Source organism: Sminthopsis crassicaudata, chromosome 3 (genome assembly GCF_048593235.1).
Source record: "Sminthopsis crassicaudata isolate SCR6 chromosome 3, ASM4859323v1, whole genome shotgun sequence".
Lineage (NCBI taxonomy): Eukaryota > Metazoa > Chordata > Mammalia > Dasyuromorphia > Dasyuridae > Sminthopsis > Sminthopsis crassicaudata.
Window position 1 is genome coordinate 510,807,087 of NC_133619.1, and position 103,112 is coordinate 510,910,198.

Sequence of the window (103,112 nt, forward strand, 5' to 3'; positions counted from 1 at the left end):
TCCCGTCTTCATAGGGAAGAGAAGTACTCACACATTAGAAAGGTCATTTAGTCCAGAGGGCAGGAAGAGGCATACAGTTATGGAATGGAATGATTTAGAACCAGGAAAAAAACCCTGAAAGCCAAGTATCTCAAAATTTCAGTGTTGGGAGGGCATTGGGGGAGACTGAACAAGGACCTCCTCTGCCAGATATCTCACAGATGAGCAGCCAAATTCTGTAAGCCACAGGCAGGTCACAAACCAACAAACTCAGTGGAAGAGGGCACCCCACCCAACATGTGTCTCTCTGACCAAGGCTTCTCTCTAACACAATTCTGACAAGTGACCGTCTAGCCTCTACTTGAAACTAATGAGGAAGGTTCTCCCAATTTCCTGAGATAGCTCATTCCACTTAGGGATAGCGCCTATTTTAAGGACTTCTCCTTTTAACATACTAAAATACTTTCACATTCCAGTTCTAGCCTATAGCCCAGCCAAACAAGTCTGTTACTTGTTCTACAGAAAAGGCTTTCAAAGACTTAGAAACTCTGAGCCTTCTCCTTCTGTTGGCTAAATCTCCCCAATTCCTTCAAGTGATCCAGAAAAGACATGGTCTTAAGGTTTATCAGCAGCATGATCAATCTCCTCTGGACACTTATCATCAATGTCCTTCCTAAAATGTGGGGCTAGCAACCAAACACAGTAATATAGACATCATCTGACCAAAGCAGAGGTACTGACTGGCACATCCATCACTTTGGATACTGTCACTTCCATTATTCTGGATTACTGTGCTTCTAGATACTACTACATCCATTGTTCTAGACTACTATACTATTCTTAAAACAGTGCATAATTGCACTAGATATTGAACTACCCTATAACTTTCATACTTGCTTTTAGTCTACCAAAACATATAGATATTTTCATGCAAATGATCTCTAGTCATCTTGCAGAGAGACTGAAGGAGACTGGAAATAGTTTCTAATAATTGAATTTTCAAATATTCTAATATTTGAAGAGTTATCATATGAAAGAGAAAATAGACTTGCTCTGCTTGAGTCCAGAGTTCAGAAACAGGAGTGATGGGTAAAAGACAAATTTCAGCTTGATGAAAAGGACAAATTCTTTAGGAAAAAAAAGTTGCCCCAAAGTAGAAGAGAATGTCTGGGACTGTGTAGCAAGTTTCCCTCACTAGAGGCCTCCTGGAAGAGGATATGTGACAAGGATGATGTACGGAAGATTCTCGGGGAGGCACAGGTGGATTGCCTGCGTTCTGAGAGCCCCTCGTCTCCTGAGTGTCTTTGTTTCCCTGATGCTGTTCCCATTGCCCTGTCCCAGCAAACACTGACTCTGTCTTCTCCTTCCCTCTCCTCCAGTTCTCCTGTGCCTCCCCTAGCCACAGCACCTGCGCTGAGAGTGCCCATGAGGTGTGGGTGTGCAATAGTGATGGCTATGTGGGGCAGGTCTGCCTGCTGAGCTTGAGAGCCGAGCCCACCGTGGAGGCCTGCATCGCTGTCTGTTCCGCCCGTATCCTTTGCATGGGATCTGTGCCTGGCCTGCAGCCTGGTGGAGGAGGTGGAGGAGGCAACAACGGCTTCAGGTACTGAGGTCTTGGGCCTGGGGAGCATGATGAGGTCAGAGGAGGGGACCCACACAAGTTCTTTCCCTAGCTTTAGTCTGGGAAGCCTTCTTTGGGAATCTCTAGAAGGATTAATCTGGGAAGGTTCCCAGAGGAGATAGACTTGAAACAAGGTTTTGAAGTGCTCTGAACATAGGAGATCCAAGACAGGTAAGTTAAGAGATCACTTCTAGAAGGATTTGAGTTTGGAATAAGAGTTTGTGAGTAACTGGCCAACTTAATCTGAGTGATTTCCTAGAAGAGGATTTAAGCTTAGAGTTTATAGTCTAGAACAAATTTCTGGAGGAAGCAGACTTGGTGCAAGGCTTTGAATTGCCATGGGGACAGGGGAGCTTGAATTGGTTAGTCTGAGACTTCCCAGAGGCAAACATGGAGTTGGAAGAAATATATTGGCCCAATGAATCTGAAGCAACTTCCTGGAGGGAACGAGCTGAAAGCAAATTTTGAAGGTTATACCTGCAGCTTCCAGCTCCACAAACATCTTGGCCCAGACCCAAGAAAGTAGGTTAAGTCATAGGGGCAAAGGAGAAATGAGAGCCACAGACTCAAGTTAAAGTGAGTATTGCTGGTAGCACCTAGCCTGAACCCTACAGGGGCAGGACAGAGGATTACTTCTCAGAATCCAGGGGAACCAGCAATAGGGCATAAGGAAAAGCCTTGAATGAGGCAAAAAGGTTTCCTAAAGGAGGTTCTGTTGTAACATGGTAGGACCCTGCCTCAGCTTTGGGGAGAATGTGCCAGCCAGGTCCAGAACTTTGCACTGACTTTCCCTTTATTGCAGGGATCAGCCCCCCTCATTGGTAAGCCCAGCATGCCCCCCGGAAGTGGTGGCCACCACAGCTGCCCTGGAAGAAGGCAATTCCCAGCCCTGTCTGCACATCTCCATCTCGGGGTCTTCCCCAGAGTTGCCCCCAGGGCCTGCCAACAGTACTCCGGGCCCAGAACTCATGCCCTTCGACAGTGATGATTCAGATGACGAGTCATCTCCGAGCCCCTCCGGGACCCTGCAGAGCCAGGCCAGTCGCTCCACCATCTCCTCCAGCTTTGGCAGTGAGTGTCTACCTAGGGGGGTTCCTGGAGACAGAAGGAGCCACAGGCTTCCTCTCTCCTGGTGTTTTCAGGGGTGGAGGGAAGGGATCAGAAAGACAGATGACCTCAAGCTGTGAGCCAAAGGATAAATCAGTTCAGATATTTGCCTAGTACCCTACCCCCATCCTTACCTCTAGATTTATTGTAATTCTAGATTCTATCTAATTCTAGATTCCTATAATGTGCAAATGGGAAAGAAAGGAGGTAGGATGGTAACCATGAAAGTAACATAAAATTAGAGGGATCTGGTGCTGAGTAACTCTTCCATATATTCACTGTGGTACATCCTGGCTCCAAACTTCAGTATCCATCTGTAAAATAAATAATCTATTAGATAGATTCTGAGCCCTGGACCCTGATCTCAGGAAGCTCACAATCTGTCTCTCACCCAGGGAACATTTTAGATTCTAAATGTTATAGGGGCTCCAAGAAGAGTAAGAATTCCCTATGGCCTGAGTCAGTCATTGAGGACTTCCTGGAGGAGACAGGGCCTTTGTCAGGCTTTGACTTAAAGAGGAAGAAAGGAGAAAACACTTGAGCAAAGATCTCCTGAATGAAAGGGACTGGTTTACCAGGTCTAGCAAAGGGGAATAAGAAGGTGATGGTCCCATTGCCCTCTACCCTGCTCAGATTACATCTGGGATGTCTCCGGGGGCCACATTGCAGATAAGACACTGACAAAATGGAGTTCATCTAGGTGAGAGCAGCCAGCATGGAGGAGGGCCTGGAGACAGAATGTCTGAGGACTGTCCGAGAGAACTTGGCAAGGTTAGCTTGGAGAATAGTACACCAGGCAGGGTAAAAGCTGAAGGCAGTGAAGGCTGCTGAGTATTTGAAGGCCTGGAGGAGACCTTTAAGAGAGATCTTCATTCTGCTAGACCTAGAGGCCACAATTAGGAGAAATGAATGGAAGTTAGAGAAATCTATTTCAGCTCAGAATAATGAAAAAAATTCCTAATAAGGAGGTCGATACAAAAGTGAAGTGAGTTTTCCATCTCCAGGTATCTCTAAGCAGTGGCTGAATGGTCCCTTGGCAAATATGTTGTAGAGATGATCCTTGGGTTTTTCATATTTTATTTTTTTCCAATCATATATATAGTTTTCAACATTATTTTTTTCTCAATAGTATTTTGTTTTTCCAAATACATATAAAGAAAGTTTTCAACATTCATTTTTGTAAGATTTTGAGTTCCAGGGCAGCTAGATGGCACAGTGGGTAGAGCACTGTCTCTGGAGTCAGGATGACCTGGCTTCAAATCTGATCTCAGATACTAAACAGTCACTAGCTGTATGACAGTGGCAAGTCTGTTAACCCCCAAGTGCCCTCACAAAAAAGACTTTGGTTTCCAAACTTTCTCTCCCCATCCCTTACCTCCCCAAGACAACAAGTAATCTGATATAATTAAATATGTATAATCCTTTTAAACATATTTCCATATTTGCCATTTCAGCACTGATTTTTGTAAGATTTTGAGTTCCACATTTTTCCTTCCCTCTCTCCCCTCCATCCTTCCCAAGATGCCCAGCAATCTGATATAGGTTGATCATGTACAATCATGGTAAACATATTTGCATATTAATCATGCTGTGAAAGAAAACAGGTGATCCTTGTTAAGGTACAAATCGGCGAGATTGGATGGCTGCTGAAGTCTGACCTTGAAACCCAGCCACTCTCTAAATTGAGCCTAATGAGATTGGAGAGAGGAGAAGCAGCCAGGTTAGAGACTTGTTGTTCCAGGCTGATGAGGCTCGCTTTCCATAACCTTCCCTAGGATTAGGCTGTGGGGAGTCAGGACAGGTTCCTGAGATAAGGTGGGCCATGATGATGGAAGGGCCCTTAGAGATATAACACCCTCATTTCATAAAGAAGGAAACAGAGGGGGGTGTAGCTAGGTGGCGCAGTGGATAGAGCACCAGCCTTGAATTCAGGAGGACCCGAGTTCAAATCTGATCTCAGACACTTAACACTTCCTAGCTGCGTGACCCTGGGCAAGTCACTTAGCCCCAGCCTCAGGGGAAAAAAAAAAAAGAAGAAGAAGGAAACAGGGCCCAGAGAGAGAGGGGAAAGGACTTTCTTAAAGTCATACAGGGAGTCTGGGGCAAAGTATGGGCTCAGAGCCATCTTTTCTGGTTCCTGACCCAAGGCTTTCTCTCTTGCTCCCCTTTTAGAAGGTGACTCGATCTCCACATGCAGGGAAGGAGGCAAGGCAGGTAGAGACTGAGGGGCTGGGGGAGAGAGGAGTCAGGGTGGATGAAAACAAAATGCAAGGGAAAGAACAAGGAAGGGAAACCTGTGGGGACCTGGGTCTCCACATTCGCTTCCCCTCTCCCCAGATGAGGAGATGCCCAGCTCCAAGGAGGCTACGGCAGAGACGACCAGCTCTGAGGAGGAGCCAGAACCAGGCTTCTTGCCCCTATCCAGCTCCTTTGGCCCCAGCGGGCCCCACGGTGGCAGCCCCGTGGATGGAAGAGCCCTTCGCCGCTCCAGCCGTGGGTCCTTCACCCGGGGCAGCCTGGAAGACTTGCTCAGCATGGATCCTGAAGCCTACCAAAGCTCCATGTGGCTGGGCACTGAAGATGGCTGGTACGGTCCTAGGGGATGGAGAGAGGGGAGGGGCAGGCAACACAAATGGCCTCAGCATCCTGAGCCAACAGGGCGACCCACCAGCTGGGTTATAATGGCTTTCCCCAAGCTCCACTTATGGAGATGTGAAGTCTAGAGGAGATACAGGGCCTCTCCTCACGATGCTTCAGGTCTAATACAGTGGGAAGACAAAACTGTAATACCCAGTATCAAATTAATGTAAGCAAAGAACCATGGGAAGTCTGGGAGAGTGACGAGTCAAGTATAAAGGGTAAAAGAGGATGGGGAGAAAGCATCATAGGCAGTCCTTCAGAAGCTAGAGAGTGCAGGACATGTGGCTGGGGGCAGAGACCAGGCCGACTTGTCTGGGGGAGGAAGCGCATGAAAGGTAATGATCTAAGTCTGGCAAAGAAGGGGGCAGCAGATTATGGAGAGCTTTGGATACGAAGGTCCCCAAAAAGTTTGCACTTGGCTCAGTAAGCTGTGTGGAACCACGGAGGGGTTAGAACCTAATCAAAATTTAAGAAAGATTGTTCTGGAAACACGGGACGGCTGAACTGGATGAAGAAGAGAGTGGATGGCAAGAACACAGTTCCCATCTCTTGGCAGTGAACAAGATCTGTTGACTTGTTTTGGTGGAACACACATGGTTGTGACAAGGGACGGTTCTAGTAGGAGAGGAGAGGGAGAGGGTAGCAGGTATTAGTAGATACAGTTAGATTTGCTCTCAAAAAGAGCATCACTAAAACACTTTTCTAAATTAAAAAAAGCTATTGCAGTAGCCTAGACAGGTGACAGTCTGTACCAGAACAGTGGTAGTGAAAGGTGGGAGAAGAATGATGCATCATGGGGGTGGAAGGGACTGTCCAACCCCCAACAAGCCTGGTTCCTGTCAAATCTCAGGATAAGGACCTGGGGACAGACCAAAGGAATAATCAGCCAAGAAAGGAAGGCTGAGTCTGCCTTGGGGCTGAGTAATGGACTTGGAGCCATCAGGCAGTAGATAGAGTCAAGGGTAAGGGGCAGGAAAGAAAATGGCATCTGTCTCATGTCTGTGGTTCCTACAGCATCCATGTCTATCAGTCCTCGGACAGCATTCGCAACCGCAAGAACAGCATGAAGCTCCAGCATGCAGCGGCCGTCACAGCCATCATGTAAGCCCCCTCACCCTGTCAAACACTAACCCCTAATTCCACTGGCCCTGCCTTGGAGAGAAAGGAGGAGGAGAAGGGCAATGCTTGCTCATAGCCCCTCAACCCCATGCACTGATTGGGGGCAGGGAAAGCAAGTTAGAGAGAATGTGTCTGAGAGGCAAAAGCCCAGGAGCCCGACCACGGGGCAGCTGTGGACCAAGCCCCTTTCCTCCCTTGCCCTCAGTTTCTTCATGTGTAACATGAAGAGATTGCATTAGATAATAGCAAAGTTTCTGTCTAGCTCCAAGATTCAAGAGTCTAGATTCTACAGTGCTCCCCAAAGTTGTCTGGAGAGACCTAGAAAACCAATTATTGCCTTGTTCTCATTGGACCCCACACTATCACCACTGCTCCATGACGGGCATCCCTGAAGTTCTGTTTGGGGAAGACCATGGTCGGACCTGTGCCAGCCATGGGGAAAAGCTGACTCCTCCTTTTCCTGACCCCCACTTCTCCTCCCCTAGGTACCTGGATAACCAGGTGTTTGTGTCTCTGGCGAATGGAGAACTTGTTGTCTATAACCGGGAAGCAGGTAAGGACTGAGAAGCCAAAATTTCAGGCTAAGTAGGTGGACTCCTGGGACCCAGCACCGGGATCCAGGTTTCAGCCATTTGTGGTGACTTTGAGTTGGTTTTTGATTCCTCAACAGAAGCACTAGAGGGGTAGGGTAAGGGCATTGGGGCAGTGGAATGCCATCCAAGCCCTCTCTTCTCCTTTTTCTCCTTGGACAGGCCATTTCTGGGACCCCCAGAACTCCAAATCTCTAGTCCTGGGGAGTCCTGGAAACCCCGTTACCAAGATGGTGTCAGTGTCAGGAAAATTGTGGTGTGGATGCCAAAACCGGATCTTTGTCCTCAACACAGGCAGCCTGCAGCAGGAGGTACCTGGGACCAGGGGAGGGGAGCACCTCAGAGCAGGGAGGGCCCCAGGTTTGAGGAGGAAAGGAAACTAGCACCAAGCACTCATGCACTGAACATCCAGCCCTGTCATCTTGGTAGGGTTTAATCTGGAAGAGGTAGAAGCCCTGCCATGACTCATGGTGTGATCCTGACTGGGTCATTTCCCTTCCTGTAAGCCTCAGGTTCCTCCTTTGTAAAATGAGGCTCATAATCCTCAGTACCCTACAGAACAGCTGTGAAGAAGGCACTTTATAAAACTTCCAAGTGCTACAAAAGTGGAACTTATTATTCTCACTGGACCTCAGTTTCCCCATACATAATTGGGGATAGCACCCCTGGTCATCCGATGATTAGCAGCCTCCTAACTATTTTTCCCTCTAGATTTGCCTTGTTCAGGTTTCAGACATAGAAATGCAAGATTTTTTTCTAATGTTCCTTAGCTTTTGCTGGAAAAATCAAATGAGACACCAGAAATAAAGCTGTTTGAGTTCATTCATTCATTCAACTGAACACTACTGCGTGCCAGCTACTTTGCTAGAACCGAGGGCACAAATAAAACAGTCCCTGCCTTAAGGAGTTCGTATTCTGTTGGAGACAAAGAGAAGTGTACCCAGAGAAATAAATATAAAATATAGATAAAGTCTTGGAATAGGAGGTGCCAGTAACTGAATAAAGAGTAAGAGCCAGTAAGAGATCCAAATAGACTTTAGTGAAAGGTAACTAGGCCCTGAGCTGAGCCTTGAAGAAAACTGGGGGCTCTCAGAAAGTGAAGAGGGAATGCATTCCAAGCATGGGGCACAAGCCAGTGCAAAGGCACGTAGGTGGGAAATGGAATGTTATAGACAGAACAAGCCAACAGGCCAGCCTGGCTACAAGAGAGAATGTGGGATGTGTGAAGAGGAGGCTTATGATGTCCAAGTCCAGAAAAGTGAAGGTCATTCCTCTTCTCCATCCCACCCCTTGCCTCCCCAGCATTCGTTCCAGGTCGGCTTGGACCCCAACCGCAGCGTGGCCTGCATGGTGAACTCCAGCCTGGGCGTCTGGATCGCCCTACACAGCACAGCCCAAGTGAGACTGTACCACTCAGGAACCTTCGAGCAGCTGGCTGAGGTGGACATCACGCCCCCTGTGCACAAGATGCTCGCTGGTGAGCAGGCGGGAGACCCAGGACCAGACTGGGGGGGACCGGGGGAGCCAGGAGTTGGAGGGGAAAGGAAAAGGGGGAGGGTGTGGCTTGGGAGGGAGGGGAAGGGGGGAGGTCAGTAGCATGGGGATAGAAGAAGAGGGGGGAAACCAGTAGCATGGGGGGTGGAAAAGAGGAGGGAGGTCAGTAGTGTGGTGGGAGGGGAGGCCCAGGTTCCAATGAGCCTATGAGGAAGTGAGTGAAAAGAGAGAAGATGGAAAAAATGAGATGATTTAATGCTATGGAAGCCATTATTGTAGAATGGGGTTCAAATTGCTATTTATAAGCTAGGTGACCTTGGATAAGGCTTCTAAGACCTCCAAGTTTTAGTTTAAATCTTATGAGATTTCCAACTGATGGAGACACATTGAATCCAGGCCTGTCAATAAATTTGTTATGGATGTTATGGATGAAATTAACTCAAATTTATGATTTTGGATTAAAAAACACTAGAGTTCAAATCCAATCTCAGATGCTTTACTATGTGACCCTAGAGAAGTTACTTAATTGCTGTCTGCCTTAGTATCCTTATCTTAAAATGGGGTTGATATTATCATCTGCCTCCCAGGATGGTTGTGAAGATGAAATGAAAAGCATTATAAAGCATTTGCAAACCTAAAAGTGTTCCTTAAATGCTAACTTTCTTTTTTCTCCCATGACACATAAATGGTACATTAATCATCAATGAGACAGAGGGAGTTACTCCTCTGGTTAGGGTAGTAAAGGATCTGAGGGTCATAGTTACTAAGACATTTAAATAGGAAGACACAGGAAGTAAAATTAATTAGTGTTGATAAGTGAACTAAAGGAAAACTGTAAACACTTTCTCAGCCTTGAATATCAGGCTGAGAAATTCATCCAAGTACTTGACCGCCAATGGCCAAGAACTGGGGGGGCATCAGGAGAGAGGAGCTTGAATCCTAACTCTGCCAGTGAAGTCATTGGGAAAAAGGGCGGAGTAACCTTGTACAAGTGACTCCCCCCAGTCTAGCCCCAGGATTTTCTTCTGCGAGATGCAGGGTTGGACTGCAGCCTTCCAAAGGGCCCCTGCACATCTTCCATTCCCCCAACGAAGTTGTCTCTTGCACTCTTTCAAAGAGTGGTTGAAAGCTGTTTTGCGGGGGTGGCCAAACTGCCTTGGAGCTGTGAGCATTTAGAAGGAGAGGGAGACCTTGTTCTCCCCTGCATCCCACTCATTCCCACTTTCCCCAGGCTCAGATGCCATCATCCGCCAACACAAGGCTGCCTGTCTACGGATCACAGCCCTGCTGGCTTGTGAGGACCTGCTGTGGATCGGGACGAGTGCTGGGGTGGTGCTCACGATGCCCACCTCGCCCAACACCGTCAGCACTCCTCGGGCCCCGCTGAGTCCTGCGGGCCTCGTCCAGGGCCACACGGGTCACGTGCGCTTCCTGACCGCCATTGAGCTCCCAGACAACTTTGACCTCCTCTGCCCGCCGCCATCCCATGACGCAAGTAAGTCAGCCAAGGACTTCCAGAGGATACGGTAGCCACGGCTGCCACCTTCTCGCTCCCTTTAAGGAAGGACTGCAAAGGACACGGGAGGGACAGACACCCCAAAAGTCCAGGAAATAAGCATGTAGAAGAGGGGAACGGTACCCAAGAGAGGAAGTGGGTCACAGGAGGTTTGAGGCTATGTTCAGAGGCTCTGCACAGCCCCCCTTTTCCAGGGCAGTCCCTTGTTTTCATGAAAAGCCAGAATACTTCTAGCAAGGCTTTGTGGAAGTACTGATTTGTCAAGCCCATGTCCTAGTTTTCATTTCTGTGTTTGTTTATTTGTTTTCCTGAAAATATGATCATTGTGAGGAGTAGCTTGGTATAATGAAAAGAAGGCCAGCCCAGAGTCAGAAAGAGCTGGCTCCTACGTCTCGCCTCTGACACACACGGGCCAAATCGCTCATTGTCACGGGGCTCACACAACTCCCTAGACTAGAAGTGGCCGAGAAGGTGATGCCTTACATTGGCAGGGGGGATTCTCTCACCGGGGGTTCCCTACAATGAAATCGCAATGTCCAAAAAAGTTGTTGGGGTAGTCAATGGGCAATGGACTGAGGAAGGGCTAGAGATGGCTCTATTACCCAGGAGGTAGCTTGGGATAGATGCAGAGAAGACAAACAAAATGAGAAATGGGCTATAGTTAAATATCATGGATAGATAGAAGGGAGGGAGGAAGGAGGGAAATAAAGAAGGAAGGAAGGAAGGAAGAATAAGGAAGGAAGGAAGGAAGGAAGGAAGGAAGGAAGGAAGGAAGGAAGGAAGGAAGGAAGGAAGGAAGGAAGGAAGGAAGGAAGGAAGGAAGGAAGGAAGGAAGAAAGGAAGGAAGGAAGGAAAGAAGGAAAGAAGGAAGGAAGGAGGAAGGAGGAAGGAAGGGAAGGAGGAAGGAAGGGAAGGAGGGAGAGAGGGAAGGAGGAAGAAGAGTAGAAAAGAAAAAGGGAAGGAAAGTAGAACATAAGGAAGGAGTAAAAAGGGTCCTGGTCCAGAGAAGATTGGGAAAGAGATGGGAAGGGAATGAAGGAATTAAAATGGAAAGGAAATGGTTGGTAAGGATTGGAAGTAGTTTCTGATAAGAGGTCACTAGGTGGCTCCACAGAGCCTTCTGTATGCAGTGAGGAATCCCTGAGTCCAAGTCTAGCTTCGGATAGTAACAATGTAAGTCTGGACAAGTTACTTAAATTCTATTTGCCTCAGCTTCCTAATCTGTAAAATGGAAATAATAATAGCACCCATCTTCCATTGTTATGACAACTAAATAAGATAATCACTGTAAAGTGCTTTGCAAGCCTTCAAGAACTGTTGATTTGTGATTATCATCATCATTATCATTATTGTTATTATTTTGGCTGTAAGAAGTAGCCTTCGGCATAAAGGAAAGTGTTATACATAAGAATGACTTGTGGGAGATAGAACAGGTAAGACATATCAGGAAGTAATAGATGGTAAGTGGGAAGTCATTATATGTGTCAAGAATGTGACTTAGGAGACAGGAGGAGTTATACATTGGAAGACAGGAAAATGGTTCTAAAATGACAAGAAGTATGATACAAAAGGAAGTCCCTTGGTCGGCAGGAAGCATCTCTGAATAAGGTAGGACTTGTGACAGGCACACAAAGTGGTGCACAAAATGGTGTGTGAACTGGGAAGTATCATGAGAGACAAGAAGTATCTCTACCTAAGTAAGGTATGACTTGTGAGAAGCAAGAAATAATATTAAATGGAAAAAAATGATACAGTAGGAAATGGCATATGAAAAGGAGAGTCCGTTGGGAGACAGAAGGCGTTGTGGTTTGTAATACACAACAGGACACACAGAGCGGTCCACACCAGACACTGACTGGGAGGAGGGCACGGGAGTGTGCTCAGGCCTGGGACGGACCGCCTCTTTCCCACTGATCAGACTGGTTTGTTCCCCTCCAGGTCCCGAGAAGCCGGCTCTGCTGGAAAGAAGGGATTCTTCCCGACACCGAGGCTCGGTACCGGCTCTAGTCAAGCCCAAGATGCTGGTGATCAGCGGGGGGGATGGCTATGAGGACTTCCGACTGAGCGGCAGCAGCAGCGAGACCGTGGGACGGGACGATAGCACGAACCACCTCCTACTGTGGAGGGTGTGACCCGGAGCCACCTGCCCCTGCCACCGCCCCGCTCTGCACTTGCGTGTGCACCGTGGGCCTTGGGCTGACTGGTGCGTGGGCGTCCTGGGCACAGGCATGCGGCCCGTGAAGGACTCATGTCTGAATCCCACCCGGACGGGTTGTACCCCACGTCTCCCTCGTGGCATTTCTCTCCCCGCTCCATGTGCATCTGGGGGCCACACACGTGCATGAGAATGGATCACATACAGGGAGGCCTTGGCCCATGAGGCAGCAGGATGCCAGCCACTGCCGGCCCCAGCCTCCTCATCTTGCCCTCTCTGTGTTCCCAAGGCTGCCATGATTCCCTCCTTGTCCAGGTAATCCAGGCCCCGTCACACTTCCTTGGGGCACTCATCCCAGGGCAGCCACGGGCCAGAGGGCCATGTGCAATATTGCAAGTGCTTCCTGGAGGCTGTGGGCAGAGTAGAGGCAAACGATAGGGATGAGAGGGTAAGTGGAGCCCAGGCTGGCGGCTGGGGATCAGAGGAGGAGGCAGCCGGCCACATGAGACGTGGAGGGTACCTCCCCATGTGTACAGTATTTATGTATATTTTTAGACGCTCATGGTACCTCCCAGAGCACTTATTTATGCCCCAGTCCAGCCTCGCAAGCAATGGAGGAAGTGAGGACAGGAGGGAGGGCAAGATTTGGAGGCAAGAAACACAAAATCATCCCTTCCTCCAGAGGGGTGTTGAGTTCATGCCTGAAACGGACCTTCCTGAAGGGAGCAGAATGTCCTTGTCCCCCACCGGCCCCGGCCCCACCTCTGTCCCCAGAGAATAGTTTTGCACATTCACAGCACCTTCCTTCCCTCCTGGACCCTCCGAACCCGGTCCCACAGACACCGCTTCCCAGACGCGCGCAGCCCACCGTGCCACCTCCACGACCCTCATGGCGATTCAGGGCTGGAGAAATGAATTCCATTGTCCTCATCCCCAGCTAGAAACTGAAATAGCTTTAGACTTGGAGCCGGAGAATCTAGATCCAAATTTTTAATCTTCTGTGTGACCAAGAACTAGTCATGGTTCTGTCTCTGGCCCCATTTCCTCATCTGTAAACTTAGCAGAATTGGAGCGGGTAATCGCTGAGGTTTCTTCTAGCTGGAAAACCTGGACTCCAGTAATTCTCCCATCTCAGAGCCAAAAGCTGGTCCTATTCTCATTATCCAAGGTGGGGAAGCAACTTTACTGCCCATTCTATAGCCTTTGAGAAAACTCCATTCTCAGTTTTCTGGACCCCTCTCTCATCACTGAGGGATGGGAATGGGTAAGGGAGAATCATGGTGATTCCTGAGCCTCAATTCTCCAGGGGTTCTGTGCAAAAATTCTCCTTCCACTCCAGGCTGTGTTCCTGCTCATTGGCAGCTTTTCATTGTTTTACATTGTTTTGAATAAGGAAGACATTTGAGAGCCCTGGATGGAGATGATAAAGCCTCTGGGTTATATAGGATTTATCCAGGTCACACAGCAAGTTCTACATGGCTTATCTCTAGGTTTCCCAGTGTTGGGCTAATTGACCATTGGCCAAGTTAGGCAAGAAGGGCCTGGGAACCTTCTGGTGCCTTTCCTCTCCAGGCCCATCTGAGCCCTTTACCCTATTCCCATCAGGCTTGCACACTGTAGCATCTGGTACACTGGCACATATGATGACTAGGGGCAGGGGAGAGGGACTCATAAATCAAGAACCAAATCTGGAAGTCCCAAGCTCCCTCTCTCTCACCCCAGACTCTAACCACTGAACCTCTTTCCCTCCTGAGTTTTCTCTACCCTCACAGATTGAGCCCTTCCAAGAAGATTACCTTGTCCCTTCTATTTCCATGCCCAAAGCAGAGTGAATCTGATGGGGCCCCTTTAAGGGACAAGGGAAAGAGTAGTTTGGGGGACCCAGATATAGCCCCTGTCCAGCCCCAGCTCCCCCATCTACTCACCTTCGGGGAAAAAGCCTGACCTCCCTCTGCCTGCATTCTCCAAGTTGTAACTCCAAAGGTTTCGCCACTGGGGACTCTGGCTTGTCATGTCCAGGTTTGGGGAGGGCAAGGGCTGGAGACACGGGTTCAAGGTCCTATTTTTCTCACTACCGAATGACCATGTATTAACTCCATGGATGATGAAGTTTCAAACAAGTCAATAAACAGAAACACAGAGAAAAAAAACCACGTCTCGGGAGGGGAAGGGGTGAAGCATGGTTCACTCCTGCCACACTGGTATAGGACACAGGACTGCCAGGTAACAGGACAGACATACTATGGAGGATATGAGAGGACTCACTGCACTTCTCTGTGGGAAGTCATCCCCACCTGAAAGGAGTTAGGGAGTCTAAGAATCTCATTTTTGTGACTTACCACCTTTTCTCTTCTCTGGGCCTCAGTTTTCCCATCTGTGAAATAAACAGTTTGGACTAGATCAAGGGTTCCTCATCTGGGCTCTAGGATTTGTGGATAGATTTCAAGGAAACCATGAACTCATATGGGGAAAAGTTGTCTATTTTCACTAATCTTTAACTAAAATTTAGCATTTCCTTCAACTGGGAATTTTAAAAAAAATTTTTTTAAAGGTTTCATCAGAGGAGTCTGTGCCCAAAAAGAAAAAAGATTAGGAACTTGAATTGGATAATCCGGGGTCTTTCCTATCATTTCTCCCTATCATTTCTAAATCCTATGAGATAATTGCCAGAGTTTCTTCTCAGGTTGGAAAAATGCCAAACATTTGCCAAGTTGGTGGTTAGGAGTATAGAACATATTTTCCCATGGAGACAATGGAGTGCAAAGTTAAGTTATCAAATTGTTCCACAGAAGTAATATTGCATTAGGAATGGAAATTACCTACAAGGTTATCTGCAGATATTCTGAGGGCTGAATATCCCCAAGATGAAAATGGCCAAAATGAGAAGAGAATAGATAGAAAAGAAGGGTTCAGAGTGAAGGGACAGAGATTGGCTAGGCTAGCCCCTTCATTTTATATGTGAGATAACTGGTCTGGAGAATTAATATGACATCCAAGATCACAAAAGCAAGAACTAGCAACGGTAAGACTGAAGAAGAGAAGGCTTGGGAAGATACTCTAATTATCAGATGTTTGATAATAATGTAGTTCATATTATTTTCCCAACTTCCACTCTCACTATTCGGGTCCCCAAAATACATTGCTTCAAGGCTCTAGAGTTAACTGAGAAGGATAGCTTTCTAATGCTATATCTCAAGCCCCACTAGTGTGCTTCCTTTCATGATTATTAGTTGATATGTGCAAACAGACTCAATTAGTTGTTAGAAAAGTAGTATAGAAAAACAGTACAAAAAAAAAAAACCCCAAGAGCCTGTGGCCCACTCTCCCACTGGTGCATACAGAGTCTGAGGGAATGTGAGCTCCAGTTTTAGAAGCACATGTGGAGAAAAGGTAACCATTCCTCAAAGTCCTTATACATGTTCCCTTTAGGTATGGTATAGTTTTTCTGCTGGGCTCTTTGTGGAGCCCTGAATCTTCATCCAGGCTTCCTTGGATCCTGATGCAGACACTGCCATTGGCTGATCCTGAGACACTGCTAGGATAGTAATGGGAACATGGAAAATGTCAGGTCTCTTTTCCTCCTTTTCCCCACACCCTTCCCCATTGACTGCTTCACAATCTCTCACTTCCAAAATGATTTGATGTTTATAAGATACTTCTTAGGGCATAATCTGGTTTCCTCAGCCAAATTTGAACACTTCTATGCAATACCACTCCAAAATCTGAGTCCTGATCTAGGACTCAAGATTGATTAATTGATTAAGATAAATTTAAATTTTTTAAGTTATAATTTATAGATTTCAGGTAAGTGATTTAATTGAGCCTCTCCCTTACAGTAACCATTTCACCCCATTTCTATTGTGCTATAAGGTTTATAAAACAGGGGAAGCTAGATGGTGCAGTGAATAGAGCATCAGCCCTGAAGTCAGGAGGGTCTGAGTTCAAATCTGGCCTCAGACACTTAAGACTTACTAGATTTATGACCTTGGGCAAGCCACTTAACCCCTATTGGCTCAGGGAAATAAAAAATTTTACAAAACAGTGTCCTTTCAGCAGTCCTATAGAATGTAGGTGATATAAATATTATTCTCCCATTTTATAGGTCAAGAAACCAACAAGAGTCAAAGTTGAAGTGATTTGTTCAATCATACATCTAAGAAACGAACAAACCTTTAGATCTAGAAGGACCCCAGAGCTCCTCAAGTCCAACTTCATTATTTTATGAGAAAGTCACTGTGGCACAAGGAGATTACATGTTTAATCCAAGATCACAGAACTAGTAAATATCTAAGACAGTACATGAAACCAGGTCGTCCTGTCCACAAACCCAATGGCTCATCCATGATATCATGGTGCTATCCGAAATCCTCCCCATCTGTTCCCAAACTTCCTCATCCCCATACCCACATACAATTGTATTCTTCTCCAAATTCAGAGGTAAGGGCCAAAGGGTGGAGATGATAGGTTGAGTGGTGGTCTACTTTTCATACCACCAAATGATTGTGTATTAACTACATGGATGACCAATGTTTAAGGAGCTAATTAATAGAAAATGCTCTGGGACTTCTAACAACTCATGAGCCTCTTTTTACACAACTGTAAAATGAGGAGGTGAAGAGAGTTGGGCCAAATTACTTCTGAAATCCTTAAAATCTGATGAATTGGACATTGAGAGTTTGTGCCTAAACCAAGCTTCTACTCACCACCACCACAAAACCACTAGAAGGGCTAAACATTAACTAGATAAAACAATATAAACATGATTAAGAAGAAATGTGATAATTTACCACAGGCAAATCCTAAAGAAAAAACACTAATGATACCTTATCAGTTCCCTACACTTTGCCATGCCTACTATTCCTTTTGTCGCACCACCATTGGGATGCCATTTTTAGTTACTTCTTGAAATCACCATTAAAGAGTATTCCTTCTGACTCTACTTCCAAAACTAACAGATAGAAATCCTCAAATTCAACTAATTTCAGTGAACCAGAGGAAAAGCAGGTGACTGTGGATTGGAGAAAGAACCAATAACACACCATTCAGTACAACATTCAGAATAGCTCATTTTAGATAATGTGTTACGATTTATTAATAATAACCAATATAGTTATTTGATACAAAAAATAGCAGGCAACTGCTATTTTACAGCTTTTGAAAACTAATGATCAAAGAAGTGACTTGCCCAGGATCACATAGCTAGTCAGTGACTAAGACAGTATTCAATCATGGGTCTTATGACTCCAAGACAAGTGCTTTGTGTATTGTGTCACCTGGTACCAAGGTAAAAGACTTCTATCAGAAATGTCCATTGAAAGGCACAGTACAAATCCAACCATGGATGCTTTTTACAGTTGCCTTCAGGATGTCTCTAATCCTATAGCCCAGAATCATGTTACTAGGTGCTTCATTCAGATTTGAAGGGGTACCCCAAAGGGTTATGATGTCTCTTACTTAATGCCATAAACATTATTATTACTCCCACTTAACCTATTTTACATAAGATTTTTACTTCAAAGATATAACTGGAACAGAAGTACAAGCATTTTCTTCCAGTATTTCAGGAAGTATACTCTCCCTTTTATTATTTTGGTACCTGGGGATAGTGCGTTCAAAATTTACATCTATTCTATGTAGCAGTAGACCCATCAAGTTCAGATTCACTGTTGCTAGATGAGTCCTTGTCTCCGCTACCACAGAGGGTAGGTACTAAAGGAGCACTGTTGCTGGTTTCTTCAAGAAACTGTTGATGGAGTGGCTGCAAAAACCTATCAGGAGCTCTTTTTGTGGTAGCAAAAAATTGAAAATGAGTCAATGCCCATCAATTGGGGGACAGCTGAACAAGCTGTGGTATATGAAGGTAATGGAATATTATTGTTCTATAAAAAATGAACAAGTTGATTTTGGAAAGGCCTGGAAAGATATAATGAATTGATGCTGAGTGAAACAAGAAGAATCAGGAATTCATTGTACACAGTAACAGCAATCATGTGTGATGATCAACTATGAAAGACTTGGTTCTTCTCAGTGGTTCAGTGATCTAAAGCAATCCCAATAGACTTAGGACAGAAAATGCCATCTGTATCCAGAAAAATATCTAAGGAGATTGAATGTAAATCAACACATGCTATGTTCACTTCTTTTTTCTGTTTTTTTTTTAATCTCTCCCATGGTTTTTCCCTTTTGCTCTGATTTTTTCTTCCAATATGATTCATAAAGCAATGTATGTTAAAATAAATTTTTAAAAAATTTTAAACCTAGCATGTACGCTTCTCAGGACATCAAGTGGCTCATCCTCCTGACTTTTCAAAATGTACAAGTCCACAATCTCCAACATCTTCAAAAAGAATATTGAGGCAATCAAAGAACCAAGATTGTGCTCAGGCCACACTGGTCTTGGAGAAAGAAGAACCAAGACCTCATCACTTATTGCATTCTTTCTCACAGGTCATCACTGCGAAAGGAATGAAACCAAGGGCAGAGGTCCATCCAAGAGGCAAAGATAGAATATAACTAAGGCCATTTGAAGGATTTTCCAGGTTTAGTTTCATAACGTAGCCAATTTAAGCTGCCGCCATTCATCAAGTGATTAGCAGACACAATGGAATTATAGAATATCTATGCCTGTCCCAAAGTTTCATCAGGGCATTTCCATTGTATATTATCTCTTGGAACAAGCTCCTCAGCCTCTTGTACATGAGGACTTGTATCATACCAAAGCATGCTGTGCAGGCTCATAATGACTGATTTATTAGCTAGTTTTTTATTATCCAACCCTGGAGGTCTGGATGAGAGAAAGTGAAGGGAGTAAGATCAACAGTGCTGACCTGCATCAAACTGTCTAGTATGAAAGGGAAAGAACTTCCTCTGAAAAGGTCAATTATAGCTAGAAAAAAAAACTAGAAAGACTGAGAAAGAAAAATGAGTACAAAGTTGATTTTTAAAAAAAGAGGTCAGGGAATGCAATGAATAATTTTTATGAAGTAAAGGAAATTAACTTGAAAATCCCTGAAGAAAAAGAAAGCATTATATAGAATAAATTTTATGAATGCCCTCCCAAATCAACTAACAAGCATTTATTATTATACTTACTATGTGCCATGAAGTGACAATAAACAATGTAAAAGCCTCCAGAATGGTTCAAAAGATCATTAAATTAATTTTTAAATAAATGATTCTGATAGAAGATACACCATAGACGAGCATTTGCTCTTTTGTATGCCATGTAATACTTTTGATTCATTTGACCTTGAAGTTTATTAAATACAGGCATGTTTCACACTGTGGTACAGTCAAGTCTCATTACCCTGATTCTTTCTTCTACTCGTCTATGGTGTATTATAACACATAACACTAATGGAAATGAATTCCATTGTACTGTGCCTGATTGGTTCATATAGAGAGCACTGAACATCACTTTTAGGGAATGTCATTGGAGAAGCTGAAAAGTGTCTAGAAAACAGTAAGGAAGGTGGTGAGAGAACTGAAAACAATATTTTATGGTGATCTTTTGAAAAAATGGAGACATATAGCCTAGGCAAAAAGGAGATGTAGTGGTAGAATAGTCATGTTTGTAGCAATGTCACAGGAAAAGGGTTAGCATTGTTTCTGCTTAATATCCGAGAGGACTAAAAGTAATGGGTAGCAGTAGCAAAGAGGCAATTCAGGCTGGGGGAAAAAGCTTCATATCAGTTAGAGCCAAAAAAAGTCAAATGGGTTATCTTCAAAGGTACTTGATTTCCCTCACTAGAATTTTACAGCCAAAGCTTGTAACCACTTGATGAAGGCATAGTAGAGTGAATTCTTGATTCAGCATGTATGGATCAAATGGCTGCTGGGGTTCTTCCCAATTCTGATAGAAAAAGTAAAGAGAATAGAACATTTAGAACAAACAATAGAGAAATTTTCCAAACTCATAGATTCTCTGAAAAAGATAATAGTAGAAAACCACATTTTAAACCAAACTTTTAAAATACAAATATAGTTAGATGAAAAATTAAACTATTTTTAAATAATAGAAGAAAATAATATATATGAACTCTACAAGTCAAGAAAATGCACAAGAAAAAGATAAGATATTATTGGAACTATGCCCAAAGGGCTATTGAACTGTACATACCCCTTTGATCCAGCAGTGCCTCTACTAAGTTTGTATCCCAAAGAGATCACAAAAAAGAGAAAAAGACTCACATGTGCAAAGATGATGTGGCAGCCCTTTTTCTAGTAGCAAGGAACTGGAATCTGAGTGGATGCCCACCAGTTGGAAAGTGGCTGAATAAGTTATGGTATATAAATGTGATAGAATATTATTGTTCCATGAGAAATGAACAGCAAGATGATTTCAGAGAGGCCTGGAGAGAGACTTACATGAATTGATGCTAAGTGAAATGAGCAGGACCAGGAGATCATTGTACACGGCAACAAGATTATACAATGATCAATTCTGATGGACATGGCTCTTTTCAACAATGAAATGATTCAGGCCAGTTTCAATGCTCTTGTAATTAAGAGAACCATCTACACCCAGCGAGAGGACTGTGGGAACTAAGTGTAGATCACAACATAGTATTTTCACTTTTTTGTTATTTGCTTAAATCTTGTTTTCTTTTATATTTTTCTCCCTTTTGATTAATTTTTCTTGTGCAGAATGATAATTATGGAAATATATATAGAAAAATTGCCCCTTTAACATATATCTGATTACCTGCTGTCTAGGGGAGGGGGTTGAGACAAGGAAGGGAGAATAAAAATTTTGGAACACAAGGTTTTGAAAGAATGAATATTAGAAACTATCTATGCATATGTTTTGAAAATAAAAAGGTTACTTGCCACAAAAATAAAGTCAGATTTAAATAACTGGAAAGACATTAAGTGCTCCTGGATAGGATGAGAGAATATAATAAAGATGGCAATACTCTCCAAACTAATCTATTTATTTAGTGCTATACCAATCAGACTCCCAAGAAACTATTTTAATGACCTAGAAAAAATAACAACAAAATAAAAGGTCAAGAATTTCAAGGGAATTAATGGAAAAAAAAAAGTCAGATGAAGGTGGTCTAGCTGTACCTGATCTGAAGCTATATTATAAAGCAGCAGTCACCAAAACCATTTGGTATTGGCTAAGAAATAGACTAGTCTATCAGTGGAACAGATTAGGTACACAGGACAAAAAAGGGTACATCTATAGCAATCTAGTGTTTGACATACCCAAAGATACCAACTCTTGAGATAATAATTCATTATTTGAAAAAACTGTTTGAAAAACTGGAAATTAGTATGGCAGAAATTAGATATGTACCCACACTTAACACCATATACCAAGATAAGATCAAAATGGGTCCATGATTTAGGCATAAAGAATGAGATAATAAATAGATTAGAGGAACAGAGGATAGTCTACCTCTCAGACCTGTGGAGGAGAAAGGAATTTAGGACCAGAGGAGAACTAGAGATCATTATTGATCACAAAATAGAAGATTTTGATTACATCAAATTAAAAAGTTTCTGTACAAACAAAACTAATGCAAACAAGATTAGAAGGGAAGTAACAAACTGGGAAAATATTTTTACAGTTAAAGGTTCTGATAAAGGCCTCATCTCTAAAATAAACAGAGAATTGACTTTAATTTATAAGAAATCAAGCCATTCTCCAATTGATAAATGCTCAAAGGATATGAACAGACAATTTTCAGATGATGAAATTGAAACTATTTCCACTCATATGAAAAAGTGTTCCAAATCACTACTGATCAGAGAAATGCAAATTAAGACAACTCTGAGCTACCACTACACACCTGTCAGATTGGCTAAGATGACAGGAACAAATAATGATGAATGTTGGAGGGGATGTGGGAAAACTGGGACACTGATGCATTCTTGGTGGAGTTGTGAAAGAATCCAACCATTCTGGAGAGCAATCTGGAATTATGCCCACAAAGTTATCAAACTGTGCATACCCTTTGACCCAGCAGTGCTACTACTGGGCTTATATTCCAAGGAAATACTAAAGAGGGGAAAGGGACCTGTATGTGCCAAAATGTTTATGGCAGCCCTTTTTGTAGTGGCTAGAAACTGGAAAATGAATGGATGTCCATCAATTGAAGAATGGTTGGGTAAATTGTGGTATATGAAGGTTATGGAATATTATTGTTCTGTAAGAAATGACCAGCAGGAGGAATACAGAGAGCCTTGGAGAGACAAATCAACTGATGCTGAGTGAAACGAGCAGAACTAGGGGATCATTATACACTTCAACAATGATACTGTATGAGGATGTAGTCTGATGGCAGTGAATATCTTCACCATAGAGAAGAGGTAATCCAATTCCAATTGATCAATGATGGACAGAATCAGCTACAGCCAGAGAAGGAACACTGGGAAATGAGTGTAAACTGTGAGCATTTTTTTTTCTTCCCAGATTATTTTTACCTTCAGAATACAATTCTTCCTTTGCAACAACAACAACAACAAAATTCAGTTCTGCACATATATATTGTACCTAGGATATACTATAAGATATTTAATATGTATGGGAATGCCCGCCATCTAGGGGAAGGGGTGAAGGAAGGAGGGGAAATATTCAGAACAGAAGGGAGTACAAGGGATAATGTTGTAAAAAAAAATACCTATGCATATGTACTGTCAAAAAAAGTTATAATTATAAAATTAATTTAAAAAATAAAAAAAACTGTAAAAAAAATCATCCAGGAAAATTGCCCAATGTATTAGAAACAAAAAGCAAAGTAAAGATGAACAGTTCCTATAAACTACTGACAATGAGATACCTCGGATTTAACTCTCTAAGAAACATCATGATCAATGAACTCTTCTTTTAATAAAAGATATTGTAGGTAACCAAACATCATGTGATAAGGAAAAAGTCCAAACTACTCAAGACTACTCCCAATTTATGAGAAATCAAAGGAAATATTAAAATATGAAATTCTGAAAAGAATACCAAAGTAATGCATTCTGCAAAAAAAAAAAAAAAGAATTTTTTAAAGGGAGGATATCTTACAAAATAAAGCAGAAGCAAACAGGGTATTTGATATGTAAATTCATTTTTTTAAAAAAAGAAACATTAAATAAATAATTGTAGTTAGCAAGAACCAGATTACAGAATATGATGATGATAGAGAATAAAATAATAAAAAAATATTGGAAAGGTAGGAGATGGCCAAGTTATGAAAGCATTTTAAAATCATACAGAGAATTTTATATCTCATCATAAGAGTGAGAAGGCGACACTGGAGTTTGTGAAATAGGGGAATGATAGTCAGATGTGTACTTTAGGAAGAACAATTTGAGTAAAGAAAAGAATAGAGCAGCAGAGAGATCCACCAGAAGGCTTCAACAGTAATCGAGGAGAGTGCCCTGTACCAAGATGTCAAAGAAAACCAGGCATCTGTACAGGAGATATGACAAAGGAACACTTGATAGGGCTTGACAAATTGGATACAGAAGGTATCATTAAACATTAAGGAGGGGTTCCATGAATTTGGATTGGGAAGAAAAAAATTACATCTTTATTTTCCCTCATCTCTCAGTAAAATTTCCTCAATTAAAACTAAGATTCTCTGAAGGGGTTTATAGGTTTGACCAGACTGACTCTCATGGGGATCCCATGACACACAAAAGAATAATAAGCCCTGGACAAAACCATTTCTAAAGTGCCTTCCAGGTATGATGTTCTTTACTCTAAGGTTCTCTCCATCTGTGACATTCTGTGTTCTAAAGTTCTTTCCATTTGTGACATTCTGTGATCTAAGGTCTCTTTCAGTTAAGATAGTCTGGAGTCTCTAGGCGCTATACCTATGAGAGTCCATCTCAACACAAAACAAAGCTTCCTAACAGACCTATTCAACTGAAATGGGCCATCTTGATAGTGAATTCCCCTTTACTAGAGGTCTTCAGGTAGAGACTGGATGTCCACTTGGCAGAGATATAAAGGGATTCTTATCAAGGAAGAACTGAACAAGCTGCTGCTGAGGTACCATCACTGAGGATCTCAGATTTTATGATCATTGTGAAAGACCATCTCCTCTCCCACCAGTGGAAAGTGAGTACAATGGAAAGACTGCTGCATTTGGGGTCCCAGGATCTCTTTTAAAATTCCAGCTAACTACTAGTTATATGATCTTCAGCAAATCATTCAAGTTCTTACAGCTTCAATTTCCTGATTTTTTAAAAATGAATGGATTTTGAGAATAAATTGGGGAGGGGGTTGAGTGAGGTGGAACATTGAATACACCATCAGCCACCAAGAATTAGGTGCATTATCACAGACTCTCAGAAATAGAAGGGACCTATCTCAGAGGGCATCTACTATATAACTCAACATAAGATTCCCTCTACAAATATCAGAAAATTAGACTTCCAATATTTGATGAAGACCTTCAGGAAGAAGGAAGTCAGGACCTTTCTGGGTATCCCACTTAGATTTTAGATGATAATTTTTTTTCTTTGCTTTTGTTTAAACTGCTTTTCTTTGTCAAGGAAAAGGTTCAATGGGTGGGTAGGAGAGGAGGGAGAATATCAAGAAATTACTGTTTTGGAAAAAAAAAGGAATCAATGAATCTTAACACCAAAAAAGAAAGGCTTGAGTTACCAGTCTTTCCAGCTCTAAATTCTAAAATCCTGAAGGAGCCAAGAGAGATGAGTATTTACCTTTTCCAGAGACCATTTGTAAAAACCTGGGTCAATTCTTATGAAGTGGTATATATCAGGCACTGTGCTAAGCACTGGGGATACAAATAAAGGCAAAAATAAATCCTAAAACAATCCCTGCTCTTAAGGATCTCATAGTTTCATGGAGACAACATGCAAATAATTATATAAAAATAAGCTAAAGACAAGATAACTTGAAGATAATCTTAAAGCAAAGGCACTAGTGATGTAAATCTTAAAATCAGCTTATTTTCTCCCTTTTTTCAGGAAATGCTAACATGCTCATCCTGGGAATTTGGTTTTCCAGACTGTCTTATTAACATAGTTAAGGCAATCATGATGTGCCCAAACTACCTTTGCTTGTATCTTGAAGGCAGTCTCAATATGCATCCTTGTTCCTGCTGATGGGAGCAGCTTCTCGGGGAAACATAGCAGTGATGAGGTCCCCTGACCTTAGAGTGCTTTTATTCTAACAATCAATGATTCTAAAGTTTGCTGGCCTTGGTGTAGTTCTACAAATATTGCTGTCTGTCAGATAATCTCCTAGTCAATGATAAGCATATTCCTGAGACAATAGTGAATAGATCACTTCACAATTTTACCTCTGAGCCATAAAATCAGCACATCAATGACATGAAGAACTGAATAAACTTGTCGTCTTGTTCCTGGTTCTTTCCTAAATCCTTTTGGAGCTTAACCTTCTTCAGCTGGGGTTACAATTACAATAAACTTTGCTGCTTGACTTGGAGATGGGTTCAAGTCTGCAAATTCTTGTGAGACGCCTCCCAATACAAATCAGCAACCCCAACTTTTTGGAATCTCCTCCTGAATCTCAACTTTTGGTGGCTCCATACTGACTGAGTCTGGCTTCCCCTGGCTTCATCCCCTCCTTGTTAAGGTAAGTCCCTCCATCTTTTTACTCCCTCAGTACTATAGTTGGCACACTCCAAACAAATGGGAGAAGGCTTCTTTGGATCATCTTGAGTTCCACACTCGGCAAATTTTCCTTGACTGGGAACACCCAAACTTGGAAATTCTTACAATTTTCAGCAACATTCCTAGGGAAACTTTGCCACCTTTCCACCTTCTCTGGGACGTTAGAGTGATGAGGAGTAAATGATGAGGAGTAAATTGTGGTCTAAACCGAGATGGGTCAGTTGCTTTCTCTCTCTTTCCTTCCTTCCCCAAAGTAACCAATGGTGGGTTTGGCAGCAAAGGAATTTGCTACTTAATGCTGTATGGAAACATAGTCTATTGATTAGAATGGAAACACCGGAGAGCCGGTGGGCAAAATGGCTGCATGGTACAAGGCCATTTTTGCAAAAAATAGATTTTTGAGTTCTCTCTTTTATACCAGAGCACAATTATTCAGCCTGAGAGTGATGTAATAAGATAAGGATTCTCTTGTTATCTTTTGGGGACAGACAGAAGTCTCTTCCCAAAAGGAATTTCCTGATGCCATTTGGTCTGAGCAGACTGAAATGGGGGCTGTAAAACTCCAACCAGCTCAGATAGCCCAAACTAGTTTGACCAGATCTTGTATCAAAGGTCCAAGTCCCAAAGGAAGTTGGAGATCAAACAAGGAATATCAAGGGTCTACCGCCCTCAACTAGAGGAGATGAGTTGCTATAGGATGGTTTTTGACAAAGATGGAACAGTCCTCCTTCATGTCATTTTTATCTGTCTCTGCCTCTCTGGGCAGAATTCTGTGTCATGTTTATTCTATGAGCTAGATTTTGTTACCTGGAAAGATTTTAAATGAAGCCAGCAGCAACAACAACAACAACAACAACAACAACAACAACAACAAAAACCCAACTTTCTATGCTGTAATTAGAATGCTGGGAAAGATTTCTTAACATCCTTGATTCCCACTTTAAAAGGGGAAAATGTCTGACTTTTTTCCCTGTGCATTCCAGCCCTGACCAAGCTGGGGGATACAGAAATAATGTCAGCTAATTAAAATTATAGAATTGCTAAAATAATATCTTAGCAGATTCTCAAAGTTTTGAGAGCAATAATTAAGGAGTTTGACAATTAGTCATTTTGAAATTACAAGAAAAGTTCATGAAATGTTGGGGATAATTCCAGGAATTTATAACATTCTGAAAGAATGGAGTGAAAAAAGAAAAAGAAAAATTAGGTAAATAGCAACTTTTTATTAACCCTTCCTATTTTGTCTGGACTCCCTTTTTACTCCATTGGGAAAGAACTCCAGAAGGCATTAAGGGATTCTCCACAACCCTGATTATGCAGCATGCTCTACTCCCTGGAGTCCTGAGTGTATCTCAATTGTGGGGATTGCTAACAAGATTGATATAGCCCAAGTCCCTCTGTTTGCTAATCTCTCTTCTCAGATCAGATTAAGAATGCTAAAGAACTATAGGGAAATTCAAATTCTGCCTCACCTGTAGAAATAATCACCGTGGGGATCTCACACAATCTTGCCCAAACAACTCCCCAACCCAGCTTGGGAGAGAGGGAATAGAGTGGAGTTCAGTTTCCATAGTCAGAATTCCCTGAATCCTGGCAGCTGAAACTACCATCAAAGGGAGATCCTGGCACCAGTCACCCCAGCCTTCAGCAGGTTCTGTCCAGCAACTGCCTGGCAAGAATCCAAGTGCCCCAGACAACACTCAGCTGAAAAGCCAGTCAACCAACCTCTGCATTTGGTAAGTCCACCATTCTCTATTTCAGTTGCAAAAATATATTAGCTGTGTAATTTATGGCAAATTATTTTATCTCTGCACAATTTTCTGATTTGTAAAGAGAAATAATGATTGTTGTTATGAAGTGATCTTCATGATTGCAAAAGTGCTTAGCATAAAATAAATGCTATATGAATGTTAACTGCTTTATTGGATATAATTGCTTCATATTGGATAAGTTTATATGAGTTTTTAGATGTGACCAACATACAATGTCAATGTTGAGATAAATGACTTCTGTATGTGTATATAAAGTAATTTGGAAGCAAATTCAATTAAATTGAGCTCTTCCCCAGGACTAGGAGGATAGTGCGTGAAGGAAAGAGTCTCTCTTTCTTCCTCCTTCCCTGACTGCAGCAGGGCTACATGGATGAAGGGATAAGAGGGAGAGAAGAAAATATACCCAGTTGGGGTAAACTAGATAGCACAGTGAATAGAGCAACAGCCCTGAAATCAGGAAGACCTGAGTTCAAATGTGGCCTGAGACACTTAATACTTCCTAGCTGTGTGACCCTGGGCAAGTCACTTATAACCCCAACTGCCTCAGAAAGAGAAAGAAAGAAAAGAAAAAAGAAAATATACTCAGTTATATGAAATTTGCTATTTGAGATATGATAGTAAAAGCAGTTTTAAAGGAATTCTAATCAAAGCTCACTAAGGGGATATGTAAATTGTAATCTATCTGTATTGACAGCATTAACAGAAGATTTAAGAGCAGTTCCCTAATAATTCAAAAACTCTGGCAACAAACAGCCTGCTTTTGGGTTATCAGGAGTCAGAATTCTGAGGGATCTGTCAAAAAAAAAAAAAAACTGGCGCCTTAACCCTTTTTCCTCACTCATAAAAGAGAAATGGTTTGTGTGAATTGGAAAATAACCAAATGGAAATTCAGTTTGTCTGAAACATTTAGTTAGAATCTAGGGTATCTCCCGAACTAAAATTAAGTCAATTTTTAAAATTTATTCTATCTCAATTTTAAGAATTGTCTTGTTTTCTCCCTAAAACAAAAGGGAAACTTACTTAAGGGAATAGAAATTCTCCCTGAGAACTTCCAAAGCTGCAACAGGGGACAGAATAAACTGAACAACTAAAAGAAGATGGAAATTTTATTTAGCCGTGCTTATTCTATTTTATAATATTTTGTAAATGCAATTTAGGAAATTAGATATTTTCATCTTTGCTAGAACATTAATAGGAAATTACAACTAAGACTATTTGGCTTTATTTGGAGTTATTGTCATCATGTTAAATCTAAAATTGGTAATTACTGTATGTGGAAGAAGAAGGATGAGGTAAAAATCTTTTCAATTCACCTTCACAGAGTGGGTAAAGGTATCAAACAGAACAATTCATGAAAATACTAAGAATAGTTGAGGTGGACAACAGCAAGCTTAGCCCCTTCCCTGGGGTCTTTGTCAACTCCCCTTAATTTGTAAGCTTAACATTTTTTTTGGAAACCATCAGGCAAAGCAAGATCATCAGCCTTGAGAAATGAGCCTGTTTAAGATGTATAGATCCTAAACAAGGAATGTGTTTACTAAAAATCTATAAGTTTGTTTAATAATTGATCCTATGCACCATTCCGCTCCAAACAACTTTAAAATAGCTCTTCAAATAAAACTTTGGAGAAGCAGAGTCAACAAATGGTCAGAATGAGACATTTTTCCAGCCAAAGATAACTTGGGGGGCATACAGGAGCACCCAGGCAGGCAGGCTCCAGTGGGGCTTCTCACTCTCCACCCCTCATTCATGGGGTCTGGGCCTCCAGGGCAGTGCAGTCATGGCAGCCATGTGGGCAGAAGGCCCATCTGAGAGTCCTGGTCTGGCTTGGACTTCCCTGCTTCCCCAGGCCTCTCCACACATATTTCAACACTGAACTCCTGCAATGTCCCTGACATCACGAGTACTAGATTTTGACAGCAATCAGAGGTGGTGCTGATGTGGTTAGGAGAACAATTGCTAATTAGAATGAGGTCCAGCATTGAATGTTGAGGCACCAAGTATTGGGGTTCAATCATATGAAAAACTCACAATGGCCATTCTCTTTGGCAAAAGTTAGATTTAGACAAGGTTATAGGCAAAGTGAATATGAAATAGAGTGCATAGTAAAGAAAGGGGTTTTAATTACTGATGATGGAAAAAAACAAGTTCCTAGTTAAGTAAGACAAGTTCCTTAGTGGAACTCGACCAAGAGTGAGGGAACACCCCATGAGGTGCCTTTAGCTGGCAGGTCAAATATGTAAGGGAGTTTAGCACCCTAAAAGTGAGATTGAGTTAGTTGTAAAAAGGAGAAAGATGTCATAAGGCACGATGGAAGATGAGAGGAGAAATATCCATCGCATGGGGGAGGGAGGAGGGGAAAGACACCAAGAGACAGTGTCATGGCAGACTGACCCAAAAGGGGTTTGGCAAAGATGGCATGCGTCATGGAGAGATTTATAGAGGAAATTTAACCTCAGGGGCTTTAATAACTAGTTCTAATTGGACATAGCAAGGCGGGATTGCTCACAACCAACATAGACTATGAGCCTAAAGTGATTCCTATCAGAGCCCTTCCCTGCCTGCCCCAGGGAGCACTTCCATCAATATTTCATTCTTTCTCTGCCAACTGCACGCACTTACTCAGAACCTCATCAGTTGTCAAGTTGGATTATGTGGAAAGAACAAATTGGAATGATTGCCTTTTAGACAGTTATGCTTTTATGTGTGGCTATCCTGAATTCTCTTGGTGAAAGATTTACACAAAGACTAAAAAAATATTTTTTTTGAAAATCACATACAGAGTCTGAAGAATAAATAATTGTTAGGTATCATAGGTATTAGGAAGAATATAATAAGGAGGCAGACTACATATACTAATTCATACAGATATCTCAAAACACAATTTATTAAGAATAAATTTACTGAAACTGATCTTCAGTGTGGTTATGGTAGTGTAGATACAAATCATTTATGGAAATAGTAGAGCTAGATTGAACATGTGAAGAAAATTGATGGTTGAGCCACTTCAGGCAATCTTTATATGAATGTTCCTTCAAGAAATAAAAAATGATCATTGTGGGGAAGAACCAAATCAAAAAGTAATCCAAGGGGCTATTAGCTACTTTGTTCATGTTGAATAGTATAAGAAAAATTCCACTTAAAGTTTTATCAGGAAATTCTTGAGTTGTCTTTTCTGACTGAAACAGGGTAATATTATTAACAAGAAGCTTCAAATTTGTTACAAAAATCAAACTGTTCAAAATATATGAAAAAGAACCTAGATAGGTTAAAAGATGAAAGAATGCCATGTAGAAAATATCATACCTAAGTTCATATGGTACAGTGATTCATAAATGTCAGCTGCAAATGGTGGAAGACCGTTTATAGTTCCTACATGTAAAATGTCACAATATTATCCAATAAAAGAAAAGAAATGATATGATAAATATGTATACCTTGCTTCATGCTATATCAAGTGGTTTAGCTCGGATGAGTCAATCACCATAGAACCATACTCATGGTAATCTTTCTCAGGAAAATATGCCAATTTAATTTGTGGAATCAGCTTTGGAAATGTGTAGGAAATTTGCCCACCTTATCATCACTGTTTTAGAATGGTGATCAACATTTCATGAGAGACCGGGCTAAGGGTCTGACATTCATAGTAAACTATAAAGACTCTAAAGCTATTTGCAAAGCACTTGGGCTATGGTTAAGTGCTGTGACTACTTGCTGAAAAAAAAAATCAACAAAAAGGATAACTGAAAATGAAGCTAAAAACAAGCTCATCAGCTTCATTATTGTTTTCAAATATATTGATTCTAAAAATATTTTTCAAAATTTTATGTCAAGATGTTGCCCAAATATTTAATTCAGGGTCTATGTACATCTATGTATTCTGAAAAAGCCTTGATCAATAAATAAAGCAACCTGTGGATATAAGTTTACAAACAAACCCAATCAGATATATACAGACATGAATGTCAGTGCTGATCTCAACAAATTCAAAGTTTTAAAAAAATCAGGACACTGTAATTGATTTGGGAATTAGTTTTCAAATGTACGTCCTACAGGTTACCCAGCCTTCTTTCTCTACATTTGTCATCCCCCAGGAGGTGGAAAAAAAGTAAACAAGTATTCAAATTATTTTATAATCACCATTTCAGTGGAGGGAAGCTTACATGGTTATATTTTCTTGGTACAGGTGAACTGAATGACAAGCTCATGACAATGCAATTGTCACTTATAACATACCATCATCATCGGTGCTTAGGTTCCCACCATGATAAACCCTGATGAGGTAAAAGAAAAATTTTATGAAGACCTAGAGACCTTTATTATCAATGTGCCAAAATAGGACAAGTTTACAGTTTTGGGTGACTTTAAAACTAGAGTGGGCCCAAACTACTAGATATGGCAGAAAGTCCTTGGGAGGAATGGAATTGGAAACAGAAACAGCAATGGTCACTTACTAGTGAAGACTTGTGTATCTCATGACTTTCTCATCACCAACACTACTTATCTAAACGCAATAAAACTTCATGAATGCATCCTCATAATAAATACTGGTATTTAATAGGCTCTGTGACTGCAGAGAAGAGACAGACAGGATATGAGAGATAAAAAGGCTATGTATGGCCCAGAGGACTAGAATGTTTGTAGAGTTATCCTCTCTAAGCTAAATATTTGTATTCAACAAAAGCAGTGGTCCAAGGCAAAATGACCACCAGAAGAATTAATGTCAGCAGTTCAGAGTGCTTATCTGAATAAGAACAGCTTAGACGGAAACTTAAGCCAACACGCAATTGGCAACAGTGGAGCAGAAAAGTGGGCAACTTTCAGAGAGATTTGGTGTTTGCATTGCATTTGCTCATCAAGTCATACCACTTTCAAACATCAAGACTGGTTTGAGGAAAGTGACAGGGAAATTCAGAAACTGCTTAATGAAAAATGAGAACTCCACAGGGTGTAGGAGAGGATAGATCATCCATCTCTAAGATGGTAGCATTTAATTCCATCAAAAGTGAAGTACAAAGCAAGCTTAGAGAGATGCAAGATTCTTGGCTCAGTAGGAGGGCAGATGAAATTCAGTTTTATGCTGATAACAATCCAAAGCACTTTTATGATGCTCTTAAGGTTATTTATTGGCCAAAGACCTAAGGTGAATCTTAGCTATTCAGTGCTGATGGAACCACATTGATTTGTGATAACGACATGATTCTAGAGAGATGGGCTGAACTAGCGTTCTCAACAGATTGTCATCTATCAATGCTAAAGCCATTAACACTTTACCTCAAGTTGAAGTCAAGCCCTTCCTAAGCTGAAGTTCTATCTAAAGAAGAGGTTTTCAATATTGTTGGAATTTACAAGGCAGAGGATTCACTGCTCACACAAAAGCTGACTGAAATTTTCCACGTTATGTGGCAAGAAGAGTTCAAGGATGCCTCCATTGCCCATCTCTATAAAGAGAGTAGATTCTCATGACAATCACAGAGTGTGTGTGTGAAAGAGAGAGAGGAAAAAGGAGAAAGAGACAGACAGAAAGACACAAACAGACACAGAGGCAGAGAGAGAGAGAGATCTTAAGTCATTGCCAACAAGATTCTTACCAGAGTCTTTCATTATAGGTTGATCCTTCATCTGGAAGATGAATCATCTAGCTGAGAACCTATGTGGCTTCAGAAAGGGCCAAAGAATGGTCTATATGGTGTTTGCTGCCCAATAATCCAGGAGAAACGCCAGAAGCAGAATAGAGGTCTGCATACAACATTTGTTGATCTGGCCAAGGCCTTTGATACTGTCAGCCATGAGGAGTTATGGGAAATTATGTCAAAATTTGGTTGCCCAGAAAAGCTTATCAGTACTGTGCATCAATTTCATGAAGCCATGTTTGTCTTGGTTCTGGATAATGGATGATGCTCTTGTGTTTTCGCAGTCAGCAATGGAATGAAACAAGGCTGTGCACTTGTTCCCATGCTTTTTAACCTATTTTCAGCCATGTTGACAAATGCCTTCAACAAGGACAAAGATGGCCTCAAGGTCAGCTACTATATTAATAGGCAGTTCAACTTGAAAAACTAAAGTGGAGGGAGTGATGGTGCATGCTTTTTTGTTTGTAGATGATTATGTATTCAAAACAGCCTCCAAAGGTGAAATGCAACAAAGTATGGATCAATTCTCTGCTGTTTGTTACTAATTTTGGCCTAACACCAAGAAAACACTGATGCTCCATCAGGCAGCACCATATCATCCACATATATAATGGCTTACAGCAATGGAGAAGTTTTGAATGCTATGGATATGTTCACTTACCTTGGCAGTATACTTTCCAGGGATGTACTTAATTGATAATGAAGTTGACACATTCATTGCCAGAGCTAGCTTAGTGTTTGGGAGGTTTCAAAGGAGTGTGAGAGAGGAAGAGAGGTGATCAGAAAAAGGACACTCTCAATGTCTCCATTAAGAACTTTGGAATTGAGGCAGCTAAGTGGTGCAATAAATAGAGCACCAGCCCTGAAGTCAGGAGGACTTGAGTTCAAATCTGGTCTCAGACACTTAACATTTCCTAGCTGTGTGACCCTAGGCAAGTCATTTAACCCCAATTGCTTCAAGAAAAAAACTTTGGAATTGATTTGCAACATGGTATATGCTGGCAAAAGACTGCACAGCATGGTGCATGAGAGAAGGTACTATGTTCCAGAAGCAAAGTAGAATTAAATTAGCTCAAAAGAAACACAAGATATGCAAATTTAGAGGAGCCACTTCAAGTGTTCATGTGGTTTATTTGTGCCTGACCTTTGCAGAGCATTCCAAGCTCATATTGGGTCTGATGAATCACAATAGGACACAATGTACCTTGACCCCCTCATAGTGATGTCATTTTGGTTCTCTTCGAGAATGAAGGGCAACAATAGGTAAAGTTAAAATGAATTATTTGTCCAAACCCTATGTAGCCATGGTAATGATATACCACTTGGTAGTACTACTTGCTTTTAACAATTATGAAACCATTAGTTTCAAAGAACTTCATGACATCACATAGATGAATGAAAAGGAATTGGCAAAAACTACCAAATCATTACTTGATGTGCAAATGTTTAACCATGATTCAGAAAAGGACAAATATAGATGCAGACTATTCTATTTCATTAAATATGAACGTCAGCAGCAAAAGAAAATTTAAAATCACATCAATACAAAAAGATACATCACCGAGGAAGAAGCAGACCAGAAGTGCTGTAGGTAGAAGCAGGAAAATATACCTCCAAATTGCTATACTTTGCGTCATGAAAGCTCAAAAGGTGTTGCAGCACACTACTATTATTCAGGAGGTTATTAGTCAGTTAAGTGTTTGGTTTCAACCAAGCATTAGCATGATTAAGTGCATTGAAGTTCTAATAGACAAACAGTACCTTGAAAGCAGCTTAGCATCAGCAGATGAATTACAGCATGATGTTGCCAGCTACCCTGCAGGTGTGCTTTTAAGATCATAATTGTCACTATTCTGTGTGTTCCCGTGGAAAGAAGCAGACTTGTGCCTCCATAGTTGGCTACTTGGCAGCCTATTTTTCTGCTGTTTATCATATTACCAGTGTCATGTCTTAAGCACCAATGAAAATACCTAAAGATATTTCAAACTCATGTCATTATGACATTTCTTAAAACTTTCTAAATGAATGAGTGAAGTATTGCTGAAATGTGGAAATCTGGCTGGGTAACATGCTTTCCTCCCCTTATGTTTGCAGTTGACAGTTTATATAAAATGTTATCTTAAAGGATATAAAGAAAAAACCTAAATAAAATTACAGGAAAGCTAATAATTACAGATATATTAAAATGAATTGTAATCAAAGTCCCTTGTGATTGACTACACACCCCTTTTGACCCTGGAACTTTGATCCAGCCCTATAGATGAACAATAGAGTTGTCAATCAGGGTCTGCTGCTCCCAGTGCCAGCAAAGAGTCCTTGTTTATCTGATCCCCTTACTGTCTCTGGATTGAAAGCTTCTGAAGCTCTTGCTGTTGCTACTGTCAAAACTGTTGCAGCCACCTGTAAGGCCTACTGCTGCTGATGATGTGTTCTCTCAGAGTTTCAGGCCAAGAGGAAGCCTAGTGCTTGTAAGTCTGGGGGAGCAGGGGTGGTTCTTGGGTAGAAAACAGAGTACAGACCAGGAGAAGTGACCACACCTTTCTTCACATCACACCACCTTAGAAACACCAAAAACTTACAGACCCCCAGAATTAACTCTGAAAACAGCATCACAGAAAATCCTAAAGCTTGGAACATTGCTTTCCCACCCCTGAACTGAGTAGACTCTAACATTAACATCAAGTTCAAAATCAAGAAATAAGACTGGGAAAATGAGCAAACAACAAAACTTAATCATAAAAAGCTACTTAATCCATAAAAAGCAGAGAAACACAAGACATAAGGTCAGAAGAAAACAATGTGAATAGAGTTAACAAAACTTCAAAGAAAAATGCTAGTTTAATCCAGGCCCAACAAGAATTCTCAAAAAAAAAAATGAAAAATATGAATGGCAGAAGAAAAACTGAGTGGGAGCAGGAAATGAGTGTGACAGAAGAAAATTATGAAAAGACAACAGTTTGACAAGAGACACATAAAAATACTGAAGAAAATAACATCTTAAAAAACAGTATTGACCTAATGGCAAAAGAGACACAAAAATTCACTGAAGAAAAGTTCTTACAAAACAGAACTGGCTAAATGGGAAAAGAGGTACAAAATCTCACTGAAGATAAGAACTACTTAAAAATTAGAATTGGGAAGTGGAAGCAAGAAACGACAGAACAAAGTCAAAAGAATTTTAAAATGAGGAAAACATGAAATGTTTTCTCAGGAAAACAATTGACCTGGAAAATAGATTGAGGAGAGAGAATTTTAAAAGTATTGGATTAAACCATGATAGACTTGGCTCTTCTCAGCAATTCAGTAATCCAAGGCAATTCCAATAAATTTTGGATAAATAATGTATTCATATCCAGAGAAAGAACTAGGAGACTGAATGCAGATCAAAGCAAACTATTTTCACCTTTTTTTCCTCCTTTTTTCCCTCACGATTTTTCCCTTTTCTAATTTTTCTCTCCTATCATGACTCATATGGAAATATGTAAAAAATGAATATGTATGTAACCTAAAATTTAAAACGAATTATTGGATTACCTACAAGCCATGAATTAAAAAGAGCCTAGACATCATACTTCAAGAAATTATAAAGGATAAATACTATATTTTGAATTCATATAATAAATAGAAATTAAAATAATCCACCAATCACCTCCTAAAAGAGGTGAAAATTCCCAGGAATTTTCTAGTCAAATTTCAGAGCTTCCAGATCAAGGAAAAAATATTGCAAGCAGTCAGAAACAAATCAAATATCGTAGTCATATCAGGATCACACAAGATTTTGTAACTTCCACATTAAAGGACCAGAGTGTTTAGGATATGATGTTATGAAAGGCAAAGGATGTAGGATTGCAAGCAAGAATAACCAACCTAGCAAAATTGAGTATTATGAATAAGCGATATTTAATGGAATAAACCTTTTAAGCATTTCTGATGAAAAAACCAGAGCTGAATAGAAAATCTGATAGATATGACTAAAAGAATAGCATAAAAAGAGTATATGAAAGAGTAATCATAAGAGATGCCATAAAGTGAAACTTTACAATTCTATATAGAAAGATGGTGACTCTAACTCTTAAGAAATTTACCATTTGAGGGAGCAGTTAGATCATTCACATAGAGAGCATTAATCTATTATACTGAAATGATCTCAAACAAAAAAAATTAAGTGTGAAAGACTTGATTACTCTGATCAATATAGTGCTCCAAGCCAATTCCAAATGAACTCATAATGAAAAAATGTTATCTACCTCCAGAGAGAGAACTAATAAACTCTAATTGTAAATTGAAGTATATTTTTTGGCATACGGTTAATATAGAATATTTCTCAAGATTTCACACGTAAAAATTATCATTCTGCTTGCCTTTTCAATAGAAGAGGGAAAGGAGAGAGAATTTGGAACTCAAAATTTAAAAAAAGAAAAATGCAAAAAAAAAAAAAAAAAAGGAAAAAGGAAAGAGAAGGAAAATCCCTGGCAAGCATGTAGAGAAGAATCAGCCTAAAACTAAATACTCTCAGGAATAGCTCAGTCTAGTTCTCCTACTTCCTTCATCCCCCCAAAACCATCCTCTACTTATAACTTCCCAGTTCATTGCTCTTGGAAAGGGAAAAAATTGAGAATAGTCATTAGGTGACTCTTTGAGGCTAGGGTTTAGAAACTATACTTTGGAATGACTAATTTGATCATAAAGGGGGTTGGAAATCAAAAAGGAAATCCTTCAATTTAAGTTAAAGCCAAATTCCATGTAGGCGGCTCTTGTAGTTTTACAGGCATATTTTCAGGCCAGACACAAGGTGGCACTGTAGTCACTGGTTCATGGTCCCAGGCCAGGCCCTATTTCCAGGCCAAATCCCTTGCCTCCACTTCTCATCCCCTAATCTTTTGGAATTTGTCTTTCCCCCACCACCTCCAGGCAGAGTCCATTTTTCTGACTGCAAACTAATTTCACCAAGAAATCTCTAACAGTTGAGCGTGAATCTGAGGATACAAAACTTCATCTTGACATGATGTATAGTGACATTGGGTAATTCTCCGGAGGTTTAGTTTTCTTCCCTATCAAATGATGGAATTAGACAATATGATCTCTCAGGACCCTTCCAGATCTGATATTCAGTGCCCAAAGATCTCCTCCAAATCCCCACTATGTTAAAAATTCCTGCCATCTCTCACATTCTATTTTCTATGAGCAAAGAGATCTAGCCTGGGGTCTGTGAATTTTTAAAATGTGATGAAATAGGTTTCCTTTGCAAAAAAAAAAAAAAAAATTGTGCAATAAAGGTATAAGGTTCATGGGCTTCTGCAAACTACCCAATGGGTCCATGGCGCAACAAAGATTAAGAACTTCTATTCTAAGGTAATTTCTAACTCCTGTAATCTATGCATCAAGATTCTCTCCTACTCTCAACATTTTATGCTCTCTGATATCTTCTACATTACTCTCATCTCTGGGTTTCTAAGTTCTAATAAGCTCAGTCAGTTTATGTTTTAGTACAATGTGCTACATTCCTTAATCAAAAGCATCTATTTCTCTTCCATATATGACAAATTGCATTCAGCTGCCAAAGTGATTTTTCCAAAGCCTATAAGGCAGTTTCAGTGGCTCCTTATTCCCTTCAAGATTTAAAAAAATAACTCTACTTGGCTTTTAAAGCTCTTTCTTCCCAACCTGGCTGACTTTCCTCCCTTTTCAGTCTTTTCACACTTGATTTCCCTCATTGCATTCTATGTACAACACAGAAAATTTAGCATCAAACAGTAGACCTTTAGAATCATGTCTAACCCCTGTCATTCAACAGAAGAGAAAATTACACTACCTTCTTTCCCATTCCTTGAATGCCACTCTAAGGCAGCCTCATTCCTGAATACTCCCCCTTCTCACTTCTAATTCTTGGCTTCCTTCAAGACCAGAAAATCTTTCCCAGGACATGCTGTCCCCTCTTTTCTCCCTTGCTCTTATGGAATCATTAGCCAGAATTTAGTGACCATCAAGCCATGGACTGGTGAACACACTGCAGTAGTCATAACCTCAGCCTGGGGAAATGAAAACTCCCCTCTCTCACACAAGGTGGTATTCTGTTTCTAGATGGAATCTCCCTCTTCTTGGAAACACTATGGCCAAGCCCAGTTCCCTACCCCACCTTCCAGTTCAAGTTGCCCCTTTGGTAAACAGTGTCCTTCCTCCTTTTTAAGATTACTTTCTATTGAGAGAAATGATTTATTTCTTTCTTGTATTTGATAACTAATTATCAAATTAGGATCATCGTTTTTCCCCTTTTCTACTTCCTCATTCAGAAATGAGCTGCTGTAGGTTACTCAAATCTACCCAAAAGGTATAGATGAATTGGCTTCCAGACCTTCCAGATCTCGTCCCAGAGAGCTATCGGCAGTCTCTGGAGGCAACAGAACTTTACAGTATTTTGCTCAGACCAGTCTGGGAAAATGTGGACTCTGATTCTCTTTTGACAGATTTTTCTATTTGATCCACTTGTCATTATAATATTCATTCTCTCATTGTTAACCAATAAGAGTTGATTTCTACCCTCAGGAACCTCCACTCTTTCTAGAGAATATAGGCATTGAGTGGGTTGATCTTTGGTCAAAGAGAGATAGCCAAATGAACATCCTTTTATGAATATTTTGCTAGCATTAATAAAATGATCACTAAATTAGTAAAATGGTTAATTATCCAGCAACTACACCTGTCAAACTCTTCATATGTCTGTTTTTCTCTCTCCCTCTCTTCCCTCCCTCTCTCTCTCACACACATACACACACATTTGTATGTATCTTCTTGGTGAATCCTTGTTTGCTGGTTTTCTCCATCAGAAATGTGAGCTCCTTGAAGGTCATCTGGACCAAGTTTTTTGGCTTTTCGTTGGTATGCCCAAGGCTTAACACAGTGCCTCCAATATAGTAGATGCTTAATAAAAATTTATTGGCTGATTGAGGATGATTCTGTCTATTCTGATTCCAAGATTTCATTTTCATTCTCTGTTCTTCTGAATCTTTTCTGTTGTCTTATGGAGACCTCAAAGAGCTGAACTGCTTAACCCTGCCCCTGCCCCTTCCCCAAGCTTTGATCTCTTTCCTGAAAGTCACAAAAACAGCCAGTGTCTTCTCAACTCGGAGAAAATGGTGAAAATTAGGGTGGGGATGGGAGTAGAGGGGAATCCAACCCCCCCCTCTCCCAGGGCCAAAAAGGAAGTACTAATTTGGTTTCTTCCTGACTGGGAGAGTATTCTGCAAGTGAAGTTGATACTGAGAGGCAGCTGCATCAGGCAGAATACCCAAGAACTGTAGAACCAGACCTGTACCCCTGGGCAACCAGAGGGAGGACAAACTCAGACCTCAACTCAAGAAAGTATATATAACTCCAGTGTTCCCTCAGACTCTGAATTAGATTTTGGTTTTGCTTTATCAGAGCTATCTTGACCAAATAGATTAAATATGAGGAAGTGATTCTTCAAAACTGCAAAAAAAAAAAAAAAAAAAAAAAAAATGTTGGGGGGAGGGCTATTGAGCTGGTCTGAGAGCCAGACTAATGGTCAGGGACCATTTTCTTCCCCCAAAGCAGAAAGAGAGCCTCTGCTCCCAAGTCGTCACTGGGAGGCTTTGATTTCGGAAAGCACCTGTGGCAGTTGTGACCCTGGAGCTGAGGGAAATGGAAACTCCCTTTCTGTCCCCAGGCTGGTATCCTATTCCCAGACAGAATCTCCTTTTCCCTGGGAGCCCAGCTTCAGGATCACTCAGGTTCCAGCTCCCTACCTCCTAAAGCCATTCTCCAGTTGGGGTTGCTTCTTTTGTTTACAATTTCACCCTCTTTGGCAATCAGGCTAATTTATTAAACCAGGTGTCCCCCGCCCACCTCACCCCCACCCCCGGCCAACTTGTCCTTGTCCCAGACTAGAACCGCTTTTTCCTCAGCAGGCCTCTCCCCTTCCGCCCTCCTACCTCTCGGGGAAGGCTCTCTGACCAACACCTTGGTGCAAAGTAAACTCTCCGCTCTTTGGGTCCTACGACACATCAAGAGAGTGAAATGGTGCCGAGGGGACTAGGAGGAAGTGCCCGGGGTGGGCAGAGCTACACCACACAGTGCAAAGGGCCAGAGCCCGTTCTCTAGGACACCACAGATTTGGAAGGAGGGCCCGCTGTCAGGAAGATCTGAGTTCAAATGCGGCCCCAGACGTTTCCTAGCTAAGGACTCCGGACACGTCACTTAGCCCTATTTGCCTCAGTTTCCCCATCTGTAAAAAGTGCTGGAGAAGGAAATGGCGAACCTTTTGACGAATCTTTGCCAAGAAAACCCCAAAGAGTGGGATGAGGCAGCAATGACTGAATAACAAAGAACCTCGGGAGACCACTGAATAGGATCCCGGGAGAAGGGCTTTCCACGGAGAGGCGGGGGCTCCAATCCGGCCTTGCCAGCGCCCACACTTGGACAGAGAGAGGTTTCTCCCGCGGCCCACTCTTCCTCCCAGCCTCCCCCTCCTCCAAGGACGGCTTCCCCTCCCAAGCCCGCCCCCCGCTCTGGTCACCGGAGGCCAGTGCTGCGTTTTCCCGGAGGCCCAGGAGATGGTGCGGCAGAGGAAGCGCGCAGCCCTCTACTCCTGGGCTAGAAGGGGGAGAGGCGCAGAGGGAAGTGGGGGGAATCTTTGTGACGTCACAGACTAGACCGGAGCGGCGGGGGGCGGGGAAGGGGAGGAGAAGGCAAGCCGGCACTTGTGACGTAGAGTGTGGGCGGAGCTCCGGGGCCGAATTGTTACTTTGTGCGCTGCGGGCGATTCATTCAAAAGGAGTACGCGGAGCCGGCGGGCGTGTGTCCCCCGGCGCGGAGCGGAGCAGGGGGTGGGGGTCTCCTCGGCAGATGCGCCCTGGCTCCGAGGACGCGCGGAGGGAGCCGGAGCCTTGCTCCGCAGCCCGGGCGGCCAGGTAAGGACTAGCCCTCCGTCCTGCCTGGGTGTGCTGCGGCGCTGACCTTCAGTGCGGCGCGGCGGGCTGCTGGCGCGTCCTGCGCGGCCCCCGCGGGGAGCCGCCGGCCCGCCGGGAGCCGGCTCTGGCCTCTCGGGGAGCCCGGCCTTGGCTCGCCGTGGAGGGCCGGGAGCCGTCGGTGCGTGTCCCACTCTGCGTCTGTGTCCGGGGAGGGGCTGGCGCGTTCTGGGGGCTCTGGCGCGCTCTGGGGACTCTGGCGCTGCAGGACTCCGTGGCCGGCGTGGCAGCCGTTCCCGCGGGCATCTTTCCTGCCCCGTCCGGGACCTGTGGCACAGCCCCCTCCCACCCGGCTGTCTGACGCCCCCGACCTCCTCTCCGCCCGAGCCCTGCCTCTTTGTCCCGCACATCCAGGACGGGGAGCCCGTGTCCGGAATCCAGAGATACAAACTGTCTCCCCAGGCTCTGGGCTTCCCTCCTCCTGGACCTTCCGTGTCCCTTCTCTTTCTCCTCGACTTGCATCCCCGGTCTCTTGCACCCTCGTTTCGCTGTTAGCACCGCGCTCGAGCCCCCAGAGCTCCCAGTCAAGGCTGTCGCCCCATATTTCTCAGCTCTCTCACTTCCTCTTTCTGGATCCTCCGCGCCTCGGACTTGTGATAACTCGGAACCCCTGATCTGTGTCCTCTGTTGGAGCCCTTCCCCAAGACTCCCCATCTCTTTCTCTGTCCCCCGGCCTAGGGCCCACTTATTCAATGAAGAACCCTTGACTTTGGGGCACTCCGCTTTATTACCTATCCCCTTCCCCATTCTCCAGACGCAGCTCCGAACCCGGTGTGCAGGCCCTCCGCTCCTCACTACAGCCTCTGCTTCCCAAGCCGCTGTCTCCACTGCTTTGACCCCAAATTTCTATCTCCCAGGGTTTCGCTAATTTAGCCCTTCAACCTCGCTCCGTCCCCACCCCCTCCGCAGACACCGGGCTCCCTCAGATTCCTAGCTGTTCCAAACTTCCCCCACCTCATATGCCCCTGTTCTCCCCCCATTGTCTCCGTGCACTCTAGCTTCTTTGGGCAAAGGAGGAGGGATTCGGGGGCCCTAGTTTGAGAGGGAGGAAGCTGACAGTGCCCACCAAAACTTGCTGTTTGGTGAATCGCATTGGGAGCTTGGGGGTGGGGAGTGTGGGGAGGAAGAGGGAAATCCTTGTTGGGCAGGGGTTGCTTGTACTCAAGACCTGCAGGATCCAGGCCACTGCTTGTCTTCCATCTAAGGGTACCAGGCACTGGGAGGTCGGAAGGCCCCAGATCTGAGTTCTTCCAGTGTTGGAGTAGGGACACTGTCCCAGAACAACCTTCCTTCCTAAGCAGGTTGGGTTCCCAAGGGATATCTGGCCCTCAATGAGGACAAGACTCTGGTTAGGTGCCCAGGATCGGGGAGTTAAGGCCTGACCATGTGAGAAGGGAAGGAGAGAAGGATGTCAGCTGCCTGGGCTTCCCCCCTCCCCAGGAAACTTTAGCCTAGAAACTCTGGGCCAGGTGACACTGTGTCTGTGTGTGGGAGGCACGCTGTGTGAATGTGAGAAAGGCACAGAGTGCATGTGTGGTGAGGTGGTAGCACAGGTGACACTGTCACTGTGAGTAAGACTGGGATCAGGGCTGGAGGTGGGAGGAAGAAGGGTAAGAAATTAGTGTGGAGCCCAGGGGAAGGGGCCATATGGTAAGTGGGAGCCCTGTCCTGAAGCCTAATTAGACATAATTAGACCCTATTCTAATTGGAAAGTCTTAGCACCAGCCATTCAGAGGCTCCCGGTCTGAGGTTGGGATCTTTCCCTGTACAGGGTGTGTGGAGCCATTACTAGGCAGCCCTGAAATGAGAACTCTTTCTACCTGGAAGCTGCATTTCCTCTCCTCCCTACAAATCAAAAATCTGGAGAAAGTGGGGGAGAGGTCTGTTGATCACTCTAGTGGTAGACTTCCTTCCCCCATCCCCAATCAGTGAGGCTTACATAGAGAAATCAAACAAATTTTTGGACTATGAGCCTGTAGAAGTGGAAATCTAGTAGACAATCACTTATTAAGCTCTCTGTAAAAGATACTAGTGCTAGGGATACACTTAGAAGCAAAATGAATAACAACCCCTGCCCTCAAGGAGCTTACTTTCTAATGGTAGAAGACTCCTTTTGAAAAAAAAGCTGAAAAGGGGTTAAGTAGATTGGGGGTGGGGGTGCTGGTATAGAAAGTCTATGGAGTCTAGAGTACAGCCCTGAGAGAAATGAGCATGTGGCTTCTATGGGCTTCTGTTCCAAAAAGAACCAGCCAATCTGGCTAAGATGACATGTTGGAGGGGATGTGGGAAAACTGGGACACTGATGCATTGTTGGTGGAGTTGTGAAAGAATCCAGCCATTCTGGAGAGCAATTTGGAACTATGCCCAAAAAGTTATCAAACTCTGCATACCCTTTGACCCAGCATTGCTGCTATTGGGCTTATATCCCAAAGAAATACTAAAGAGGAGACAGGGACCTGTATGTGCCAAAATGTTCGTGGCAGCTCTTTTTGTAGTGGCTAGAAACTGGAAAATGAATGGATGTCCAACAATTGGAGAATGGTTGGGTAAATTATGGTATATGAAGGTTATGGAATATTATTGTTCTGTAAGAAATGACCAACAGGAGGAATACAGAGAGGCTTGGAGAGACTTACATCAACTGATGCTGAGTGAAATGAGCAGAATCAGGAGATCATTATACACTTCAACAATGACACTGTATGAGGATGTATTCTGATGGAAGTGGAAATCTTCAACATAGAGAGGATCTAATCCAATTCCAATTGATCAATGATGGACAGAATCAGCTACACCCAGAAAAGGAACACTGGGAAATGAGTGTAAACTGAGAGCATTTTTTTGTTTTTCTTCCCAGGTTATTTTTACCTTCTGAATCCAATTCTTCCTTTGCAACAGCAACAAAATTCGGTTCTGCACATATATATTGTACCTAGGATATAGGATAAGATATTTAATATGTATGGGAATGCCTGCCATCTAGGGGAGGGGGTAGAGGGAAGGAGGGAAAAAATTTGGAACAGAAGGGAGTACAAGGGATAATGTTGTAAAAAAAAAAAAATTTACCTATGCATATGTACTGTCAAAGAAAATGTTATAATTATAAAAATTAATTAAAAAAAAGAACCAGCCAATCTGAGGGAGAGGCTGCAGGGCAGAGGTTTACTTCAGGCTAAAGGATCTTCCAGGGTGAAGAAATCTCAATATTGTGGTAGAGAAAGTCAGGAGAAACCTGACTTGGAATCCATGGACAATTTCTCTCTCCTATTTTCTGTTTTCTCTTCCGTAAAAGGAAGGAAGCTGAGCTACAATGGTCTTTAAAGGCCCTTTCAGCTCTGTTCTATGTCCAAAGATTCCTTCTAGCACTAATGTGCTTTTTTCTAGGTCTCTTTCCCACCTCTGACATCCGGAGTTTCTTTCCAAATCTTTTTTATATAATCACTGCCCTTTCAATATAGAAATTTTTTTTTACTCTCTCCAGTAGAAATTTATTGCCTATGTAGTCTTTTTTTTATTAATTTTATAATTATAACATTTTTTGATAGTACATATGCATAGGTAATTTTTTACAACATTATCCCTTGTACTTCCTTCTGTTCTGAATTTTTCCCTCCTTCCCTCTACCCCCTCCCCTAGATGGCAGGCATTCCCATACATATTAAATATCTTATAGTATATCCTAGGTACAATATATATGTGCAGAACCGAATTTTGTTGCTGTTGCAAAGGAAGAATTGGATTCAGAAGGTAAAAATAATCTGGGGAGAAAAAAAATGCTAACAGTTTACACTCATTTCCCAGTGTTCCTTTTCTGGGTGTAGCTGATTCTGTCCATCATTGATCAATTGGAACTGAATTGGATCTTCTCTATGTTGAAGATATCCACTTCCATCAGAATACATCCTCATACAGTGTCATTGTTGAAGTGTATAATGATCTCCTGATTCTGCTCATTTCACTCAGCATCAGTTGATGTAAGTCTCTCCAAGCCTCTCTGTATTCCTCCTGCTGGTCATTTCTTACAGAACAATAATATTCCATAACATTCATATACCATAATTTACCCAACCATTCTCCAATTGATGGACATCCATTCATTTTCCAGTTTCTGGTCACTACTAAAAGGGCTGCCACAAACATTTTGGCACATACAGGTCCCTTTCCCTTCTTTAGTATTTCCTTGGGATATAAGCCCAGTAGTAGCACTGCTGGAACAAAAGGTATGCACAGTTTGATAACTTTTTGGGCATAATTCCAGATTGCTCTCCAGAATGGCTGGATTCTTTCACAACTCCACCAACAATGCATCAGTGTCCCAGTTTTCCCACATCCCCTCCAACATTCATCATTATTTGTTCTTGTCATCTTAGCCAATCTGACAGGTGTGTAGTGGTATCTCAGAGTTGTCTTAATTTGCATTTCTCTGATCAATAGTGATTTGGAACACTCTTTCATATGAGTGGAAATAGTTTCAATTTCATCATCTGAAAATTGTCTGTTCATATCCTTTGACCATTTATCAATTGGAGAATGGCTTGATTTCTTATAAATTAGAGTCAATTCTCTGTATATTTTGGAGATGAGGCCTTTATCAGAACCTTTAACTGTAAAAATATTTTCCCAATTTATTATTTCCCTTCTAATCTTGTTTGTATTAGTTTTGTTTGTATAAAAGCTTCTTAATTTGATGCAATCAAAAATTTCTATTTTGTGATCAATAATGATCTCTAGTTCTCCTTTGGTCACAAACTCCTTCCTCCTCCACAACTCTGAGAGGTAAACTATCCTATGTTCCTCTAATTTATTTATGATCTCGTTCTTTATGCCTAAATCTTGGATGCATTTTGATCTTATCTTAGTATGTGCTGTTAAGTGTGGGTCCATGCCTAGTTTCTGCCATACTAATTTCCAGTTTTCCCAGCAGTTTTTGTCAAATAATGAATTCTTATCCCAAGATTTGGGATCTTTGGGTTTATCAAGCACTAGATTGCTATTTTTATTCACTATCTTGCCCTGTGAACCTAACCTATGCCACTGATCAACTAGTCTATTTCTTAGCCAATACCAAATGGTTTTGGTGACTGCTGCTTTATAATACAGTTCTAGATCAGGTACAGCTAGGCCACCTTCATTTGATTTTTTTTTTTTATTACTTCCCTTGAAATTTTCGATCTTTTGTTCTTCCATATGAAGTTTGTTGTTGTTTTTTCTAGGTCATTAAAATAGTTTCTTGGGAGTCTTCAATATAGAAATTAAAAATTTTAAAAGGAAACAATCAGTATTAAGTGACTTACCTAGGGTCACACAGCTAGTACACTCTGAAACTGAATTTGGACTCAGGTGCTCCAGACTAAAGGGCCAGTGCTCTATCCACTATGCCTTTTAGCTATCTTTCAGTGCTTTCAAATGTATAAAGCGCACAATAACACAATAACCCATTCTTTGAGGGATGTTATATGCAGTATTAACTTTATTTTATGCAAACAAAGGCTTTGAGAAATTTCTGATTTGTTCTTGGTCCCATAGCTTGCCAGTAAGTGTTGGAGGTAAGATGTAAACTGCAGGTGGTCCTAAACCCACATCCAGTACTTTATGTCGGCACTATATTGCCTTGTGTCCAGTGGGTCTAAGTGTGTGTAGGCTTTCTAGACTCCCAAGGGCTGACATTAGGTTGAAGGGGTCAAAGTAGGGCCTGGAGGTCCTTGAGGAAGCTGGGTAACCCCACAATCAACGATTGTTGTTCCTCCTTTGGATCATCCTCCCCTCTGGGTCAGGTGGCTGCATTCCCTGAACTTGCTTTCTTGGGGGCTGATCAAAATTACTGGGAGGTCCCTGGGGATTGAGGCTAGGTTATTTTTGACTTGGGTAGAAACACAGAAATAGCTCCCTGGGTCCGGGAGAGCAAAAGGGCCTCCTCTTCTCCCAGCCAGGGACGGGCATCAGCTTTGATGGCTTCTTTCCCAGCTACCCAAGTTCAGGCCAAGTCTTCTTGGGAACATTGGCCCCTTAGGATATTATCTGAGGAGGGGAAAGGCCTCCAAAGTGTCTTCCAGTGAAGCGGGAAGATGGGGATTGAAATCATTTCAAAGATGTTTAATAAGCTACTGGTGTGAATAGAGTCCTAGGGAAGATGGAGGAAAGGGTTGAGGGAAGAGACCCTTAAGAGAAAAAATCTGGGGGAGGGGAATACAGAGACTGACTTCCTGGACTGTCCCAGGAATCAGCTGTCCAAAACAGGCCCAGATTTGTGTCTGGCAGGGTCTATTTTTCATTAAATTCCTCTCTCTAGGGTCTGAGGATTCCATGGCAATCATCGTAATCAGTTTCCTTCCCTGATTTATCTCAAGTTGAGAACAGGTCCTTTCTGTGTGTAGGACTTTAGGGTTAAACATTTCTGTTCAATTGATAATAAGTACCTACTTTGTGCAGAACGCTAGCCCCTCAAGCAGGTAGGAAGTTTAGCTCTAAGAGATATGTCTCCTATCTTCTTCGAGTTCTCCATCTAGTAGGGGAGATAAGGTACCAGCATTAGCTGCAATACATAATATTAAGGAGAAGATGTTAGAATCAGAAAGAAGCACAGAGAGCAGGATAGCTTTGAAGACTTCAAGATGAATTTATTCTATCTATAAAAAAAGTGATCCGCACATAGATAACATGTTTCATATATTTTTTGCTCTTTTGCTTTTCTACTATGTGAACAGAAATGCCCATTATATTTGGGTTTAAAATCAGAATGAAAAATGGAAAAAAAAAAAAAGACATTAATTAGAAAAGGGAGAAAGTATTTGCCAGGTGAGGTTGGTGAAAGAAGGCAATCACCATGGAAAGAATTAAGGCTTTCTTTTTGGAGGAGATAACAGTTGAATTGGATTCTAAAGGCCGAATAGGAATAGGGAAGATATGGAAGAAGGGAAATTATAATAGGAGACAGTGAGTAAAGGCCTGTCCCTAGAGCTGCCTAACTCTGAATCCCTGGCAACATCACCTCTCTACCTTCCCACCCTCTTGCCAAGGAATGACAGTCCCCAGGGATCTCAGCAGCCTAAGAATTGGGCAGTCTCTCCCTGGACAGGATTTTAGTTGCTAAGGTCTGCTGCTCTTCACTGCCTAGGCCTCCCTGGCTCTCTTGCTAGGATCTCCTCATTCTGCCTTCTTTCCAGGTTCCTGTTCAGGTCAGACCAGCAACCTAAGTATGGCCTTAGAAACTCAAACCCTGTAAACAAAGTTTGATATCCAGCCGTGAGAAACAGTCCTGTCCTTCTGAGAGAGGGGTTACTGGGATTCTATGAAAGGAGGCAGAAGTAGGAGGGCAATGCCTCTCAGGAAAGCCTGGTCTTATAGACCTTCCATCTAAAAAGATCAGCTCTGTGAAGGAAGAGACTTTTTTCCTTTTCCCCCTAGTACCTCAGCAGTCCCTGCCCCTCAGTCCTACTTGTTCTTAAATAGAGGGAGTTGAAAGACCTTGAATCTGGAGTCAGGAGACTCCATTTTTTTCCATTGAGAATCTGGAATCTGTGTTCAAATGCCACCACAGACAATTAACATCAATGTGACTTTAGACAAGTCACTTACTTCTGGACCTCAGTTTCTTTTTTTTTATTAAGCATTTTTTATTAATTTTTATAATTATAACATTTTTTGACAGTACATATGCATAGGTAATTTTTTCTTTACAACATTATCCCTTGTACTCCCTTCTGTTCCGAGTTTTTCCCCTCCTTCCCTCTACCCCCTCCCCTGGATGGCGTGCATTCCCATACATATTAAATATCTTATAGTATATCTTAAGTACAATATATATCTGCAGAACCGAATTTTGTTGTTGTTGTTGTTGCAGAGGAAGGATTGTATTCACAAGGTAAAAATAATCTGGGAAGAGAAACAAAACAAAAACAAACAAACAAACAAACAAAAACAATGCTCACAGTTTACACTCATTTCCCAGTGTTCCTTTTCTGGATGTAGCTGATTCTGTCCATCATTGATCAATTGGAAGTGGATTAGCTCTTCTCTATGTTGAAGATATCCACTTCCATCAGAATACATCCTCGTACAGTATCATTGTTGAAGTGTATAATGATCTTCTGGTTCTGCTTGTTTCACTTAGCATCAGTTGATGTAAGTCTCTCCAAGCCTCTGGACCTAAGTTTCTTTAAGTATAAAATAGAGACTTGAATTTTATGACCTCTAAGGTTCCTTTCTTCTCCAGATTATCAGTCAAAAAGCATTTACAGCTTCTACCCCGTGATCCCACGAATCCTGATTCTTCCATTTATTACCTTTATGGCATTAGACAACCTCTTCCCCTTTCATGGTTGGTTTTTTCTATAGTTAAAATCAAGAAAGGCTGGGGGAGATAACCCTTTCCAGACCTAAAGCAAATTTCCATCTGTTAAGTGTCACCTCCTCCAGGAAGCCCTCCCTGACCATTCACACCTATGCTGAGCTCTCTCTAGTTTTCCTTCTGTTTGGATGGTCCCTATCATTGGGCACATAAGTGCTCCCCACAGCCTGACTCCCGATTCATAAAACATAGAATTTCATAGAAGGGATGTTAATAGATGGCTGCATCTAACTAATCAGCAAGCATTTATTGAGCATTTACTATGGCCATTCTAAGGAAATACCAAGAAATGCCAAAACAGTTCTTGCCCTTAAGAAGCTTAATTCTCCTGAAGAAGGACACATCCTAGATATAGAGTAGGAGAAGTAAATAACCTTAGAGGAGGAGAGAAGGCACGAGAGAAGGCACAAGTGGCGGAGTGGGGGTTGGGGGACCAGTAAAGGTTGGTATTTGAACTGAGAATAAGAAAGAAGTGAAGGAGAATTGGGAGGCAGAGGGAAGGATAAAGAGCATTCCAGGCAAGGGGGTCAGCCAGTGGAAAAGCACAGAGGGAGGAGGTACAAGGTCGAGTGTAAGGGCCAGAAAACAGACCGATGTGGCTGAACCATGGAGTGCATAGAGAAAAGTGTGAGAACACTATGGTCATGAAGAACCTTAACGACCAGCCAGAGAACATTTACATTTGGTCTTGAAGATAATAGGGAGCCACTGTAGTTTATTGGCTAGGGGAGGTGTCAAGATCAGACTTTCAGTCTAGGAAGAAACACCTGTGCAAAAGCAGTACATACCCAGAGTAGGGAAAGACTTAAGGTGGAGAAATCAGTTGGAATGAGTGACAAGGGGCTGAACAAGGCTATGATGGCAATCAAGGAGGTTTAGTTAAGTGGGCAGAGGGTGGGAATGTATGTGAGGAATATTCTAACAGAAGACAGTAGATTTAGGTAAACACAGACTGGGAAACAGATCCAGGAGCCTCTGGAAGAGGGGCTAAATTAGTCTCTTGACTTTCTCAGAGTTATTTTGCTCATCTGTTGAAATGCAAAGCAAACAATAGCTATGTTAATAGGTTCACATAGAAAGAATAGATATGTCATATGTAGGATGTTTTGTGTATGATTATGTGTGTAAGAGTGAGAGATAGAGAAAGGGGAGAAGAGGAAGAAGAAAGATTAGGGGAAAGGAAAAGAGATGAGGAGGGAAGGCATCACAATAGTCAAATGGTAGCTCTGGCAGGACTCGGGGCTAGACTTAGGGGGCATTGGCCAGGTTGAAGGTCTGGGGGGTCTATACCACATCCACCATAACCTACACAAGGTTATTTTAAACCCAAACACATCTACACAATGGATACATTCCAGGGGACCATGACTTTGAATGGTGGGGGGAAATCGCACCTTTATTTCATGATAGTTTGTTTCCCCCCATTATATTTTCTTTTGGAATCCTTTATATTTTATTTTATGCCTCTAAACACATGATTCTGAAAAAAGGGTCCATAGGCTGCCAAAGGAATCTCAGTCTTGGAGCCCTAATACTACTCCTTCTTTTCCAAAGTATATAATAGTGTTTCACCTGAATCTGTCAAGCTGCTACAGCTAAGGTCATCCTCTGCTCTATGTGTGTCTCTCTCCGGGGGGACCTTGTCTGTTCATCCCTGTTTGGCTCTAGGGTATTTGTGTCTCTGGAGACCCATCCCCAAGGTTTCTTTTAACACCTTCCCCAATTCTGCATTGCAGTGTCTCTGGCTTCTCCTCAGCCTCCATTTCCTCTACAGGATCGAGAGAAAAGTGATTGGTTCTTGCCCTTAGACTTTTTGTCCCTCACAAATCTCCTATTTGCCTGTCTGTCTTCCCATCAGTCTTTGTGTCCCTTTCCTGTGTCTGTCCCAGGCTAATGGATGTGGCCAGAGAGGACAAGGCTGGGTGAGACTGATCTGGGCACAGTGCCTTAGTTTCTGAAGGAAAGGGGGGAGGGCTGGTTCACATCCCTAGAAAAGGGAATCAAACAGAGGGAAGATAATGGTGAAATTTCCAGACCCTCTTCCTAGATTACTATTGCTTGGATCCAAGAAGCCTAGTGATGTATAAACATTCAACCTTAGAAGCTGAGTACTAGAACTCCTGATTCTGTCCACAGCTTAGTATTTGCAATGTAAGGATCTTCCCTTCCTCTTCATGGGATTTAAATCAGGTTTAAATTCTGTCTGATTCTTAATACTTCTGAGACTTTGGAGAAGTTACTTCTTCCCTCTTAGGTCTACCTCAGTTTCCCTTCTTAAAAATTAAAGCATGGGACTAGATCAAGAGTTCTGACCCTGCAGTCTGGTGAAAATGATGGGCCCTCTCTCAGACTAATGTTTAAATATTTGAAGGAAATTATATATTTCAACAAGAATTTAGTGAAAATTAAAACACAGTTTTTTCCCCCTCCAAGTTCAGTGATCTTCTGAAATCTCTCTCTGGACCCTTTGGAAGGTGAGTCTTTGACTACATGGTCTTAAGGCCTCTTTCAGCTCTAAGTCTTAGGATTCAGTATAAATTCTCAGCTTCAATGAACTTAGGAATTGGCTTGTCCAGCTTCAGCCTTCTAAGTAGGATTCTGATTTTACCTCTTTGTGCCATCTCTAAGCTAGGATGAGTGGGGGAAAGTAGCTGAAAGACCCCTTCCATTTCTAATATCCTGTACTCTGAGGTTTCCTCGAGTTAGGAGACTTTAAAAAAAAAATAAGCAAAACCCAGTAACCTTTTCTAGGAAGCCTTCCCAAATTAGCCCGACTCACTCCCCTTGCCTATTCACTTACTACCCCCTCTGTATCTTAGAGACGTGGTTGGCTTTCTAGATCACTGGCTCCACATACCTGGAAGATTGGTTGAGAAGTTTCACCAGAAAGTGTTCGGAAAGATAGTTCTCTTTTCATTCTTGTGACAATATAGATCCTGGTCCTTCAGAGAATGAGGGGAAGTCCCCCCCAGGTCATGCAGAGCTGAGGGGACTTAGAATTCAGGCTTCCTGACTTCCTGCCCAGGACTCTTTTCACTCAGCAGCATGTTTAGCACCTGCCTAGATGTAGTAGGGAACACCATGGCCTAGGAGGGACCATCTGGCCAGCTCCGGGAGTACTGGGTGCCAAGGTTCCCCAGAGAGCAAGAGCTGAATACACAAGACCTGCTGCTCATCAGCTCTGTCCTTGAAGGCAAATAGGACTCACCTTCCTTGAACCGTTCCCTTGGGTAGGGAGATGCAAAGGCCCTGATGGGGCTTATCTAAGGTCACCCAGCAGGGAATCAGAGACCTGCTCTGTTTTTTCCTCCCACCTATCTCATCACCCTAGGCTTTCCTGTGGCTTCTATACCACCTTGTTCCATGTCTTTCCAATGGACTGATTCCCAGTGATCTCTGATTCGTAGACATATACTCCCTCACTAGTGCTCCAATTACACACACACACACACACACACACACACACACACACACACACACACACAGAGCTATACTTAGAAATAAGGTCAATATTGACTGAGAACACAGCCCATGGTTACATCTGCCCCTCCTGAGTGTCTATATGAGTTTTGTGCTTTATCTCTGATGCCGAAGAAAAAGGAGAAAGGGATATTGGGTATGTGCATTTACAAATAAGAGCAGATGAAGGAGGAAGAAGGGCAAGTGTGAGGAAGGCAGCCTCCCCTCATTTCTTTATTCATTTTAACGTCTATCCATTCAACAAACATTTACTAAAGCCCACACATGGGCACACATCTGTGCTGGGTGTTGTCCTGAGCACCTCCCAAGAGAGTCTAGGAGTAGAAAAAGGTCCCCTCTCCTCCATCTTGGGCAAATAACCACCGTGTAGTGTAAATCATCCTCCTTTTCTCAGTATCTTTCCTTATACCAGGTTCAGTTCAGGGCATCAAAATATAATAATTATAGCTTCCATTTGCAGAGCCCTTTAAAATTGCTAAAGCTTTTTTCCTCACAACTATTCAAGAAGCCTTTATTAAGTACCTATCATATGCCAGAAGTGGGCTAGGCATTGACATTATTAAGATAAAGATCAAATAGACCCTTGTCTTAAGGGGCTTATATTCTATTGAGGAGCCTAAGGACTTGGGTTCAAATTTTGTGCCTCATACTGGTTCTAGTTCTGGTTTTACCAATCCTGTGAATTAGGTGATGCAGGTGTTATTATTCCCATTAAAAATTTTTTTAAATTATTTCCATTTTATAGATGAGAAAATTGAGGTTCAGAAAAGTAAAGTGATCTCTAAAACCCAAGATCATTCATGTCACTACTTGAATCCATGCATCCCCATTCCAGATCTAGTGTTCTTTCTACCTCCTCATGGGACTAACAGCTCATCTTTCCACAGCTCTTCCTTCATAAGCACCCACCCTGTGAGGCAGGGAATACAATTTTTCTTGATATTATCAAGGTCATGTGTCAGATCCACAACATATTCACTGGGAGCAGGAACACCGAAAGCCATTTTGCTCAGGGATGACCTCATCCATAACTAGCAACACCAGTGGAAGCGTGGATGATGTTTAGAGCAGCATCATACCCACCCATCATGCCACGGCTTGCCAGAGGGGCCAACAACTGCCTTTTGGGTATCAGTATTGACATGGATCTCGGCCAAGAGTCCTTCCACAATGCTCAAGTTGTCCAAACAGTTGGCAGTACAGGAGGCATTACTGATCGTCTTAAGGGGATTATTTCTAATGGTTCACTCCCATCATAAACATATGACCATCAGCAGATAGCGACATTTGGCTCCACCTTTCAGGTGAGGCCCCAGCCTTTTCCATGGTGACACCAGCGGACTCTACGACTGATTTCAGCATCTCCCCATTTAATATTGATGGGATCGCATTCCTGAAAGACAATAATGGCTTTTCCATTGATTACCAGCTTTCCATTCTCAGCCTTGACAGTGCCCTTGAATGTGTCATGGTAGAATCTTATTAAAAGGTATAAACCATGTAGTTGAGATCAAGGAAGGGGCCTTTGATGGTTACAACGTTCACTCCGCTTGACATGAATGCAGTCCTGGTCACCAAGTGCCCAATATTTCCATTGACTGACCTTTGCCATCTTGTCCCAGGTGTGCTGATACAGCTTGGGGAAAGAAATGAGAACTCAAAGCATATTTTTTTAAAGAAAAAAGAAAGAGCAAGCAAAGAATCAGCAAAACCAAAAAAAATTCTGAAAATGTAGGCAATGTTCCACACCCATGGACCTGCCACCTCTACAAAGGAATGGGAGAAGGTCTCATATTTCTTCCTTGGAACCATGCTTGTTCTTTGTAATTTTGCATCATTCACTGGTTTTTTGTTTTTGTTTTTGTTTTTCAATTTCTGTTGTAGTCTTCATATATATGGTTTCTTTGACTCTGCATCAGTTCATGAAAATCTTCCCATATTTCTTGGTATCCCCCACATTTATCATCAATAGTCCATTGTATTTGTTTAGCCATTCCCCAATTGAGGATATTCTCTTTCATGCAGACATTGTAGTAGCAGAAACTTGTTTTCAAACAATCAGGCCCAGGGTTCGTTCTTCCACAGTATTTCCTGGAAAGGAATTCCCTTGCGCTCCTTATCCTAGAAGAGCTGCTAAGGCAGCTGGATAAATAAGATGAACTGGCGAGGGGAGGTAAAGATTTAATTGCCAAATCATTTAATTCACACTTACCTTAATTTGGGAGTTAAGAAAAGGCAAAGATGGGATTTATGCAGTAGTTTCTACCGGAAGACTAGCAGGAGAATAGTCTCCATTGTGCATCTCTTGCTGTTCCTGGTTTCAACTACACAAGATGCCCCTTTCAGGATAAGTGCATCACTTCTAAACTCAGTCCCATGCTGTTATGCAACCCTTGGTTAACATTACCTCCCAAACTTTTCTCTTCATGCCTTCTTTATACAGGGAGGACTTCATTCACTTCATTTCTCATCTGCTTCTATGTCTGGTTTCAATTCCATGAAATAAAATGTAACCTCTAGTATTCTGTCTCATTCCCCCCTTTCTTGCTGCCTTTTGTATGTTGTCTCCCCTTTACACTGTAAACTGTTTGAGAGCAAGCACTTTTTATTATTTGTATTCCCAGGAACTTAGCTGCCCAGTGCCTTATGCTGGATACATGTTTATTCAATTGGAGGAGGCCTTGCAATAGAAATCAGGCCTTGATTTACCCAAATAAAGAAAGGAGAATCAGGACATCAGAGCTGGGGCGGGGGGAGTCTGGGCAGGTTCTAGTTCCACATTTATTCACTGGATGTAAAGCAAACTCCTTCTTTTGGGGCCTATTTTCTCCTCTGTAAAAATAAGGGAATGAGACTGTGTCACTTCATTACAACTTGATGAAGGTGTTAAAGACTTAAAAGCATTTGAGGTTTGGACCAAGCTCACTTATGGAGACTGAGGTCAGACAACAAAGGGCTTTGAATGCTAGACCAAGGAGTCTGGCCTATATCTCTGAGGAAGATATGTATGGTGTGACTCAACTTCCATTTACTATCTGTGTGAGTATGAGCAAATAATTTACCACTTAACCTTACCTGCCCTTTTAAAATTGAGGGGTTCAACTAAAAATAGAGCATTTATTATAAGCCTAGGGCAGCTATATTGGATAGCGTGCAGGGCCTGGAGTCAGGAAAAATCATCCTGAGTTCAAATATAGCCTTAAGCATTTACTAGCTGTGTGACCCTGGACAAGTCACTTATCCCATTTGCCTCAGTTTCTTCATCTGTAAAGTGTATTAAAGAAGGAAATGGCAAGCCACTTTCATACCTTTTCCAAGAAAACTCTAAAAGGAGTCAACAAGAGTTAGATACAACTGAAAAATGACTGAAAATATGCCAGTCACTATACCAAGCACTAAAGTAAAATAGTTTTTTTCTTCAAGAAACTTAAATTCTATATACTATAAAATATTTAATATGTATGGGAATGCCTGCCATCTAGGGGAGGGGGTGGAGGGAAGGAGGGGAAAATTTTGGAACAGAAGGGAGTACAATGGATAATATTGTTAAGAAAAAATTACCTATGAATATGTACTGTCAAAGAAAATGTTATAATTATAAAAATTAATAAAAAAAGAAACTTAAATTCTAATCATGGAAAACAATGCATAGAGAGATGCTGGAAGTGGTATGGTAAACTGATCCCTTTTCAAGATAAGGAAAAGTTAGCATTCAGGACTGTGCAGCCCTAGATCTTATGACCTTAAGGTTTCTGGAAGGTGGCTCCTCATCAGTAGGAGGTCATTGTCAGGAAGGCCAATATAATGTGTCTAGATTATTAGATAAAAAGTCTGGAGGCAAAAAGGAACACAAGAAGGGATGAGGGAAACTAGCCTATTAGCTAGAAGCATATTTTCTTTATGTCTGTTTGGCATTTAAAGCTTTTCACAATTTGACCCCTTCCTACCCTTCCAATAATTCTCCTCCGCATCCTCATTTAGCCACACTGGCCAACTTGTTATTCCTCATGCATAATGATACATCTCCCATCTTTCTCCTTACTGGCTGTCCTCCATGCTTGGCAACCAATCCTACCATGTTCTCTGCCCCTTGGATTCCTTCAAGACTCCCCTCACACACCATCTTTTCCAAGAGGCTTTTCCTCTCCAGCTGCTAGCGCCTTCCATTTCAAAATTGTATTTGATCTCTAGTCATCTTGTCTAATCATTTGTCGTCCTTTTCAGAATTTAAACTTCTCAAGGACAGGATATGTATTACTTTTGCTTTTGTATCTCTACTGCCTCCCATACAGAAGGCATTTACAAAAGTGGTTATTCATTGATTGATGGATTAAGAGCCAAGGCCTGAGGAAGGCGATCTGAGTCAGTCTATAAACAATTTCTATTAAGTGCCTACTATGTTCCAGACACAGGGTTAACCTCATAGATGTCAAAATGAGGTGCAAAAACTTCTCCACAGATTGATCACATCCCTAATTGGAGCTGGTAAAGGCTTCCAAAAGGGAACTGAAAGAAGGCCTGAGTTCCAGTTCTGACATTTAATAGATGAATGAACTTGGCCAAATATGTTCTTTTCACAAGATCTTCTCAGTTTCCATATCAGCAAAATGGAGAAAATAATACTTGCTTCTCAAGACAATGGTGAATAGCAGCCTTTTATAAACTTTAAAGCACTATCCTTTTTTGGAAAAAGCTTGATTGGATAAAAAGCTTTTTATATTATTGTTCTTTAAAGACATACTTCCCCCACGCCATAGAGTTCTCTCTTTTAACTCCCCCTTCAGCCCCTCCAGAAAACCCAAACCCAAATGAAATGATGAGTGAATATCAGGCCATGTTATACAGCATTATGAACCCACAGTCCCCTCTCTTCTTAGCACTTAATAAGGTCAATTATTGTCTTGGGGCAGTTAGGTGGTTCAGTAGATAGAGAAGTGGACCTGAGGTCAGGAAAACTCATCTTTTTTAATTGAAATCTGACCTCAGAGACTTATTAGCTATGTGATGCTGGGCAAGTCACTTCAAGCTGTTTGCCTCAGTTTGCTTATCTGTAAGGAAATGGCAAACCATTGCAGTATCTTTGCCAAGAAAACCCCAAAAGAGTTGACTACAACTAAACAACAACAAACGATATGATTTGACTTTGGGCTTCATTTTGTTGTGGGTTTCTATTTTTCATTTATATCACTGTATAGCCATTGTATCGATCAGTCTTCTAGTTCTGCTTATTTTGCTACATCAGTTCATAAAAGCCTTCTAATGCTTCTTTGAATTCCTTATAGCCACCGCTTCTTAATGTGCAAAATTCTTCCATTACTTGCCACAATTATTTCCCACATTTGGCCAGACTCCGCAATCAATGGGCACCCGTTTTGTTTTCAGTTATTTGTTACCCTACAAAATGCAGCTCTTGCATATTTTGATCTGATCCTTCCTTTTAATGGTGGAGAAACTGAAATTCAGAGAAGGAAAGGGACTTGCCACTGAAGGTCACTTGACCATCTGTGTCAAGAGTCACAGCTTCTACCCTTGACTCCTGGCACTCAGCTTAGGGCTCTTTATTCCATATTGAACTTCTCCTTTTGGCAGCATCTTCTCAAATAGCTGGGCTGTGACCTGGAGGGAAGAAGCTAGAGACTCAGAATGTTCCACCCCCCCTTGCCCAGACTCCTTGCTTAGCATCCCCTAAAGCCTGCCTTCCCAAAGCCTACCCAGAATCTCTATAAATAAGCAGGTTTAAGGAAGGTGCCAATTAGTAGGTAAGGTGGGATGGAGGACAGACAGGCTGGAGAAAAATGGTGTCTGACCTGATGGAGCTGGGTGGGCAGAAAATTTGAATGGGGGCTGATGGCCTCTGAACTTCTATCCATAGCCCTGGGCTTGCCTCATTGAATGATGTCAGCCGAGCCTACGAGTCCTGAAAGAGAAAAGTCAGCAGGAACAGAGTTAGTCATAGAATGCCCAAGTCATGAGGTACCTTAAGAGATTGAACTAAAGTTCAATTCCTTTATTTCACAAAGTGGGGAAACTGAGACCCACCAATCATTTCATTTCACACGGAAGGGAATTTGACTAAAGTCACATAGTAAAACTATCAGAGACTAGAACCCAGGTCTCTTCTGTCACCAGGACCTCTTGGTCATGGTTCCATGTCTGGAAAAAGAAGAAAGACTGGAGATTTAGTTCTCTATTCTCCAAGAACCAGACAGGGAAAAACAGGCTACATGTTACAGTAGTGATAAAGATACACGGGTAACTATTTTGTTTCCAGTTACATGTTACCCCACAAAGTACTGTGCATATATATATATATATATATATATATATATATATATATATATACACACACAATAAATAAATAAATACAAAGTGCTGCTCATGTATATATATATATATATATATATATGTATATATATATATATATATATATATATATATATACAAATATATATATAATAAATACAATCTTTCCTTTTAAAGGTAGGGAAATTGATTTAAAATTGAAGTGCATTTATTAAGTGCTTATTTTGTGTCAGACATAGTGCTAGGGGCTGGGGGTACAAATACAGGCAAGACTGACTGCTGTGAAGGACAAAGGAATATTGGGGTGAGGTACCCCACCAAAGGGCACTAGATAGAGGAACAGTGTAGAACATAGGAGGCAACATGGATCTCATTCCAGGAAAGACAAGGCAAAAGCTCATCTCTCAGAGCCCAGTGCCTCAGGAGCAGTCAGTGCTTCTGGAGGAAAGTCAGTATAAGCAGAAGGAAGTGGAGAAGACTCCTTGACTTGGAGCCCAGAAGCCCAAAGTCAAATTCTGGATCTGCAGTTTCCTAGCTGTCCCTAGGCGATCAACTCACTTTCTTTTAAAAATGAAGGTGATTGAGCAAAGTGGCGCATGAATGCCCTAGAATATTAGTGTGTCATGAGAAGCATGGGAAGACTTATTTAGAATGATGTAAGGTGGAGAAAGTAGGACCCAAAAAATCCTGTGCACATCGATTGCAGAATCAGTCCTAAAAGGCAGATGAGCTCATGGTAATTGCCATGACCTATCTTAGACCTGGAAGCAAGAAAGACTCAGTGAGTGCAAATAAGAGTTAACCAGCCACAAAGTCTGCTGTGTGATTAAGAGCAGACTAGACTTTGCTGGGATTCAGACAGTCGGGTCTGTAGAAATTCAGAGAAAGGAAGGTAGACACCATATGTTGCTGGAGTAACCACCTGGATGGCTTCTTGGAAGAGGTAGCCCTTACCTAGGACCTTGGAAGACAGGTAATATTTGAAGAAGCCTAGGGGAGGGTAATGGTAACCTAACAAAAGACATCTCTCTTCACCTTGCCCTCTCCCATTATAAGTCCACAGGGGCTTGGCTTAAATTAAATTCTTAATTCTGGTGCCTTCTCTCTTAATTATTTCCTATTTATCCAGTGTATAAGCTTGCTTCATATATACTTGTTTGCATGTCTCCCTCATTAGATTGTGAGCTTCTTGAAGGCAGGGACTGATTTTTGCTTCTTTTTGTATCCTCAGCACTTAGTACAGTGCCTGTTGCACAGAAGGCACTTAATAAATATTGCTTGATTGGCTCTTGATTGGCAAGGTAATGAGATGCATCTGGTTCGGGGAGCTAGGAAAGATCTAGCTTCTTCAAATCCTGCCTCTGATAGATACTTAGCTGTGTGACACTGGTTGGGTCATAATTTTGTCTGCTTGGTCCTAGAAGGGCTGAAGTCTGCATTACTTGGAGTTGCCCACATAGGCAAATTTGCAGATTCTTCCCTTCTTTGCTATGGATCCTGGTTCTGCCTTTTATTAACTGTGTGACCCTAGAAGGGTCACTTATTGTTTCTGAGCCTCCTTTATCTGTAAGCCTCCTTATCTGTAAGATGGAACTAGTCATCATTATACCATCTCCCTCCTAGGGGTGATCTGAGGAAAATCCTTTGGAAATGTTTTAATTAAGGCTGTATTGAAATGGGAGCAATTATGATAAGCCTGGGGTCTCCTTGCTTAAATCTAGTTTACAGAGCCCTCCTGCCCTCTCTTTGAGGGCAAGTCTGCAAATGATCATCAACTATGGGTTTTCCATCAATGGAGAGAGAGATCTCTAAGATTTAGTAAGTACTCCCCCTATAAATTATAGGAATCGGGCAGTATCAGTATTATTGTCTCCCATGAGGAAACTCTCAGAGAAGATGACTCTCTTAACGTCACACAAAAGCCAAATGTCAAAGGTGCAATTTGAATTCTGGTCTTCCTGATTAGTTCCCTGTTTAATGTTCTGTGGGACAAGCCAGAGAAGTAACTGCTACCCAGAGGATGGGGAGATCTGGCCTCGGGAGGCAATGCTGGGTCTGGGCTTGTTAGGTAGAGAGCACAGTTTCAGTGTGTTCTTGCTTTCTTGATTCTGCCATCTTCCTTCCCTGACATCCTGGCAGTCAGTTTGGAGGAAGGGGCTGGAAGAGAAGGTAGTTTAAGCAGTAGCAGGGCCCTGAGCTGCTGAGCTCAGTTACTTTTGTGAAGAAGGACTTTGTCTTGGCTTCCATGATCCGAGGCCCCTGTTCTCCCTCTCTTTTCTCCCTTCCCACCCCCACCCTCATTATATACTGTGACTAGCAGCTTTGTATGTCTGTGTGTCATATCTCCCTCTCGGGGTCCCCTGGACATGGGGGCTGAGATCTGAGAGCTCCCTGGAGGAGAGGAGGATGGGTGCCGTACAGCCCCCGGCACCAATTACAGGGCTCAGCCAAAGAAAATGCTTCGGTAGAAGAGTGTGGGTGGGCTAAGATGGGCTGGCAGAGGGTTCATTTATGAACCTCTAGTCTTCTCTTTTTCTACCTCGAAAGGGCCAATTATCACTTGGCCCTGCCTGCCTCTTTTTCCTGATCCCTACAGACCTTTTCATCTCCAAGGCTACCTGAACTGCCTACATAGGTGTGCCCAGACTAGAATCCCAGACAGTCTGCTTCCTTAAGACCAAAATGCACCCTGCCTAGAGGCAAGGGGATGACTGGGATGACTTCAGAAGATCTCGGTCATCTTGAATGATGTATGGTGAACTCTAATTCAGTAATTTTTTAAATTTATTTTTTTCTAATCCAGTATTTAATTGGATCTAATTTAATTTGACTTAGATTTAATTTAATTTAATTTAATTTCTTCACTGGGAGCTTATGGATACTACCCTAGAGTATATTCTCTTTGAGGGTGGAGACTATTTTTACCTTTCCTCTCCAAAGCTTAACACAAAAGTGTTTAATGGACTCTCAGTGACTCACTGACTGATTGTCCCATGTCTTTTATTCTCCAGGATTCTGGAGGGGCTTAGGGCTTCCCCTGCTTTTATTTGAGTCTAGGTGGGAAAATGAGATCTCCCAAGGAGGAAACGACAGATTGAGCCTGTCCTGTCTGACTCCCAGTCTTGGGTTGTCTCTTCTGCAACCCCCTCATTGATGTCAGTTTTCTGAGGTCACTTTGTTTTCCACTGTGGGATCTTTTTCTTTCTAATCACCTTCCTTCTCTGGTATCTTATTGTTCTTCGGGGCAGAGTAAGGGACTGAAGAAAATAATAAATAAAAATAATTCCAACAGCAATGCCAGGAACTATGCTAGGCACTTTACAGATATTATCTTATTTGATCCTTATAATAAGCCTCCAAAGTTGATGCTATTATTATCCTCATTTTATAGTTGAGAAAATTGGGGCAAATGAGTTAAGTGACTTGTCTAGACTCACATGGCTGGTAAAGTGTCTGGGGCTGAATTTTTGAACTCAGGTCTTCCTCATTCCAGGTTCAAATGTCTATCCACTGCTGGATCTAGCTGACGCCAAAAAAAAGGGGGGAAAGAGTGGGAAACAGGAGGAATTTCATCTGGCTGTCAGTCCTTAAAATTAACCATTAGAAGGTATTCAAATACCTCTCTGGCCCCCAAGCGAAGGATCATTTTTCCCTACTTAGTTCCTCACTAGGTTTGTACACTTGATGTCTTCCTCAGAAGCATCTTTGCTTAGGGGGGAGATGGAGCCCCCTGGACCTCAGGGACACGTAGAGAAAGGAAACAAATGGCCACTGCCTTTAGCCAGTCCCTGGTCTGAGATTGGGGAAGATGCATATGAGAAACAGACATAAGATCAGAACATCATGGACAACCTGTAATCAAAGGCACTGTAATTCCTCACCTAATTCCCAGTCTCTCTCTCTCTCTCTCTCTCTCTCTCTCTCTCTCTCTCTCTCTCTCTCTCTCTCTCTCTCTCTCTCTCTCTCTCTCTGTCTCTGTCTCTCTGTTTCTCTCTCTCTGTCTCTCTGTCTCTCTCTCTCTCCCTCTCTCTCTCTCTCTCTCTCCCCCTCCCTCTCTCCCTCTGTCCTTTCTCTGTGTGTGTGTGTATATTTACAAGGCCAGAAAATGACTTACAAAAGCTCTTCTTTGTACTTTCAGAAGCAGGTCATGCAGTTCTTCTATACCCCCCTTAAAAAAATACTAATAGCCATTGGGGATGGGGCTCTGTGGGCACAAAGTTTGGTTCTTGTCTGCTTGCTATACTGTGGGACAAGGGGGAGGGCCTTAAAGAAAGACAAAGGATAGGAAGTGAAGGAGGGAACCCAGATACTAAAGACTTCTCTTTTGAGATGGCAGTGAGTGTGTGTGTGTGTGTGTGTGTGTGTGTGTGTGTGTGTGTGTGTGTGTGTTTATATATATCTATATACAATATGTGACAAGAATGCCCTGGGGGTTGGTCATAAATGGGTTGGGGGCTTAACTTTGCTTGTGTCAAGGACCCCTTTGATAAGATTTTAGTGAAGTTTATTGAGTTCTTTTTCAAAATACTGTTGTTAAATACCTAAAATAAAATATAGAAGATTGGTGAGGAAACCAATTATATTGAAGAGTAGTTGTCATAATATAAAAATGCACTCGAACCTACACACACACATTAACACATAAATACAAATGCACATGCACTCGCACACTTCCAAATTCATGAATCTGTGGGGGGTTTTTATTAATTTTTATAATTATAATTTTTTGACAGTACATATGCATGGGTGATTTTTTTTTACAAGATTATCCCTTGTATTCACTTTTCCAAATTTTCCCCTCCTCCCTCTACTCCCTCCCCTAGATGACAGGCTATCCCAAATGTGTTACAGAATATCCTTAATACAATGTGTGTAAAACCAAATTTCTTGTTGCCCGGTAAGAACTGGATTCTGAAGGTATAAGTAACCTGGGTAGAAAGACAATAGTGCAAACAGTTTACACTCATTTCCCAGTGTTCCTTCTCTGGGTGTAGTTGTTTCTGTCCATCATTGATCAACTGGAAGTGAATTAGATCTTCTTTATGTTGAAGATATCCACTTCCATCAGAATACATCCTCATACAGTATCATTGTTGAAATGTATAATGATCTTCTGGTTCTGCTCGTTTCACTCAGCATCAGTTGATTTAAGTCTCTCCAAGCCTCTCTATATTCCTCCTGTTGGTCATTTCTTAACAGAACAATAATATTCCATAACATTCATATACCATAATTTACCCAACCATTCTCCAATTGATGGACATTCATTCATTTCATGAATCTGTGGTTAAGAAACTCTGAGGAAGAGATTCTCTCTGACCAGCTATGTGATCTTGGGGAAATAATATACTCCCTGGGACTCAGTTCCCCCACAAACTGTGTAAAATAAATGGGTAGGGACAGAGGGTCCCCAACTTGTTAGGGATGCAGAAGAAAAAGTACAAACTCTGGAGGGAAATCGGAAAAGCTGGTCCAAATCGTGCCTCTGATAACTATCCTTGTGAAGTTGGACAAGTCACTTGAATCCCTGAGTCCATTTCTTCTGGAATTGATTTGATGAGGACTGAAGTGGCCCTTTTAATCTTGGAGTTAGGAAGGCTTATCTTCATGAGTGCAAATCTGACCTCAGACACATACTAGCTTGTGACCCTGGACAAGTCACTTAACCCTGTTGCCTCAGTTTCCTTATCTATAAAATGAATTGGAAAAAATGACAAATTACTCCGGTATCTCTGCCAAGAAAGCCCTAAATTGAGTCATGGACATGACTGAAAAGATTGAACAAAGAAGATGGTCCCTTTCAGCTCTGATCCTAATTTACTTTGTCTGTAATCTCTCTTCCAGCTCCAATATTCCATTTTCTCCAGCTGCTGTTCTTGATTTGATGCTCTCAGGTCTGTGCCAGCTCTGACATTTTGTGGTTTGGACACTGAGGTCTCTGGTTACTATGCCTGTTGTGGGTTTTATGAAGCTCTCTCATTCCCATCTCCCACCTGCTACTTTGTTGGGTTATTTCCCTTGTGTCCTCTGGAATTTCCCCAGTTTCCCGAGGATGTCAGCTTCCTGGCTCTGAAAACTCCCTAAGGTATCGGGAAGGGGAGGGTGTGTCCTGAAGTCCCAGAGCTCTTAGCAGCAGCCCCCCACTGTGGATTCTTGAGACAGCACTGCCCTAAGGCTGGGGCACTTTTGTAACTGTTTGAAGATTGCTCTGGGCTTGTAGAGGCTCCTTTGAAAATACCCTCAGATGAAATATTTACTTGAGTGGGAGACTTTAGGAAAGTTCCTTCCTGTGTCCAATGAATGTAGACCAAATGGCCTCCTAATGGAGTCTTATCTGAGAAGACTTTCTAGAAGAAGTGACAACTCAGGCACAAATAATGGTCCTTTAAAAACTCTGACTCCTTCATCTCCTTTGACCCTTAGCTACCATCTTTGTAAAGTGTGTAGTACAGCCATCATCATTCCTACTTACAGAAGAGAAAAGTTAAGGGTCAGAAAGAAGCAACAGCTGCTCTCTCATTTCTCAGATGCTTTAAGGTTTACAAAACATATTCACTCAACAGTCCTATGAGCTAGCTAGATAGCTTGGGGGGACTGCTTCTCCTTTACAGAATAATTAATTGAGGCCCAGATAGAGAAACTGATTTCCACAGTCACAGAACAATGAAATGACAAAGCTAGGATGCAAACTGCAATCTCCCAATTCTTGACAGCAAATTTTGCCTTCATGATGTTAGGGTTCAGGCTTATGGGAAAGAGGCTGGGTTTTTTTCTTCCCCCCCCCTGAATTTAATACTATTATATTTTTCCAATTACATGTAAAGATAGTTTTCAGCATTCATTTTTGTAAGATTCTAAGCTTCAAATTTTTCTCCCTCTCTCCTTTATCCTTCCCCCTTTCAAGACAGTAAGCCATATGATACAGGTTATATACATGTACAGTCATTTTAAACAGATTTCCATATAGTCATTTGTGAGGAAAAAAATCAAGACAGAAGGGGAAAAAACCAAAAGAAAGAAAAAATAACAAAAAGGTGAAAAGGCATGTTTTGATCCACATTTAGTCTCCATAGTTCTCTCTGGATGCAGATGGTATTTTCCATCACAAGTCTATTGGAATCGCTTTGATCACCTCATTGTTGAAAAAAGCCACGTCCATCAGAATTAATCATCACATAATCTTGTTGTTGCCGTGTATAATGTTCTCTTGGTTCTTAGCATTCACTTAGCATCAGTTCATGTAAGTCTCTCCAGGCCTTTCTGAAATTATCCTGATGGTCATTTCTTACAAAACAATAATAATCCATGACATTCATATACCATAATTTATTCAGTCATTTCCCAACTGATGGGCATCCAGTCATTTTCCAGTTCCTTGCTACTACAAAAAGGGCTGCCACAAACAATTCGGCACATGTGGGTCCTTTCCCCTCTTTTATGATCTCTTTTGGATAGATTCAGTAGAGACACTGCTGGTTCAAAGGATATGAAAAGTTTTATAGCCCTTTAGCATAGTCCAAATTGAAGAGTCTGGGTCTCAATACTTTAAAGTGTTAGCTATAATGATAGAACATTAGATCTTAGAGGCACGCTGGAACATAGGACATCAGAGCTGGGAAAGGGGTATTCTCATCTAACTACATTGATTTGTGGAGTATGGAATTGAGATCCAGAAAGAGAGAGGTACTTGTCCAAGATCACTGAGGAAAGGTCACTCAGCAACTATGACATTACTTTCCATTACTATGCCAAACTGGGAGGAACGATTATTATGGGCTGTTGTGACAAGATATGTCCCCAGAAGACATTCCCCTTAAAAGCTACATCCTAGTTTTCAAGCAGCTATCTCTCTCCCCCTCCCCCTGCTTTTTTTTTTTTTAAACAACCCTATGAGAGAAGAGCCAGGACTTATTGTCTCCTATTTTACAAATGGGGAAATAAATTGTTCAAAGAAGGGAATAGGCATCTACTGTGTGTTTTGGAGTTGCATATAGTAAGTGCTTTTACAAATATTATATCACTTTGATTCTCCCAAGAAACCTGGAGTCTGCATGCTATTGTTCCTTTTGCACAGTTGAGGAAATGAAGATTTACAAAAGTAAATTGTCAATGACAAAAGGATTTGTGGTTGAATTTGAACTCGGATCTTTCAGACTTCGTGCTCTACCCATTACATTACGCAGCTGGCTTAAGCTCAACAGCAGAGCCGTGTCCCTCTTAGCCTCAAAGCCAGGGCTCTTTTTATTTAAACACAGTTAATGCTGGGACAGAAAGGAAAAATTAGCCCTCTGAGAAAAGGACCTGCCTAAATGCAGGGCAAGAGGGATAAAGTCTGAGGAAAGATGAGGCTGAAGTGAGAGGCTGGAGCCTTACTGAGGAGCCTTGAATGCCAGGCTGAGGAATCTGGTCTTATCCAAGTCTAAGAAAGGTATGACAAGTTCTGAGCAGGTGATGGGCATGGGGAAATGAGTGGTCCAATGAGTACAAAGGGCAGAAAGCAATTTAGATTTTAGAAGGACTTATAAGGGAGTCTCTGACTCTAAAGTCAAATGATGTTCATTTCCCGGACTAGGTAAAGGCCACCCATGTGCCTTCTTGACAACAGAAGATACAGGAAGCTGAAGAAAGCAGAAGTAGGGAGGAGGATGGAGTCCTCAAACTGCTTCCTCTTTCTAGATCTGACTCCTCCTACTGGCTTCCTATGTGAACTTTGCCAAGTTCCTTCTCCTTTCTGAGCCTCAGTTTATTCCTCTGCAAAATGATTGGCTTGGACTTGACGTTCCTGCCCTGTTGTATGGACCGATGCTACAAACTCATGGAGTCCTAGAACCTTTGAGCTGGAGGAACCTCTTCCATCCGTCCATCTATCTATCTTTATCTATTTATCTATTCATTCAGTTTTATTTATAACATTTAAAATGTTTTTGAAAATTTGAAGCTTTTCCTTGAATTCCTTGCTCCCCTAATCCAAAAATGAATTCTGAAAAGTAAATAAAATAAAATAAAATGTTTTTGAAACCCAAATGTCCTCCCTCCAGCCCTTCCCCCACTCACTGAGATGTCAAGCAATATGAGGCTCCTTATACTTTTTAGTCAAGCAGAATATTTCCATATTAACCATATTGCCCTCCACCACCACCACCTCCAGAAAAAGAAAAAAATTTAAAAAGTGTGCTCCAACCTGCTCTCAGAGTTCTTTAGTTCTGTCGGTGGGGGTGGATAGCATTTTCATCATATGAGAGCCTTTGGAATTATCTTGGATTATTATGTCGAGTAATGTAGCCAAGTCTCTTGTAGTCTCCTTACAGTGTTGCTATTTCTGTATACAATGTTTTCCTGGTTTTTCTCACTGTGCTTTGCATCAGTTCACATAAGTGTTCCCAGGATTTTTTTTTAAATCATGCTTGAACTAGTTACATAGCCTCTTTGAGCCTCAGTTTCCCCCTCTGCAGAATGAAGGAATTGGATTAGAGTCATCTATAATGTCCCTTACTGTCCTAGATTCTGTGATCCTGTAATTGCTCTCATTTCTTAAGAGGTGAAACAGGAAGGCAGGAGAGGAAGGGTCTTGCCCCTGGTCCCATAGTGAATTAGTGTCAGACCCAGGACTATAATCCTGGTCTCCTGACTCCCCACCACCATCACTAACAAGTCTGGGATTTTGTTTCCTCACTTATTGAATCATCGGAAGATGAATTCAACTCAGCAAATATTCATTATAGTCATATGCTTGAGCTGGGGAGATACAAAGTTTGAATATAACATAGTCCCTACCCTCAAGGAGCTTCCAGTCTTATAGGAGTTTAAGATACCAACACAGAAAACAGAAATCCACAATGTTACATGATAAGTGTTACATGATAGTAGTTTGACAAAGTGCTATGTGAGGTCACAGACTTACAGAGCTAGATTTAGACCTTAGAACAGAGCACAGAAAGTCAAGAGCTGAGAAGGGCCATAAATATTTATATCCAACCCTCTTATTTACAGACGGGGAAACTAAGGTCCAAATTCTACCCAGACATATACTGAGTTACTGGAGGATTGGATCTAGTGCTCTGAATTCAAATCCACTGTACCCCTAGAAAATCACAGAAAGCTTTCTGGAGGAGATGATATTTAAGGATAAAGTAGGAATTCAGGTGAAGGGGAAAGAGGATATTCCGAGCATCAAGAACAAAACCATGGAAGCAGGGATGTATAGGGCAAGCTTGGAGGACCTAGAATGGTCTAGTGGAACTATAGAATTCTTGGAAAGGAATAAATAGCATGAGAGAGAGGGAAAGTTAGGGTAGCACTTGATTGTGGAGAGCCCTGAATGTTGTCAGGCCTCTGTCACCGGGCCCTGCAGAGGAACCTGATGGCATTTGTTTCCCTGCCATGTGGTGCTGAGGGGAGAGGGAACCCCAAACATTGGGTAATCAGCATGACTTCTGGCTTCTTTACAGAACACGACTATGTTTCAATGATTAGGGCCCCATCTCTTCCCCCACACAAGTCACTGCAATTCTGACCCAATGAGGGAATTGAACCTGGGCCTCTAACTGTCCAATTGCTCCTCCCCCTACTCCATTTCCTTCCTCCTGCTTTTCTCAGAAGTTTTCAGTCCCCACCCAGTCCCTAAAAGAGAGGTCAATCTGAGTCGGGGAGAGAGGGTGCCAAGTTAACTCTGGACACCCGTGAGCTGCCCTGAGCAGAGGTAAACTGTCCCAGAATCTCAGAGCTGGAAGGAACCTGAGACACCATCTGGTGTCCAAGTTCTCATTCTGTAGGGGAGGAAACAGAGGGGGGGACTTGAACTAGGGTCAGGTAGTTAGTGACAGAGTTAGGATTTAAATTTCAGGTCCTCTGAGGCAGCAGAAATTCTAGGGGCAATTAAAAAAAAGGGCAGAATTTGGGACAAACCAACCTAATTTTGAATCACAGGTCTGTTACTTATTAGCTGCATGACTTTAGTGGGATTGGAATCACACTGAGGTCCCTTTCTCTTCTAGAATTGTGATCCTGCAATTCCTCTCATTTCTTAGAGGTAGAAATGGAGGCCAAGAGAGGAAGAGTCTTACCTGTGATTCCAAAATGAGTCAGTGGAAACCCTAAGACTAGAATTTTAAACTGTCCCCTACTCCCCAAGTCCAGGGCACTCTGGAGCACTTGTGTTGAAATACTGAAAAAATGATGAACACTGGGCTCAATTCAAGTCAACAAATATTAGTAGCCTTATTTATAGTAAGCCTTCTGATCTGTAAAAAGCCTCAGGATGTCTGTGATCCTCTGATACTCTATAGTATTCATTAAGCTTTTGCTTGAAGAGCTCACTACCTTATGAGACAGCCCATTTTACTTTTCCACTGGTGAATCCTAGAATGGTTTTCCATGTCCTGGAATAAAGTGCCACAACCACCACTATTGCTTCCAGCCCTCTCTGATATGGCCCAATTTATCCAAATAATGTTCATTAGGCCATGACTTTTAGTATCTCCCCCACATTGGCCATCCTCTTTGGGGCTTGCTTTCATTGGTCTAATGACCTTTCTAAAATGTGAGTCCAGTGTTCTAGGCGTCCCTGCCCCCTCCCCCAAGTCCACTTCAAATAGAAACTGATCCTTGCAGGTGGCATTTTAACTTAGAAAACCACAAGTTAACATTACCAGTGGTATATTTTTTTTTATTTTGTTATCATATTATGCATTTTTATTTTGTTAACATTTTCCAGTTATATTTTAATCTCGTTCTGGCTATACTGGGAAGTTTAGCAGGCCCCAAATTTGACACCTCTGGGAAAACTTGGGTTAAAGTCTTTTGCTGCTTACTTACTACATGCACCTGAGCAAGTCCCTTCTCATGGGGAGTCTGAATCCTCTTTTAGAAAACGTAAGGACTGATCTAAATGATTCCCAAGATCTCGTTCCACTCTAATCTACAGGATCTTTTCTACCAGCACTCCTATCCTCATCTAAAAGATATATGACCTTTCTAATAGGGACTCCTTAGACTGAGGGAAAGCTGGGACCCCCTCAGTCCATTAGTTGATAAGCATTTATTAAGCACCTGCTATGTGCCAGACACTACACTAAGCACAGGGAATACAAAGTCAGAATTGAGAAACTATCCCTTCCCTTAAGAAGCTTCCATTTTTTTGGAAGAAGGGTGGGGGTGGTAGGGAATTAATATACATAAAGATGTATTTAAAAGTATATTATATACAATATATAGTATGTATTTAGACATACTCTTAAGAGTGTTAGCTTCGAGGTCTTATATTTAGTCCGTAGGTTTTAATGCTAGGTTCTGCAAGTGGTTCCAGGTTCTGCAAACAATTTTAGGTTTTGTGAGCCAGCCAACAGGCATTCCCTAAAGTATAGGGGACTGCCACAAGCAGCTATCGGCACAACCATTGAAGCATCAGTGTTTGACGTGGATAAAAGTCCCGTCTTGGCTGGAGGAGTAGAACGTGAGGCTTCATTAGGCAGGAAGTGTGGGCTGGGATAGTTAGGGAAGGGTAGTCTGTAATAACTGGGGGGGGGGGGGCAGACTGTGGTCATAAATACATATTGAGAGCCTAATTAAAGGGTTCCAGGTGACTAGGTCTCTGTTTATAGTCTGTGTGGCCTTTGGAGCCACCATTTCTCCCTTAGAGTCCTTCTGGAGTCTAACCTCAGTCCTTCCTGTTGTGTTTGGAGACGTGAGTAGAGGCAGCCTCCTCTATTTCGGCCTCCCAGATTTAGGCAGGGAGTGGACATGGAAGAATCTGGCCTCAGCTGGCATCTGGAAACCCCCTTGGGGACTGGGCTGATCTCCCTCCCCTTCTACCACAAGGTGTAACCTGAACCACTGGCTAGGCCCAGGGTGCTGTGGGCCCTGGCTGGGACAATGAAGGATCAAGTTGCCTCCTGGCTCAGTTTTTCCATCCCCGAGAGCTGAGGTCCCTTCCTATGAGTTGAGGGCAAGGGGAGGGGAGGGGATAGGAGATTTGAGGTCATCTGAGGCAGTAAGGAGAGAGACCCTAGACCAACCCAAGGCTTGAAGAAGAGGAGGGTGTGACTTACATAAGCTCTGGGGCCTGGAAGGGAGCTGGGAGATCTAGTCCAATTCTGGGATTTGAGGCTGGGGTCCCGAGGCCCAGAGAGATGAAGGGAAGTCATCGAAGATGTCCTGCTGAGTGGTGGGGGTACAGTGTAGGCCACAGCAGAACCAGGCCTCTAGCCAAATCTTCTGACTGCCAATCCAGGCTGCTTCATTGTCATGCTGCTGTCCCCTTCTGCCCCTATCCTGGGAGCTCCAGCTCCAGCTCTGGGCCTGCCTGTCAGACAACTAGGACAGTGTGAACTAATCATAGATAAACAAGAAGACATCTTCCTCATCAGTGAATAAAAGATCCAGAGACACCTAGGGCCTGAGACAGAGAATGGAGCTTGTAAAATTTGGAAGAGACATCTATCTAGTCATCCATCTAGTCAGCCCTGTAACTAGGGCAGAGCCACTGGGGCTTTGTTCTAGGGTGCCAAAATTCAGAGGGCTAACAGCATTCTACTCCTCAGCAGCTTAGGACCTAGTTAGCAAGAATAATTAGTTAGAGCTAAATAGTATGTTTCCTCTCTGCTGCAATCTGTATTCCAGGTAAGCTTTCTAGCCTGACCTGGCCCTTCAGTGGCTTCCCCGACAATAGTCTTGAGGTATCAGTCTGTGTGGCTATATCCCCCATGACCACTCCTTACCCACCCACTCAAAGCTGCCTCAGTAGTGCACAATCTTGGGATGGCCTGGGGTCTTGACCCTTCCCCCCTGCATTTCATGTCTCTTACCATAAATACAAAATTTTCTAGTTAAAGTTTTTGGTGTACAGTTAGTGCTTAATAAATGCTCTATCCATATCTTCTATATAGTTAGTATAAAATCATAGATTTGGAGCTGGGAAGGACCTTAGGGATCTTTGAGCCCAACTATGTCATTTTATAGATAAGGAAAATGAGGTTCAATGGATAATTAGTCACGTGTCCAGGGTCACATTATTAATCATCTGAAGTGAGAATCAAACCTGGACTAGCTCCCAAGTCCACCTTCACTTTACTAGGTTCTACATTTAGCCTCTACTTCTCTTATTTGCAAAAGGGAAACCAAAGCCCAGAGAGAGGGAGTGATATTCCTGAAGTCATACAGCAAACTAGATACTGAGCTGGAAGGGACTCTGGCTGTCACATAGTTCAAATCTTTGCTTTTTAATAAAGGGGACTGAGATTTGTTCAAAAGTACCTATTGATTCAGTAGTAGGCCTGAAACTCCGATGTAACTATCTTCAAGGTCTCAGGAGCTGTTTAGAGGGTAGCTGGGGACTCAGCCAGGATAATGGAGTTTGTCTGGTTACTTCCCAGCCTCCTCTGTGTACCTTCACCTGTACCCCTCCTCCTTCCTGTTATTAAAGTTGTTCACTTTGGAGCAGACGTTGTCTCCCCCCCCCCACCCCAGTTAACTGGGTTCATAGCACAAAGGAGGTCTGGATAGGGAGTCATCATCCCTCAGAGGAAGAAAGAGGCCCTGAGAGGATGAAGGACATGTTCTAAGCACTCAGCATACAATTAGGTGTCCTGGTGACACGGGAACGCTTGTTGTTCAGTCCTGTCCAGCTCTTCCTGACCCCTTTTGGGGTTTTTCTTGACAAACCTATTAGAGTGGCTTGACATTTCCTTCTCCAGTTCATTTTACAGATAAGGAAACTGAGGCAACGATTAGTTGCTCACAGTCACATAGTTGGTAAATTAGGTCACTTTGGAACTTTCATGATACAGGAGGGAGAGTCATTCTATCCACTGCTCCACCTAGCTGTCCAGGATGGTAGCTCAAAAAAGAGCACTTTTTAATCTTTGCAGTATCACTTTACAAATCTTAAAATGTTTTATTGAGGGCTCAATCTGAGATGTGTTAATTTGTGTGTGTGTTTTTAAATTATGGATATGTTTTTAATATTATGGTAACTATTTCTTTTTTAAACTTCATCATAGCATTTTATTGACAAAACATATGCATGGGTAATTTTTCAGCATTGACCCTTGCAAAACCTTCTGTTCCAACTTTTCCCCTCCTTCCTCCCACCCCCTCCCCTAGATGCAGGCAGACCCATACATGTTAAATATGTTAAAGTATATGTTAAATACAATATATATATACACATATTTATTCAGTTATGTGATAACTATTTCAATATAATTAGTTTCCTTCATAATTCTATGTATTTTATTTTATGAATTTAAAAACCTGAGAGGGATCCATGGGCTGCATCAGGCTGCCTGAGGGGTCCAGTAATATAAATAAAGTTAAAAATTCCTGGGCAATATAAATGCTAGTTGTTGTTATTATTATCATCTGTCAAATGAAGGGGTTGGCCTAGACAGCCTCTGAAGCCCCTTCTGACTCTGACCCTGTGATCTGTTTCTACCCCCTCATTTGACAGAAGGGCAAACTAAAACTCAGAGAGGGGAAGTTTCCTGCCCGGGTGCCACAGCCAGTGAGTGACAGGGCCCAGCCTTGAGCCAGGATCTCCAGGGCCACTGGCCTCTCCAGCACACTCTGATGCCTCCAGAACTCTAGGTCTAGGAATATTCTCAACAAACTTGTTACCACTGGAGAGAGACCTAAGAGATCTTCTAGTGAGAAGGAAAGGGGCTCTGAAGAAGAGACAGAGTTCCCCAAGTGTCACAACTGTTAAATAGTAAAGCTGGGTTGCTTACTTGGGTGGACTGGTAGGGCTTTTTCTTCCTTGCTTGCACCTGCCAGCGGTGTGCCCTGATTCCCAGCTTTCTCTCCTCTGTTCTCAGGTCAGCCGGCCCAGCCCCAGGGTATCCTGAGGATGAAGTGGCAGAGACTGTGCTGGTCCCTCACCTGCTTCCTCACTGTGAGTTGGGATGGGTGGAGCTGCAGCCCAGGAAGAGAATGTTGTCTGAATCTAGTGGGCCTTATAGTCGGGCCGGGATGGGAGGGAGAATCATGGGGGATTGGGCCCTGACCCAGATGACTTAGCCTTGCTCAGATCCCTGAATCTGTCCACAATAGTAGCTTCTACTCTGAAGTTTTCTGCATCCCTCCTACCCACACTGTGCCAGAAAGAGTAAATACTTTGAGGGATCACAAATAGATGACATTCTCTTGGATATGGGCGATGGGTCCCCAGACTATGGCAACCTATTGCTTATTCTGCCTTTCATCTGACCAAAGGCCAGCTCCAAGGATAGGCAGGGGCATGAATGAGATGATACAGATAGGTTTCTTAGGGCTTCTCTCCTTGTTGGATCAGGGTTCCTGTGGGCTGGACTGGACTGGTAAGAAAGAGGAGGAGGTATAGAGAGGTAGTCAGCCCTGAGAGGGTAAGAACCTGGTCCTGAGGTAAGTAAGATTAATGCTGAGAATAATTGCCTGTTTTTTCATCGGCCACTGGAATCACCATATAGCAGAACGAATTAGGAGAAGAAACATGGGATGAAGAGAGAGGAAAGAGGAAGAAACTGAGGAAAGAAGGATGAGGAGATAAAAGTCTGGATTAGAACATTGAGCTGTCAAGACTGGAATTTTAGAAATAGAGAGCTTTAGAAATAAAGAGCTGCAAATGAATAGAGACCAATATTTCTATTTTATCATAGAGGAAATTTAGATCTAGGGAAAAGAAAGAGAACTCAGGTTTTTTTAATTCCCAGCCTAAGGCGTTTTTCCTCATATGGAAAAGAGAGCAGGGGGCGGAGAGAGAGAGAGAAACAGAGACAGAGAGACAAAGAGAAGAAACATAAAGTGAGGAGGAGAGAAAGAGAAAGAGGAGAGAAAGAGGACGCAGGAAAAGGAAAGATGAGAGAAAAAGAGGAGGAAGAGAGGAGAGAGACATGAAGAAAAAGATGACAGTGATAGGAGAGGGGCATGGAAAAAAAGAGATGGAAAGAGAAGGGGGAAAGAAATACTCAAACATGAGAAAAAAGAAAGAAGAGATAGGAGAGAGATGTGGAAAAAAGAAAAAGAAAGATGGAAAGACAAGAGGGAGAAAGAAGACTGAAAGATAAGAGAAAAAAGGGAAGAGACATGGAAAAAAGAAAAAAGGAGAGATAGAAAAAAGAGAAAACAATGGAGAGAGATGTGGAAAAAGAAGGGAGGAGAGAGAGAGAAGAGACTGAGAGAAAATAAGAGAAAAAGGAGAGAAAGAAATATGGAGAGGTGAGGTTGAGAAGTCTCTCAGAGTATATCAATCTTTCTTGAAAGCCCTACTCCTTTTCCCATTCCCACAGCCAAGGATAGTGTGTCTAAGAAACACAGATGGGGATGGAGTTAGGTCCTCTCCCTAGATCTGGGTATCTGAACCTTTTGGTTCTCTTCCCTAACTTTGGCTTCCCCAGTGAGAGTTTTCTTTTTTTTTTTTTTTAAATTTAATTTTTTTTAATTCATTTTTCCAAATTATCCCCTCCCTCCCTCCACTCCCTCCCCCCGATGGCAGGTAATCCCATACATTTTACATGTGTTACAATATAACCTGGATACAATATATGTGTGTAAATACCATTTTCTTGTTGCACATTAATTATTAGCTTCCGAAGGTATAAGTAACCTGGGTAGATAGACAGTAGTGCTAACAATTTACATTCGCTTCCCAGTGTTCCTTCTCTGGGTGTAGTTATTTCTGTCCATCATTGATCAACTGGAAGTGAGTTGGATCTTCTTTATGTTGAAGATTTCCACTTCCATCAGAATATATCCTCATACAGTATTGTTGTTGAAGTGTACAGTGATCTTCTGGTTCTGCTCATTTCACTCAGCAACAGTTGATTTAAGTCTCTCCGAGCCTCTCTGTATTCCTCCTGCTGGTCATTTCTTACAGAGCAATAATATTCCATAACCTTCATATACCATAATTTACCCAACCATTCTCCAATTGATGGACATCCATTCATCTTCCAGTTTCTAGCTACAACAAAAAGAGCTGCCACAAACATTTTGGCACATACAGGTCCCTTTCCGCTCTTTAGTATTTCTTTGGGATATAATCCCAGTAGTAGCACTGCTGGGTCAAAGGGTATGCACAGTTTGACAACCTTTTGGGCATAGTTCCAAATTGCTCTCCAGAATGGCTGGATTCTTTCACAACTCCACCAACAATGTATTAGTGTCCCAGTTTTCCCACATCCCCTCCAACATTCATCATTATTTGTTCCTGTCATCTTAGCCAATCTGACAGGTGTGTAGTGGTATCTCAGAGTTGTCTTAATTTGCATTTCTCTGATCAGTAGTGATTTGGAACACTCTTTCATATGAGTGGAAATAGTTTCAATTTCATCATCTGAGAATTGTCTGTTCATATCCCTTGACCATTTATCAATTGGAGAATGGTTTGGTTTCCTATAAATCAGGGTCAGTTCTCTATATATTTTGGAAATGAGACTTTTGTCAGAACCTTTGCTTTTAAAAATATTTTCCCAATTTGTTACTTCCCTTCTAATCTTGTTTGCATTAGTTTTGTTTGTACAGAAACTTTTTAGTTTGATGTAATCAAAATCTTCTATTTTGTGATCAATAATGATCTCTAGTTCCCCAGTGAAAGTTTTCTGAGATTACATGATCTGAGGAGGGTAAATGAGACTCACGCTGAAGAAATAGCCAAGATATTTTTTTTGCAACCAGGATAGATGAACAAGTTCAAGTTAATGACAGAGTAGATAGCATCTCCATTGGCTGGGGGCATGCAAGGCAAAACAGGAATGGGAAAAGTCATTCTGGAAAGGCTTAGGACATTAGGGAGAGTATGTGTCAGTTGGGGATGAGCTGTATGAAGTTGTCACCATGAGGAAGGTCCCTCTAAAAAGTTGGCCCCCATTAGGCAATGGGATGGTCAGGTATTGGCCAGCCCGCTAATGGTGCTCAGTTTGACTTTTTATTGAAGCTGAGTGTGAGCAATGGAGAAGTGGGCAATGTTGGGAACATAGTCTCCTGGGATTTTCTTCGGACTTTCTGACTGGGAGGAGGATCTTGTAAAAGTGGGGTGTTATCCCAGGGCCCAGAGAAATTGAGTGGGATTTCTCTTGGATTTTCTTTCTGAACACTTGGTATCCTGTATAGATGAGAAAGTCCCAGAGTTCTGTCTGGAAGAGATGGAAGCCAACGTGGTGGGAACACAGAAGTCCAGGGTCTGAAGTCCAGTTCTTCCATCTCTTCCCCTAAAGAGTTATATACTTGACTATGCTAGTAGGCCCCTTAGACCAGACCATACTGCTAGAACTAAAAAGGAGCCTTAGAATATAGAATGCCAAATTTACACAAGGTCACATGGACAGAAAGTTTTGTTATTTTATTAAATGCCTTTGTTTTAAGGAGGGAAAACCAGGATGTCAGAGCTGGGAACATTCTTAGAACATGGAACATCAGAACTGGGCAGGGTCCAATAAGAGAATCAGCTGGAAGAGGGGTTCTTCAAGTCTTAGTTCAACCTTCTTATTTTACAAATTAGGAAACTGAGGCTCAAAGAGAGGGATAGACTTGCCCAATTTAAGATAACAGGCCAGTGGCAGAGCTGGAACTTAAAGCCTAGGTTCCTACCCACCTAGCATTCTATTTTCTGCGCTATGGTATCAGTCTTCACCCACTCTGCTTCCATCTTGCCCAGAGGATTCTGGGGGGAGGTCAGAGGAGATTGGTGGCAGCAACGCCCGCTGGGCGTAGGCTTGGAATTGGATTGCTGCCTGCTCCCATCTCAGTGTCTGCTGGTGCCAGCCTCTCCTTCAACCCTTCTCTCTCAGCTCCTCAGCGGGCATTCGTCCTCCCTGTCCTGCCAGGACTCCGAGTACCAGACAGAGGCGGGCGACTGTGCTGTGTGCCCCGAGTGCCCACCGGGAGAGGAGCCCAATCAGGTAAGCCTGTGCCTGCCTCCAGGGGGCCCTTCCCCCAAAGAGAAGCGTGCATATCCCCTGTCCCCAGGGGCCCCCTGCTTTGAAGAGGAGGAGCTATAAAGACGGGTGGGTCTGAAAGGGGACATTTGGCATTCATTCTCAGAATCTCTGGCCTAACTCCATAGATACTTAAGGCAGAAGAGATAGAGCCCCATATAATAGATTCACATGAATAAAGGACAGAACTTATCCTAATTGAAGGAAGAGATGGGGGGTGGAGATAGAGAAGTGTCAATCAATGTATGTACTGGTGGATTAAAAAATAGCCAGGACTAATTCAAGATGGCTTCTGGGAAAGGTAGCCTTTTGGGAGCTGTTGCATAAAGGGAGAAGAGAGAAGGAATAGAGGAAAAGTAGTTTTCTGTGGTTGTGACATGGCTTGGATGTTTTGCCCCTGCAGGACCCAGACATCCTTCCTTTCTCAGCTCAAGCAGGAAACCTCCCTTTAAGCTTCCCTTGATTGCCCTCAACTGCTATTGGCCACTTCCTAAAATGACCTTATATTTATTTGTATATACAAATATACAACCTGCATCCTTCATTCAAATGCTGGTTCCTTGGGCAAAGGAATTCTTTCCTTTTTGTCCCTGTATCTTTACTACCTGGCACACAGTAAGCACCTAATAGATGCTTGTTGATTGATTGCTTCACCTAGGAATGTGGTTCGGGACTGGGACTGGGTACCGTGTGCCGTGCCTGCAGGCCAGGCACCTTTTCGACCAGCCTGGGACGAAAGCCCTGCCTGCCCCACACTGGCTGTGCCCGGCTGAGGAGGGTCGAGGCCCAGGTGGGGACCACGACCATCGATACACGCTGCGGTGGCTGCATTTCAGGGTGAGCATCTTCTGGGCTCTGGGTAAGGGAGCAAAGGTTCCTCCCCCCAAGAGGAGTTGTCATTTGTTGTTTTGGAAAGGGAAAAGAACCTTGATTCGGGAGTTGGAACATCTGGGCTTCAATCATGGCTCTGCCACTAAGACTTTCTATGTGACTTTGGGGGAGTCCCTTCCCTACTCTAGGCCTCAGTTTCCTTATCAGTAAAATTAGAAGGCTGGATTAAACGATCTCTTTCTATTTGTCCTGGTATCCTGACATTCTGTGTTCCAAGTTCCCTTCCAAGCTCTGATACTGATTCCTTCGTGCTTGGGCATTCATTACGTATAATTGTTTACAAAACTTTCTCACTACATCAACTTTTTCTTTCTTATTCCCATTTCATAGATTGGGCTCCTGAGATTCATAGGTGGGAAGTGATTTCCCAGCATCCCAGACTTAAAAGGACTCCATAAGAGACCCCAAAGATCAACTAGTCCAGCCTCTACAGCCTCTACCTGGACAGAAATTCCCCTTTGCAACATTCTTAGTCTCCAGAATAGGGAGCTTTCTCCCCACCCCCTGTCTCTCTTTCTCTCAACAGATTGGTCCGTTTTTTATTTTGACAAAGCACCTTGTGGGGCAGGGGTTGAGATCTCTGGGAATCGGAGTGAGAATGGAAGGTTCTAGGGGTTCACATAAAGAGTAAGTCAGAGGGCTGGGGATGTGGAGTTGGTTGTAGATATGAGATCTCTTTTGTTTTCCTGCAGGTTTTATGACCCCAGAAGACACCCAGACACTGAGTGCAGACCTTGTTCTTTGGCACCCATGGGCACACCTGACTGTGGAGGTGAGTGTGGGTCTAGCATGGTGTTGTTGGGGACCTAAAAGATGGGAAGAGTGAAAGAGGGAGAAATGGAGGTAGAGCCAGAGAAGCAAAGGGGTTTTAAAAAAGGAGGAACAGAGGGAGAGCATTTAAGGAAGAGAAAAACTGAGACAATTTAATGTTTAATAAATGCTTACTGATTGATTGAAGGTGAGAGAGATGAGGATAGAAAGGTAGAGAAAGGAAGGAAATGACAGAGACAGAGACACAGAGACAGAGACACACAGAGAGAGAGAGACAGAGAGAGAGAGAGAGAGACAGAGAGAGACAGAGAGAGAGACAGAGACACAGAGACAGAGAGAGACAGAGACAGAGACAGAGAAACAGAGAGAGAGAGACAGAGAGACAGAGACAGAGAGAGAGAGAGAGACAGAGACAGAGACAGAGAAACAGAGAGAGAGAGAGAGAGAGAGAGAGAGAGAGAGAGACAGAGAGACAGAGAGAGAGAGAGAGAGAGAGACAGAGAGAGAGAGAGAGAGAGAGAGAGAGAGAGAGAGAGAGAGAGAGAGAGAGACATATAGAAAGACAGAGAGATGGAGGAAAAGCTTGGGAGGTGAAGAGGAATGGATATGGGGGAGATAGAGCTGGAGCTAGGGGAACAGGCAGGCATGGAGAGGCAAATAATGTAAGTCGGAGAGATTAAGAGAGATGGAAGGAGACAGAGGTGCTGGTAGGCAAAGAGAAAAGAGCCTGGAAGAAAGAGGAGAGATGGAGAGAGGGAGTGATGGAGAGAGCTTGTAGAAGAGACAAGTAAGAAAGAGCCATAGAAAAACAGCCTATTGTCTTGAAGGGAGCAGTGCCCTCCTCTTTTCCTTCATACTACCCAGAGCTGATGCTGACCCACTTTCGGCTCCGGAATATGCTGACTTTCCCCACTATACTTGGGGGGCAGGAATTAGAAGACGGCCAGGGCTGAGACAGCAAATTTCTCCTCCACGACTGAGGCGTGTCCCTGGGGGAAAGGGAGAGCATAAGGGAGCCGGGTGCAGAGAGGCAGGATGGGCTGGGGAAAAACCATACCGAGAAGCAAGAGACTTAAAAGGCCAGGCTCTGCCACTAACTGGCTGTGTGACCTTGGGCAGATGCCCTTCTCTATTCTCTTCCCATGGGCCTCAGTTTCCATTTGTAAAATAAGGGTGTTTGGATTCAGGTCCATATTCCTAAGATAAATATTTACCCCAGTGCCCCTTTTTTTCTTCCTCTCTTCCTCTCTTCCTTTCTTCCTTCCCTCCTTTCTTCCTTCCTTTCCTTTCCTTTCCTTTTCTCCTTTTCTTTTCTTTCTTCCTCCCCTTCTTCCTTCCTTTCCTTTTCTTTCTTCCCCCTTCCTCTTTCTCCCTCTATTTCTCCCTCCTTCCTTCCCTTCCTACCTTTCTGTCATTTATGTATATTTTTGGCTTGCTAGGGGTCACACAGCTAGGAAGTGTTAAGTGTCTGAGACTGGATTTGAACTCATGTCCTGTCTCCAAGATGGGTACTCTATTCACTTTCCATCTAGCTGCCCCAATGCCCCCTTTTATTCAAAGTTCTTGAGTGTGGAGGGGGATAATGGCCAAGTTTACAGCTGGAACTTCTCCCCTCCATGGACTAGGGGCCTGTCTGCCAATCCCCGAGGTATCTGCCCTACCCCAGCCCCTCCTGCAGCTAATCTCTGAGGCTGGGGAGGAGAGGCGGGGACAGCTGTGTCTGACTTCCTCGAGCTGTTGCTCTGTGCTGCCCTGTCCAACTCGGTGACCCGTGTATTTTGTGAAATGAAGTGAGGTCAGGCAGCTGTGCTGCTGACTGTTGCCCCACCGGCACATCCCTTCTCCAGGGACCAGCCTTCACTGTCCTACCCACAGGGCACACAAGACCAGTGCCTCATGGAGCCTCTCTCACACACACACTCCTATGTGGATCAGCGGCAGCAGCCACAGATGCACCCAGACAGCCTGAAAGTTAGAACACTGAGCATGACATTGAGGTCCCTAGATTCGTATCCTGGCTCAGTGATTTACTCTCTCTGTGGTCTCAGCAAATCATGTTACCTCATCAGGCCTCACTTAGAGAGTAGAGACATTAGTCTGGACGACTCTCTGGCGGTCCCTTCCCCAGCTTGAAGACCTGTGGTCTTTGAGACATTCATGAGCTCATACTCAAACACACAGGTCCGTCCCACCCTGATGGGGTCTCCATACGCATACTCTTTTTTTTCTCTGCCTTTCACCTGCTGAGTCACCCTCAGTGGCTGCCATCCTGGCTCAGAGCCCAGAGCCAGAGCCCGAGAGAGAAGGGGAAACAAGGCGTACGGGCCCACAGCCATGAGGGTGGATGTCCCAGGACGTCCCCATTGTTTTCAGACAACACTGAAGTAGAAAACTTACTGTTTTGTAACAGATTTGAAGACATTTCTCCACAGTGGGGGTGAAGAGGGGAAGGTGGATGTGTTTGTAGGGGAACATTGAGCTGGGGCTTCCAATTCCGCCTCTGCCTTGACTTCCTCTGCCTCTTTCCTTTTCTGGGAAAATCTATCTATCAAATAAGGGAGTTGACCAGAAAATTTGCTTTAGAGTCACTTGGAGCTTCCAACATTTACTAATGTTAGTAAATTAATGCCCTCTGAATTCAGGGCAACCTATTGAAACCGGGGCTAGTTTAGATACTCTGTGGAATCCCGCCTGTACCCTTGCCGTGGGACACAAGCCCTTTCTCTAAGCCTGGGTGGCTGCTCTCCTCCAACACAAGGATTACGAGGGGACTTGGGAAGATTAGAGGCTGACAGCCCCTTGAAGAGGTGGCTCCCAGGGAGAAGGGTAGGAGGGCAAAAGAGAGACTTCTGGGAGATCATGAGGGCTGACTGAGAGGGATGTGAGGGAACAGGGGTGGGGCAGGAGCTGAGGTGAGGGGGTGCCCCTCAGATCAATCTCATCCTCCCACTAACTTAAGTCTCTCTGTCTTTGACTTTCTTTCCCTTACTCTGAATCTCTGCCTCTGTTTCTCTTTATCTTCTCTCTCTCTTTGTCCCCTGATGCGTATTTCTGCCTGTCCTCCTCTATGTCCTCCTCTCTCTGGGTGGCTTCTTTCACATGACCTTTCTCTCTTTGGGTCCCTTTCTGCTTACTGTCTCTCTGTGTGTCTTTCTGGCTTTCTCCCTATCCCCCTTCCCCCATCTGTTTCTCTTTCTGTGTTTGTCTCATCGTGTCTTTGTGTGTCTGCCTCTGTGTGTCTTTCTGTTTCTACATGTCTGTCTCTTTGTCTTACATTATATCTGCATCTCTATCTTTCTCTCCACCTCTCTTTCTCCTTCTGTGTCTTTCTCTGCTTTCCCTCTGCCCCTCCTTCCTGTGTCTCTCCCTGCTGTGTCTCTTTGGCTGAGGGCAGAGCAAGGCCTAGGGCATGGGGGCCGGCAGCGCCGTACCGTGGAGGCTGGGATGGGGCCGGAGGTCCGCCCGTCAGAGAACGGCACCCAGGCAGAGGTGCCCGAGGAAGCCGCAACTCAGTACGCTGTCATCGCTATTGTTCCCATCTTCTGCCTGATGGGTCTGCTGGGGATTCTGCTCTGCAATCTTCTCAAGAAGAAAGGCTACCATTGTACAGCCCATAAGGACAGTGGTGAAGAAGCTGGACTTGAGGGCAAGAATGGTGAGAAGGGGTATGGGATCCCAAGGGGGGAGATACAGTCTTTATCCTTGAGGAGCTTCAAGTCTGAGGCTGGGGAAAAGTCCCCTAGCTTTTTGGGTGGGTGTCTGAAGGGACTTCTGGTCAGAGCAGATGATCCAGACCTTCTCCAGGTGGAGCAGCCAATGGTGAGTATAAGATGGGATGTCCACGTGGAGGTGGTCTGTAGAAACCCAGACATTCCAGTGTGGAACCCAGAAAAGGCATCAAGGGTAGAACCAGGAGTCATTAGCAGAGAAGAGATTGTCCACAGAGAGAATTTAGAAGATTAGGACCCTGGACAGAGCCTTGGGGGGCATCCACACAATTAGTGGATAGGAAAGGAAGATGCACTTGGAAGCAGATGGAGAAGAAAGGGCAGACAGCTAAGAGAACAGGAGAGCAGGAAGTCATGGGAGGAGATGGTGTCAGGCAGGAAAGAGATGAACAGCAGTAGCTGTAGTGAGGAAAAGGGGGACTGAAAAGAGACTGCTGGTTGTGCTGATGAGGAGGGTCTGGGGGACCTTGCAAAGAGTGCTTTTAATGGCAGATTAGGGCTTAGAGAGAGTAGGCAGTGAAGAATTAAATGACTGTCAGAAATTAGCTTAAAAAATTAGACAATGAAGGGGCACATGGAAGAGAAATAGAGTGACAGCTTGCAAGCATCCAAGTCCTAGGTCTTTTTAGTGCTAAGGAATTCTTCAGTTCCAAAGTTTTAGGGGATTGAAGAGTTTTGTACTAATGTTTTGAGGTGCTGGGTCAAGCGCGGTACTGGATTTGGGAGGAAGACCTGACTCGGATACTTTTCAGTTGTGTGACCCCAGACTAGTCAATTGATCTTTCCCAGCCTCATTTCACCATCTGTAAAAATGAGAATAATACAAAACTCAAATTATAGCAGATTTTTTGAAGCTTTAATGACATTTTAAAATGTCTTTAAAAAGCTTTGGAGGGGGGAAAAAAACCACTATGAGTCTTGACAATCTCAGGCTCTAAGTAAGCCAAAGTCAAAAGCTCTGACTGGATGACTCCAATTTCCCCTGGTGGCTGAGGGTCAGGAAGGTGGAGCTCAGAGGAAGGAGAAAGTTTTTCCCCTTTCTGGGGAAGGGGCAGGAGAGGAGGAATGAGGGTCCTAAATGAGGGGGTCTCAGACAGGGCCAGGGCTCCCAGGGCCTGCTTCTCAGAACCACCCAGCATTAGGGCCCAAAAGGAGCTGAGTGACCTCTCATCTTATAAAAGAGGAAATTCTGACCCAAAGGGATTTACACAGTCAAGAACAGAGCTAGAATGAAATCCCGGACCTTGTGTTCCGGGCCAGACTCATTTTCCCCCAGCTGCCCAAGTTCATCCATGGGCCTAGGAGCGTCAGAAGAGCTGATTGTATGTGTGCTGGCACTTTTGTTCCCAGCCAAATGGCCTGTTTCTTTCACTGCCTGTCCTCATCGGTGCACATTAACATAATGCAATATTGTTTGACCCAGGCAGAGAGAGCCTTTATATGTGTGTTGTGCTCACAGAGAGAATTGTGGTGCTTCCAACCACCTGAGATCCTGACTTTAGGTCTGCTAAGAGCTTCTGAGGCCTGAGAATAAGAGTGCCATTGCTGCAGCCATCCAGGCCTGGCCCAAGCCTTCCTGTATCTTCGCCAGTCTGCAGGAGACTCAGTAACTGATTTAAGGCTGTGTCAGCCCAGGGCCCCCCAAGCCGGAAGGCTGGATACCCCTTGTCTGGGTGGGTGGGTGAGTGGGTGATAGGGAATGTCAGGATTCTCTGGGGGGAATCCAGGGCCAAATGTGTCCGAGATTAACTTTTCAGCTGTTGAGGAAGCTTCCCCAGCTGTCTCCTTCCCTGGGGAGTGGAAGGGGTGAGAGGCAGGAATGAGAGCAGCTAATAAACCCTCTGGCCTCCTTCCACGCCTCTGTTCCCTAGGAAGGACTTGGGGGGTCATCCAGCCACCTAACCCCAATCCTTTCTGCTGTAATTAAGGCCATATTTCTGTGGAGTGAGAACAGTTCTCTGGGAAAGAGCCTAGGAAAGATTCTAGCCATGGTTCTGCTGCTGATTCCCTTTGTGACTTTTAATGAATTCTTCTGGCCCCTCAGTTTCCTCATAAAAGTGAAGTGGTCATTTTGGGTCTCTAAGGCCCCCTTTCCAGCTTTGTATTCGGTGGATCTGTACATCCTGACCCCATGCTCTGGGCAAAGGAACCCCTGGAGCTACAGCTGTTCCTCCCCCATACCCATCCCAGGGATCTGGGCCAGTGCCCGTGGAGAGAACACGAGGAGCCCCCATACCAAGCACTCCCCCCGACCTTGCCATTGACCAGCACTGACTGGTTCCCTGCCTGTTTCCCCATCATGTCCCTTCCAGTCTCAGAGCCTCTTGTCTTCCTTCCCCAGGGACCAACCCTGCCTACCGAATGGATGACCCCAATGAGGACACTATTGGGGTCTTAGTCCGGCTGATCACAGAGAAGAAAGGTGAGCCTGGGGAAAGGATGGGGACGTTGGCGGCTCCTTTCCCATCCTTAAACCTTGTAAAGATCTTACACTTGATCAGAATCAATCTCTGTCAAAGAAGGGGAAGTGTCATAGTGGGAACATATAGCAGGGAACGGGGGCCTGCTGATTCAGCCCCAATTATTTAGAAAGAAGCAGTTCCTTGTGTCTTGCTATGCAGGTCTATGAAACAGGGCCCCCTCTGATTCTGCCAGGACATAGGGGGAAGGAGAAGACAAGTATGTATTAGGTTAATATAAATTATTATTAATAATAGAATGATGAATTTCTTTCAACATATATTCATATTTCTTAAAGTACGTTAAATTACATTGAAGTACTTCATAAATACTATTTCATCTGGTCCTAGGAGGCAGCTGCTGTTATTATCCCCATTTTATCTGTGAAGTAGAGAGTCCCGTGGTTATTATCTCCCTTTTCCAAGGCTTAGGAAACCGAGGCTTTGATTGGCTGATTTGGCCAAATTGATTTCCTGACTCCCACCCAACATTGTTTCCACTGCGTGTCTCTGTCTGTCTTGGGGGGCCATGGCAGGGACCAGAAGATGCTCCCCATCTTGTGGTTGGGCGGGGCCCACTGCTCGCGGGCTGTGCTGTCCCCCGAAGGAGAGGCCTGTGTGTCCCTGCTGGGTACCATGAGCATGGCCCTCTGAAGGGGAGAGCAGGGGCTCGGGTTCCACGGGCTCGGTCAGCGCTCATTCTGGGACCTAGCAAAGTCACCGCCCCTCCAGGGCCTTCACTGCTCTTCCCTGGAAACTTCTGAGGTCCCTCCAGCCCGGGTTCTGTGGAAAAGAGCTGGAGACAGAAGCACTGTGTCACTTAACTGTCTGCCTCGGTTTCCTCATTTGCAACATGAGCTAGAAAAGGAAATGGCCCCTCCATATCGGCCAAGGCAAACCAAAAGGGGGTCATGAAAAGTCAAAACAGGACTAACACACACACTGTAAGAAGGGCAGAGCCTGGGCAAGTGATAGTGGCTGGTGTTACCTGGACAAGGCTGAGCCAGAGGTGGGTATAGGGAACAAAAAGACAACTGGTAAGACCAGGCTGGCCCAGAGGGATAGGGAGACAACTGGTAAGACCAGGCTAGCCCAGAGGGACAGGGAGACAACTGGTAAGACCAGGCTAACCCTGAAGGACAAAGAGACAACCTGTAAGACCAGGCTAGCCCAAAGGGACAAGAATACCACCAATAAGACCAGGTTAACCCTGAGGAACAAGGAGACAATGAATTAGACCATGCTGGCCCTGAGGGACAGTGAGACTACCAGGAAGACCAGTCCTAAGGGACAGGGAGACCACTAATAAGACTAGGGTAACCCAGAGTCAGGGAGAGCCTAGAGAGAGACAAGGAGACAACTGGTCAGACCAAGCTATCCCAGAGGGACAGGGAGACCACTAGTAAGATCAGGTTAGCCCTGACCTGTGACCTTTTGCTTCCCAGAGAATGCGGCCGCCCTGGAGGAGCTGCTCAAAGAATACCACAGCAAACAGCTTGTGCAGACCAGTTACAAACCTTTGCCCAAGTAAGCCAGAGGCCATCAGTGATGGGGAGGCAAGGCTAAGGGGTAGAAGAGTTGTCCCTCCTTTGTGGGCCACAGTGTTTTTAACCCGCTGCTTCCTTTTGCTTCACTCCTGCCTCTTCCTTCGCCTCTCCTTGCCCCCAACTGTTTTTTTCCCTCCTGACTTTTTTCTCCCGCCTCTGCTGCCTAATTTGGTTTGCTGCTGGTACCTGCCTCCTTTTTGCCCTCTGGCCAGGTTTTTTGGTGACACACTGATTTCCTTTGTTGTCTGGAGTCTTGTAGGCCCAGATTCTTTGGGGCAGTTGGCACAGGACTTGCTAATTATGCTCCAGTCCTTCTTGCTGTTTTCTGGGGATTCGGGGAAGGAGAGGTTTTGTTTTTTCCCTAAGTGGCCAAGAGTCTCTCCTTCCCTCTGGCATGGGTCGGACACAAAGGAGTGCTTGGTCTCTGGAGCTGGGTATGGTTAGGGAGGCCAGGCTGGGGAGGTGAGACAGAGTGCTCAGGCTTTGGACAGCAGATGGGCATTCCAAGCTGGTGGGGAGGGGGCGCTGTTTAAAGGACCCTCCTCCTTCCTTTTCCTTGTCTTTTCTGCTTTTTCTTCACCCTTTTCTTTCTCTTTTCTTTTCTTCCTTCTATTCTCTACCTCCCCTTTCCTTCTCTTAATTCCTTTTTTCCTCCTTGTTTTTTTTCTCTCCCTTTTTCTCTTCCTTTGAGGCACAGTCAGAGTGTCTCCAGGTATTTTGGGGGGGAGAGAGGCTCTGTAGATAGAGAAGCAGGCAAAGCCTGAGGTTCCACTAATTCTTTCCTGCTCTTCCCAGGCTGACTCCAGGCCCCCCACCCCTACCTCACATCTGCCAGCACCAGCACCATCTGCACACAGTGCAGGGACTGGCCTCCCGCTCCGGGTCCTGCTGCTCCCGATGCAGCCAGAGAAAGTGGCCGGAGGTCCTGCTGTCCCCCGAGGCTGCCGCAGCCGCCACCCCCACTCCCAGCGTGCTGCCCTCCCGAGGGGGCAGCAGCAAGCCCACTCCCAAGGGGAGCCGCCCCGGCGAGATCACCATTCTCTCTGTGGGCAGGTAAGTCCAGGGCCTTTGGGGAAGCGGGAAGGAAGTTCTGAGAGGAATAGAGGTCCCTGGATATAGGTTTTGTGGTACTGGCTCTGGGGGCCCTGAAAACCTGCTTACTTGTATGACTTAAGGCACTTAAACTCTCTGGACCTCAATATCACCATCAGCAAAATGGGAACAATAATAGCTTCTCATTGACAGGGTTGCAGGAGCACTATGGAAATGTAAGCTGTCATAAAATGAGGGGGAGGTAGACTAGTCAGCCTCTGAAGCCCCTAAAGCTCAGGATCTGTGATCCTACACACAGGGAGGGGCAAGGCCAGAGAACAAGGGAACAAGGGAATTGAAGACGGAGGGCAGGGCTGTGGTTGCTGACTTAACAGGTGGGAGTCCAGTGGCTGCTCCGCATCTCTTGAGCAAGTCATTTCCCCCTGGTGAAATGAGGTGATTGGTCAAAATGTTGTCCCTTTCAACTCTGTTTCCATTGACTCTTTAAGTAGGGTCCAGATTAAAGGTGAAGGAGTAGCTAAGTGGTATGGTCCTGGAATTAGGAAGGCCTGAGTTCAGATGGGTCCTCAGCTACTTATTAGCTGTGTGACCCTGGGCAAGTCACTTGACTCCACATGCCTCCAGAGACAGAGAGAGACAGAGACAGGTTAGTTAGGAGGAGTGAAGAAACCTGAGGTTAGAAGGACTGAGAAGTAGAAAACCGGGTCCTGGCATCTGAGGCAGCTTTTGGTAGTTTGGATTTAGAGGCAGAGCCCATGAAATTCACCTTTTTTAGAGGGAGTAGAGCAGTTCTTCCAGGGGCTATCTAGTCCTCCCTCTGGGTCTTGAGCCAATCCTTTTCTCTGTTTAGGGCAGCCTCTTCACTCTCCTCAGCCTTGGGGGGGGGGCGGGGGAGGGAGGCCCTTGTGACATTCAGGAAACTCCATTTTGCTCTGCTACTTATCACCTACCTTAGACAAAACCTCTTACCCTCTTTGTATCTTAGAGTCGACTTTCTTCTTCTGTAAAAGATTGAAGGAGATTGTGGTTCTCAGAGGATGTGCTGAGAGTTAGGTGTGCTGGGGTGGGGTGTGGGGGGGAACCTATACCTACGAATTGTATGGGGCTGAGGTGTATGTGGGGGGGTGTCTGTGTGTGTGTGTGACGCCCAACTTTTGTACAGTGAGCTTTTGATTGCTCCAGCTGGCAATAGCAGCCACTCAGTCTGCCCCACCTTCACCAGGCAGCGCTTTCCAAAACCTGGCTTGGCAAATGGCAACTACTAAGAAAATGGAGAGGAAGGTGTTTGCCCCTTCTTGGCCTGTTGTTTTTACCCACTTGCACTTTATTTGCAAAGATGTCTGATTTTTTTTGGCTGGCTTGTACAGCCTAATAGCAATGTTTGCCTCAAGCCTTGGAGAGCCTGTTTGAGCAGGAGATGAGGGAAGGAGCCTCAAAACCTGTAAAGCAGAGAAACAAGGATGGAGACTTCTGGTTTTGGAAGAGCGCTTGATATTTTTAAGTGCCAAACTGGTGATTATAGGTTCTGGGGGTTTTGGGGTCGTTTTTAAATTAGAGTATTATATTTTAAAAACAACCCAACCATAGAAGGGCGTTTTGTTGATAAGAGTCAGGGTTAGTGAGCTGGAACGCGCTAGATTTAGAACCCCAAAGTTAGAATTCTTTCTGAGCTTGGCTCTGCTCCTGACTAGCTGTGTGGCTTTGGAGAGTCCCTTCAATTCAGAAAGCAGCTCTGAAGCATCCACTATGTGCTAGCTGCAAGTGATACAGAAATGAAAATGAAAAAAATTTTAACATATACTTCCATATCTTGAAGAACCCTCAAAGGAGATACAATTTCCCTTTCTACTGGGGGATACAGTATTCTTTGAGAAAGACAAAGTGTCAAATGTCTGAGTCTCATTTGAACCTGGATTCCTCTGACTTTAGAGTCAGCACTCTATTATACCACCTGGCTCTGCCCCAGGATATAGTAGTTCAACAGATGAGTAAATTCAGGGTAATTTGGGGAGGTAGCAGGTAGTGAAATCAGGATGGCCTCCCTGTAGGAGGTGGTTACCAAGCTGAGCCATTGAAAAAAGCTAAGACTTCCAAGATGGGAAGGAAGGGAATAGGAAGTCTATTTCAGGAGTAAGGAAGCAACCAGTGCTGATTTCAGAGAGAGAAAGGGAATGCTGAGTCTGCTCAGGATGAGGAAACCAATCTGGCTAGAGTCTAGCCTATATCAAAGGGGAGAACATTGGAAACAGCAACAAGACTGTGGGATGATCAGCCGGGATGGACGTGGCTCTTCTCAACGATGTGGTGATTCAGGCATCAGACTTGTGATGGAAAGTGCCAGTCGCGTCCAGAGAGAACTATGGAGCCTGAATGTGGGTCAAAGCAGAGTATTTTCACTTTTGTTGTTGTTGTTTTTTTTCTTGTGTTTTTTTTCCTTTCTTGTGTTTTTCCCCTTTTGATCTGATTTTTCTTGCCCAGCGTGACTAACATGGAAATAGGTTTAAAAGAATTGCACATTTAACCTTTATCGGATTGCTTGCTGTCTTGGGAAAGAGGGAGAGAGGGAGAAAAATGAATGTTGAAAAAACTCTCTTTGCTTGTATTTAGAAAAATAAAATACTACTTAAATTTTTTTAAGATAATAATGCAAGATAAAACTACTGAAGTAGGGAAATTGACATTGTGAAATTGATGTTTGTATTTTATCCTGAAGGAAGCAGGGAACTAATGTAATGTCAAACGGAAAAATAATGGCCAGATTTGTACTTCAGGAATATTGCTTTGGTAGCTATATTTTTTAATAATAGCTTTTTTTTCTAAATATATGGAAAGATAGTTTTCAGCATTCACCCTCACAAAACCTTGTGTTTCAGATTTTTTTCTCTCCCTCCTGGCCCATCATCCTCCCCTAGACAACAAATAATCCAATACAAATTAAACATGAATTTCTTTTAAACATATTTCCACATTGACCATGCTGCATAAGAAAAATCAGATCAAAAAGGATTAAAAGTGAGCGGGGAGAAAAAAGGCAAGAAATGTGAAAATGCTATGTTGTGGTTCACATTAAGTACTGATAGTCCTCTCTCTGGATTTGGAAGCTGTATTGTAGGATGGATTGGAGAGGGGAAAGACTGGAGGAGGGGGCTGTCAATGTCCTACATGAAGCCATGAGTGAACTAAAGAGAAGAGGGGAGCATACAAGAAATGCTGGGGAAGTAGAAATGGCAGGATAATATGTGGGGTGAGGAAGAGAGCAGGAAGAGTCATGGGGGTCATGGAGGAAGAGTATCCTAGGAACAACAAAATGGGGCAATAATAGGAAAGAAAGAAAAAGTTCCATCTTGGACATCCCTGGGGAGCTGTGCGTGATTGGGATGAGCTCTGGAAGAGACTACATCTGGCTATACTGCTCTGGGTCTGGCCATCTGCATCGAAATCAAGCTGAAGGAACTGTGGTTCTAGCCCCTTTTTCTTATAGATGAGGAAGCCGAGGAACAGTGAGGATATGTGACTTGCTTAGGCCGGCACACCAGTAAGAGACTAGGGAAGTGTTCAGACTCAAGGCTTCCTGAGTCCTAGTCCCGTGTGGGTGATGAGGTCCATTTCCAGATCCCACATCTCGTTCCACTCTTCCTTCTCTCCTCCTCGCCCTGTGTCCATGTGTGCCCTCTTTCAGACTGAGAATGTGTTTTCTTGGGTTTTTCCCCGTAGAGGAGAAAAGACAGATTCAGAAATAACCTGGGAGGGGAAGGAAGCACCTCAGCCACACAGGCCCATTAATGTCCTGAACTTCAGAAACCCAGACCCAGCCCGGACCAGCTGGATCCTGTTTAGACCACAGAAGCCATCCAGGCTCCCCTTTGGCTCCAGATGAGACTGGCTGAGAAATTAAGGAGCTGTCAGAGCAGGCAACGGAGAGTTGGCTCCACTGGCAAACAGGATGGGGGAGAGGGGAAACATGGTTTATTGCTGTTATTCATGCATTGACTCAGTGGCTGGAGTCTCTCCTCCCCCAGCACCTCTTTTATAGGATCATAAACCTAAAACCAGAAAAGTTCCTGAGAGGTCACCAATTCCCACTCTTTCGGTTTATAGGTCTGCTTTTCCGGCTGTATCACAGCCTTTTTCCCTCCATCACTCTGACCCTTTCCTGTAACTTCACTCTCTTCCAGGTTCCGTGTGGCCCGAATCCCTGAGCAGCGGCCAAGCCCTCCACCTCCAGAGGTGAAAACCATCTCAGAGATCAGTGAGGAGGGGGAGGCGGCTGAAGCTCCTCCCCCCGGGCTCCCCCCTGAGAACAGGGCGCTTCTGGGCAGTAGTGGAGGGCGACCCAAATGGCTGAAAACTGCAGCCTCTGGGGCAACAGAGGGCAAATCAGAGGTGAGTGGGGAATAAGAGACCCGAGGGGGTGTATGTGTGCAGATATGTGTGTGGTGAGAGGGGAGTTATCCACAGGACCCGCTCCCAGAGAGCAGCCACCCGGCTCAGTCGGGGAAGTTTGGCCCAGCTAGGGCCCCCCAGTTCCCAGCTCCCGGGAGCCCCACATCTCCCTGCCTGCGGCTCCTAGCGCATCCCTTGCTTCCTACTGATGGGGATTTCTCCTCCTGTGAGTCAGGCCCAGATTGGGGTTAGAAGGGCCCATCACTTCCTGCAGTCACACAAGAAGCATTTTTATGTGCCTGCTGTGTCTGACCTTAGAGAGGCAGGTTTTAGCCTCCTTGAGGTTGTCTCCTTCAGCACACCCAGTCAAAAATGAAGCGGCTGGTGCACTCTGGGGGCCGGCTTACAGTTGCTCCCCCACTTCTGATCTTTATTACATCTTCTTCCCTAGGAAAATCGCTACGTGGTCAGGCTGAGTGAATCCAACTTGGTCATCTGAAGGTAAACGGCCCTGAGAGGGTGGGGGGCTTGCGGGCACTGAGGGAATGGTGCAGCCTGCCCGCGGGAGGCCCACAGTCTGAGGAAGTGCACAGTGCAGAGAGTTTTGAACAAACAGAAGTTGTTTTTAGAAACATAGAGGAGAGGAGGGGCCTTCAGTAGATCACTGCGGGTAGGGCTTGGCAGGAAAGGCTTCCTGTAAGTGGGGGAGGGAGAGAGATGGGCCGAAACTTGAAAGATCTGGGCCCAAAGAAAGCCTTTCAGGTGAGAGGTAGAGAGTGGGGATGAGGGAGTGCTGCTGGGTCCTGAGCCTCTCCCCAGAGGAGGGCTGGGGGCAGGGATTGTGTCCTGGGTGCTCATAAACTGAGGGATCCTGGAGTGCCTGAGAGCATCCCTGAGTCCCCCCTCTCTCTCTCTCCTCACAGGTGCCCTTATGATCCGCTCAGGCCCAGGGCCCTGAGACATTGGAGCCTGGGAGTTGGCAGCAACCTGAGGCCCTGAGGGGCCGTCCCCCAGGCCCCTGCACCCTGGGCAGCCCCAGTGAGCTCTGGGAAGTGGGCAGTGGCAGGGGAGAGAGCTCGCTTCAGCCTGAGCTACCACAGGCAGCTTATTTTAAAGGAAAAGATGATCTTGTCCAGGGAAGAGAGGGAGGGAGGTGCCCATACTTGAGGAGTGGGCTGCCCTATTTCCTTGCCCTGTTTCCCCCCACCCCCAATTTCTTCTCCATGCTAGCAGCAAGCCCCTTCCCTGGTCATCTGGTCTTTCCCTTGCTCTGAACAGGACCCCCTACCCAGCTTCTTGGGTCCCCCAAGATGGCATAATCCACTCCCAAATGGGAATTTCTTCCCCAATACTTCACAGATGGGATATCTCCACCCAAGCAAAGGTCCCTTCCCTGGGAGCCATAGATAGAACACAACCATCCATCTATTCATCCTCATGCAGGGGTTCCGAGGAACAGCGAAGGGCTCAGTCTCTTCTTCATCATCTCCCTCCGTCATCTTTTGCCCCTTGGGCAGGGGAAGTATTGGGAATACATGGGGAAATATGGATGGTGGGGATCTACTCTCTCAGGATGTTAGAGCTAGGGTCATCAAATCCAATCATTGGGTAAGTGAGAAGAAGCCTTCCAAAGAGCACAGTGAGTTTGGCAGAACAAGGACCAGAATTTGGCTCTCCTGACTCCTGGTGCAAATGCCCTTTCTTTGCCCTACAGTTACTGGGAAGGAGATGCTCCCACACACACTCTTCCCTCACTCTCCTGCACCTAGTCTTAATCTCCAAGATGGGGTTCGTCCATGGGAAGAAATTTTGGTGGAATTTAGATGAGAGACCTGAAGGAAAGGGATTTAGCACTTGGGCTCAAATCCCAAGCTTTGTGCCTCAGCTTCCTCACCTGTAAAACTTCTAAGGTTTCTTCCAGTTCTAAATCTGATTCTGTGACCATCCCTGGCCATGGGCTTTAGGTAGAATTCTAATTTTTAGTCCCTGAGGCAGCCATGGAGCAAGAAAAAGTCGAGTTCTGGATCCAGCTTTGTCTCCCTTAACTTCTGTGGGCCTATTTACTCCTGTAAAACGAAGGGCTGGTCTTGGTGGCTTTTAAAAAAGTCCCATCCAGCTTTGACATTCTGAACCTAATTTGCTACATGACATTTTACCTCTGAGCTCCCGTTTACCAGCCCCTGTTCTGCTCACTGAGCCACAATTGTCCACCCATATCTAGAGAGGAAAAAGTGTGACTTGGGGTGATGCTTGAGAAGTTTCCCTTGCATTTCCCTGGGAAGAGGACCCCCACATTGTTCTCACAGTGTCCCCCCTCCTCCCCAGGGGAGCAGGCAGAGGTTTGTTTCTCTGTGCTCGGGGGCAGGGACAATATGGGGTATATATGTTATCTCTCAAGTCCTTCCTCTTCCTCTCCCTCAAGCTGGGTCAATTGCTTTCTTAGATTTCCCAGCTTGCTGCTCTTGCCTGTAGCCCCACCAACCAAAGCCAGGGCCTTGCTTCTGCACGAGGAAGGGGGGTGCCTTAATGCATGTCAAGCAGCCCCCTCCACCCTGCCCCCCAGGGGTGAATGGCTGTTTTTAAATTTAAAAATCAAACTTGTTCCACGTTGTCAACTGTAGTTTGGGGGCCTCTTGTCTTATCATGTCCCATTTCTTCCTCTCCCTAAAAAAGTGCTTTAGAACCCCCATGGCTCAAAGCTCTGAGCAGTGCAGTGTAAGGGAAGATGCGGGCTCTAGGTGCTGACCACTCCAGTTATAACCCCTCGGGCTACAGCTGGCTGACTCTCCCTGGGCCCCCAACCTTTTCTCTATCACTCCCCACTCTGTCCAGTTTGCTCCATTGTGTTCTCCGTGTTTGCTCCCAGGAGAGAAGTATGGGTGATTCAGGTAGCGTCTGGAGCCCGTCCATCCTGTCTATTTATGTGGGTGCTGTGCAGGTCACAGCCCCCGCTGTTACCTCCCCTCCCCTGGTGGGGGGGTTGGGCCCTGAAGTTTGGTAACTCTTATTTATTGAATTTAAGTCTTTCCTCTGTCTCCTGTCTACTCCTGTTATGCATTCTCATCCCATTTCTTTAAGTTGGATAATAAAAATATTAGAAAGTGATACTGTATGGAGGAGTCTTTTTCATCCCCAGGGGTCACTGTTAGTGCCCCTCCCCCCCCCCACGTTATTTCACGATCCTATTTACATACAGAAGGACTCAGGCTCCTGCTCCCTCCCTCACATGGTCCAGTATGGAGGGGACAGGGAAATACCCACACACAAAAAAATCCCCCTTTACAACCTCTGACAGGAAGTTTGGGGCCACATGGGCTAGTGTACCCCCGGGGGACTAGGGGAATACCCACACAAAGAATGTATCCTGGACTCCTCTCAGCCAGCCTGTATGGACGCTCTTCTTCACTCCATGGGCTCGGATCTGTTCTCAGCTCCATGATGGGCCATGGCACAGTGGATAGAGCGCCGGACCAAAAGTCCAGAATATTCATCTTTCTGAGTTCAAATCTGGTCTTAAACTTAACTAGCTTTGTGACCCTGGGCAAGTCACTTACCCGTTTGCCTCAGTTTCCTCATCTTGCAAAATGAGCTGGAGAAGAAAATGGCAATTCCCTCCAGTATTTTTGCAAAAACAAAACAAAACAAAAAAATAGTACACATTCAAATGTAAAACTCTCTCGTAATAAACATGATAGAGGAAGGACTTTTCCTGGGCTGACAAAGCTCCGGGGCTGCGAGGATGATTCTGGTCTTTAGAAAGGATTCTGAGCAGCCAATCATCCCGTTAGTGTGGTGGTGACTTTGATAACTTCCGGAGTAAAAAGTAGAGCAAGGGTGGGTGGCAGGATGCCTGGTGCTGGCCTGGATATTAAATAAGTTACTTGTGACTTGGAATCATGAAGTCCTTTTTAAAAAGAGGTAGAAGGAATACATCTTTGTATGGATGGACTAGAAACCTGCCAAGTGCCTCCCAGCTGGGAGTAGGGTTTTAGGAGAAATGATAGGTCTCCTTTAGGGTGTTTTCTGAACCAAGGAACTGAGGGTGTTTAGCCTGGAGAACATGAGGAGGCGAGGGGTGGGAGAAAAGGAGCAATAGGGAAAGTTAGAGGAGCAGATTTTGGCTTGCCATGTACAAACTCCTCACAGTGAAATACTCCCTGACGGAGCAGGGTGTCCCTAGACAGGAACTTTCCATCCCCAGAGGTATCCAAGCAAGAGATTTCATACTACCTGTTAAGAAAGAAATCTTGACTGGAGGTTGAGGGCACTGACCAAGAGGCCTCTGAGTGTTTTCTTAATCTAGGAACAAGGAAAGGTAGGGTGTGCTTTGGGGCTGGGATATACTTCCTGTTAGCCTGAAAACACTCAGCAATCTGTCCCTATCTGGAGGTTTGCCCTACCTTGAAGTAGGGTTCCCAAAGCTGGCCTTGAGAGCTCACCGAGAACTGCTAAATCAGGCTGGAGAATCTCCCCCGAAGAGCTGGGCTCAGGGCCGACTAGTCAGCCCCAATTGGGGAACCCTCAGGTCAGGTGTTCAAGGTATTTGCTGCAAAGGTTTCTGGGGCAGCGAAGGTGGGAAAGAGACCACTGAGGAGGAGGTAGGAGACTAGGTAGCACTTTAAGGACTGCGAAACATTTTTGTGAATGAAATCTACCTTCTAAGGTAGGGAAGGTAGGAGACTTCATTCACAAAAGTATTTTGCGATTCTTAAAGTGCTACCTAAATAGTCTCATGTATTATTCCTTCCCCAAAATGGAGAGAGAACTTACAGTGGGAAGACTGGCTCAGAGGTGATACTCTGGTTATAGGCACCTAGTAACACTGAGAGGCAGAATTCTAACCCAGTGTCTCCAGACCCCCAAGCCCAGTACTTTCCATTGCACCAAACGTCATATAACTGTATAACTATATGAGTCTATGTGTGTGTTTGCAAATGGGTAAAGTGTGTGAGCTGATCTAGCGGGGAGCATAATAGCTATCTGGATGGAAAGGACTGTGTCACAAAAGGGGTTTCACTTGTTTTATGAGGGGAAGCAGTCCCAGATGGATTGATTTCTGCAAAAACTTCCTCCCGTTGAGGTGCACTTAAAGGCCACCAGGGCAACACCCTCGCTCTGCGGCAGAAGCTCAGAGGGGGGTCACACACTGCCTGCGGGCCTTGACCAGCCCAGATGGGCTGGGATTCCACTCTGGGTCACTGGAAAGGCAGTGTTCAAGTCCCCACAGCAGATCACACTCCACCAGGCTGCCTCTTCAGTATCCCCACAGCAAGGACATTTGTGTATGTGGGTGGGTGGGTATGTAGGAGAGAGAGGGGAAGAGGAAGAGGAGGAAGACCAGAGAGGAAAGAGAAAGGAAAGGAGAGAAAGGAAGGAGACATATTGGGGAGGGGGCTGTGCAAACATTTTAAGTGCTGTCCCAAGATGAAATAGGCAGCCTACTGGATGGATGGACGGACAGACAGATGGACGGACAGACGGATGGACAGGTGGTGGTGGTGGTCTTCCCGTCACTGGAGTGCTTCACGTAGGACTGCTAGCCAGGATTCTTCTAGGAGGCATCCCCGTTTGGATCAGAATTAGACTAAATAGCCTCCAACACTCCTTTGAATGTGGAGATCCTGTGAATGATTTTCTGGGTAGATTACCTCACCTTGTTCAGGTCAGGCAAACAGGAGAACCTAGTGAGCTACCCTGAAACCCCACGCTGTGGCCACCAGAGGGCGGCGGGAATCCACCAAGAACTAGCCAAGTCAGACTCAAGATAGAGGAGCAGGGGATGAAGAAGTAACGCTGGGCAGACTCCTCAGACATGATGTCTGTCTCCGGGGACTAGGGGATGCAATGAGTGATGGCTAGGGGCAAGGCCTTGGTCCAGATTCTGCTCCGTCCAGGCGTCTGCCTGTGTGACCTTGCAACAATCACTTAACCTCCTATTCTCTGTAAAATGAGCATCTTAGCCCGCGTGCATGATGACAGTGGGGAGAGGAAACTTCAGCATTCCCAATGCACCAGAGTAGCTACAAAAACAGAAATGAAGCAGTCCCTGCCGCCAAGAAATTTATATTCTAACATGACATGGGGGGGGGGGTTAATTTGCTTGCAAAGCCAAAGGGACGGTAAATGAAGTCAATAAGAGAGCAGATTGTTGCACCTTTTTCAGGAGCTGTGACAACGGTTTTGGTCCAAGGTTGAAAGTGTGGGGGGGTGATAAGGATAGCAACAGGGCATGTGACAAGTTGTTTGGGATGTGTCTGGAGCCAGTCTAGACAGCATGGGCCATGAGAGACGCATACCAATTAGGGCCATGTGGATCCCAGGTGGGAGTTTAAGGGATGGAACGGTCGAGTCCCCTAGGGTTAGGTCTGTTAACCAAGGGAATGGTTGCTTAGGCAGATAATGAGGGGAATCCGTCTTGCTCTGGATGAGGATTTCAAAGGTGGCTTCCAGCTCTAAAACTTAGATCTGGGGATTATGGGATCCATCCTGAACAGAGGCAGCAGCTTGTTTTGTGGGATCTCAGAGAGGGAGGGGAAAGGGCAGAGAGCTGGAGTCAGATTTTAATTTACATGTTAGGGACTTGGGATCAGAGGCGGCTGTCCTGCAGTGGAACTGACTCACGAAGGGTGAGCTCCGCACCACTGGAGTTGTTGGAGCAGATGCTAGGTGACCACTTGTCAGAAATGTTGCCCACAGGATTCCTAAACTGGGAGGGAAATGATCAGCATTAGGGGAATGCTAAAAGCTAAGCTGGAGACATCACTGACTCTTCCTCTCCATCCCCCAGGAAGGCTGTAATTTTGGAAGCAGTCTAGGAGGCAGCAATCTAGTTCTAATCACAAAACTCCAGCCAAGAAAGGACTTTGGTAGCCATCGAGTCCACAATTTGACCAAAAAGCAAAAACAAAAACTCCGACCACATCCACCAAAAGTGTTATCTAGTTTTTGCTTATAAATCTTAGGTGAAAAAGAGTCCAGCGCTCACAGAGGCAATCCATTCACATCTGAGTGCTTTTTCTTGGGTCAAGCCTGAATTGGCCTCTTTGTATGGCCCATTTAGGAGATTGGTTTTGCCATTAACGGACTGCATGAGTATCTGAGTAGGTCACTTTCCATCTTTCCTCTGTGAAATAAAAAGGGACTCCAAGGTTCTTTTCAACACCAAATTCTCCATCCCATTGTGATTGCTCCTCACACGAGCCAATCTAAAGCCAAAACAAATCCACTGATGGATAACCTGAGAATCAGTATTTACCAAACAGAGCCCTTGTGTTCTGTCCCGGTCTAATGCAAGTCAGGGAGTAAAAGTTAGCTGGCTGACAGGGCTTAGGGTTGTTATCTGCAAAGTGGGGAAGGGAACCTGTTCACCTAAACCCACTGACTAGAAAACTCCTACATGAAATCTAATGAAGCTGTTTAGGACAAAGTCTACCTTTATACCTTTGCTTAACTTCCATGCTTGAAAAGCTGCCTTTGTTATTTGCCTATTTCAATCATGTTTGATTCTTTATTGCTCCTTTTGGGATTTTCTTGGCAAAGATACTGGATTGGCCATTTCCTTCTGCAACTCATTTTACAGATGAGGAAACTGAGGTAAACAGGACTAAGTGACTCACCTAGAATCACATGGCTAATAAGTGTCTGAAGACAGACCTAACTCAGAAAGATGAGTCTTCCTGATTTCCAAGGTCAGTTCTCTATCCCACCGTGCTACCTACCATTTATATCCTTCAGATTTGTCTTAGATGCCTTTTCCTTTAATGCCCCTACTTGGTGGTCAGCCATTTCCCAGTAAACATTCATAAAGCAACATCATCTGATCTGTGTGTATATATATACATATGCTCTCTACTCACTGTTACCAATGTTTAATACCACTTTTCAACAGAAGGTAAAGCCTCATGCCATGTATAATAAGAGTCCTCCTCCAGTATTTGCTTGGGGAGTGGGACAGCCCTAGATTCTCATTCTCAGCAGGAAATAAGCTCTGGAAAATTTTTAAAATTGGAAAGACAGTGTAGCCCCAGGAGC

The 103,112-nt window shown here is 43.8% G+C and overlaps 2 protein-coding genes and 1 pseudogene across 3 annotated transcripts in view; all 3 read left to right on the forward strand.

The window, feature by feature from the left end:
* The window catches only part of ARHGEF17 (Rho guanine nucleotide exchange factor 17), a 140,040-nt gene extending 125,669 nt beyond the window's left edge, over positions 1–14,371 (forward strand). The window contains 9 exon segments of the mRNA XM_074304020.1: positions 1,359–1,582; positions 2,403–2,671; positions 5,045–5,294; positions 6,362–6,448; positions 6,952–7,019; positions 7,219–7,367; positions 8,359–8,533; positions 9,782–10,045; positions 12,005–14,371. Of these exon segments, the coding sequence (XP_074160121.1) occupies positions 1,359–1,582; positions 2,403–2,671; positions 5,045–5,294; positions 6,362–6,448; positions 6,952–7,019; positions 7,219–7,367; positions 8,359–8,533; positions 9,782–10,045; positions 12,005–12,198 (1,680 nt within the window). The 3' untranslated portion in view covers positions 12,199–14,371.
* A 15,007-nt stretch (positions 14,372–29,378) lies between these two features.
* LOC141562270 (cullin-2-like) lies at positions 29,379–35,653 on the forward strand (annotated as a pseudogene).
* A 6,380-nt stretch (positions 35,654–42,033) lies between these two features.
* On the forward strand, positions 42,034–98,186 carry RELT (RELT TNF receptor). Of its 2 annotated transcripts, XM_074304021.1 has the most exons (13): positions 42,034–42,158; positions 76,155–76,231; positions 80,103–80,213; positions 80,908–81,086; positions 81,833–81,912; positions 83,351–83,419; positions 85,306–85,566; positions 87,981–88,061; positions 89,544–89,625; positions 90,441–90,698; positions 94,874–95,081; positions 95,533–95,582; positions 96,005–98,186. In XM_074304021.1, the coding sequence occupies exons 2-12, from the start codon at positions 76,187–76,189 to the stop codon at positions 95,578–95,580; spliced, it is 1,422 nt and encodes a 473-aa protein (XP_074160122.1). In that variant the 5' UTR covers positions 42,034–42,158; positions 76,155–76,186; the 3' UTR covers positions 95,581–95,582; positions 96,005–98,186. The 2 variants fall into 2 exon arrangements, with proteins under 2 accessions (XP_074160122.1, XP_074160123.1); XM_074304022.1 differs by lacking the exon at positions 83,351–83,419.
* Positions 98,187–103,112: the final 4,926 nt, after the last annotated feature.

Excerpts from the sequence above, each read along its gene's own strand:
- RELT (XM_074304021.1), top strand. The coding sequence starts at position 76,187 with ATGAAGTGGCAGAGACTGTGCTGGTCCCTCACCTGCTTCCTCACT. Across the intron at positions 89,626-90,440 it reads AGTTACAAACCTTTGCCCAA|GCTGACTCCAGGCCCCCCAC; the intron begins GTAAGCCAGAGG and ends TGCTCTTCCCAG. Across the intron at positions 90,699-94,873 it reads ACCATTCTCTCTGTGGGCAG|GTTCCGTGTGGCCCGAATCC; the intron begins GTAAGTCCAGGG and ends ACTCTCTTCCAG.